This window comes from Myotis nattereri (genome assembly GCF_964212035.1).
Source record: "Myotis nattereri genome assembly, chromosome: 2".
Lineage (NCBI taxonomy): Eukaryota > Metazoa > Chordata > Mammalia > Chiroptera > Vespertilionidae > Myotis > Myotis nattereri.
The window spans coordinates 122,333,096-122,477,274 of NC_138076.1; the positions used below are offsets into that span (position 1 = coordinate 122,333,096).

The 144,179-nt window shown below is 43.0% G+C and overlaps 1 protein-coding gene and 1 long non-coding RNA gene across 2 annotated transcripts; both read right to left on the reverse strand.

Moving 5' to 3' along the window:
• Nucleotides 1-22,980: 22,980 nt before the first annotated feature.
• LOC308513838 (maestro heat-like repeat-containing protein family member 1) lies at nt 22,981-91,630 on the reverse strand (the record flags this gene model as incomplete). Its single annotated transcript, XM_081083939.1, has 40 exons — nt 22,981-23,603; nt 29,594-29,659; nt 31,843-31,948; nt 32,825-32,947; nt 33,526-33,684; nt 44,728-44,901; nt 45,230-45,370; nt 46,019-46,136; nt 46,345-46,482; nt 47,297-47,481; nt 48,123-48,255; nt 48,510-48,664; nt 49,730-49,879; nt 50,442-50,539; nt 50,998-51,133; nt 52,105-52,209; nt 55,565-55,654; nt 57,139-57,274; nt 57,867-57,946; nt 58,318-58,443; nt 59,161-59,313; nt 59,624-59,746; nt 62,798-62,914; nt 66,359-66,466; nt 67,289-67,341; nt 67,831-67,990; nt 68,683-68,726; nt 69,406-69,550; nt 70,383-70,427; nt 70,655-70,771; nt 73,540-73,613; nt 74,789-74,899; nt 75,445-75,523; nt 76,077-76,175; nt 87,346-87,486; nt 87,846-87,994; nt 88,441-88,533; nt 89,867-90,029; nt 91,056-91,178; nt 91,532-91,630. The coding sequence occupies 40 exons, from the start codon at nt 91,628-91,630 to the stop codon at nt 23,332-23,334; spliced, it is 4,887 nt and encodes a 1,628-aa protein (XP_080940065.1). The 3' UTR covers nt 22,981-23,331.
• A 33,710-nt stretch (nt 91,631-125,340) lies between these two features.
• On the reverse strand, nt 125,341-131,713 carry LOC308514678. The gene is made up of 4 exons (XR_013995605.1): nt 131,568-131,713; nt 130,425-130,504; nt 126,223-126,406; nt 125,341-125,949 (listed from the first exon to the last, which is right to left on the reverse strand). It is a non-coding gene; the product is annotated as an uncharacterized lncRNA (long non-coding RNA).
• Between the last annotated feature and the right edge of the window lie 12,466 nt (nt 131,714-144,179).

Here is a 144,179-nt window from a genome sequence, read left to right on the forward strand (position 1 = left end):
AAGGCTGTGCTGAGCCATCTGGGGCAAAAGTGGTTTCTGCTTCCGTTTTGGCTAAAAGGTCTCTGTCCATTAGAGGGACCAGGTCAACTGGTAAATATAGGAATTCATGAACCACCTGATGGCCACCTAACTGACATCAGCGGGGGTGGCAGAACAGTCTGCAGCTGTGGTACCATACCGGTAGCTCCAATAATGGTGACTTCCTGTCCTGAGAGGGGAGCTACCTTCTGAGTGCTCTGCTGCTGTATCAATCATAAAGTTCCCAGTCTGGCCCCCGATCTTCATTTTGACCATCGGCTCATGGGGGCCCAGTTGGAAAAAGCCCAATCTGTCCTAGTCAGAGTCAGCTGTTGCCAGTCCGAGGAGGTCTGCCTCAGGCGGCTCTGGCCAATAGCGGCTGGGTGGTTTGGATGGCCTTGCCAGCTTCTTCTGGCCTTTACTCTGTCCCTTCTTACACATGCAGAACTGGACCCAAGGCAGCAAGGTTTGAGCAATTTTAAAATTCCTTAACATACATTTTATCATTCATGTTGCAGGGAGGGACCAGGTTGGCTCCTCCTGAATAAAGGAACTAATCAAAATAAGGCTTATTTTCTAACTTCATTTGTCCCTGTGTGTGGACAACAAATGACACTAATCAGATTGACATAAACGATTTAACCTTTGTTTAGGGAGGCAAATGCAAAGCATTTACTCCCAAGTGTCATTGGTTTAGGGAAGATAGGATTTCTGCTCAGTTTCCCTATTTTACTTGTCCCAGCTTACTGGTCTATCATGCATTTAATTTTCTTAAAATGTATTCTGGCACAGGAGAAAGTTGTTTTGCTGTACACAGGTAGCTTAACCCCTATATAACTGGGCTTGGACCTCTGCCCAGCAAACTGCAGTCTGTAAGTTCAATATGCAGCCTCCGGTTTTTCTAACCCAAGGAGGTTTTGGCCAGTCTCTGAGTCAGACTCCTCCTCTCTTGGAGAATTTCAAAGTCCTGATGGCTCCCAGGTCCAGGGAGAGTGCCTTTTTGTGAACCCTTAGGGCCCCCGCTTTTTGCCTTTTTACCAGTTCCCTTTGTGGCAGAGCAGCAACCAGGCCTCTTTCAAGGGAGTGCACTAGAGGGGATATCAGCCCCTCCTGTGAGCCAGCTGCTTCGCCTAGGGTCTCCCAGGGGCCCAGCGAGAGAGCGTCCCCCAGCAAATCCCAGAAGCCACTGCCCTTTTGCAGTGGTATGGACTCAAGCAGGAGTTCACTGGATGTAGCCAGCAGCGAAGCGCTCGCTGGCTTCTGCCTGCAGCTGCTCGCGCCCGCAAGCCCTGCCCCGCAGCACGCACCGCACCGTCAGCTCCAGCACCTCCGCGTTCTCCAGCTTAGCCTGCACCTCGGTGCCCGCCAGCAGCTGCTGCAGCTCCTGTAGGCTCTTCTTGACTGCGCACACGCCTCTTCTCCACCAGGGGCTTCCGGGCCTTGCGGGCAGCTCAGGCATTCAGCCCGCCCCCCCCCCCCCGCCTTCTTTGATCTGGCTCTCAGGGGCTGAGTCTGCCTGGCAAACAGTTCTAAATCACCAGGGGGGCTGAGGATTCCAGCTTTGTTCCTCCTCCACTTTTCTAGCGGGAGTTTAGTTTTTTGGGTTTTTTTATTCTTAGAAACCTTAATCCTTTAATGATTACCAAAAGTGAACATTCAGCAATTTTAGATTAATATTTATGAACGTATTTTAAATGTACTTTTACTCTTAAGATATATCTAGACCTTTTGTGATAAAACTAAGAACAGGTATCGGTCTGATTCAGCATTGGAGGGGTTAAAAGAATAAACCAGGGCAGAGAAAGACTGTGTTTACAGTTATTTTTTGTAATCTTGAAGTTCATTGATAAGACCTGTTAGGTTTGCAGCCAGCAGCATAACTGCCAACCCCTCCCCCCACTGCCACCCTTCTCTCAGCCCAGGCTGCTTTTCCTCACAGATTTTTTTTTCTCTTTTACTCTTTTGTAAGCAATCTCAGAACTAAGCAATCTTGGAATTACAGCGATTTACAACTGATAGAAATTTATATTAACTAAGTGGGCTGATTCCTTCTGTAATGGTGAGCAAAAGACTCTGAGAACTGCTAGAGATTCTTGCAGCCCATCGCGGATCCAGTCCAAACGTTCAGCCAGATGAATTAACAGAAATGCAAAATAAATCAAAGTAACTTTCACTTCACACAGACTAGTAATGAGCAGCCAAAATAGACAAAACATTCGTATTCACTCTCTCTCAGTAGACTAGCCCAGACTGGAGCTGAGCAGATAAACAAAACAATGCCCAACTCCCCAGATGGGCGTGGGGGCACTCCTGGCACCCATATCCCAGAACAGAATTCTCGACCAACGTTTTGGTGAGAACCTACTGGAGGAGTTAAGACTGCATCCAGTCCCCCCTCTCGGTAGCAAATTGGCTAGTCCCACACAAACAAACAGCTGTTCACTCAGGCTTCCTCAATGTTTCAGCATTCATTCAGCAAAGGCATTTAGCTACCACAACACACAGTTTTTCTCAATTAAATCCAAATCTTAAACTTTTAGCTGGCAAGTCAAATATTCAGCATTTTTCAATCAGTAACATTTTTAAGAATAAACTTCAAAAATGCAAGACATAAGTTTTTTATCATTTGAATTCAGTAAACTTCAAGGTCCCAAGTTCCCAGCAGTTCTGGAAAACCACACCTGAGGCTGGCAAGCAGATTTGGCCCAGCCCTTGACTTTAAAACAACCATAATGCTTAAAGGAGTAGTTTGAGTCTGTCCCATAACGTCCGTCCAGTAAGTCCACAGAAAACAGGAAAAAAAAACAAAAACCCAGACAAATACAGTCTTCCAACTCTAGGGAAGCAAAACCAAAACAACCTTCCGACTCCGCAGAAGCAAAACTACAGATTAGACGATGGCCATGCACCACTCGTCTCAGATTGAGGGGTTTCTCGGCCCCTCCAGATGGAGGATCGGGGCGTCCCCTGCCTCCTCCCACCTGTGGCCCCCCAGTGCATCCACCTAGGCCTTTACAGGCAATACAGATTTCAGAAGTGAGCTCACACAGGACAGAACACTCAGAATAGAATAGACAACACAGACACTTACCACGGTCAGTCAGACTCTCCGCATTGGGGTCAATCGTGAGTCTTGGGGGTCCCGCACGAGCCCCCAAATGTTATGCCCAGATTTCAAGATCCCCCAAGACAGACCACCAGGGAGCTGAGTCCGATGCAAAAGCATAGAGTCTTTTATTCAAGCCCGGGACTTGGTCCCCCCCCTCCCCCCGCTTCCATTGCTGGATGCAAGAGAGAGCCCCGAGTCCCAAGGGAACAAAGAATTTATAGGGCTTGGGGCCGGGTGGTGGGGGCACACTCTGACCACTGATTTGGCCGATTCTGGTTGGTTGAGTGAGGGCCGGGGGCTAGTGATGCAAGGGCAGGGTGCAGCTAGGGTCTGGTTACACAAAGACAGGGGGGTGGCTAACATACTCTTGGCCTTGGGCTAGTTTCCCCCGCTTTCCCATTGGCTGAGATAAGGGCAGGCTGAGTAACTGATACATTCTGTGGCTTTCCTGGGAGAGGAGTTAGAGACACAGCTATCAGTTCCGTTCTGTCCCTTCATTTCTTTGTTTGTTTTCACTGAACCCTCTTCATAGGACATTTTGGATACAGACACTCAGCCGTGCTGAGGAGCAGGAGAAGGTGCAGACCAGTGGAATCTGGGGAGAGGCTGGGGAGAGAAGCGGGTCCAGGAGAGGTGGCAGCAGATTGAGTGCTGAGTCACATCTGAGCCCAAAACTGGGGCAGCCATTTTCTCCTGAAGATATAACTCCTCCCTCCAGCCCCCAGGCAAGGAATACAGCTACACCCACATTCCACCCTGAATGGTACGATGGATTAAACAAATCTGATTAGTCCCTGGGAGTTAACAGGGTCTGGCCTGTAGAGGGGCCTTCAGTCCCAGCAACAGAAAAAGAAAATCACAGGCATTCCAGAAAACTGGGATCGTAAGCCAGCCAAAGGAATGACATTTCAATTTTTTTTTGAATTATTTGAATTTTTATTTAAGCCACTATGACAGACTTTTTCTTTTCTTTTTTTTTTTAACTTTTTTTTATTATTAGTTAAGGTATTACAAATGTGTCCTCATCCCCCCCTTTAACCCCCAACCTCCCCCACACACACACACAAACTCATGCTCCCATCCCCCCGTTATCCATGTCCATTGGTTTGGCTTATATACATGTATACAAGTCCTTCTGTTGATCTCTTCCCCTTACCCCCGCCCTCCCCTACTTTCCTTCTGGGGATTGATAGCCTGATCGCTGTTTCTCAGTCTTTGGGTCTGTCCTTTTTCATCAGTCTATGTTGTTCTCTATAGTCCACAAATGAGTGAGATCATGTGGTATTTATCTTTCTCTGACTGGCTTATTTCACTTAGCATAATGCTCTCCAGTTCCATCCATGCTGTTGCAAAAGGCAAGAGTTCCTTTTTTTTAACCGCAGCATAGTATTCCATTGTGTATATGTACCACAGTTTTCTAATCCACTCATCTGCTGATGGGCACTTAGGCTGTTTCCAAATCTTAGCTATGGTGAATTGTGCTGCTATGAACATAGGGATGCATATATCCTTTCTAATTGGCGTTTCTGGTTTCTTGGGATATATTCCTAGGAGTGGGATCACAGGGTCAAATGGGAGTTCCATTTTTAGTCTTCTGAGGTAGCTCCATACTGTTCTCCACAGTGGCTGCACCAGTCTGCATTCCCACCAGCAGTGCAGAAGGGTTCCTTTTTCTCCACATCCTCTCCAACACTTGTTGTTTGTTGATTTGTTGATGATAGCCATTCTGACAGGTGGGAGATGATAACGCATTGTCGTTTTGATTTGCATCTCTCGTATAATTAGTGACTTTGAGCAGGTTTTCATATGTCTTTCTGCCTTCTGTATGTCCTCTTTCGAAAAGTGTCTATCTAGGTCCGTTGCCCATTTTTTTATTGGATTGTTTATCTTCCTTTTGTTAAGTTTCATGAGATCCCTGTATATGTTGGAAATTAAACCCTTATCGGTGGTATCATTGGTAAATATGTTCTCCCATGTAGTGGGTCTTCTTGTTGTTTTTTTGATGGTTTCCTTTGCTGTGCAAAAGCTTTTTATTTTGATGTAGTCCCATTTGTTTATTTTCTCTTTAGTTTCCATTGCCCTAGGAGCATTATCAGAGAAGGAATTTCTTCGACATATGTTTGCGATTTCGCTGCCTGTGGATTCCTCTAGTATTTTTATGGTTTCCCGTCTTACGTTTAAGTCTTTTATCCATTTTGAGTTTATTTTTGTGTATGGTGTGAGTTGGTGATCTAGTTTCATCCTTTTGCATGTATCTGTCCAATTTTCCCAACACCATTTATTGAAAAGACTGTCTTGACTCCATTGAATGCTCTTGCCTCCTTTGTCGAATATTAATTGGGCATAGTGGTTTGGGTCAATTTCTGGGCTCTCTATTCTATTCCATTGATCTATATGTCTGTTCTTGTGCCAGTACCAAGCTGTTTTAAGAACAGTGGCTTTGTAATACAGTTTGATATCTGGTATTGAGATCCCACCTACTTCGTGTTTTCTCAGGATTGCTGCAGCTATTCGGGGTCTTTTTTTATTCCAGATGAATTTTTGGAATGTTCGTTCTAGATTTGTGAAATATGCCGTTGGTAATTTAATGGGGATTGCATTGAATCTATAAATTGCTTTGGGTAGTATGGACATTTTGATGATGTTGATTCTACCAATCCATGAACACGGTATATTCTTCCATCTGTTTATGTCTTCCTCTATCTCTTTTTTCAGTGTCCTGTAGTTTTCAGCATATAAGTCTTTTACCTCCTTAGTTAAGTTTATTCCTAGGTATTTTAATTTTTTTTGTGCAATGGTAAATGGGATTGCTTCTGTAGTTTCACTTTCTGTAAGTTCACTATTGGTGTAAAGAAATGCCATGGATTTCTTAGCATTAATTTTGTATCCTGCTACATTGCCGAATTCATTTATTAAGTCTAATAATTTTTTTTAATATATTTTATTGATTTTTTTACAGAGAGAAGGGAGAGAGATAGTTAGAAACATCGATGAGAGAGAAACATCGATCAGCTGCCTCCTGCACATCTCCCACTGGGGAAGTGCCCGCAACCCAGGTACATGCCCTTGACCGGAATCGAACCTGGGACCCCTCAGTCCGCAGGCCGACGCCCCATCCACTGAGCCAAACCGGTTTCGGCAAGTCTAATAATTTTTTGATGGAGTCTTTAGGGTTCTGTATGTACAGTATCATGTCATCTGCAAATAAGGACAGTTTTACTTCTTCTTTTCCAATCTGGATGCCTTTTATTTCTTCTTCGTGTCTGATCGCAATGGCTAGTACTTCCACTACTATGTTGAACAAGAGTGGTGAGAGGGTCATCCCTGTCTAGTTCCTGATTTTAGGGAGAATGGTTTTAGTTTTTGCCCATTGATGATGATGTTGGCTGTGGGTTTGTCATATATGGCTTTTATTATGTTGAGGTATGACCCCTCAATTCCTATCTTGCTGAGAGTTTTTATCAAGAAAGGGTGTTGGATTTTGTCAAATGCTTTTTCCGCATCAATTGATATGACTATGTGGTTTTTTTCTCTCAATTTGTTTATGTGATGTATCACGTTTATTGATTTGCGGACATTGTACCATCCTTGCATCCCTGGGATAAATCCTACTTGGTCATGGTGTATGATCTTTTTGATGTACTGCTGGATCCGATTTGCTAGGATTTTGTTGAGGATTTTGGCATCTATGTTCATGAGGGATATTGACCTATAATTCTCTTTCATTGTATTGTCTTTATCTGGTTTTGGGATTAGGGTGATGTTGGCTTCATAGAATGAGCTGGGAAGTGTTCCTTCCTCTTGGATCTTTCGACATAGTCTGAGGAGGATAGGTTTTAGGTCTTCCTTGAATGTTTGGTAAAACTCCCCTGTGAAGCCATCTGGCCCCGGGCTTTTGTTTGCTGGAAGCTTTTTGATTACTGCTTCGATTTCCTCCATAGTTATTGGCCTATTGAGATTTTTAGATTCTTCCTGGTTAAGTTTTGGAAGGTTGTATTTATCTAGGAATATGTCCATTTCCTCCAGGTTGTCTAGTGTGTTGGAGTAGAGTTGTTCATAGTATTTTCTAACAATCCTTTGTATTTCTATGGGGTCTGTTGTTATTTCTCCTCTTTCATTTCTGATTTTGTTTATTTGGGTCCTCTCTCTTTGTTTCTTGGTGAGCCTGGCTAGAGGTGTATCAATCTTGTTTATCCTTTCAAAGAACCAGCTCTTGGTTTTGTTGATCTTTTGTATTGTTTTTTCGGTCTCTATGTCGTTTATCTCCGCTCTGATCTTTGTTATTTCCTTCCTTCTGCTTACAGTGGGCTTTTTTTGTTGCTCTCTTTCTAATTCTTCGAGTTGTAGAGTTAGGTCATTTATTCTCATTGTTTCTTGTTTCTTGCAGTAGGCTTGTAGAGCTATGAACTTCCCTCTCAAGACTGCTTTTGCTGTGTCCCATAGGTTTTGGATTGTCGTGTTTTCATTGTCATTCGTTGCCATGATGTTTTTTATTTCTTCTTTGATCTCACTGGTGACCCAGTCGTTGTTTAATAGCATGCTATTTAGTCTCCATGTGTTTGATTTTTTTGGATTGTTTTTGTTGTAGTTGATTTCCAGTTTTATGCCTTTGTGGTCTGAGAAGATGCTTGATATGATTTCAATTTTCTTGAATTTGAAGAGACTTTGTCTGTGACCCAATATATGGTCTATCTTTGAAGATGACAAATGTGCACCTGAGGAGAATGTATATTCTGTGGCTTTGGGGTGAAATGTTCTGAACATGACAATTAATTCCATCTGATCTAGTGAGTCATTTAGGATTGATGTTTCTTTGCTGAGTTTCTGTTTAGAGGATTTGTCCAGTGGCGATAATGGGGTGTTAAGGTCCCCTACTATGATTGTATTGCTGTCAATCTCTCCCTTGATCTTCTCCAGAAGATTTCTTACGTATTTGGGTGCTCCTATATTGGGTGCATATATATTTACCAGAGTTATTTCTTCTTGTTGGACTGCTCCCTTTAGTATTATGAAGTGGCCTTCTTGATCTCTTTTTATGTCCTTCACTTTGAGATCTAATTTGTCAGATATAAGTATTGCTACCCCGGCTTTTTTTTCACTTCCATTGGCCTGAAAAACCTTTTTCCATCCCTTCACCATCAGTCTGTGTGCGTCTTTTTTTCTGAGGTGGGTTTCCTGTAGACAGCAGATATATGGGTCATGTTTTCTTATCCACTCATTTACCCTATGCCTTTTGACTGGGGAATTTAATCCATTTACATTTAAAGTTATTATTGATAGAAACTTGTTAGTCGCCATTTTTGTTCTTTACCGCTGCGTTCCTTCTTTGTTTCCTGTTTTTTCTATTTACAGCAGACCCTTTAGCATTTCTTGCATTGCTGGTTTGGTTGTAATAAACTCCCGTAGACCATTTTTGTCTGTGAAGCTCCTGATTTGACCCTCAATTTTGATTGATAGCCTCGCTGGGTATAGTATTCTTGGATTCAGACCCTTCCTTTGCATGACTTTGTATATTTCATTCCATTCCCTTCTTGCCTGATGTGTTTCTGTTGAGAAATCGGTCGCTAGTCTGATGGGGGATCCTTTGTAGGTAACTTTCTGTCTCTCTCTGGCTGCTTTTAAGATTCTTGCTTTGTCGTTGGTGTTTGCCAATTTAATTATTATGTGCCTTGGTGTCGGTCTTTTCGGGTTCATTTTGTTTGGGACTCTGTGAGCTTCTTGGATTTGTGTGAGTTTTTTCCTCCCTATATCAGGGAAATTTTCTGTTACTATTTTTTCAAACAGGTTTTCTATTCCTTGCTCAGTTTCCTCTCCTTCTGGCACCCCTATTATTCGGATGTTGTTTCGTTTAGCATTGTCCCAGAGTTCTCTTAGGCTCTCTTCCTGCTTTTTAATTTTTTTTTCTAGAAGCTGTTCTGTTTGGGTATTTTTTTCTACCTTGTCTTCTAGCTCGCTGATACGGTCCTCTGCTTCTTCTAGTCTACTGTTGATGCTTTCTATTGAGTTCTTTATGGCAGTGATGTCGTTTTTCATTTCTTCTTGGTTTCTCTTCATTTCCTCTTGGTTCTTCTTCATTTCCTCTTGGTTCCTACACATATTGTTGAATTGGTCTTCCATTCTTTTCATCCACCTTATGACCATTACTCTGAATTCTTTCTCTGACAGGTTGCTTGCCTCCATTGCCTCTATTTCGTTTACTTCCTTTTCTGATGATGCCTGTTTTTCTTTCATATTTGGGTTGGTTCTTTGTTTCACCATGATTTCTCTTCTCAAGGTGTTTGGTTATGTAGATCTCTCTCTGTTGCGCTGATTCAAAGGCACAAAATACAACACAACAAGGCACAACGTACAAGGCACCAAACTAAATGCATTCACGATATTAATAACCCCAAATAAAAGTGACACCCCCCCCCCCCCGAGCGAAGAGAATTGGGGGATAAAGAAGAAAAAAGAGAAAAATATTAGAGAGAAAAATAAAAAACAAAAAGGAGTGCCGAAATGAGATTGGGAAAAGGGAGAGAGAAAAAAAACTCAAAAAGACCAAAAAAAACCACAAAAAAACACAACAACAACAAAAACAAAAAAAAATTAAGAGAATGAAATAGAGGTGGGGAAGAGGCTATTTGTATGGGGAGAGTGAGGGATTGGAAATTAGATATATAAGTAGGGTGAAATTTAGACAGTGGGTAGAAAGAAGGAATAGGTAAAATCCAAAGCAGGAATAGGGTAAGAGAAACAGGACAACAAAAGGGGGAAAGTGAGGAAGAGAGTTTTGGCTTAAGGGTAAATGTGAGATAGAGAGAAATGATGCTAAAGGAACGATGAAAATAGAGTGTAGAACGCTAATCCCAAAATAAAATAAAGAAAAATAATAAAAAATAATAAAAAATAAAATGACCCTTGAAAAAATGGTAAAAGGATAGCAATAATACTGGTTAAAAAATGTAGTAATTAAAAAGGTAAAATCAGGTGATGAAAAAAAATAAAAAATAAATAAAATAGGTTCTTAATGAAATGGTGAAAAAAGAATTAAAAATATATATATATAAAAATATTCGGAAGTGAAGGTGCTTCAGATCTTCCACTCTTCTTTTCGGCACGCCTCAGTCCTGCCAGGCATTCAGGGGAGTGTTGAACTTCCCTGCAATACACTGTCCCTCCGTGTAGTAAACCACAGACCTGATTTTAAGGCAGGTTGTATTTTTTTTACCAGACTGCCTTTATTTGTGATCGCAAAAGAGACAGTTCGTGGCTCTGCCTCTGGGTGGCAGTGTGTCTGGATTTACCTCCAAGGCTCTAAGTCCTCTCTATCAGTAGGGTTTTGTCCTCTATGGTATTTGGAACTGATTCTGGAAAGACCACTGCCCAGAGCTGGTTCCTTGCCACTGTCCGCTGTTTCCCAGGCTCCCCAAAAAGAACTTTCCCCTACAAGCTCTGCGAATGTCCCCAACTGGGGAATCCCATGCGCTGGGTTTAATAATCAAATGCACGGATCTAAGGGGAACTGTAACAAGAGCCTGATAGTTGTGCGAATTCGCAAGCCTCCACCTTCCAGGTCTGCGCACAGTCTCCGCGCGCAGTCTCCGCGCACCCACTCGCCCCTGGCACCAAGCAGCCAGCAGATTGGCAAAGTCCAAGGCTGCTCCTTTACATCCAGTCCAGCTATGGGCTCATTTTTCGCGTTCCCTTCTGCCAGCAGCCCTGTGGGGCCCCTTCCCCACTCGCGGGTCACGCTGGTCCCAACGGCTGCGGACTCTGTGGGGCGCAGATTCCGCCCCGCGCGCGTGCGAGCTCGGTCCTCCCTCCAACCCGAACTGCAAACCGCACCTTTAGGGGATGTCCAACCTTTCCATGAGAAGAAGCAGTGTTCCTCTGAGTTCACGCAGTCACGCTGCTTGAGATCCCTTGTTTCCAGGTTAGTAGCTGGTCTCTGGATGCCAGCAACAACCACCCAAGATGGCGCAGTCTCCGCTGCTTAGCTGGCGCACCAGGAGAGGCTTCAGCCGCAGTCTCCAACCGTCCTTTTTTTTTCCCTGGGGGGTTCTCAGTCTTTCCTAGCTGCAGACAATCTCTCAGCTGAAAATCCTCTACCTATTCGGGCTGAATGTTACCCGTTTCAGCTGCTCACCCTTATCTGCTCCAGGACAAGGCACAGGACACGTCCGCTTATACCTCCGCCATTTTCCCTCCTTGACATTTCAATTTTTAATTTTTATTTTATTATTATTGTTTTGTTAGCTTTTTTTTGTTGCTTTTTTTTTGTTCTCCTTTTTATTTTTTAAAATATATTTTATTGATTTTTTTACAGAGAGGAAGGGAGAGAGATAGAGAGTTAGAAACATCGATGAGAGAGAAACATCAATCAGCTGCCTCCTGCACATCTACTGGGGATGTGCCCGCAACCCAGGTACATGCCCTTGACCAGAATCGAACCTGGGACCTTTCAGTCCGCAGGCCGACGCTCTATCCACTGAGCCAAACCGGTTTCGGCCTTTGTTCTCCTTTTTTTGGTGCTTTATTTTCTACTTCTTTTCACATTATTTTTTCATCATTCAATATTATTTTATTTTTACTTGTTATTTTCTATTTTTATACCATTTTTTAAAATCTTTTTTTGTAAATATATTATTTTATTCCCCTTCTGTCTCTTCTTATCCACTCATCCCTTTTCTACTTCCTCTATACTGAAGTGAGGTCCTCCCCATATTTATCCAATTCTTAACCTTATTTCCTGTATATTAGCTTAGCCTCTACAGATTCTGCCCACACCCTCTTTACTGGGTGTTTGGTGTTTGTATTTGTTTGGTTTTTCTATTGGTCCTCTGGTGTTTTCTCCATATATACATATATATATACATATATACATGTATGTATGTGTGTATATATATTTTTTCTCCTTTTTCTTTTCTCTCCTATCTTCTCTCTCTCTCTCTCTCTCTCTTATATCATTTGTGCTCTTTTTTTCTCTCCCCTAATTCTCTTTTCTCAGGTGGTCACTTATATTGGGGTTATCGGTGTCATGAGTACATTCATGCTTTGTTCCCTATTGGTCATACCTTGTTAAGGTGAATTTTATCCTGTCTGGCTAAAGTGCTAGAGAGCAAGCCACATAATCAGACACGTGGAGAGGAAACTTTAGTAACAAAGGGGTCAATTACACCCTAGACACAGCTACAGCCGCAGGAAGAAGGCGGCAGTGAGGGTGCAAAAGAGGAGTGTGTGTGTGTGTGTGTGTGTGTGTGTGTGTGTGACTGAGGCACAGTTAGACCCCGCAGGACCTTTGGGGGCAGGCTAACCGGGCTCGCCTAACTAGGTAGCCGCTGCTACCATTGCAAACAGGACCAGGAGGCCAGCTCTTCCTCAGAGGCCTCACCTTTTCAAAGGGGAGAGCTGATGTAACTGGGAGTCCAGCCTCACCTCCACCCAGGGTCCCCTCAGGTAACACCTGGGACTCTACAGCCACCCCTGCCAGGGACCTGATACTCTGGCTGTGGTCCCACAGTCACCAAGTCTCCAGCCACCCCTGGCACAGGTTCCTGTGAGTTCTGAACACGGTCCCCACTGACCAGCCCAACGCTTTAGTCCAGGGCACTGCAACCACGTGAGCAGCAGACACGTGAGCAGCACGCTCCTGTCCAAGGAGCATCAGCCCCGTGAGCAACCTGCTCAGGTCTAAGAGCATCAGCTTCCTGTGGCCTGCCCCTGTCCAAGGAGCAGCAGCTGTGTGAGTGGACCGCTCCCCTGTCCATGGAGCAGCAACCACGCGAGCAGCTGACCTGTCCAAGGGGCAGCAGCCGCACGAGCAGCCTTTCCAATCCGAGGAACAGCAGCTGTGTGAGCAGCCCATCCCCATTCAAGGAGCAGCAGTTCTGCGAGCACCCTGTCCCTACTCGAGGTGCAGCAGCATCCCACCTCGGTCTGAGGAGCAGCAGCCACACGATCAGACTGCCCACGTTCGAGGAGCGGCAGCCCTGCGCAGCACACACTGGTCCGAGGAACGGAGCCACACACAGCCTGCACCTGTCCGATGAGCTGCAGCTGGGTGAGTAGCCCGTTCCTGTCCAACGAGGAGCAGCCACGCATGCAGCTCACTCCCATCCAAAGAGCAGCAGCCGAGCAAGTAGCCCACCCCGATCCGAGGAGCAGCAGACTTGCAATCAACCAGTCCAACTCCAAGGAGCAGTAGCACCACAAGCATCCCACCACATCAGAGGAACAACAGCAGTGTTCAGCCAGCCCCCATTCAAGGAACAGCAGCCACATGAGCAGTCCGCCCCACTTCAAGGAGTAGCAGTTAGGTGTGTAGCCCGCCCCCATCCAAGGATCAGCAGCCTCGTGATCAGCACACCCTCTGTCTGAGGAACAGCAGGTGTGTGAGAAGCCTCTCCCCAACAGCCAGAGGAGCCACCACAGCTGTGAACAGCACCCACCAGAGAAGCTGCTGCCAACTGAGGAGCAGCTGCTACCACACCTGCCTGAGGAGCAACCGCAGACTGAGGAGCCACTGCCACCCAAGGAGCAGCCCCTGAAGGACTCAACATTAAAATTTGTTGGTGAGATCAAACATGGGTAGACAAAGAAACACCCAAAAGGAAAGAAAAGGAGGACTCACCAGAAAAGCAGCTAAGTGAAACAAGGGATGCAACATGTCAGAAAAAGAATTCAGATTAAGGGTCCTAGAGTGCATTAACCGGATGGAGGAAAAAATCAACAACTTATGCAAGAATCAAGAAGAAACGGATGAAAAAAAAATCAACAACTTATGTAAGAATCAAAAAGAAATGGATGAAAAAAATCAATAACTTATGTAAGAAGCAAGAAGAAATGAAGAGTGATATAGCTGCAATAAAAAAACACCATTGAAAGTTTCAACAGTAGACTAGGAGAAGCAGAGGACCAAATTAGCGAATTAGAAGACAGGGAAGCAAAACACACACAAACTGAACTGCAATTGGAGAAAAAAATTAAAAGACAGGAGGAGATCCTAAGGGAGCGATGGGACAACATGAAACGAAACAACATACAAATAATAGGGGTGCCAGAACAACAGAAAGAGGAACAAGAGTTAGACAACCTATTTGAATAAATAATATCAGAAAACGTCCCTGAGATGGGAAAGAAAAAAGTCATACAAGCACAGAGAGTCCCAAACAAGATGAACCCGAAAAGACCCACGCCAAGACACAGCATAATTACCATGGCCAATGTTCAGGACAAAGAGAGAATCTTAAAGGCTGCAAGAGAGAAACGGAAAGTTACATACAGGGATCTCCCATTAGATTATGAAATGATTTCTCAACAGAAACACATCAGGCCAGAAAAGAATGGACGGAAATTTACAAAGTGATGCAAAGCAAACGACTGAATCCAAGAATACTCTATCCAGCAAGGCTATCATTCAAAATTGAAGGGGAAATAAGAAGCCTCACAGACAAAATAGGCTAAGGGAGTTCATCACCAAGTCAGCAATGCAAGAAATGCTAAAGGGACTGGTGTAAAAAGAAGAAATAAAAAGGTAAGAAAGAACACAGGCACAAAAAATAGAAATGGCTACAAACAAGTACAATTCAATAATACCTTTAAATGTAAATGGACTAAATGCTCCAATCAAAAGACATCGAGTGGCTGAATGGATAAAAAAAAAACATGACCCATATATTTGCTGTCTACAACAGACACACCTCAGAATAAGGGACTCACACAGACTAAAAGTGAAGGGATGAAAAAATATCTTTCAAGCAAATGGAAATTAAAAAAAAAATAGCTGGGGTAGCAATACTTATATTGGACAAAATAGACCTCAATGTGAAGGCCGTAACACGAGATAAGGAAGGCCACTTCATAATACTAAAGGGATTGATACAACAAGAAGATATAACCCTGATAAACACATATACACGCAATGCAGGAGCACTCAAATACATAAAAAAAAACCTCCTGGAAGATATCAAGGGAGACACCGACAACAAAACAACCATAGTAGGGGACTTTAATACACCACTGACATCACTGGATAAATCCTCTAGACAAAAATCAGCAAAGACACAGCAATCTTAAATGACTCACTAAATCAGATGGACTTAATTGACATCTTCAGAACATTTCACACCAAAGCCACAGAATATACGTTCTTCTCAAGTGCACATGGGACATTTTCAAAAATAGACCACATACTGGGTCACAAGAAAAGTCTTCCCAAATTCAAGAAGATTGAAATCATACCAAGCATCTTCTCAGACCACAATGGCATAATATTAGAAAAAACTACAATAAAAACATTCCAAAACACTCAAACACTTGGAAGCTGAATAGCATGTTATTAAATATTGATTGGGTTACCAATGAGATCAAAGAAGAAATTAAAAACATCCTGGAAACTAATGACAATGAAAACACAACAATCCAAAACCTTTGGGACACAATGAAAGCAGTCCTGAGAGAAAAGTTTATAGCTCTACAGGCCAAACTGAAAAAAAAAAAAAGAAAGAAAGAAAGAAAGAAAGAAAAAATGGTAGTAATCATCTAACTCTACATCTCAAAGAATTGGAAAGAGAACAACAAGAAAAGCCCAGAGTGAGCAGAAGGGAGGAAATAATAAACATTAGAGCAGAAATAAATGACATAGAGAACAAAAAAACAATACAGAAAATCAATGAAACCAAGAGCTGGTTCTTTGAAAGGATACACAAGATTAATGAACCTCTAGCCAGGCTCATCAAGAAGCAAAGAGAGAGAACCCAAATAAACAAAATCAGAAATTATAGAGGTGAAATACAAGAGACCCCACAGAAATATAAATGATTGTTAAAAATTACTATGGACAACGCTACTCCAACAAACAAGACTACCTGGAAGAAATAGACATATTCCTAGAAAAATACAACATTTCAAAACTCAATCAGGAAGAATCTAAAAATCTCAACAGGCCAATAACTATGGAAGTAATTGAAGGAGTCATCAAAAAGCTTCCAGCAAACAAAAGCCCAGGGCCAGACGCCTTCACAGGGGAGTTTTACCAAACATTCAAGGAAGAAATAAAACCTATCCTCCTCAGACTATTCCAAAGAATTCAAGAGGAAAGAACACTTCCAAGCTCATTCTATGAAGCCAGCATCACCCTAATACCAAAACCAGACAAAGACAACACAATGAAAGAGAATTACAGGCCAAAATCCCTCATGAATATAGACGCCAAAAACCTCAACAGAATCTTAGCAAATCAGACCCAGCAGTACATCAGAAAGATCATACACCATGACCAAGTAGGATTTATCCCAGGGAGACAAGGATGGTACAATATTTGCAAATCGATAAACGTGATATATCACATAAACAAATTGAGTGATAAAAACCACATAGTCATATCAATTCATGCAGAAAAAGCATTTGACAAAATCCAACACCCATTTTTGATAAAAACTCTCATCAAGGTGGGAATAGAAGGATCATACCTCAACATAGTAAAAGCCATATATGACAGACCACAGCCAACATCATAATCAATGGGCAAAAACTAAAACCATTTCCCCTAAGAATAGGAACAAAACAGGGATGCCAACTCTCACCACTCCTGTCCGACATTGTACTGGAAGTATTAGCCATTGCAATTAGACAAGAAGAAATAAAAGGCATCCAAATTGGAAAAGAAGAAGTAAAACTGTCCTTATTCGCAGATGACATGATATTATACATAAAAAACCTAAGGACTCCATCAAAAACCTATTAGACTTAATAAATGAACTCGGCAATGTAGCAGGATACAAAATTAACGCCAAGAAATCTATGGCACTTCTATACACCAATAGTGAACTCACAGAAAGAGAGACTAAAAAAGCAATCCCATTTACCATTGCACCAAAAAAATTAAGGTACCTAGTAATAAACTTTACTAAAGAGGTAAAAGACCTCCACTCAGAAAACTACAGGATGTTGAAAACAGAGGTAGAGGAAGACATAAACAGATGGAAGAACATACCATGTTCATGGATTGGTAGAATCAACATCATTAAAATGTCCATACTGCCCAAAGCAATCTATAAATTCAACGCACTTCCCATTAAAATACCAATGGCATATTTCACAGACCTAGAAGGAACTCTCCAAAAATTCAACTGGAATAAAAAAAGACCCTGAATAGCTGCAGCGATTTTGAGAAAGAAGAACAAAGTAGGTGGGATCTCAATACCTGATAGCAAGCTGTACTACAACGCCACTGTTCTCAAAACTGCCTGGTATTGATTGGCACAAGAACAGACATATAGATCAATGGAATAGAATAGAGAGCCCAGAAATCGACCCAAACCAATATACTCAATTAATATTTGACAAAGGAGGCAAGAACATACAAGGGAGTCAAGACACTCTCTTCAGTAAATGGTGTTGGGAAAATTGGACAGATACATGCAGAAAAATGAAACTAGACCACCAACTTACACCATACACAAAAATAAACTCAAAATGGATAAAGGACTTAAATGTAAGACGGGAAACCATAAAAATACTAGAGGAATCCAAAGGCAACAAAATCTCAGACATATGCCAAAGCAATTTCTTCACCAATACAGCTCCTAGGGCATTGGAAACTAAAGAGAAAATAAACAAATGGGACTACATCAAAATAAAAAGCTTTTGCACGGCAAAAGAAACCATCAACAAAACAATAAGACAGCCCCTGCATGGGAGAACATATTGGCCAATGTTATCACTGATAAGGGTTTAATCTCCAACATTTATAAGCAACTCATACAACTTAACAAAAGGAAGACAAAAAATCCAATCAGAAAATGGGCAAAGGACCTAAATAGACACTTTTCAAAAGAGGACATTTAGAAAGCCAAGAGACATATGACAATAGGCTCAAAGTCACTACTTATCTGAGAGATGCAAATCAAAACAACAGTGAGGTACCATCTCATACCTGTCAGACTGGCTATCATCAACAAATCAACAAATGACAAGTGCTGGAGAGGATGTGGAGAAAAAGGAACACTTGTGCACTGCTGGTGGGAATGCAGACTGGTGCAGCCACTGTGGAAGACAGTATGGAGTGTCCTCAAAAAGTTAAAAATGGAACTCCCATTTGACCCAATGATCCCACTTCTAGGAATATATCCCAAGAAACCAGAAATACCAATCAGAAAAGATATATGCACCCCTATGTTCATAGCAGCACAATTCACCATAGCTAAGCTCTGGAAATAGCCTAAGTGCCCATCAGCAGATGAATGGATTAGAAAACTGTGGTACATCTACACTATGGAATACTATGCTGCTGTAAAAAAGAAGGAACTCTTACCATTTGCAACAGCATGGATGGAACTGGAGAGCATTATGCTAATTGAAATAAGCCAGTCAATGAAAGAAAAATACCACATGATATCACTCATTTATGGATAATTAAGACCATTATAAACTGATGAGCAAAAATAAATACAGAGGCAGAGCAACATCGAGCAGACTGTCAAACTACAGCGGGAAGTCCGGGGAGGGTTGGGGTGGGTGGGTAAGAGATCAACCGAAGGACTTGTATGCAAGCACATAAGCATAACCAATGGACACAAGACACTGGGGGGTATGGGAGTCTAGAGGAAGGTCATGGGGAGAAAAAAAAAAGGAGACATATATAATACTCTTTGTAATACTTTAAGCAATAAAACAATTTTAATAAAAAGAAATATTCAAAGTGATGAAAAGGAAGAATCTACAACCAAGATTACTCTACCCAGCAAAGCTATCATGTAGAATTGAAGGTCAGATAAAGAGCCTCACAGACAAGAAAAAACTAAAGAACTTCACCACCACCAAACCAGGATTATATGAAATGCTGAAGTGTATTCTTTATGAAGAGTAGGAAGAAGATGATGAACAGAATAAACTGGTGAATATAATAGAAGCAGGGGCACAGAAAAGGAGTGGACTGACAATTCTCGGGGGGAATGGGGTTTGAGGGGTGGAGGAAGAGATCGGACAGAAATCATACACCTATGGATGAGTACAGTGGTGGGGGGCAAAAGCATGGGGTGGGGTGGGAAACAGGTGGAGGGGAGCTATGAGGGGAAAAAAGAGGAACATCTGTAATAATCTGAACAATAAATATTTATTTAAAAAAGAAGCAAAAAAGGGCCCATATTTTTCTTAATGGTTAGAGCCTTGGCCCATGGACCAGAAGGGTCCGAGTTTGATTCCCGGTCAAGGACATATATTTGGGTTTCAGGCGTCACCAACCTAAGTTGGGACCTGTGCAGCAGGCAACTGGTCCATGTATCTCTCATATCAATGTTTCTCTCTTGTGCCCCCTCCCTCCCTTCTACACTATCTAAAAATCAATGGGGAGCTAGCCATTTTGGCTCTTTGGATAGAGCATTGGCCTGTAGACCTAAGGGTCCCAGATTTGATTCTGGGTCAGGGCACTTGCCCAGGTTGTGGGTGTGGGTTGTGGGAGGCATGCAGGAGGCAGCCAATCAATGATCCTCTCTCATCATTGCTGTTTCTCTCTCTCTTTCCCTCTCCCTGCCTCTCTGAAATCAATACAAATATATTTATTTAGCCCTAGCTGGTTTGGCTCAGTGCATAGAGGGTTGGCCTGTGGACTGAAGCGTCTCAGATTTGATTGTGGTAAAAGGCACATGTCTGGGGTTCATATTCAAAAATATGTATATATTTACTTTTTAAAAAAATCAATGTGAAAATAATATCCTCGGGTGAGGATTAACCAAAAAATAAATAAATAAATAAATAAATAAATAAAAGAGGTTAGAGGGGCTTATAATTGAGATGGCAGCACAGGAAACACGGTACTCGCATCCTCCCACAACCACATCAAAATTATAACTAAACTACAAGACAATCATCATTCATAATTATGCAAGAAAAAACTGGAAGGATATACATCAACATGGTAACATATCCACATGGTGCAGTATTCACACCTAGTAGTACATATACTATTCTGGACATTTCATATAAATGAAATTTTGCATTATGTGTTCTTTTGTTTCTGGCTTCTTTCATGGAACACACATTTTCAAGGTCCATCATTATTGTAGTATGTATTAGTACTTCCTTATTATGGTTGAATAGTATTTCATTATATATACATACTACACTTAGGTTACTCTTTCATCACTTGATGTGGTTTTGGTTGTTGCCACAGTTTGGCTCTTGGGGTTAGCGCTTCTATGAATATTTAATTCTTGGCACTTCTATAAAAAATCAATTGACTATAAATGTTATGGACCAATGTTCGTGATTGTAAGACCACCAACTCCAATTAAGTCTTAAGCAGCAAGTGAGGATTTATTGAAAGCTGGCCAGCGACTGCCGTAGGAGTGTTTTCCTACGACTGCGCCTACCCTGGTTCTGGGCCAGCCTTTTATTCCCCAAAACCATACAACGGTTGGCTAAACACACACAAAGTTACCTGGGATACATTAATCAACACTGCCCCGTTACCAAGGTATTCATTAATCAACTTGCCCAGTTGCTCTAGCTACTAATATCAACTTGCCCCGTTTCTCTAGCTACTAATATCAACTTGCCCCGTTGCCCCGACTACTAATATTAACTTGCCCTGTTGCCCCAACTACTAATATTAACTTGTCCTGTACCCTAGACCCTCGACCACAGTTGGTTCCATTTCCCCACTACAAGAGGGGCTTAACTGTAACATAAATATAAGGTTCAAATTTTTTTAATTTATTTATTTGAGAAGGAGAGAAATATCAAATTGTTGTTCCATTTATTTATGCATTCATTGATTGATTCTTGTATGTGTCCTGATGAGGAATCGAAGCCACAACCTGTGGCTTATTAGGGCAATGCTCTAAACAACTGAGATACCCAACCAGGAGCCAGGAGGAGGGGGGGCCCTCCCCTTCCTCTCCCCCCCCCCCACCACCATCACCTTTCCCCCAGGACACTACTGGCCCAACCTATTGTTAAACAGACAGCAACCAGCAGCCCGCAGGTCCTGATCACCCAATCAGGTCTGGGCTGTAGGCTGACATGGGAAATTGGGGGTGGGTGGCAGCAACCAACTTCCCAAGGTACCTGAGCTGGGGGCTTCGACCTCTCACAGGCAGGGTGAGAGGGACAGAGGTGTGGTGAGAATGCGGGGTGTAGGCCAAACTTGCTCTCACTCCCTTTGCTACCCTCCCCAGGATGCCAGGGTTCACGCACTGGGGAAGCCCCTGCACTAAGGTGCCTGGTGCCTGCTCCACACCCGTGAGGCCTCTTCTGGGTGAGCCGGGACTCAAGCGCCGGGACCACTGGGGCCCGTCGGGCTCCCTGTGGGTTCATGCAGGAGCTGGTCTGTGAGGCCGGCCAGGAGAGCGTGTGCTGCCTTCCCAGCTTCTGTGTGGCACCGCTGGCAGCCTAGAGGCCCACGCTGTGCCCTGGCCTGCGGTGTCCAGCTGCACTCAGCGCATCTCCACGTGGGGACTCGGGCACTGTGACTCAGCAGAGGGGGACGCGTGAGGGCCCAGGAGGCCCAGGTGCAGCCCATGGCCCACAGGTCAGCTGGGACCCGTCCTTCCATGCCAGACACTTGTGCTTCAATCTCTGGCCAGGTCTAAGGACCGCACGCATGCAAGAATTTCTTGCACCGGGCCTCTACTTAAAGAATGAATGTGTGATCATGATACTCTGTTAGGTTTTTTTGAAGCAACTTTATCTTTTACAGATATATACTGAAGTGTTTATGAATGAAATTATATGAGACCTAGGATTTGCTTCAAAATAGTAAGAAAGGGGGGAACAGGATGGAGTATGTGTGACACATGATTGATCCTGAGTTAATAAACGGTGAAATTTGGTGATGAATACAAAAGGCTTACTATGCTATTCTCTTGACTTCTGCATATGTGTAAAATTTTCCACAAAAGAAAATTTTCCTAAAAATGTACTTCATAGGTTTGTAATGAGTATTATAAGAAAATGAATAGAATGTTTATCACCATGGCTTACAGTCCCCATTGTTTTCTATTGTTATACTAGAGGCCTGATTCACAAAATCCATGCAAGGGGCTCGTCCCTGCTGCCACTGTGGCTGCCTCTGCCTCAGCCCCTGCCACTGCGGCTTTGTCCAGAAGGTCACCTGGAAGGACATCTGGTCTAACTGGCATATGACACTTTTATTATTATAGATTTTCTTTCAATTAATCACACCTAGAGGAAGTACATTATTTAGACCGTGAGCCATGGCCCACATGACTTTGTCTACCTAGTAGAAATTTATTAAAACTTCAAGTTTAGAATTAGGAAATGCCAACCTATCATGCAACAGCAATCAACAATTTCAAAAGCCTCCCTACCACTTCTAGTAAATAGGATTGTCTTCTTATCACCTTGTAGAAATATTTGAGATCATTAAATCATTATTTTTCAGTCATTTATCATGAGTAGGTTCTGAGGGTGCAAATATTAACATAGTGGACCCTTGACTGATTGAATGTATTTCAAGTGCCAAATGAATTCAATAAAAAGTGCTAAGCAACTATTATTGATACATAACTCAGTAATCATTAACTCCCCTCCTAAAAGCTTTTTGATGTGCTTTTTGAGTGAGAGTTAGAGTTATTGCTGCTCCACTGTATGTAACCCGAAGCACGCCTTTTATGCTTTAACCTGCAATCTGAATACACCCGTGGAAATGTGTCAAACATGTGAATTTCCTGCAACCTGTACAGAGGTGGGGGAAAGACTGAAAACTAGGTGCCCTGTGATTCTACCACCCTGCTCCTCCCTTTTGCCATTTGAAACTTTACCTGAAGGTAGAAGGAACTGCTTCCAGAGCTGTTGCTGCCACTCAGGTTTACCCCCTAACCCCCAAACTAGGATGGAAGCCATTTTGTTTAGGATGAAAAAATAACGTTTATTTACAAACGTATATACTGATAGCTCACAGTACCCTAGGGGAGATAAAGAACAAGGACTATACTATCTCTTCTAAGATCAAAACTACCTATTTGGGGTTAAACCAAAATCGCCCATCCAGTTGGAGAAAAGGTGGGAGAGACCACGGCAGAGTCCAGCACTGACTCTGAATAAACAACTGGAAAAGGCTTCAGCCACCGGCTCTAAATGTTCACAGTGGCTCAGGAGCAACTTGTTTCGGGATCAATGGAGTTTCCTCAGGGGGACTTTCAGACTCTGGTGCTTGTGACTGTGTTGACTTTTCTAAGTTGCCTACTAGAACGGAGAATTTTTTACCCTCCCTTGCACCAGCTGCACAGTAAATTTAGAGGGCCTAGGAGCCAATTCCTGGGCCGATCAGTATCATTATCTCCTTCCCGTCTGAAAGTCTTAAATAGGTGCCTCTTTCTTTTTTGGGCTTTCCTGGCACACAATCCGAAGAAGCGAGTACTTATAATGGAAGTGGAGCTGTCCTCGGGATTAACATATTCCTCAATATTTTGAAGAAGAGTAGTCACCAGAATCTGGATAGATTCCACAGGATCATTCCTCATACTTTCTAGAGCTGAAACCAGAAAGGAAGTCAACTCAGATTCTCAATCTCCAAAAACTGTTTACCCAAACTCCATTGTTTTCCACCCCACATGTCACATTATAACTTCATTTAGAATACTTTTTTGTCATTGTAAAAGTGATATTTTTTGATTATAGAAAATGTTTAAATACAAATTGTTTTTTAAAAAGGAAAGAAAAAGCACTCAACTCCGCAAAAAAAAATATGATATTTTCATACCTGTCCTTGCAGTATTTCTTTAATATCGAACACAGACACTTTGTTTTACAAAAATAGGATTAACATTTTCTTCCCATAAAATATTTCCCCATATAACTTAATAGCCAATCACATGATTCTATCATAATTTCTTTGATGAACACCTTATTAGTAAACAATAAGGCTGCTTGCAATTTTTCACTGTTAAAAACAATGATCAACAACTCTTAATTGATATTTACAGTACTATCATCATGCACTGTGCTATAAACAAAGACTATATATCCCATCCTCCCTTGCAGCTAGGTGTGGTCATATAACTAAGTTTTTAGCAAGTGGGTGTAAGGGAAAGTGGCATATGCAACTTCCTAGAGATATAGTAGTGAATAAGAAAGACAGATTCCCCACAGTCAAGAACATTCTAGCCCAGCTGGTGCAGCTCAGTAGTTTAGCATCAACTTATGAATCTGGAGGTCACGGTTCGATTCCTGGTCAGAGCACCTACCCGGGTTTCAGGTTCAATCCCCAGTGTGGGGCATGCAGGAGGCAGCCGATCAATGATTCTCATCATTGATGTTTCTATCTCTCTCTCCCTCTCCCTTCCCCTTCCTCTCTGAAATCAATACAAATAGATATTTTTAAAAATAGAACTTAATATTCTAGTGGAGAAAAAAAGTAAACATAAATTAAGTGCAAAGAAGGAAATTTAACAGTATGATGAGAACACCTAACTGGGAAGGACCCCTTTAGATAGGCCAGTCAGGGAATGCCTCTCTGAGAAGGTGACATTTGAGCTGGGATGCAAAGAATGGGAGCCACCCTCCAAGGCAGCCCCATGAAGATCAAGGGCAGAAAGTGTCTCAGTGGAGGCAGGGATTGCGTCATCCTGCAGAAAATAGCCAGAGTGGCTGCCCCTTCTAGTGAGGGGGACATGATGTAGGCTAAGGGTGGAGACAAGTCAGAAGCCAGATTTTTCAGATCCTGTGACCCAGGGTAAGGGACCAAACTTTGACCCAAAGAGCAGTGGAGAGCCACTGAAGGGGTTTAAGCAAAGGCGTGCCATGATCCAGTGTACATGTTTCAAGGAGATCCTGGCTGCTGCATGGAGAGTAGTGTAGAGAGAGGAACCGCATGTCAGGAGCTGACAAAGTGGTCCAGTTAAGGAATAGGGGTGCATAGTTCAGAGTTGAGTGGGAACAGAGGGATGGAGACAGGAAATTACTTACTAGTATTGCAAAGGAGAAAAGGGACAGGAAGAATGTGGGCTCAACAAATCTAAAAGCCAACCAGGCCATCAAAGTCTACAGCTTCACGTTGATCTCATTTAGAATAGAAAAAAAGAGAGTTGGGCTTGCACTATATAGAAAAATATACAATCCTTTAAAGAACCACTTCTCAACCACAGGTTTGCTCAGCACTAGACATGGGTGGAAGTGTAATTAGAAGTATTTGTGGGAAGCTGATATAGGGTTAAGCCTCGGACTGACCTGTGGGTAAAGTCACAAACAATTCCCAGCTTAGAGGGCACAGTCCTCTTAGCATAATTAGGCTTGACCTTATAACACTCCCTAGATCTTATCTGGGAAGCTAAGGGGCTGAGGAAGTGCAGGAAGTGTAACCATGGTCAAAACAAGTGAAACTCACAAGAACTGTGTAACTATGGTAACCACTACCTTGTTTACCTCTCACTATAAAAAGCTTGGTGAGACCTGAGCACAGTGGAAGTCCTTCTCCTTGAGTTGGACTTGCTCGCCTGGCCCCCAATATTCCCAAATTATCTCTTGTCTTTTCTATTTCATTTGTTGTGCGGCTCCTCTTCCAGACCCGAACCCTGAACCACGCAGGACGTGGAGGGAAACACGACAAGTATTTTCCTTTGGAAAAATGTCCTCCTATCTAGGTATTTGGGCATCTTTCTAGGAGGCTGGGTGGGAAGAGGAAGGCAAGGGGAATTCAATGATAGACATAGGAGTCCAACATTTCCATTCTGGATATACTTTCCCTGAAATTGAACTATGGTAGCTGGAATAGGTGTCTACTATTTAGTAGAGACCTCAACTGTAAAACGTAAGAGAAGGCAGCCAGCATACAAAATGTCAGAGCCAGAAATAAAGCCAGGGTCAAGCCCTCAGAGGGCAGATGCTACCAGCTGATGGTTAATGTGCTAGCAGTAGAATGGCTTCTCTCTGGGAAGCAACAAATATACTCCCTTAGCTACAAATATACTCCCTACCTGCCCTCCCACTACCACCCCTCCCCTGGTCCAGAAGCCTGAGTCAGTTCAACACAGATGTTTTGTGGGACATCTATGTGCCCAGCAAAGCTCAGTGCTTCCCATGTTTTGTGTTCAATCTTCAAAACAATGTTCAAGATCAGCACTATTATCCTCATGATGCCAATGGAGAAACTGAGGCACCCCAAGTTCACATGGCTCATTATCAAGAGATCTAGTATGTGACAGTGGTCTGAGTAATGCAGACTTTGTGGAAGAAAGTACCCTTAGAAGTCATTTACCATTTTACTCTCTGGACAAAGAGCTGTAAAGACAAGGACTTGTCTCTCTCCAGTTGTCTGCTAGGTATTTCCTCTTAGACACGATTCCACCACTACCTCACAAACAGCATCCCTCAAATATTACCTCACAGCAGGCACCAGGAAACTTTAACTGGGCTCAAAGTAGAGGGCAAAGCCCCTGAGGATAGGCATCTGCAACACCAGAACAGCAAGCCTGTGGCATTCATGCCAGGACTTTCAGACAAACACATAACACTCTCAACTACAAAAGGGCTGAGACATAGAAACAGGAGCTAGAAAAGCAAACATTCTCTTCATCTTGTCTCTACATCAAGGAAGGAAACTGTGGTATGAAAAATAGTGAAGAATAAGTAATTCAAAAATCCTTTCCATTTGGTCCTGGAATGAATTATACCACTCACCATTGATCACAAGCAACCTAAACTCTTCCCAGTGTCCATTAGCAGAGTTAAGAACTGTGTTCCATGCTGCACCCTACACTCAAGTAAAACCCTAAATCTTTACCATGGCTAAAGGCCGCATCAACATGGCCCCACTGCTGTTCTCTGATCTCATCACCTCCTGCCCGTCCTTTTGCTCACTCCATGCCATCACATTGCTCTTCTTGTTCTTCCTTGAACATGCCAAGTGCTTATCCCTCAAAGAGTCATAGGGTTCACTCCCTCATTTCCTCCGGCTGTCTTCTTAAATGTCCCATAGCGGAGGGGTACCCCGGACCCCACTCCGGCCCTTCTTACCCCTTGCCTTATGGAGATAGTGACCTCCACAGTGCTTATCTAACATCTACGTATTTGTTGAGGGGGTATTCCTCCCTTCCCGACTAGAATGTAAACTGCATGAAGGATAGGTTATCAGTTTTGTTCACTGCAGTATCTCATGCTTAGAATAGTACATAGTATACAGTAGGTTTTCAATAATTAACAAATGTAATTACTAGAGAACAATGGCAGGGAGTCAGCAGAAGTACATCCTATATAAAACATAGGTGTGGCTCTTCAGGGACTGAAGGGAGCAAAGGGTTTTGAAAGGTGAGGTAAAACTTTCTCTTCTGATGGACATTGGGAATAGCAGCTCCTCTTTCTCCACACTACCAACTTCCATTCCTACCTCTTTTTTAGGACTTTGGTAAGATTAAAAATAATGGAGACCTGGCCAACATGGCTCAGTAGTTCAGCATAGACTCATGAACCAGGGGGTTACTGTTCGATTCCTGGTCAGGCCACATGCCTGGTTGTGAGCTCAATCCTCAGTAGGGGGCGTGCATGAGGCAGCCAATTGATAATTCTCATCATTGATGTTTCTATCTCCCTCTCCCTCTCTCTCTCTCCCTCTCTCTTCCTCTTTCTGAAATAAAAAACAACAACAACAGCAAACCACATATCTTTTAAAAAAGAAAAGGTGACCATGAATTGCTACTTGCTGAAATTGGAGTATGGGAACCTGGTTACTATATTACTAGAGGCCCAGTGAAAGAAAATTCATGCACTGGATGAGGCTCCTCTCACAGTCCAGGAGCCCTCAGGTGTGGGAGGTGACCCGGCAATCAGGGGCAGGCAACACCCCATCACACCTCTGCTGCTGTCCCTGCCGGCAGCATAAGCATCGGCTAGCCCTAATTCTTAGTCTCAGGCTGGACCTGGGCAGCTGGGGGGCTGAGTGGAGTGGGAGTCTCCGGAAGCAGGCAAGTGGAGCAGCTGTGCCCACTGGGGGCAGGCTCGGCCTTGCTGCGTACCTGCCGCCCTGGGGGGGGCTGAGGGGACTGGGCACCGCCATCTTGTGGCTGTTGGTGCCGCCATCTTTGAGGGCGGGGCAGTCAATTAGCATATTCCCTCCTTATTGGCTGTGGACACTGCCATATTTGCGCTGGAATAAGGGTCAATTAGCATATTTCCTCTTTATTAGATAGATTCTCTATATTTTTAAATAACATTTTAAAAAATCTTAAAACAGCCACAGGAAAAGGAGAGATTACCTACAATGGAAAAAAAAAAACTAGAATAGTAGGCTTCTAGTTAGCAACAAAGAAAGCCAGGAAATAATAGCACAATGTCTTCAAAATGCTGAGAGAAATTAATTGTTGGTGTAGAATTTTAAAACTAGTAAAGCTATCTTGCAAGGATGAGGGTAAGAAGAAATTCTTACAAACAAAATCTAAGACAGTATATTATCAAGATACCAGCACTAAAATGCAATAACTTAATCAATAAAAATATTAATAAAAAGTGTGCAAAAAAAAGATACCAGCACTAGCCCTGGCCAGGTGGCTCAGTTGGTTGGAGTGTCATTCCCTACACCAAAAGGTTGCAGGTTCCATCCCCTATAGGGCACGTACAGGAGGCAACCGATTGATCTCTCTCTCTCTCTCTCTCTCTCTCTCTCTCTCTCTCTCTCTCTTTCTCTCTCTCCTACTCTCCCTTCTCAAGGCAATAAACATATCTTCCAGTGAGGATTTTTGAAAAAGATACCAGTACTAAAGAAACTTCTAAAAGGATGGAGAAAAATGACCCCTGAGGGATGGTCAGAGATATAAAAAGGAATGGTGAGCATATAACACTTTGTAAATCTATAGTTTGTATACAATAACAATAATCATAGCATATAAATTATGATTTTACAAAAGGAACTAAAATATTGGTTAATAAAAGTCTGTAATTGGGAAAGGCGGTGATTGAAATTCATGTCAACATAGTAGGAAAGATTAAAATGTTGTACTTTAAACTCGGTTAAGTTCAACATGCATAATAAAAGTCTACTTTTTAGTACCTAGTCTGGAGTAAGAATTACACTTGCATATAAGGAGGCATATATAAGAATGTTCATGGTAGCATTGTTTGAATAGCAAAAAAATTGAAATAACTTAAATATTAATATATCAAGGGCTCTATAAGTATAAATTAATTTTAAAATATTTTAAGGCAGTAAAAAAGAACACAAAACTGCATGTTCTTCGGGGGAAAAGGAACCATGTCTGCCTTACACACCTCTGCAGGGTCAGCCCAGAGCACAGGACAGAGGAGCAGTGACAAGAACGTGTTGTTAGCAGAGCTTTTATCTAACTGGTATGATGATAAATAATCTTATCTTTCTCTTACTTCTCTTCACTTAAACTTTTAGATATAACATTCATACTGGTAAGAGTAAACTTTTAAAATAATGGCATATGTACATCAGGAATTGCCCCTTCCTAATTTCTATCTTGACCCATCCCCTTATGTAACCCAGAACCCAGGTGCGAGGCCCAGACTCACCATTTCGTAACAGCTGCACATCATCCTCATGTATGGAATGCAGGTTTATCTTCTTAGCTATTAATGCTAAAGACAGAACAGATGTAAAGTCTATCCAGAATTCCTGAGCCTTTGGGCCATCCCTTTCCCCAGGCTCGGTAGTGAACAAGGAAATTTATAAAATGATTTTAGCAAGGAATGTATGTAAGAGATGCCTTGCTGGCTACATGTCAGTGACCTAGTGAAAGAACAGCCCTCAGAGCAGCTGTGACCCAGCTGATAAGTGGAGCCTGCACCAAGGATGTTAAACTTCATGGGGCTCCTACTCCAACAGAAGGATGGACAGGGGGCACTAGGCAATAATTTGCAAAAATAAAATATGGATGGGCAATAAACAGGACAAAATACATAACCTAGCTGTTGATTAAAAAAAAATAATAATAACCAAAACAACAAGCTTCTTTGTTTTCACCTAGCAAATTGGTAATGATTTTAAAAACTTATTACCTAGTGTTGCCAAATGTTTGGCGAAATGGATACTCATATACATACTGGTGACAAGAGAAAATGAATCTAACTTTTTAGAGGCCAGTTCCAAATCCTTAAAATTCCGCATACCCTTTGGGTCCAGGAACTCTACTTGTGTGTGTGTGTGTGTGTGTGTGTGTGTGTGTGTGTTTTGTTTTGTTTTTTCTTTTTTTTTCTTCTTTTTTATTGCTTCAAGTATTACAAAGGGTATTACATATGTGTCCATTTTATCCCCCCGCCCTAGACAGTCCCCTAGCCTCCCCTATTCCCCAGTGTCTTATGTCCATTGGTTATGCTTATATGCATGCATACAAGTCCTTTAGTTGATCTCTTACCCCCCTACCTCCTGCCCCCCAACCCTCCCCGGCCTTCCCAATGCAGTTTGACAATCTGTTTGAGGCAGCTCTGCCTCTGTATCTATTATTGTTCAAAAGTTTATAATGGTCTCTATTATCCATGAATGAGTGAGATCATGTGCTGTTTTTCCTTCACTGACTGGCTTATTTCACTTAGCATAATGCTCTCCAGTTCCATCCATGACGTTGCAAATGGGAAGAGTCAGGAACTCTACTTTTAAGCAATGTATCTTAACAAAATAATCATGATGACATGCAGAGATTTAACCACTATGTCCCTGTCTATAAAAACAAAAGATAACACAGTCTCAATATTCAAAAATAAGGACTGGTTTCATAAATCCATCTATACAATAAAATTAATATCATGTAGTCATTAAATAAAATGTTGATGAGTATGTAATGCATGTATTTGTGATAGAGCTATGTACCAAAGTTTACTTTTAAAAAGTTTGCCCTAACTTTTTGCTCCCAGGTTCCATTCTGGTCAAGGGCATGTACCTTGGTTGTGGGCACATCCCCAGTAGGGAGTGTGCAGGAGGCAGCTGATCAATGTTTCTCTCTCATTTTTTTTCTAAATCTCTATCCCTCTCCCTTCCTCTCTGTAAAAAATCAATAAAAATATTTAAAATAATCAAATAAATGGAAGTTCTATAGTTCTGCTCCAGTGGGTCAGTGATTGAGCATCGGTCAAGGACCCAAGATATTATGGTTCAATTCCCAGTCAAGGCACCTACCTGGCTTGTGGGCTCAATATCCAGTAGGGGGAATGCAGGGGGCAGCCAATCAATGATTCTCTCTCTCCCTTCTTCTCTCTCTAAAATCAATTAAAAACATATATTTTTTAAAGTGCTATATATATGTGTGTGTGTGCATGTGCATGTGTGTGTGTATGTGTGTGTGTGTGTAGCATATTTTTAAGAAAAATAATTCTATGGTGTTAGTAGTGGTTAAATCCAAATGATGTAAGTTCTGGCATTACTCATTGTCTTCTTTCAGCCAGTCTGAATATTTTATGCTTTCTAACATAAACACATACAGTTATAGTTTAAAACAAAAAATATTTTGAGAAATCCATGGGGTTCCAGTTGAAGCAACAGTTTTTTCCTTCCAAATGCATACATTTCTCTTCCTCACAAAGCAGCATGCTGACAAAGTGTGTAGATGCACACAGAGCCAGGACAAAGGCAGATAGCTTACTACTCCTCCCCAGGCTTTTCTAACACAAATTTTGGATTCTGACAGCATATCTCAAATCAGGTCAGAGCTAGGAAAGGATGTAACCAACTTCTTCATGCCATGGTTCTGGCTTAGCCCTTTAGTGAAAGGTCAAGGAGGGCTTTCCTGCTGGAGAGAAGGGAGGAATTGACAGGAGGGACCCCTTACCTATGAAATGGAGTGCAGCTGTCCGTAGGAAGGACTCGGAGCTCTTCAGGAAGCTGAAGCTCTGAAACAGTAACTCCCCCACTAATTGTCTTTTGCATGTATTCACCTGTGAAGTCAAAGAGGCGTAATGCTGACAAGGAGAGGGGGGCTGCTGGGAACTCTACTGAAGACCGTCTTGCAGCCTTGGCCCTCTCACCTTGTCCACAAGCAGCAGCATTTTCTGTCTTCAGTCCGCTTAAACGATGTGAACCTAGACACTCAGACACCCCCACCCCAGCAACAGTGCAGACTCAGCAGGAAGTTCAAAAAGAGAATTTTGCCCCTAGGAACCAACATGATAAGGGAGAAAACAACTGATGTAGAGCCAGGAGACGCATGTTTGAATACTGGTCCTGACACTGGCCTCAGCTTTTTCATCTGAAGTGTTGAAATAAAACCTGCCGAACCTACCAGTGGCTCCAATGGGATAATGGATGTTAAAGTGTACAGGGTAAAGTGCTCTATCTATGTAAAACATTCAAATTCATAATATTAGAATTAATCATTTAGTTCCTAACCTACTTGCGTAGCCCTTAAATGTTTACTTTTCAACAAGGATTCCTGCTCTATGGCCTGTTCTTGACTTCACTGAAGTCACTGAAGCTACAGACCGTTACCACCATGATTGGTGATCTCAAGCCCTGAGGAATCCTGTCTATACTTCTTCCTCTAACCAGAAGGCTTCTATCCCATTGGCATCTATTCACCTTGCATGATGTCCCTAGCCTCTGAGGCAGTTTGGGATGCTAAGAGGATCAAATATGGAGATCCAGGGACTGGCATCCCAAATGTGGGTTCTCAGAGTTTGCTGATGAGAAAGAATGAGAATCAAGGAAAGGAAAGAATACATCTTCTGTCAGCCTTCTCCTCTTTGCCCACCAAGCCTGCCAGTGAGTCCATAGCATGCATATTGCAACCGGCTTCCTCAGAGACTCTCACTCACCAAATGGTTGCATGTTTCTTCCAACACCTGCATGTGATCACTGAGGGTGGTATGCTGAAACATCTGTGTGAAGGACGACCAGCCAATCACCTTAGTCCACTCAGTCAGGGCTGCTCCACAGGCCTATGGGATGGAGACAAGGAAATCCTAAGTCTCACTCCTATAATTCTAGAGAGCCAGGCCTGACCATGAAACTAGCCCACAAGGGGTTTGGTTGGGATTAGTTGCTGGGATCAGGGGCCTTGATCGTGTGAAAAGATGTAAATAACTTCAGGGAGGAGTACCATATCTGTCTAAGACTGATGGCACCCAGTAGAGGGTAAAAGTGCTCAGATTCAGCCCAGAAGATGATACCAAAGAGGTGTAGAGCAGCGGTTCTCAACCTGTGGGTCGTGACCCCTTTGGCTGTCGAACGACCCTTTCACAGGAGTCGCCGAAGACCATCCTTCATATCAGATATTTATATTACGATTCATAACAGTAGCAACATTACAGTTATGTAGCAGCAACGAAAATAATTTTATGGTTGGGTCACAACATGAGGAACTGTATTTAAATGGCCAGAAGGTTGAGAACCACTGGTGTAGAGTGAATGTAGATCCCAGACCAGGCTCATGAAAGAGGACTAAAGGGAAGGGGCTGTGCTCTAGCAGATAGGGGTTGTATCAGGCTGAGTTTGGCAGGACAGAGATCACCCATACCTTGACCACCTCTGTGTTGTCGTTCTCTAAGCTAAGCAGCAGCGGGACTAAAAAACTGTACAGATGTTTCTTGATGCCATATCCAGGCCTGAATTTGTTGACTCGATGTAGCATGTGCCCAAAGGCAGAGGTGGCTGTGATCCTCACCTGGTCCCTCTCCTGCCATGAAGAGCAAAACGGAGAATGAGGAAGCTATGGTTTCCCTCTGACCCTGCCTGGCTTGGCTTTCATACACCCACATTTCATTTTTCATGTCCAAAGGACGCTGCTTTTACATACTGGAAAGGCAACATGATTTGTGTAGCTGAGTAAATCTCTTAGCCCCCTAGAGCTAATAAGCCTCCTAGGGTTATGGCACTGTGCTAGGGAAACTAAGATTATAATTTCAGTTCTGCTCTGGATCATATCTACAACCTATCACTTTATTCTCTTCTGGGGATTTAGCTCAAGAATGCCAAATTTAAAAAAAATTTAATTGTCCCGGTTATGCTGTAATTGTTTAAATCTATATTAGCTTGTGTTAATTAGCAAGGATCACAAACAGCTAAACTTTATACACTTTCAAGAGTATAGTATATATTAACTGTACAAATATTTTTTAAGCACCTATTATGAGCTAGGCACTTACTAAATAGCAGACATGATGGGACAAGACAGTTCCTCAATTTGTAGGATATGGAAAACAGATATTTTAACAAGTTGAATTATATTTTGCACAAAGCACATAATGGCTATACAGAGGGATGATTCAATGTTAGTATTTTAATTAAAAAAAAAACCCAACAGGATCCAATACAGTGGTGGAGTAGGTGGAAGTTACACTCACCTCCTCCCAGGATCAAACCAGAAGTACAACTAAATTTTAGAACAATCAACCTAAGTAACCAATTGAAGTCCAGCTGAACAGAAGTCTTATGACCAAGGATTTACAGAAGCAGCCACATGGAGACTGGTAGGATGGACTGAGGCTCAAAAAGAGGTGGCCCCACATGTGCAGCAGTAGAGAATCTGGAGAGATATTTCACCTACGAAGTCCTCTGTCAGGAGCAACGGGCTCAACGCAACACAGGCTCCTCAGCCTGGAGCACCACAAAAGGAAGAGAAACCCACCTAATTCCTGGCTGTGAAAGTCATCAGAGATTCCATCTATTAGGGAGAGAAGGGAGTCTGCTGGAATCCCAGGAGCCCCCTTAAAAAGTCAGTGCAGAAAATGTTGTTTGCAGCCTCTCGCCATAGACTCCAGCACAGGGAAGGTGGCTCAGGGCAGACTGGAGTCATACAGGGAGAGACTGGGTTGTGTGGCTTCAGGGAGAGAGCTAAAGGGACAGCCAGCAAGGTCCTTGTGTTGAATCCCTCTCCCACCACAGTCCACAGATGCCATATTTCTTGGGTTGAGCATTCCCCTCCACAGGGCATCAGCCTGGTGGAATGTATTAGTACTCTCTCCCAAATACCTGTTTCCCTGCCCTGCCAAGCTCCCACCAGCCAGCCTGAGCTGGCAGTGCAGACTTTCTTGGAGGGATCTTTAGGATGTGTAGGCAGACAAACGGGATGTCAGATACTGAGTTCTGTGGCTTTAGGGTGAGGGTCATTTCCCCCCTCACATGCTGACTGGAGCCACCATTGCTGTGCAAAGCTCTCTATCCACATGACCAAATATTGGTCTGTTTTAGCCCTATAAACTCTGCTGGCCTCACCCTGATGACTCCCTTAAAAACCCACCCCACCACAAATGTCTGTAGGCCCAATGCAGGTGGCAGCTGGCAGCTGGGCCTGGTTACAATGAGACATTTGCTGAACGGCCTCAGAAGTAGTACTGGCTTCAGGTTTGTATATGTATCAACCTGGTGAATACCACTGGCCCTAACATGAGAACCTACTTCAATTTGCATATTGCCAGAGGCAATTCCAGTGATTTGGTCTAACAGGAAGCCAGCAGGAAAGGCATATCTTGGAGTGCCTTGGGACTTCTGCTGACCCCTCCCATGGGTTTGGTGCTAGTGGAGCCTGGCCTTGGCATGCACTTTGGCTCCTCCCATATGCACCCCTGTCTTGCAGAGGCTTCCACAAAATGTGGATCTTTTGTAGCTCCTGACAGGTAGCCCAGGGCCAGTCACAGGCAGCATCTGATATTCACCAGCACCAGAGTCCCTCCCAAGAGGCCTCAGGACCTGGTGGCAGGCTTCAGACCACATTAGAGCACAACGCAATTAGCCCCACAAGTGGCACATTGAAAGGAAGATTTTGGCAGATACCAGACCCTGCTGGGGTGAATTCTACTTCATGGGGTTAGTCCCTGCCCAGCAGCTCATACAGTGAGATCAGGGTCAATCCTCATATTCAGCCAGCCTGAAGGTAAACCCCACCCATGGATGCACCAACATCAATAAGGGTCAACTACAGCCCTGGCTAGTGTGCTTCAGTAGGTTGGTTGTCTTCCTGTGCACTGAAAGATTGCCAGTTCAATTCTTGGTCAGGCCACATGCCCAGATTGTGGGCTCTATCCCTATTAAGGGAGAGTGCAGAAGGCAGCTGATCAATGTTGCTCTCATACTGATGTTTCTCTCTCTCTTTCTCCCTTCTTTTCTCTCTAAAAATAAATAAATATTCTTTTTCAAAAAGACCCTACTACAACAAGAGGGCTCACATAACACACTCCCAGAATACCTTGCTCTAGTGATCAGGGAGACAGCACTACCAAGCCCCGCTGGACACCTACGAAATAAATACCAAGATGGGGAGACATAGCAGATCTACCCAATACAATAAAGCAAATACAGAGAGGTACCCAACGTGAGAATACAAGGAAACACGCCCCAAATATAATAAGAGACAAATCCCCAGGAAAAGAACTAAAAACAATTAAGGCAAGCAATCTACTAAATACAGAGTTCAAAACAATGGTTAAAAGGATGCTCCATAAACGTAGGGAAGAACGGATGAACTCAGTGAAAACAAGAAAAGATAGTAATAGAACACAGAAACTATAAAAAAGAACCAGTGAAAAATACAGAATACACTAGAAGGAACCAACTATAGACTAAATGAAGCAAAGGATTGAATTTGCAATTTGGAAGATAAGGTAGCATAGAATAGCAAATCAGAGCAGTGAAAAAAAAAGAGAGAGAGAGAATTCTTCTTGTTGTTAATCTTCATCCGAGGATATTTTATCTAGTAATTTTTAGAGAGAGTTGGAAGGGACTGGGAGAGACAGAGGGAGAGAAACATTGATGTGAGAGAGACACATGGATTGGTTGCGTCCCGCACACTCCCCAACCAGGGCCAGGTATTGAACCTTTGACCAGAATTGACCCTGTGACCCTTCTGTCCATGGGCCTATGCTCTAAACACTCAGTGAACGAGCCAGGGCTAAAAGAGAATTTTAAAAAATGATAATGCCATAAGGGGCCTCTGGGACAACATCAAGTATACCAATGTCTGCATTATCGGGGGCACCACAAGGACCAGAAAGCAAGCAAGGGATTAAAAACCTATTTGAAGAAATAATGATGGAAAACTTTCCTAACTTTATGAAGGAAAAAGACACACATGTCCAGGAAGTGCAGAGAGTCCTCTACAAGATAATCCCAAAGAGAACCACGCCAAGACACATCAAAATTATGATTTTAAAAAAACTCTCAGCAAAGAAGAAATAGAGAGAACATACCGTAACATAATAAAGGCCATCTATCACAAACATGCAACTAACATCAAACTCAACAGGGAAAAACTAAAAGATCAGAAACAAGACAGAGATGTCCATTTCCACCACTCTTAGGCAACATAGTTCTGCAATGAGACAAGAAGAAGAAATAAAAGGCATCAAAACTGGAAAGAAATAAAACTGTCATTATTTGCATATGACATGATACTGTATATTGAGAACACTAAAGATTCCAACAAAATAGACTACTAGAATTGATAAATTAATTCAGTAAAGTATCAGGATACAAAATAAATATTCAGAAATCCATTGCATTTTTTTCCTTTTTTTCCTTTGCAGTTGCATTTGTAAAAACCAATAATAAACTACCAGAAAGTAAACCTAAGAGAACAATCTCATTTACAACTGCATCAAAAATGATATAAAATAGCCGAAACCAGTTTGGCTCAGTGGATAGAGCGTCGGCCTGTGGACTGAAGGGTCCCAGGTTCGATTCCCGTCAAGGGCATGTACCAGGGTTGCAGGCACATCCCCAGTAGGAGATGTGCAGGAGGCAGCTGATCGATGTTTCTCTCGCATCGATGTTTCTAACTCTCTATCTCTCTCCCTTCCTCTCTGTAAAAAATCAATAGAATATATGAAAAAAATATATATAAAATAAAATACCTAGGAATAAATTTAACCAAGGAGATAGAAGAACCATTCTCAGAAAACTATGGAAGACATTAAAGAAATACACTGAAGAAGATACAAATAAATGGAAGATTATACTGGATAGGAAAAATTAACATAGTCAAAATATCCATACTACCTAAAACAATCTATACATTTAATATAATTCCTATCAAAATATCAATGTTTTATTTCCCAGAACTAGAACAAATAATCCACAAATTTATCTAGAACCACAAAAGACCCCAAATAGCCAATAACAATCTTGAGAAAGAAATACAAAGTTGGAGGTATCATGTTACCTGATATCAAAGGCCATAGTAATCAAAACAGCATGGTACTGGCAAAACCCCTCCCCGCCCCCCCCCCAAAAAAAAAAAAACAAAAAAAAAAAATCAACAGAACAAAATGGAGAGTCCAGAAATAAACCCTCGCCTATATGGTCAAAGGAGGCAAGAACATACAATGGGGTAAAGACAGTCCATTCAATAAATGGTGTTGAAAAAATTGGACAGACACATGCAAAAAAAGAGAAAGAAACTAGACCACCTTCTTACACCATACACAAGAATAAACTGAAAATGGACTAAAGACTTAAACCCATAAAACTTCTAGATGACAATAGAGTAAAATCTCTGACACTTCTCTTAGCAATATTTTCCTTTCTGATATATCTCTTTGGACAAAGGAATCAAGAAAAAATAAACAAATGTGACTACATCAATCTAAAAAGTTTCTGTACAGCAAAGAAAACCATCAACAAAGTGAAAAGTCAGTCCAGCCGGCATGGCTCAGTGGTTGAGCATCAACCTATGAACCAGGTAGTCATAGTTCGATTCCCATTCAGGGCACATGCGTGGGTTGCAGGCATGTAGACATGCAGGAGGCAGCTTAACAATGACTGATGTTTCTATTTCTCTCTCCCTCTTGCTTCCACTCTTAAATCAATAAGAAAATATTTTTTAAAAAGACAACCTACTGAATAGGAGAACATGTTCGCCAATGGGTTAACATATTCTGATAAAGGGTTAATATACAAAATTTATAAAGAATTTATACAGCTCAACACCAGGGGGGAAAACTGATTTAAACACTTCTCCAAAGAGGGCATACAGATGGAAAATAGACATGAAAAAATGCTCGTCACTAATCATCAGGGAAATGCAAATTAAAACCACACTGAAATATCACCTCACACAGTCAGAATGACTATCATCAATAAGTAACAATTATTGGCGTGGAGAAAAAAGAATTTTCACGCACTGTTGGTGGGAATGTAGATTGGTGCATGGGAGTGGAAAAGAGTATGGAGATTCTCTCTTTGGCCCTGACTGGGTAGCCCAGTTGGATAGAGTGTTGCTGACTATGGCAAGGTTGTGGATTGATCTCTAGTCAGGGCACCTACAAGAACCAACCAATGAATCCATGAAGAAGGGGAACAACAAAACGGTTTTTCCCTCTCTCCCTTCTCTCTCTCTCTCTCTCTCTCTCTCTCTCTCTCTCTCTCACCAATGCTTCTCTTTTTTTAAAGATTCTCCATTTTTAATCTTTTGCATTTTAATTATGTATTTTGGTGTGGGCTTCTTTGGGTTCATCTTATTTGGGCCTCTCTGCATTTTCAGGACTTGTATGTCTGTTTCCTTCCTAGGTCAGGGAAGTTTTCTGGTTTTTTCAAATAGATTTTCAATTCTTTGCTCTCTTTCTTCTAGTACCTGAATGATACAAAGGTTGGTACACTTGATATCACAGAGGCCCCTTAAACTATCCTCAACTTTCTGTGGATTCTTTTTTCTTTTTGCTGTGTTGAGGGGGTGTGGTCTGCTCCCTTATCTGCGAAATCACTGATTTGATCCACTACTTCATTCAATCTACTGCTAACTACTTCTAATGTATTTCTTTATTTTTCAAAGATTTTTAAATTTATTTTTAGACAGAGAGGAAGGGAGAGGGAGAGAGAAGCATTCATGTGAGAGCGAGGCATTGATTGGCTGCCTCCTGCATGCTCTCTACCGGGTATCAATCCTGCAAACCGGGCATGTGCCCTGACTAGGAATTGAACCTACAACCTTTAGGTGTACAGGACACCATCCAATCAACTGAGCAACACCAGTCAGGGCTCTAATGTATTTCTTTGTTATTGTATGTTCATTTCCAAATAGTTCTTTTTTTATATTTTCTATCTTCATGGTTTTTGAAAATATATTTTTATTGATTTCAGAGAGAAAGGAAGAGGGGGAGAAAGATAGAAACATCAATGTCAGAGACAATCATTGATTGGCTGCCTCCTGAATGTCCCCCAATGGGGATGGAGCTCACAAATGGGGCATGTGCCCTGACCAGTAATTGAACTGTGACCTCCTAGTTCATAGGTCAATGCTCAACCACTGAGTCATGGGGGTCAGGCTCTACCTTTGATTTTAGATTTCTTCTGCATTAAAGTTCTCACTGAGACCATTTAGCATCCTAATAACCTGTGTTTGGAATTCTGCATCTGGTAGATTGCTTGTCTCCATTTTATTTAGTAACTTTTCTGGAATTTTGTTCTGTTCTTTCATTGGAACATGATTCTTTGTCTCCTTATTTTGGCTGTCTCCTTGTGTTTATTTCTATGTATTAGGGAGAGCTGCTACATCCCTCACTCTGGTAGAGTCGTCTTATGTAGTAGGTGTCCTATGGGGCCCAGTGACACAGTCTCCCTGTTCACCTGAGCTGGGTGCTCTAGGTATGTCCCTTCTGTATGTTTGTGTGCCTTCTTATTGTAGTTGAGCCTTGATTGCTGTTGGCACATCAATGGCAGAGATTGACCTTCAGGCAGATTGGGTGTGAGGACTGGTCATGACTCCAGTGGAGGAGCTATTGTGCAGGAGTGAACCTACAGAGCAGAATTTGCTTTAGCAGGACTCTGGTACCATGTGAGTCTGCCCTTTGAGTGTGTCATTATGGATGGAGTTGGGTGCTGCTCTGGTGTAGTCTGCATCTGACTACTGGGCGTGTTGGTTCTGGGGCCTATTGAGAGGTGCAGGTGAAGGTTATCTGTGGCTTGTGACCTGCCTGGGGCCACCTTGTATTAGTTACAAAGTTTGCCGCTTGTGGTGGACTGGGAGGTGCCGGGGAGAGGCTAAGATGCAAACTGAGGCCAGATGCTGCTAGTGCCAGGCTTGGAGCTGCTTGGGAAGTGGGGCAAGGCATGCCAGGGCCAGATGCTGCTTTTTTGGGGTTTGTGAACCTTTGAGATATTTCTAGGAATATTGGCATATGCCAAGACAAGCTTTTTGTATGGAACAGTGTTATCGAGGTCAGTGGAGACTCAGATTTGATGCTTGCCTATACATGCATGGGGAGGGCTTAGCAAAGGAACAGTAGCTTCTGCTAGCACTTCCTCTGGGAGACAGCTGCCCTTCCAGCCTTTCCTTGAAGCCAGATAAGTCAGTTCTACCTCTGGCATCCTTTGAGGTACTGCCCCAGGGCTGGAGATCAGAGCAAGTAAACCCATCAGCGAGTAATTCCATGCAAAAGCCCTTTAAGAGGAATGCTTGGGATTCCAGGAGCCTCGCCCCCTCCACCTGCCAACCCCCTAACCCCCGCCTCACTGAGCCACCATCTCTACTGTTTTTCTTAGAAGTTAGGGACTTCTCTTGCCAGCACTGGAACTGGAGAGCCTGGTGTGGGGCTGGGACTCCTACTCCACACTGGGAGACTTCACAGCTGAGATCTCTCTCCCAATTTTAACCAGTACATGTGGGTGTGGGACCAGCTTATTCCAGGCCTCTGCCCCTCCTACTAGCCTTGATGTGGCTTCTTCTGTATATCCTTAGCTATAGGGCTTTTGTTCAGCTAGAGTTCAGGCAGGTATCAATGATGGTTGCTCGGAAGTTTAGTTGTTGTGGTCATGGGAAAAGGGGAGTACAGTGTTTACCGATGCTGCCATCTTGACTGGGAGCGAAAACTACAGAGTCTTAACCAAGTAAATGTATATGACTAGGTCAATGTTAAAGGAGCACCTAGAACCCAAATTTCACAGCCCTTGCCTTTCAGTTTCTAGGTTGCCATTGTGTAGATAATGGCCATTTACTATTTTTCAGTTAGACAATAAATCTTGACTTCCCACTCCAGCAATAAGTAAGATAACCTGAGAACCTTCCCATTATAGACATCTTAATATGCAAAAGAAAATATACTAAGAAATATTTAAATAATTACAATTTCAAGAAAGGGAAATTCCCAGGGCCAAAGATAAAGAGGCTGCTGACACTCCAGCGCCCATGGAGTAGAGGGATATCACTGGTTTCTATGACCTAGGGGCCTGGCTTTTCCTATCTATTGGTCTCCCCAACCTGCCCAGAAGGCAACCAGAAACTGGGAAGGAAACACCATAGGCTGACAGAATGCTCCAAGAGAAGTCGTCTAGTTAATCTCAAAGAGCCAGAAAGGGAACTCACACTGCTCAAAGAGAGGGGAAACCCCTCAGTTCTTTTTCTCCTACTGTTCTCTCATGCCACAGCCCCCACACAAACCTGGGGGAACCTATAGGAGGCAACACTCTGAGGGAGGGAAACCTTACTTTCCTTTTGAAGGAGCTGAGGCCCCAAGAGGATGGGCAACCCCCCATTTCTTTATTTCCTCTCTCTGCCTTCATGCCACTTGGCCCAAATGTAGGCACAGTCACAGAAGTCCCTGGCATTGCAGGCTAACTAAAGCCTCAGCTTTGTGGCCGGGGAACCCCAGGGAACTGTAAAATCAGGGAGGTCACAGAGAGGGAGGACCTAGGGAAAGTGAACATTCAAGGGGGCAATGGCTGGCAATTCAGACTGACATGGAAATCACACTGTGCACACAGAAGGCTAGTCAGAACTTGCAGCCTGAAGTTAAATAGGCCAGTTGCCTTCTAAAGCAAAACTATAAACATCCTCCATAGGATTTCAATGAGACTCAGAGTCACATAACTTAATATTTATAAAGATACGATCAAAAATCACTCTGGCCAGTTTTTCTCAATGATTAGAGCATCAGCCTGTGGACCAAAGGGTCACAGGATCAATTCCTGGTCAAGGGCATGTACCTCCATTACAGGTTCGGTCCTCTGCAGGAGCAGGAGGCAACCAATCTACGTGTCTTTCTCATATCCATGTTTCTCTCTCTCTCTCTCTCTTTCTCCTCTCTCCCCCTTCCACTCTCTTTTATAAAAAAAATCAATAGAAAAATTATCCTCAGGTGAAGATTAAAAAAAAATCACTCTGTATATGAAGAGCCCAGAAAATCTTGACTCACATGGGAAAAGCCAATTGAGATGAAACAGTTAAGATGAAACGGATACCAGTTAAGATGAAACAAATGTTGGAATTATCTGATGTAAACCTTCAAGGAGTTATGATACAAAATACTCCAAGAACAACACTGAATAACCTTGTAATCAATTCAGAAATAAAAACCTCAGCAAAGAAGAAGACAAGATAAAGAAAAATGGGAAATATTTAAACTGATAAATACAAATTAGCAAAACACAGGTGTCAGAGGAAAGACACAGTGAACTTGAAGACAGATCAATAAAAATTTTCCAATCTGAACAAAAAAGAGAAAAATTATTGAAAATGAACTGAATCTTGGGACCGAGGGACAAGAGGAAAAGGTCCAACATTTCTGTCATCAGATTTCTAAAAGGAGAGGAACACGAATGTGCCGAAAATGTTTTGGAGAAATAATGGCTACAAACTTTTAAAGTATGGTAAAAGACATAAACATAGAGATTTCCAAAAATTCAGGCTAAATCTCAAGAAATTCATGCCAACACATCCTAAACTGTTAAAAACTAAAGACAAATGTGAGACAAAATAAAGACATTTTCAGACCCGGACTGAAAACATTTGCTATTAACAGCCCCTCACTGATGAAGCCACAAAGAAAAAAGAAGAAAATGAATCTAGAAGGGAGGAGAGAGCTATAAGAAGGAAAGGTAAATGAAGAAATGTGTAAGCAACATATGGGAAAATCTAAATGAGTATTGACTGTATAACATAACACCAATGGTGGTGATTATGTTAAAGACCACATTTGGGGATTTTAAAAGAATGTGAAACTAAACTACTAGACAATATTAATTAATAAAACGGGGGCGGTGTAATCAAGCTTCTAAGGTTCTTATATTGTTTGGATGAAGGGTAAAGATTATTTTTAGGCTTTGTCAAGTCAAATATACATGTTGGGTTTTAAAAGTAACTGAAAAATGGATGAATCATGGAGTGAGTGTCCAGGCTCTTCGAGATTATGAGGCCGATACAAAAATAATTGAAATCCAAGGTTCAAATATTAAAAATTGATAGATCCCAGAACAGGAATACTGTTAAGTAAGCATACACTCAAATGTGAAGTCCCTTCAACTCAAAATGGCTCTGATCTGTAAAGAGGCTGAGACATGGAGTGGGCTGTTACTGGCCTGGGAAGTTCAGATTTCTGATCCTTTGGGTATTGTAACAAGGCTCCTAGCATTCTAGGGTCCCTGTGCTGTTGGGAAGGAGGGTAGAAGTTATGAGTTCTTCCCCCACTCTTTAAGTTTGCAGGAGAAGATCGTTGGAGTCAGAACCAATTTTACATCAGTATGTCACATTTTCCCCTTCAGTGGCTCCTTCAGGAAAGTTGTGGTAAGAGAGTAAGTGGATGAGTGCTACATCTGTATGGAATAGGGAATGAATTTTGCACCTGTCTAATGCACTGCTTCAAGTAGCCAAGTCTCCTTTTTTCTGCCCCTCAGTGATTTTAGCCTTCCACCAGTCCCATAGCTCTGCCCCAGGGCCCTAAATTCAGCTTCCAGGGTTCACCTTCAGCCCCAGCCCATACTGTTCCCAACTAATCCTAGGGACTTAGGCCCATACATCATTGATGAGTGGACGCAGATGCTTGGAGATGCTGCAGAACATCACCTTGACCTCTTCTCCATACCCATGTACAACGATGTTCCGTAGGGCCTTCACTGCCTGAACTGTCACTCGTGCCTCACTCTTCAGGAAGTCTCGCAAGGATGGAAACACGTTCTTCACAGACTCTGACTGTTTGAAAGAAGGCAGAGATCACTTTCCACCTGGGCATCATGCAACACTTTAGGGATAGGGTTTTGAGAAAACAAGTGGTGCCTAAAAGAAACAGACGTAGGGAATCTAGGGGCTGGATGTGCAGAGGAAGTGGAAGGCTGGTGCTCAGGGTGTTTGGGAGGCCAGATGGCCAGGCTATGTAAGTCTATAAACTGGATGTTGTACTGCCCTAGGATGAGGGGTTGGGAAATTTACTAAGCTCTGAGTAATTAAGAGACCCCAAGGGAAATAAATTAAGTGGTCCAGAGACTAACATTTGATTCCCATTGGGCCCCCCCACTTTTACTTGACTTTCATGCAGTGCCAGGTTACTGATTCCACGGAGTCCAATTTCTTTCATGATGAGGTTGGGCTCCTTGGTCCACTTGATTAGATTGCCCACAAAGTCTTGTCCCAGAGTCTGAGCCACTGATCGATGCCAGAGGAGCTGTGGAAACAAGGTGACTATAACCATGGATGGAGAAAAGGTCATGGGTACCTGGTGCTTCCCTAGCTCCCCTCAGGCCCCATACTCAGGTAAGAACTGTGACCAGTTGAGAGCAGTAGATCTATGCACATGGGGTAGAGTCTACGGCAATGGTGGATAGCGCTGATAACGTTAGCATTTTGGGCCAGATCCTGGGATCCTAAAATCATTCTGGGAGGACTAATGCCGCTGATCCCCTCCCCAGGCTTTCCCTGCCTTTTTTATTTTTTAAAAAATATATTTTATTGATTTTTTACAGAGAGGAAGGGTGAGGGATGGAGAGTTAGAAATATCGATGAGAGAGAAACATTGATCAGCTGCCTCCTTCACATGCCCTACTGGGGATGTGCCCGCAACCAAGGTACATGCCCTTGATTGGAATCGAACAGGGAACCCTTTAGTCCACAGGCCAACGCTCTATCCATTGAGACAAACTGGTTAGGGCTTCACCTGTCTTTTTTAAACCAGGCTCTGAAGTGGCAGGGAAGCAATCCCACTCAATTCTATTCTTTCCACTTTCTGGGGCAAGTTATTTAACATTTCTGTTAAATGTTCCTCAGCTACAGGAAATGAATGGCTAGGGCTGTGGTCCTCCCTCCAGGCTTTCACCTGTGCATAGACGGCCCTGGCCAAGATCTTCCGATGATTATCTCCGCTGTCAAGGAAGGTCTTGGCAAGCTTCATAATTCGGTGCAGCATGACTACTTCACAGTTCTTCACAATGCCACTGGGGTGGGGCAGAGGAAGCCAAGAGTTGCTGGGTGGGGAGTGGGCAGTGGTGGAGGGGAGGTGGCAAGGGAACAGTATGCACAGAACAGGGAAAATGTGAAGGCTGAGGTCTGGGAGATGAGCAAGGGAGGGTTAAAGTCTGCTGTATTTGAAAATTGGGATTGGGGGCTAGAGTGGTATAGGGCATGCTGGGGAAATGGTCCCACCTTGTCAGGTCCATGATGCCTATGTAGTAAAATTTAGAGGAGGACAGATGATCCCAGCACTTATGCTCATCTGCATAGACCACCACTCCATCATATGCGGCTGCGAACAACACAAGCTTCACCACCTCCAGGGCACAACTGAAGGCCCGTCGTCACGAGGTTTGTGAAAAGAAAGGAACAGAAGGATGGACAAGGTGTTATGCCCTAGTTTGCATCCTTGTCCTGGCAAGCCAGGAGACAGTTCTCTAATCTGGATCTGGTGCATAGCTGGATCCTGCTTTCCAGCTGATGAAAACCCATGGCTCTCTGAAACCCATCTCCAATTGTGTCTGCTCACCCCTTCAACCTTGGTGCTCATCCAACCACAGAGTCTTGTAAAAGAGACTATAGAGATGTGCTAGTGCCACAGCTTTCAAATTCAGCTCTCCAGAGTGTAGCAGGGTTAGGATACCTCTTCACCTCCACACCCACCTAACCAGAATGTCTCTGGTTACTGGTTTTATTTTTTTACTGTAAGATTTCACTTGAATAGAATACCCTGAGGTTTTTTAAAAAGGTCTGACAACCGCTTACTTAGGAGTTCAACACCCTAAACTGCAGTAGTAACTTCCATGAGATGGCGCAGTTAGTGACAAAGCTAAGCCAGAGGTGATCCAGATTCGAATGGCCACAGCTGCATGGAGAGAATTGAATCTTTCATGGGCCCAGTCATGAACAGAGACCTGAACCGCTGGGTGAAGCAGAGGAGTGCATGCAAGGAAAAGGATAACGAGAAACTTCAAAACACGTGAGAACATTCCAGCACGTGATGTTGGGGCACCCACACCGACATTCTAGCTCTGTGCTGCTGTCAGTCTCTTCTTCAGCTTCCCTAGGGGATTGGCATCCAGTTGTCCAGGGCCCTCTGGAGTTGACTAGTCTCATTTCTCCATCACACCAGGGTTAGGCTTACCTACTGGAGTCAAAGGCCTTGCCTAAGCCCCCATCCTTCCTGTAGACCACCACCTTCTGGGGGGTATTTTGTTCAATCACCCAGAAGAGATGACATAGCACAGCCAGCAATAGCCGGGGGTAGAGTTCCAGGATGGCCTCCCGGCACAGAGTCCCGGATAGCATCTCACACAAGGCACACGCCGCCTGGGGAGGACACGTGGAAAGGAGGAAGCAGAATTGACTAGGTCTGGTAAAGACAGAAATGGTCCCACAATCCCACACACTGCCCCTCCCTGTCACTGCCCATAGGTCACAGTGCACTCTGACTGAGGTTTCTAAGAAGCACTCAAAGACTGAATGCCCACAGCTCAATCCTGGGGAAATGAGGGGCCACACACATGTAATCTGCTCTCTCTTTATTGACAAACATTAAAAACAAAAAGGGAACCAACTCTAATTTTTCAGCAGAAAATAAATTGGGCCACCCAATTTCAGACAACCAAACTTCATCCTCTGCCCCAGCACCGCATGCCCCTGGCCAGGCCCCAGAAATATGGGCGCCAGACACAAACTCAGGAGATAGAAAAGCTGATTAACACTGAACATCAGTTTCCTTGTCTATGAAATGGGATTGATTCCTGCACTTTCTACATCATGCAGTTCTTGGATGTACAAAGTTAAAGTACTAAACGTATGTGCAGTATTCATGAGTCCAGTGTTAACAGTCTCCTCTTCACTGCTCCCTAACAACTGCTCGCACCTGACAGGTGCCCTTTAATCTTCGCCTCTGCACGCAAGTCCCAGACATAAGTCCTCCGCCCCCCGCCCGCCCTCCCCATGCTGACCTCCACGGGCTGCAGGGCTTGCTCCGTCGTGCCCTCTGTGGAGTGGTTTTCCAGGATGCCTATCAGCAGCTGCAGGACGTTGATTGTGGTCTCTCGCTCGGTGCCGAACACCTTCCACACGGCCAGAATGGTTCTGCAGGAGCCAGGGACAGCTATGTCATGGGCCCTGGTAATCATATTCTAGTACCAATCTGGTCTTGAGCCTATGAAAGGCCAGTTCTCCGGTTCTAGAGGGAGTGAGGCCCAAGAGGACTTGGCCAAAGAATATGAAGTTTGATTGGCATCAAGAAGAATGCATCGTTGTGCAGTGATTTTTAACATGGGCTTGGCTTGGAGCAGGGGAGGGTTTACTGGGATGGAGTGTGCTCCTGGGTGTGGGAGAGGTACCTATCCCAAGGGAGGGGCCTGTTGAGCAGCAGGGGCACAACGCTGTGGGTGCTGTTGCCTGCCAGCAAGCACAGGGCCCGAAGGGTCTCCTCCTTTGTGTTGGGATCCAGCTGCAATTTGAGCCTTTCCAGGATGCCCGCCACAATTTCCTCCACCTGCAGGGGAGAGCCAGAACACCCCGTCAGTCCTTCTTTACTTCCTTCCTTCCTCCTCCCTCTCTACTGAGTCCTCAAACTCAAGAGGCATAGTTGCAATCCTGTCCCTGACTCTCTTCTCAAGGAAGAGTTGCGGGGTGCCAAAGGCCAGAGCAGCAGGGCCCAAAAAGGGAGCTCGGGCCAAGGCCCACTAGAGCAAATGCCTGTCCAGAGCCCCAATGTCCAGAGAGGTGGTCTGAGGTTGCTCAGGAGACAGAAGACCCTCCAGAAAGAAAGCCAAAGCCCTGGAGGCACTCAGGCCTTTCCCCCAGCTAAGGTCAACTTCCAGTCCTGAAACTGCAGGGACAGTGGCACTGGATGTGGAAAGACCACAGGGTTCTCATCTGGTGCTCAGAGCTCTAAACTATGGACCTCTGGGAAGTCCTTTTCATTGTAATATCTCAAGGACTGTCATGGTGCCCGCCCATTTCTGGTACCTAGGCCACGGCAGTCACATAAATGAGTGAAGGCAACCGGTGTCTGGGGATTCATAGAGAGAAGGGGGTGGACAGCCCATGACAGGGGATGATGGCCACTCAGTACTATGTGACCCGATTTTAAAGTTGTTTTTTTCTTAGTGATGTGAGGCACAGATTTCTAAATGCTAGGCCTTCCCATATTTATGCTAGCTTAAAAGAACATTTATGCATAGGTCAGTCATTCTGTGAACTTCCTTGTTTCCAATCCACAGCCTTACCCCTTCACAGAAGTCTAAGCTCCAGACACCCCAGCAGGTTGGGGTGAGTCCCCCAACAATGCCTACACCCCTGCACATGGCTGTCATTACTGAGGAATCGGCCGCCCAGATAGGAGGCACTGCAGTTACAAGCTCAGGATTACAAATGTCGGAGCTCAGTGGGACCACAGAGGAAATGTAGTGCAAGCCTACATTTTAGAAGTGAATGAATTAAAGCCAGTAGAGGAGAGGGACTTGGCTACAGCCCTTTGGCTGCTTGGTAACAGAGCCAGGACATGAGCCAGTGCTCCTGACATTCAGGCCAGAGCTCCCACCCAGCACCATACTACCTTTATCAAATCTGAGCCCCGCTTTTTCATGACAGCGCTCATCAACTGGGCTGCAGCCAGAGACACGTTAGCCCTGCTGCCCGTCAGCTCCTCCATGGATGTCAGCACCAGGTTGGTGAGCTGCCTCTGGGTGAAGTACTCTGCAAAGGCCTGCAACAGGGTGGGATCACATGGTGCGATGAGTCTGGATGCAGGGCTCCCCCTGCCCGAGACAGCCTGTGCCATTCCTCCTGGTGAGGGAGGGCTTCTCTTGGGAGCTTCTGTGCTTCTGTCCTAGGCTTGTGCTGTCTGCCTAACTCCTAGAAGACCCTTTCCTGGGGACAGAGTCCTGGGGATGGAAGGGAGGAAACACTGGTCTCAAGTGCAATGTGGGGCTCAGAGGTCAGGGGGTGCAGAGCAGAACCCCAGGAGAGGAGGGCTGGGGCTAAGATCCTCAGTGACATCTCTGAGTCTACACATTGCTCACAAAGCAGCATTAGCATGAAGCAAATGCTTCTGGGGGGACAGGGGAAGACAAGGATCAGGACCATTGATGCTCAAGGGGGGACAAATAGTAGCATGTGATAGGAAAATTTCCCCCAAAGGAAAAGTTCACATCCAGTAACAGAATGGGAAGAGAGACAGGGTAGGAGTCCCACCCCAGGAGTCTATTACAGCCTGTAAATGAGACGCCCAGGCTTCCCTCACTTTGTCTCTGGTCCTGCTCCCTCACCTCGGCAATTTTAAAGGTGTTGTTATAGAACAAGTTGGCACTATAGACTTCATTCATGTCCTCTTCTATCCACAAGCCTTCTATTTTCTTCTTCATCTCTGAAACAGAGACACCCGACCCCACCTCTCAGACACTCAGAAGGCATGTGAAACTCCCCCTTTCCCACCTTCTAGCCCAAAGCTCCTACTGAACTCAGTCAGCTTGGGGCTATGTATGTCCTTTGGGGCTGGGAGTAGAGGAATGGGCATTAAGATAAGAAATGGTGGGAGCTGAGGTAAAAGACAAACAAACTATCTTGCCTGCCTCCGAGCAGAGATAGAATTAGATAAAAGGATGGGGTTGAGCCAAAAAAGAAGAAACTAATTCTAAAGAAGTATTTCCTATGTAGGTATTTTTTCCCAAGAGATTATCTGTAGATGTTTGGGGGTAGGTTCCTCAATGGAAATGAGGTACTCAGGCAGCTTCTTGGCCCTCACTGTCTTGGGATGAGTGTGTGGGGATGGCCAGGCCTAAGTATGTGGTTGGAGGGGGAGGGGTAAGAGCAGGCTCCTCATACGCTTTTTCTTCAAGAGGATACAGTAGAGGTGATACACAGCCTTGGAAGACAGGAAGCAGATGCTGTCCACTGGGTCCTGGCAGCGCATGGCCAGCAGCTTTACCAGGCGCCCCAGCCGGGTGAATTCAATTGCCATCTGGGGAAGGAAGCTGGAAGTCACAAGTTATCCCAGCCATTCCCTTAGGCCAGCCATGGGCAAACTATGGCCCGCAGGCAGGATCCAGCCCGTTTGAAAAGAATAAAACTGAAAAAAAAAAAGTCCGTACCCTTTGTGTAATGATGTTTACTTTGAATTTATATTAGATCACACAAACACTCCATCCATGCTTTTGTTCCGGCCCTCCGGTCCAGTTTAGAACCCATTGTGGTCCTCGAGTCAAAAAGTTTGCCCACCCCTGCCTTAGGCTGAGCAATCACAGGAAGAACTCAGAGGAGGAAATGCATATACCAGAGACATGAAAGGTGAGACTATGTGAGGTTAATGGGAATGGAATTCGATAGATGAGTTGTGGCCATAAAGGACATCAGAGGTCATCGTTTTATAATTACCTTACTCTATCCCCCATCTTTGCCCCTTGACACCCCACTCATCTGTCAAGTCTAGTTCAATGCCTTCTTCTCTATGACGCATTCCCTGCCCCCTCAACTTGTAATTGTTTGTTTTGATCTTTTAGTCCCACTATATTCAGTTTATCTATTCATTATCACCTTCTCTTTAAGTTTGTTCTATGCATGCCTCTCTCCCCAGTGGACTGTAAGGTTCATGAAGTCAGAAACTATCTTGGTCATCTGTGTATTCGCTATAGCACCTACCACAGCGCCTGGCACAAGGCGAGTGTTTAGTCATTGCTTGTTCAGACAAATAACATCAGACTGAACCAAGTGGGATGAAATAAAACTGATGGATGGAGAAAAACACCAAGTAGAAGATGACAGAAGGGGAAAAGGAGAGAACAGGATGGGATCCACAAGAGAAAATAGTATGGGCCAGGGAGAATGAGGATGAGAATGAGTGACTGAGGCTGGGTAATATATATGATGAAGGTAGGGATAAGGGCAACCAGACAGGGTATGATAATTCAGACTCCACGGCCGCCTCCCACTCACATTGAAGTCCTCCATTTTTGCTGTAAACTCCAAAATACGTGCAGCACACCACATGGCCCGTTCCCGCTCGTTATCCTTCTGGGAATTGAGCCAAGGATCCATAAGCTGGAGGAAGAAGATAATGAAAGGAGATGCCCATTCATCTGTGTCCCAGAGAACAGAAAGATATTCTTGAACCTGGCTTTTACAAAGTTTTAGGACAAGAGTTCTGACAGCAGGACCTCTTTTGCCAAGAGGCAGATTATATGTGGGTCTGGCACCAGAGGTTTCATTCTCTCCTCTTTCCTATCAAGTAGACGCGGTATTAAATCCTCCAGCCCCATATTTTCCCTTCGTCTAGGTGATAGAAATCTCCTCAATTCCAACCCCCTTCCTTCAGGTTCAACAGTGGCTCTCAAAATATATCCACTCTATTCACTTCAGTGATTCAACATACCTCTGAGTTCTCCTACCCTCCGCCTCCCATTCTTCAGTAGAAAAAGAACTTGGTGATAAAAAATAACAGTCACTGTATTCACAGATTCCAGAGTAAAGTGTGTGTAAATCTATTTGAAAAATATCACTATAAATGGTTTCACATGAAACACAATGGAAAAGTGTCTCACCTTTGGTTAATTATGGGTACTAAATACCACTGCTACTTGTCAATCTACAGTCATCAATCTGACAATGATGCAACCACACAGACCATGATATATAATTGAAAAAGAAGAAGAGTAGCAGGTGAAAAATCCACAACCAACTCAAAAGAACACTGATGCTACACTGACCAGAAGAAACACGTCCTGCCCTAGTCAGTTTGGCTCAGTGGATAGAGCATCGGTCTGCGGTGGGTCCTGGATTTGATTCTGGTCAAGGACACATGGCCGGGTTGCAGGATCCATCCCCATTAGGGTGTGTGCAGGAGGCAGCCAATCAATGATTCTCTCCCATCATTGATGTTTCTCTCCCTCTATCCTTCACCCTTCCCCTCTGAAATCAATTTTTAAAAATTGCTGAAAATTGAATAAAGTCTATGTCTTAAAATGGCGTGTCAACACCAATTCGCTGTTTTTTGTGTGTTTTTAAATATGTTTGTATTGATTTTAGAGAGAGAGTAAAGGAGAGGGAGAAAGAGAGAGAGAGAAACATTGATCAGAGGGAAACATTTATTGTCTGCCTCCTGCACACACCCTCAAACCCCCTCAATGGGGATCAAGCCTGCCACCCAGGCATGCGCCCTGGCCGTTAATTGAACCAGTGACCTCTTGCTGCATGGCCCAATGCTCAACCACTGAGCAATACTGGCAAGGAAATTCCGTGGTTTTAATAGACGCTTTATGTAATATTTGTGCAACTCCCAGTGAATCTACAATCCTTTCAAATTTAAAAGTTAAGAAGAAAACCAGTAGCAAAATAATTACAAGCAGTCCAACATCCATCCATAGAGGACTGATTTAATAAACTATATTACATGCACACAATATATAAAACCATAAAAAAAGGAATATATCACCGAAACCGGTTTGGCTGAGTGGATAGAACGTCGGCCTGCGGACTGAAAGGTCCCAGGTTCGATTCCGGTCAAGGGCATGTACCTGGGTTGCGGGCATATCCCCAGTAGGAGATGTGCAGGAGGCAGCTGATCGATGTTTCTCTCTCATCGATGTTTCTAACTCTCTATCTCTCTCCCTTCCTCTCTGTAAAAAATCAATAAAATATATTAAAAAAAAAAAAGGAATATATCTGTGAACTGATGAGGATAAATGAAAAAAGCAAGGCCAAGAGCACTGAACAGAATGTGCTAACGACTGTGTAAAACAGAAAGGGAAATAAGAATACACCATAAACAGAGATTTGCTTATTTTCACAATAAGAAAAACAGGCAGGACAAACCAGAAGTTAATGAAAACGGTTATCTATAGAGGGTGAGTGCGAATAAGGTTAAGAGGATCAGCTTGGGAGCAAAAATCCTCTGAGTAAAGCTTTACATGGTTTTACTAGCAAGTTTTTAACTATGTAAATCTTTATATCATCAAGCCCTTCAGTTAAGTAAAAGAAAAGCCCTAAAATTTAAGACAAACAAGTCAAAATTATATCAATTGACAATATAATCATACAGAAAAAAATATTTCAAGTAACTTTTAAACGCAATACTCTGAATATAGTCCTCAGTGACCTATATTTTAATAACAACAGGAACTGCAAAGAAGTCTTGAACTCCCTGTGGTAACTGGGGAATAGCAATTTCAGGAGAAAGCCAAGTATCCCAATGACAGTAGCATAGAGTACATCAAGTCAATAAAAAGACAATTTTAAAATGGGCAAATCAGTTGTACCTGCACCTCACGTCTTTGAGCCAAGCACTTTGTAAACACCTCACTCATTACCAAATGACTGTATTAACTAGGTGCTCTATGTCATTCCAGTTTCCAAGAGAAAACTGAGGCAAACAGACATTAAACAACTTCCCAAGACCATACAGCAAACAGCAGAGCCACCATCTGGAACCATAGTGTATGGCAGTCCCCAGCCTGTGTTTTGAACTGTTAACTGCTATGTGGGAGCAGTGGGCAGCTGAGAGAGAAGCTGGCCACAGCTATGGCTGAAGGGGAAGAAGGAGGAAGCTTTCTCCTCTAAAGGCAAGACCAATATTAGTTATTTGATCTTAGCCCTTATTATCATTTCCCTAAAAGCTTTGCACCCAAATTTCATCAGCAGTTCTACTTCTTAGTTTTTCTGACTGTGAAAATAAGCAGTTCCTAGACAGTTCTCCTGGTCTGTTCCCAACTACACCAGGTCGATAGTGTCCCCCCAAAATTCATGTCCAGTCAGAAACTCAGAATGTGACCTTGTTTGAAAATAGGGTCTTTGCAGATGATTCAAATTAAGGTGAGCTCATACTGGATTTGTGGGTCCTAACCCAATGACTGCTGTCCTTATTAAGAGCCCTAGCTGGTTTGGCTCAGTGGATAGAGGGTGGCCTGCAGACCGAAGGGTCCTGGGTTGGATTCCAGTCAAGGACACATGTCCGGGTTGTGAGCTCAATCCCCAGTGGGGGTTTGCAAGAGGCATGCGATCACTGATTCTCTCTCATCATTGATGTTTCTCTCTCTCTCTCCATCTCTGAAATCAATAAAAACATATTTTTTTAAAAAAAGAAGAGAAACACACACACACACACACAAACACACACAAATGCCCTGTGAAAATAAATGGAGGCTCAGATTGGAATGATATGTCTACAAGCCAAGAGATACCATGGGTTGCCAGGAGTTCCCAGAAGCTAGGAGAGATGCACTGAACAGATTCTCCTTCGGAGCCTCCAGTAGGAACCAAACCAGCCAATACTTTGATTTGGGACTTCTGTCCTTTACAACTTGAGAGAATGTATTTCTGTTGTTTGACGTCACTTCGTGTGTTATTTATGGCAGTTCTAGGAAATGAATAAACTGACGTTCAGGGGCTTCCTCCCACGAACCTGCAAGCAGTTCTGGATCCGGGTGGGCATCTCAACAATAAGTGTCTCCATTAGTCCTAGGAGGGATTGCATGGTTCCCTCCAACAGATCCTGAGGGGGAAAAGAAACTCAAAAAATTACCGACCTATCAGCCCCAACCCTCCTTCTAAACTGCTCAGCATTCTGGCTATCCCAGCCTTCCTTGAGAAAGCCTGCTCCAAAAACTTCCCTACATTCAAGCACTACTGGCCCATCATTCACTTCAATTAATCCTTCTGTTGTTTCACCAGAGCACAAATGTCTGCCTGGTGTGTAGTTTGTCCTGGTGGACTGGGAGTTCCCCTGCAACATAGCTACCCCCCTCCTCCATCCCCACTCCCTAACTTGAGCTCAGCTGGGACTCTGGTCCCAGGGATACAGCTTCAGTAAGCAGCCAGGACTGACAGGCTGACTGGCTCCAGGTGGGAGGAGGACTGGCCTGGCTGTCTGCAGAGTAACTGATTCACAAAATCTAGGACAGTGGGTTTCTCCCTCTTATCCTTGAATGAACCAAGTGGCCTTGCCCAAAGCCTTATAAAGAGAGTAGGTGATCTGCCAAGGAGGACTTCTAAACGTAGGGCCTGCTGGGAGAACCAGAGCAACATTGTGATAGATCCCAGCCACAAAAACTGAAAATCAGGGGGGAGAAAAAGAAAGGCAGCTCTCCCTGGAATAAAATACTCGGAAGAAACCTACCTAGGTGTAAAGCTATTTGTACAGGGCAGCTGGAACTCCCAGCTTGCTCCAAACACAGGGAAATCCTGTCAAAATAACTTCCTCATCCAAAGCAGATTCACACTGAGGGAGGCCAGAGAAAACCCACCTCCGCCTTTTCTATATGTACCAGTCTTTCCTTCATGACATAACTGTGAACTAAAAAATAAGGATTACCAGAAATCGGATAAAAGGAGGCCCAAGATGAACAAACCAACTGACCGTAAAGAAAATCAAGCTAATTTGGTAAATAATAGAAACCTGTATTTTTAAATTCTTTTTAATAGCTTCAAAAACATTTCAAGAGACTATGGCATCAATAAAACAAGAACGACCAGGCAAGATAAAGGTGTAATCAGAACACATGAAAGAATTCCTAGGAATTAAATATGTGAATATAAATTAAAAACTGAATCTCTCTTTCCTTCCTTAAGGAAACACTGCAGGCACTATAAGAAATAGACTCTGATTGCTTGCTCCTGGGATTCCCTGGCTTTACTTACCTGTCAACCGTTAGTAAAATCATATTTGAACCTTCTAGTCTCGTTTCAATCACACAGCAGTTATAAAGGGAAGGATCAAGTGTCTGCCTTTGGGCCAGAGTGTTAAAGTGGTGGCAGTGGTAATCAGCGGGTAGAAGGAGGAAGTTAGATCTCAGGAGTAGTGTTCAGACTACATGACCTACAACCTCTTCTTCACAGGAGGGCTTCCTTCCAATGATTTTGTGTTTTTATTAAAGAAGGCAGAAGACTATTACATAAAACTGCCAAACCTATAGTTCCTAACCTCTTAAAAAAAATAAAAAATGAGACCAGAGAGACAAACATCAAAGAGTTACTTACCACATTGGCCTGGCCCTTCTTGGGACTAGATGCCTCCTTTCGTAACACTTCTCTGGATGGCAGGCAGAACACACTCTTGAAGCATGTTCCCAGGAGCTCTACTCTTTCTTCTATCTCTAAGAGGGGCCTGAGCATCCTACGATCCAGGGAGAAGAAGTGTAACCAGTGTGCTCAGGAATAACAACTGAAAAGGGTATAGACAGAGTGATGGAGACAGAGGAATAAGTGGGAGCAAGAAAGAGGAAGATATCAGAAGAAAGGGTATTAAAAGAAGAAAGGGAGTAACAGTAAGAAAGGGTGAAAAGAGCCAGGAAGATGGAAAGAAAGGAACTAGGGAAAGAGAGGAGGAATGACTATTACAGGAAAGGGTACTGCTAATTTGGGATGATATATTATTACTTGTTAGTTCCCCAGAGCTTTTGAGAGAACGGGACATCACTGATGGAGATGGAGGTGCCTATCAGGGACAGGGCTGAAAGCAAAAGGATGCCTAAGGCAGAATTAACAGCAAGTGTCTATAGAGACAGGAGAGGCCATCTCTACTAGGTCCTTTGAAAATCCAATTCAAAAACTCTTGGCCAAAAGAAGTGGCAGATATTGGCCAGTAAATTTCTACTATTCCCTTATGCTAGAAGCAGAAGCAGAAACTAAGAGGGGGGATCAACTAGGGAATAAAGAGCTGCAATAGAACTGGGTCAAGGAAGACAGAGTGGATGGTGTGTTGTTACCTGAAGTTATTGATGATGTTCATTGCCTTCTGTCTAATAGAGCTGGAAATGGAGTTCAATGGCTCCTCCTTGATTAGGTCCTAACACACACACACACACACACACACACACACACACACACACACCAAAAGGATGGTGAACATATTTTTCCTGTTTGCCTCTGCCTCCTCCCACTCCAGGCTGTGTTCATAACAAGGTGGAATTTAGAATGTTTAGTGACTTGCAAAGGCTCTGAGGACAGCACCTCTCTCCTACTCCCCACCACACCTTCCCTACAGTACTCACCCCAGCCTTGAGGATGGCAAAGGGAACACTAAGGGGGGAAAAGGAAACTAGAAAATCTGGGCTTTTACCTTCAGCTCCAGCCTAGGAGTGCCACCAATGGTTTCCCTGTGGACCCATCCTCCCTCCTCTCTGCATTCCGGCCTCCATCCTCCTGCAAGATACTTACCAGCATGATGGAAACAATTGCCAGCTTGTGGGGGAACTTGAATTGAAAGGCCACGTGCTGCTGCCTGCCCAGGGCTTTTGTCAGTATGATGAGGGCATTCAGGTAATCCAGCTTCAGGGCCTTATCCTGAATGAACCAGTATGCTCAGGGTTCTCCAAGGTGGCAATGGATCTGTGCCAGGGCACACTACCTACACAGTCTGGGGGGTGAGGACCTAAGCCTTCTTTAGCCTTCCTTAGGCTGATGCTCTGCACCTTCCCTCTGAGGGTAGACCAGTGCATCCCTGTGGTGGACAGAGCCAGTCCTCTCACCAACCCCCTTCTGAAGCCACCCTCATGTTACTCTGTAACTAGGACACATCAAGCTTCCTGGTCTCTCAAGGTATTGTCTTTCCCTTGAACAAGTTTTACCAAAAGATAACTGACTTGGGAATGGAAAGGGATTCTTCTCCAACCCTGGGACCCATGCTTTGGACACATAGCAAAGGCAGGAGAGCAGTATGGCCACTCCGCTGCCTCTCCTGAATGCTTCTTCCTACAAACACTAGGGAATTTAGGTTTTACTCATCCCTTCATCAGAGAGGGCAGTGAAGAGCTCAATGGCAGGTTACGAAGCTCTGTCAGTAGGAAGGACACACTGTGAAACAGACCTAAAGTTACTGTGGTCTCCTCCTTGGGCCAATTAGAGTCTCCAATTAGCAGGATTAAGTGAAAGGATTAAAATGTGGGAGAAGTCACTGTACTAGCCCCTGACTCCCATTTAAGGCCAAGCATCTTTTCTTGGGCGGTAAGAGAGGACATGGCAGAAATGCAAAGCTGGAGAAGTAGAGTAAGCAGGAAATACCTTTTCCAAAATGCAGTTGTGGTAGTGTTGCAGGATCAAAGCCAGCACGGCATCGAAATGCATGAAAATATCTCCCTTGCTCTCTAAAATAATCTTGCTATAGCTTAAGTAGATGGTGTTACAGACAAGCACCCATTCCTTTCGCTGATGTTCCTGTAGGGGGGAGGGGGAAACAGGTTCAGAGAGGAAAAGGTTGCTCAGACGATTTGGGAAAGAAGATGGGACTGTGGGATGGCGAGCAGCTTGGGGGACAGGGTGGGCATGTAGCTGGTGATACCAGGGCCTGAAATGCAGAGCAAGAGAAAAGGATCAAGGATGAAACGTTCCCACAGTTGTTTCCAGGGAAAGAGAAGCATTTATAGATGAGTCACAAGGCCTCAGAGAAATGGGAGGCTGGAGTGATGGGGATGCCTTGGAAGGATTTGTATGGGAGGCTGGTAGAGCACCCTGGGAATGACATCACCTTTGCCAGTGTGAGGATGGACGATGACTCCTTGTCAGTGAGGACAGCACTATACACTTTCAGTTGCTCCAGGACTGTCTTCAGATGTTTCTTGGACACGATGCTGAATGCCACAGCAATGCCCTGTAACAAAGAGAGCCTCAACCCCATGCCACAGTTCGGGGTGAGCCAGACACATGCTATGTTCCCCCACAAGCAGGATATACATAGAGGAAGGGGAAGGGGAAGGAGAGGAAAGAAATGGAAAGGAGATTTGGTTCTCCACGTTTGAAGTACTGAAAATCCAGGTGGAAAACCAAATATCTTTGCGAGAAGTAATTGAAGAAGTAAATTATTAAGAAAAATCATAGTCACAGATTTACAAACTCTTGGTATTGTCAAACCTAACCCTGTACATTTCAGAATGCTTTTATAGGCACTAGGAATTCAGAGAATGGTTACTCTGAGGAGGGAACAGAAGGAAGAACAAATCCCAGGCACCTTGCTGACAGGATTGGATAGCTAGTCAGAGAGGAGATGGAAGACAGGAAGACTTGCAGAGAATGCCAATATTTCTAGATTAGGAGAACAGGAAACATCAGTAACTCTGACCAAAACAGGCAGGTGAAACAGAGGATTGTCTACGTTGAAGAAAGAGAGAAAAGAGTGAGTTTCTGAATGTGTTGTGTGGGAGATCATGGCAAAACAACTCAGTGGTAATGTTGTCAGTGCCAGTAGGTTTGGGAATCACAACCTAGAGAGAGTCAAAAGCATGAAGACTTGGGGATTCTGTGGTTCCTGCCAGGAACAGTCTTTAACTTAACCCCTCAGCCTCATAGCAGGTCCTTTTGACTTCAGTGTCAGCTGAGTCCCTCCCTAGAGCTTATTGAACAAGGATGACTGGGCACAGAGCTAACAAAATGCTCAAGCAGACATTCAGGTGCCAGCTGTTAGCAAATGGGCTCATTTGTGCTGGAAGGGCCACCATTCGACTTTGCAGCAAGAGCAGACAGATGGAGGGAGCCTCGGGACAGTGACAGGCTCCAGGACACAGATCCTGGAGAGGGAGGAAATTTTAGTGGGACTTGTAGACCATTGGATATCAGGTAGATAAAGGGAAAATTTTACCTCTTTAGAAAAGAGGGACTAGTGGAGCATCAGAAGGGGGTTCTATTCTGTCCCTCTTCTTATGTCCTCCCTTAGCCATGGCTACCACTCCTTCTGGTCATCATCATCATATGACATCATCATCATAACTGACATCATCAGAACATCAGTGCTTAATGTTTACTAGCCTTATACATGTTACTTGATTAATCCTCACTAATACATTGTGGTAAATATTGTCGTCCCCATTTAACAGTCAGGGAAAATATGTTTCCCAAATCTAGACACGAAGCCCAGGTTTGAGTTCCTGGTCTACATGCTTCTGTACATGACCACCTGACACTCCAACCCCTCCCAGTCAAAAACTAAGTACATGTACTTCCTCCCCCTTTGTCCTGGGTTCCTGGCCTTAGGGAAGGATACCATTCTCCTCCCACTGGACCAGAAACCCAAGAATCATCCCAGAGGCCCTTTCCCCTCTTAACTTTATCTTTTTTTTTTAATATATTTTATTGATTTTTTACAGAGAGGAAGGGAGAGAGATAGAGAGTTAGAAACATCGATGAGAGAGAAACATCGATCAGCTGCCTCCTGCACATCTCCCACTGGGGATGTGCCAGCAACCCAGATGCATGCCCCCGACCGGAATCGAAACTGGGACCTTTCAGTCCGCAAGCCGACGCTCTATCCACTGAGCCAAACCGGTCTCGGCAACTTTATCTTCTGTATTCAATCTGTTCCCAAGTGCTAGCAAGAGGTCACTTTTACTTCCTTATCAAAGAACTCTGCACTCCATTCCGACTAGACCATTGACTGTTCTCTAGATGTGGTCCCCAAAGTCTTGATCCTGAATCTTGACTCAGAATGTTATGTCAACCGGGAATACCTGCCTCCCTCCTTCTCCTAAACTCGCCCCAACCAACCCAAGTCCCAGCCAGCCTCAATGCCACAATGACTGCTCATGTAGCCTTTAGAAGGCCATTGAGTATAGTTAGCCGTTTCCTTCCTGTATATGTCTTTCTCCTCATTGATACTGTTTGCAACTCAGGCTTAGTAAATACCTGTTGCTGATCGTGGAGCTGATGGATGCTCTGAGAATCTGGCAGGAGAAGGGCCCTGGAGAGGGAGGTCCTAGGGCATGAACACCAGCACTACCAGTAATCAGCAAGTAGAGAGTGCTTATGTACCAGCATTGCTCTTAGTGGTTTTACATTTTAATCCTCAAAAACCATCCTATAACACACATCACTTCTGTGGTATTCCACCAACAATGCACACTCTGAATCTAATCACGATGAAATATGACAGAAACCAAAACCGAGAGACATTGTACAAAATAAGTGGTCTGTGCATTTTTAAAATGTCCAGGCCATGAAAGATAAAGATGAGGAACTTGTTCCAGATTAAAGAAGAATAAAGAGAAATGACAACTGAATGCACGGCTTGATTCTGAATTAGACCCTGGAATAAAAAAAAAAAAATTTTCTTTTGCTCTAAAACACATTGATGGGACAATTGATGATTTTCAAACTGGGTCTATAATTTAGATATCAGTGGTGTAGCAATGTTAATTTCCTGATTTTGATCACTGTACTGTGCTTATGTAAGAGAATATCTTTAGTTTTAGCTAGTAGACAGTAAAGTATTTAGGGGTAAATGAGCTTCATGACTGCAGCTTTCATTTCAGATTCAAAAAATACAGTAATAATGCTAGGAAATAAATTATGTAATGTATGAGAAAGAGAATGATAAAGCAAACATGGAAAAACATTTATATTTTGGGAATCTGGGAGAAGAATAAATAGGAATTCTTTGGGATTTTTTCGCAACTTTCCTCTAAATATAAAATTATTTAAAATTCAATAAATCTTTTAAAGAAATATCCTATCAGGAAGGTACCATAGCCTTGTCTTAAAGAGGAGGAAACTGAGGCACAGAGAGGTTCGGTAACTTGCTCAAGGGCACATAGCTAGTAGGTGGCAGAGCTGGAACTCTCACCCAGGTGCTCTGGTTTGCCAGGCCCAAGTTTTAGCCACCTTGCCATCCTGACTCAACGTGAAAATGCTTTGCCAATGCACTCTGCCTCACCTCCCTCTCCTGCACGTTTTCATGGGAAGTTTGAAGGATGGCGGAGAGCATCATCTTCACCAGTTTCTCACTTCTTGAGGTCCACAGGGCAAAGCCAAAGAATTTATAGAGAAAAGCCTAGGAAAGGAAGGAGAGCAGGGTCACCCAGAGCTTGAAATGAGGGGAGGGCAGCATTTCCTATACTAGCCACCACCTTTGCCCACAGCCCCATCCTCCACCCTGGCCTTTGCTCTCTAGAGGCATCTGGATAAGGCAGTGATCCTATAGAGCAGGGGTTCAAGTTACAGCGAAGAGAAAGCTGCCTTTCCAATGTCTCAGCCTCTTAGGCATCATCCTTTGGGAACTTGCTCTGACCCCCATACCTCCCACTTACAGCTAGGAAATAAAAAAAGTTCCTTAAACTTGCATAATTTTAGAACCAAAATTGTATAATTGAAGAAGTACTTTTATGTAATTCTTTCCCCCTCCTCTGAATGTCAGTGGCCTTTATCCTTGCTTACTGCACACCATCCTGCCCACCTTGTAATACCAGACGGTGTGGACTCACCACTCCCTTCTTCAGGGTCTCTGCACTCCCCATTTTCTCTGTGTAGAACCCTCTTCCCCAGGCTCTTCAAAATGTCTCATTCTCTTCCCCAAACCGGTTTGGCTCAGTGGATAGAGCCTCAGCCTGTGGACTTAAGGGTCCCAGGTTCGATTCCGGTCAAGGGCATGTACCTTGGTTGCAGGCACATCCCCAGCAGGGAGTGTGCAGGAGGCACCTGATTGATGTTTCTCTCTCATCGATGTTTCTAACGCTCTATCCCTCTCCCTTCCTCTCTGTAAAAAATCAATAAAATATATATTTTTAAAAATGTCTCATTCTCATCTTTCAGATATCACCTCAGGGAGCCTGCTCTGACCTCCGAAGTCCTTCTCCAGCTCATCACCCTGTTTCCTCCTTTCAGGACTTCATCATGATCACTCATCTTGTCTGTGGATTTGTTTCGTTACTTCCCAACTTGCACCAACCCCACATCTCAGGTGAGACTGGAGCTCAAGAGCAGTGTCTACCCAGTTCATTACTCTGTCCCATTGCTATCAGTGCCTGAGGCAGTAGGCAAACAGGACATTCCTGCTGTTCAATGAATGCCTTAGCTCCCCCTCTTATGGGTATCCTTTCCCCTCTAGCAGATGCTCATGGTGCCTTGCCCAGACCTCAGGGTTCCTTCCCTTCAACTGGCTGCAGGAACTTTTCTGAACAGCTACTCCCTGCAGCCTTGGGGGAGAACTGTCCTGAGGTGACTGGGGCCTCCTTACCCCAGATGCTCAGGCGCTGCATTGTTCTCTCTCCCCTCCCTGCACAGGACCAACCTTGGAAACCTGGAGCCAATGACAAACAACCTGGGGGGCAGAGGGTACAAAAGCCCCCTCACTTGTCTCCAGGCAGGATAGACTGTGCAGTTTCCAAGCAGGGCTCCCATGGGATCAGGCCACATCCTGGCTTGGCTTCTCCTCTCCCCTATCCTGTGTCCTTCACTCTATCACAAGGTCTCCTGAGAGCATTTCCTCGCCAAGTCACTTGATAAGAATCCTCACCTTAGGCTCTGCATCAATTAAACCTGGCCTATGGCACCTACTTTTCTGCTTCACTGGCAAAGACTACTCATCTTCCCAGACTTATCCCCTCCTCCGCAGGAGACTCATCTTCCCATTTTGCCCAGCACTGAGGGCTTCCCCGGACACTGAACTTTCAGCACTAACATCAAAACAGTCTTGAGCAAACCTAAACAGTGCATCGCCTCTGACAAAGCTGCTCTGCCCAGGCCCCTCAGGCCTCCTCCCTGCTCCCAAGCACACAGTGCATATTTCCACCCTGATAGCTACAGGCTTAGAATAATTGCCCACTTTCTTGTCTATTCACTCAAGCAGATGATGCTTTCCTGAAGGCAGAGGCTGGTTTCACATGAATACCTTGGGCCCAGCTCAGTGTCTGCTCTGCTCTAGGCATTTAGTGCACTTTGTTTTTAATCCTCACCCAAGGATATTTTTCCATTGTTTTTTTTTTAGAGACAGTGGAAGAGAGAGGGAAAGACAGAGAGACATATCCATGTTAGAGAGACACCTTAATTGTTGCCTCCTGCACACGCGCTGACCAGGGCCCAAGAAAGGGTGGAGTCTGCCACCAAGGTATGTGGCCTTGACTGGAATCGAACCTGGGAACCCTTCGGTCTACAGGCCAACGCTCTATTCACTGAGCCAAACCGGCTAGGGCTAGTGCACCTTTTAAATAACTGAATTAAAAAGATCAGAATTCTCGCTTGCTTCATTTTGTACCCCTAATCTACCAACCACAAAGATGTGCATACACTAGGTGCTTCATAAGTACTGTTAATAATGAGAGAGCAAACCGTCTTGGAAATAAGGCCTCTTTCCTGGAAACCTCCAGAGCTCAAATTAAGTATTTCTTGGTGACAGGAAAACAGGAATCGAAATCAAGAAACCTGGATTCAGGCCCTAGCCAGTTTGGCTCAGGGGATAGAGTGTTGGCCTGCGGACCGAAGGGTTCTGGGTTTGATTCCAGTTAAGGGCATGTATCTCGGTTGCAGGCTCCTCCCTGGCCTGGTCACTAGTCAGGGCATATGCAGGAGGCAACCAACTGACGTGTTTCTCTCACTTAGATATTTCTGTCTTTCTGTCTCTCTTCCACTCTCCCTAAAAAATCAATGGGAAAATATCCTCAGGAGAGGAAGGAAGGAAGGAAGGAAGGAAGGAAGGAAGGAAGAAAGGAAAGAAGGAAGGAAGGAAGGAAGGAAGGAAAGAAGGAAGGAAGGAAGGAAGGAAAGAAGGAAGGAAGGAAGGAAGGAAGGAAGGAAGGAAGGAAGGAAGGAAGGAAGAAAAAAACTTGGATTCAGGTGTCAGTTTTACCAATAATTTTCTTAAGATTTTAAATCCTCCTGGCTTGTGTTTCTTCAACTTCAAGGTAGGGATGACCACAGCTATAGGTTATTTAGGCTAATATTTTAAAAATCTTTATTGTTGACACTTTATTAAGACTAAATTGGGAGCACATTGAAAAGCCAGGGCAGGACCCCAGGCCATCACCACCACCAACCTTGCACTCTGTGAGGAAAGGAGCCCATATTTCTTCCTCAACTCTGTATTCCCAACATGAAGCACAGTGTATGGGATGCCCTCAAATATTACTTGAATTGACTGCTTAAATAGGACTCTAAAATCAACAATCTTTCCACTGCACCAAGTACAAGCTCCATTCTATTAAGAATATTAGGAGATTTCAATGAAGACAATCGATGGCAAACTTCTTGATAAAGCCTAAAAGGCTAAGCAAAAGTAAGACACTTTGATATTTTTGTCATGCCAGTGTGACGACCAGTTTGTGATCCTCTCCACCCCTTGATTCCCAGGATGCAGGAACACTGGTTTGTTCTTTCCCCAAGGCCTGTACTCATTCACATTTCCTCAGCCACCTGTGTGAGCACCAGGTTTCTTCAGCACCATCCTCCACCTTCAACGCACCCCTCCGCCCCCCGATTGCAACCACCACAAACTCAGACAAACCTTCTCATCACCATCATCGCCGAAATAACACATCCTCTCCAAGATGGCTCTGATGAGTTGCTCCTGCCAGCGGTCATCATCAATAGCCACTAAAGAGTGACTCAAAAACTGAGGAAGAAGAAGGGAGAAGAGGACCACAAAGGTCAGTGGTAGGCTGTTCTGCCCCAGAAAAGTGGGGTCAGGAAGGAGCAAGAGCCGTAGCCCATTGGCTCAGTGAATGGAGCGTCAGCCTGCGGACTGAAGGGTCCCAGGTTCGATTCCGGTCAAGGGCATGTACGTTGGTTGCAGGCACATCCCCAGTGCGGGTGTGCAGGAGGCAGCTGATAGATGTTTCTCTCTCATCGATGTTTCTAACTCTCTATCTCTATCCCTTCCTCTCTGTAAAAAATCAATAAAATATATTTTTTGTTAAAAAAAGAAGAAGAAGCAAGAGACAGGGGTTATGGCTTGTAAATATGGATAAAGAAGTGAAACACATGGTGGGAGTTAGGACTGAAGAATGATAATACAGTGACAATGATGGTAATGCCAATTACATGTGTGAAGCCCTTTCCAATTTACAACGTTTTCTCCGATATCATCATTTTTAATTCTAGAAGGCAGGAGTTAATTCCATTTAACCTATGAAGACCCTGAGACATGCAAAGGTTAAATACCTTGCCCAAGGACATACAGCTAGGGCCCTTTCCCTTACTCCCTCTTGATATAGGGTCGTAAGGTTATGGAAGGGGGCTCAAGACTTAGCACAGAGTCAGATACTCTGAGGCAGAGGCCAGGCGGCAAGGGGACCACAGAAAGAGGTTTGCTTGAGCAGTTAGGCCCTTCATCATGGCCTCAGTCTCTGGGGGGCTTGGGGCTATCCTCCCTCAGGTTCCTGAAGATGGGAAAGAAGGCAAGTGTGGAGGGAGAAAGGTCTTGGGGAGTGCTTACGCAAAACAGCCTGTCCTCCCACTCCTCCTGATTCAGGCTCTTCTCAGTATGATCTAGGAAAGGAGAGAGCATGGGTACCGACTCAACCGGAAGGTCCCAGCCAGGGAGAAGAAAACATTTAAGTACTATGCGGCTCTCAGCCTACAAGGAAACTGCTCTCCCACTTTACAGAGGCTCCAGAAGATGAATGACTTTCCAAAGGTCAAAAACACACAGCTGACCAGTGTCAGAGCAAGGATACAAAACTGGTCTGTCTGTTTCCAAAGCCCACACTCTTCGTTGATCTTCTGCCCATCCCATAAGAAAGTGCATGAGTCATTCTGGGAACCCTGGAGCCACAGAACTTTGGACTGTGTTTCTGCACAGTTCACAACATTGCCCCCAAAAGCAGACCCATCCAATAGCACCTCAAAGGGACAGAGAGACTGGTTCCAGTTCTCCTCACCCCAAGGAAGGTCCATCCTGCACCTCGGGACGCCATCTCTTTTTGAGTCTGGCCACTGTCCCAGCTTCATTCCTCTCCCTGCTAACCAAGCCCTTACCATCTAGTATCTCCAACATCTGTGGGATCTCCTTCCTCCACAGCTGGCCAACACTATGGTTTCTAACAGGATGCAGAGAAGTGATAGGATGCAGGGCAGATAATAGCCTCAGAGAGCTTCTACCAAACTCCTTTTCCCTGTAGGGCTTCCGGGAACACATCTGAGAAGCAAGCAGAAGGCAGAGAAAATATTTAAAAGAAGAGAACAAAGAAAATGAAAGCAAATCCATAGAATGGTAGAGCTGGAGCTTAGGCCCTGCCCATTCTTTGCCACCTGTTGAACTCCTACATCCTCCCAGATGCTCTGGAAACATCACCTCTTCTGTGATGCCTTCCTGCCTCCTGCTGACCATGTCAGCCTGGTGCTCTTCTAAGTCCCGTTGCACCTTATGTATTCATCTATTAGTACATCTGTCACACTAGACTATAGATAGCTATTCCCACACTTGTCTTCCCCACTAAGTCTGTGAACACCTCAAGGGGAGGTCTACCTCTGTCATTCCAAGTGTGCATAATGTCTAGCACATAATGTCTGGGCTAACAGAGAAACTCAACACAGAGATCCAGAAAGGTATGTGGGCTTGTCCACTGTCAACAGAGAGCAGCTCACAATAAGGCCACATAGGAGAAAGGCAGGCCTTTCCCATTGCCCACATCCTCATCTCAAGGCCTCACCACTATACTCCCAGGTCCCTCCTCCACGCTCTTTGGCCCCTATCTCATTATTCCATACCCAGCATAATGCCTGAGACAAAGTAGTAACCAGCTCTTTGTGAAATAAGTGGATGGATGGGTGGGTTGATGAGTGGATGGAAGAATATATGACTGTGGAACTCATTCTGGCATCACTTACCACAAGATGGGTCAGGAGTCTCTGAGGGGAAACGTACTCGGTAGCTAAGTTAGAGAGAGGATAAAAGAAGAGGGCAGAGTCAGTGCACACTTCAGGATGCTCAACCCCCAGCCTCCACTGGCAGCTCCCCATCAGTACTTCAGAGGAGGAGAAAGAGCAAAGAGGAGAGGGAACATCAGTGTCAATGCCACGGGGGCTGTGACATTTTGATTCAGACTAAAACACAAACCATTACAACTTCAGCCTTTAAAAAACACACACACATCAATGATATGCTGAACAGACATCCTAACTCTAACCCTAAGTCCCACTGGGGTTAGAGGTCAGGGATGGGGTGAGCACAGAGTGAGGCTCAGAATTAGGGCAAAGGAAGAACTAAGGGTCAGGAGTGTGTGTATTCATTACTTTGTAATTAACAATGTTTGTACATCTTGAATCAAGTGTTTTATAATGAGGAGTGAAGGCAAGAAGGAACTGTGACTTTGAGAGGCATCCCCTTTACATTCATGAGGCCAAATGGCCTTAAGTAGTTGCCTTACTCTTCCCATCATGGCCCAAGCATGGGACCTACAACCCCGCCTCCAGCATCCTCTTCATCCTCTTCCCCACACCCATCACCCCTACAGTGTCTCAGTCAGCCCCCAACTCCAACACTCCATGCCCACAAACAGACTTAATTTCACAGTGAGCACCTCTCCACAGGCTGCCCACCCTTGTACTTACGATCCTGGTGAAAGCTGCTGAGGAAAGGAACCTGGCCCAGGGAACGGACCTTCAGAGCCATTTGTGTGGCTGCCTTACACAGAGGCACAAAGGCCAAGATGTTGTTGGGCTCACACACCAATGTGACCAGTTTGGGCAAAGATACCTGGCAGGAGAGGTGGCAAGAATTTCAATGCCAAGCCCCAAGTCAGCCCGTCATCAGTCTCCAACCCCAAGACCTTGTCTCCCTTTCCGAACTGAGTATTTGAGGCCTGTATACAGAGCCCCCTTAACCCATTCATATTCATTCTCTCCCTCCTCTTCCTCTTCTTTCTCTCTCTCCCCACCACCCCCACCCCCAACCCCTCACTTCAGGTTGGAAAAGTATAACCAAGGTCCTGATTAAAATTATAGCAGGCATAAGTTGACTTGATAGATGAGGACTTCTTGAAATTTGGAATGTGTGACTTGTAATCACCTTCATTGAGGAACCTTCCAGAGTCAGAGACATGCTGAAGGTCAGGAGGCAGAGCTCACAGGGAGGGAGAATAAATCTAAAGTCCTTTTCCTCCCACAACACAGCCCTTTCCTCAGTGCTGATGCAAATCAGTTCATATGAGCCTCCCAGAATCCCTGGAGGTTGCTGAGAACAGTCAGGAAATATAATCACCCCCTTTTTTATAAAAGAAGACACTGCGGCTGGGAGAACAAGTTATTCAAGATTTTACAGCTAGAAAACTGGCTGATCAGGACTCAGACTCTGGCTTCCAGATCCACACCCCGTGACCCTCCTTTGCTGCACTGAGCACTTCTCAGTGGAACCCCAGGCACTTGTATGGAATGAAATGTAGGTGGGCTGAGGTGACAGAGACACCACAAGGCATCTGATGCAGGGGGAAGGTGTGAGGTAGTTGGGGGTGGGGCCGGGGTCAGGGTAGTGATCTGGGGAGCCAGGGGAGGAGTAAACGAGAGGTCTGTTTGGCCCTAGCTGTTTATACCATCTGTAGGATTCTGGAACACATTATTCGGATGTCCTCTTCATTCTAGAATGAGAAAGGGAAAGATTTAAATCTAAAACCAATGCTAGCTAAGTCTTGGGTTCAGGGCCTTCCCTGGTTCACTGCTTAGGGTTTTACAGGCCAAAGACCCTTCACATGTGCCAGGCATACCCTCTTGTTTCCCTCCTGCTCCCAACCCTGCCTTCCTCTTGTTCCATCCCCTGAGGTGTGCTCCCATCCTCGGTCCCCTCCCTGCCCAGCCCCTTGCTCACTGATGACTCCGACTCCACAAGCTTGATGACAAAGCTGATTAGAGTGTTCCCCTGGGGCAAAGCCAAGTAGTTATGCTGACCCAGCATCTCAATGAAGTGCACAAGGACCTTCGGCACCTGTGGAGTCACAGACCATCACATGACAAGACAGAAAGGAATGTCAGGGACTACCAGTGTGACCCTTCATAATCCAGGTGAGGACACAGAGGACCAAGGCAGGTGAGGGGATCAGATCTCCTGACACTAAACCCAGTGAGACTCTACAGTGGGCTCTCAATAATGACAGACCACAAGCCACTAACCCTGACCACTTCTGTACTTTGCCCGGAAGTTCTAACTGCTTCCCCTCCCACCACCTCCCTGGAGAACTCTAAGTACTTACCTTGCCCTCACCTTATTTCCCCAGAGATATGAAAATTAGCAGGAGTGTGGGATTGGGGGAGAATCTGAGTCCAGGAAAGTCCCATGGTCTGGCCTTTCTAGTGAAAGCCAGGAACAAATCCCTCAAGATTCCAAGCTTTCCATGGACCTTCTGGAATGTATTTTTAGGGATGATGCTATTGTCATGCATTTGGTACCCCAAACCACTGCTCCCCTCCTCTTCTGTTCCCCTATTCTGTGTGATCCAGAACTGAAACAGTCTCTGCTGTCTCCAGTCCTGTCTGAAGAGCTTTTTAAAAAATAAGGTTTCTCAAAAAATATTGAGTCATCAATTTGAAAGGTAAGGTAGCAGAAAACACCTAATTAGAACAGCAAAAAAAAAATGAGGATAGTTTGGGGGCATCTGGGACAATAGCACACATACAAATATTCGTATCATCAGGTGCCAGAAGGATAAGAGAAATAGGAAGGAATTGAAAACTTATTTGAAAAAATAATGACAGAAATCTTCCTTCACCTGGTAAAGGAAATAGACATACAAGTTTAGGAAGTGCAGAGTCCCAAACACGATGAACCCAAAGAGGCCCACACTAAAACACATCATAATTAAATGCAGAAAGTTCAAGACAAAGAAAGAATTTTAAAGGCAGCAAGAGAAAAACAGTTCGTTACCTACAAGGGAGCTCCCAGCTGATTTCTCAACAGGAACTTTGCTGGCTAGATATATTCAAAGTGATGAAAAGCAAAGACCTACAACCAAAATCACTCTAACCTGCAAGGCTGTCCTTTAGAATTCAAGGAGAGATAAGGCTTCCAAGACAAGAAAAAGCTAAAGGAGTTCATCAACACCAAACCAATATTACAAGAAATGTTAAAGGGACTTCTTTAAGGAGAAGAAGAAAGGAATATCAAAAATATGAATCATTAAATGGCAATAAGTACATATCTATCAACAAGTACTTTAAATGCAAATGAACAAAGTGCTCCAATCAGCCGAAACCGGTTTGGCTCAGTGGATAGAGCGTCGGCCTGCGGACTGAAAGGTCCCAGGTTCGATTCCGGTCAAGGGCATGTACCTGGGTTGCGGGCACATCCCCAGTGGGGGTGTGCAGGAGGCAGCTGATCGATGTTTCTCTCTCATCGATGTTTCTAACTCTCTATCTCTCTCCCTTTCTCTCTGTAAAAAATCAATAAAATATATTTAAAAAAAAAATAAAGTGCTCCAATCAAAAGACATAGAATGATTGAATGGATAAGAACACAAGATGCTTCCATTTGCAAGAGTCACTTCAGGTCAAAAGACACATACACGGACTGAAAATAAAGCGATGGCAAAGGTATTTCATGAAAATGGTAACAAAACAAAAATAGCTGGAGTACCAATACTCACATCAGACTAAATAGACTTTAAAACAAAGACTATACGGAGAGCCAAAGGAGGACCCAGCAATTTCACTTTTGGATATTTATCTCAAGAAACCCAAAATGCTAAATTGAAAAGACATATACATCCACATGTTTCTTGCAGCATTATTTATAATAGCCAAGATCTGGAAGCAACCTACATGTCCATCAATAGAGGAATGGGTAAAGAAGAAGTGGTGCATATATACAATGGAATATGACTCAACCCTTAAAAAGAATGAAATCTGGCCATTGGCAGCATGGATAGAGCTAGAGGGTGTTGTACTGAGTGAAATAAGTCAAACAGAGAAAGACAAATGCAATATGATTTCACTTAGTTGTGGAATCTAAAAAACAAAATAAATGAACAAGCAGAACTGAGCCAGACTCACAGAATGAGAAAACATTTTGATAGTTGGCAGATGGGAGGGGAGTGGGTGGATGGATGAAAAGGTGAAGGAATTAAGAAGTACAAATTGGCAATTATACAATAGTCATGGGATGTAAAGTACAGCACAGGGAACATAGTCAATAATTTTGTAATAACTGTGCTGGGTGTACACTAGATTTATTGGGGTGATCACTTCATAAGTTATATAAATAAATGTCTAATCCCTAGGATGTACACATGAAACTAATATAATATTGTATATCAACTGTAATTGAATAAAAATTTTAAAGAATTTACATATATATGTATATAAAGAAAAGATAGGCATATATTGATAATATATATATATATCTTCTCATGCAAGATGTGATGTTTCAGGACTTCTCTCCCTAACCAAACTGTGGATTCTCTGGGAGCAAAATTAATATCTTTCAGAGCTCCATGTCCCTACTGGGCTCACCACAGTATTGCCCACAGAAAAAGCTCAGAAAATAGGAAGCAACCACCTTTCCACTTCTCAAACCTTTCTCAGGTTTTGACAAGCCCAAATGTAACCCAAGGGCAGAAGTCTGAGGCCAGAACTAGATTGGCAAGGGGGCCTTACCTCTCTCTTCATTCACCCAAACCTTCCCCTCTCCATCTTACCACACCTCAAGTTCTCAAAACAGCAATTGCCCTCCCAGCCCCAACATTCTGCCATTCTGCTCACTGGTTTGAGGTCCTCCTGAATCACCAGAATGGTAGAATTCAGTACCATACGCTGCAGCTTCTTGGTCTGAGGCACTAGAGGAAAGACAGACATGCAGAGGGGTCAGTCTCCTCCCTCTCCCTTTGTTGCTTTGGGAGGCATGAGAAGACAGACAGGTAGGAGAAATTTTAGATACAGTCCTGCTCTTCAAGGCCAGATCAAACCCGAAAGGCTATCTCCCCCACCCCCTGCTTCAAACCAGACTAGAAAGTGACCTAAAACAGTATTTCAGCAAGCTAGCGCTTGCGCCTCAGCGCTTGCCAGGCTCCCACAGCTGACCACACAAGTCTACCTCATTGGTGGAGCTCTTCTGCTCACCCTTTGCCTATCTCAACCTTTAGAACTGCCAGCACTGCTCTTCTGTGTGAATTCCTTTTGCTGACTCAGTCTCCTTTCTGCTCTCAGCACATCTCCTTCACAGAGTCTATCCTATCTCCTGACTGACACCTTCTCTGCATTCCTTTTGCACATCGCCATGCTCACATTTAAGTAACTTATCACCTATTATCCTGTATCCTTTTGCTGTGTGAACAGTCTCATCTTCCCTCCTTGACTGAGTTCCTCAGAACAAGGACCATATCTTATTTAAGTGTGTACTTTCTGTGCTTCGTACTGTAAGTCACACAGCAATGTTTTGATGGACACTTGATTGAAGTTAAAACCTACAATCCAAGATATGTTTTGTCTTTTAATTCTCACTAAAAATGGCTAAAGGTAGGATTTGTTACCTACATTTTTAGTTTTTATAATCCTCACCCAAAGGATATGTTGTTTTTTTTATTTTATTGAATGGGTGGGGGGGGGGGGGGAGAGAGAGAGAGAGAGAGAGAGAGAGAGAGAGAGAGAGAGAGAGAGAAACATTGATTAATCACCTCCCATATGCCCCTGATCAGGAAACACACCAGTGACATAGGTATGTGCCCTGACGGGGAATTGATCTGACAGTCTTGGGGTGTATAGGATGACACTCCACCAAACTGAGCCACCCAGCCAAGGCAACTCCATTTTTCAAATGAGGAAATAGAGCTTCAGACTAAAAGTAATCTGCCCCAGTTTGCACAGCTATTAAGAGTCAAAATCAGGATTTGAACCCATTGAGTTTATGTTGAGTTTAAAGCTGCACGTTTAACTACTCAATGGGACTATCTGCCAGAGCAAGGAGATTTCCTGCGCAAGAAGATCCCTAGGACCAGGCTTGTTTCCTACTCACAATCCTGGAACACATCTGTGAACGCCTGAAGGGCTGATTCCATCTTGGCTGGATCACTGGATTCCATGGCGGTTAGTAATAGGGATACCATCTGATCCTGGTATAACTTGGCTATTAGAGGGCATGAATAAAGGGAGTCAGGGGTATGTTTAAGTGGGAGGTGGTATGTAGAAGTAAATCATGCTCACAGCAAACCACTGATGCCATGGGCTGGATAAATTAGGGTCTATTAGGCTGGAGAAAAGAAGCAGGAAGAAAGAGAGCCAGGGTTTGTCCAGCATTTACCATGTGCCAGGCTTGGGGGCAGATGCTTTTCCTAACCTAGGCCTGTCCCTCCCCTGCCCCGCCATGTGCACACCAATTAGGTCAGAACCTCCTTCGCGACCATCAGTGCTCTCTACACAGTATCACCTTTCTGAGCTCAGGATCACCAAAGGAGAACGGGAAGCCAACCATAGGGGAAGGGAGTGGTAACAAAAGGGATAGGGAAGGGAGAATGTCTGTGCCCTTGGAGATTCATTGAATTTCAGGATAACTTTACATGGATTACTTTGCATCTTGTCTGAAGGAAAGAAGGCTGTCTTGGGAACCTAGCCTCCCATGGAGTACAAGGTCCCCGGGCCCATACCTGGGGTTAGGAAAATGTGTGGACTTACCCAGGATGAAGATAGCCCTCAGGGCGAGGCTGCGGTTCTCCACAGAGTGAGGGTCTGCTGGGTTCACTCGCTCACAGAGCTGTGGGGAGACCAAGGGCATCAGACCTGGGAGCACTGAAAAATCTGGGGCTCTGGGCATGGATGGAGAAACTGAGGTATGCAGCCAGAAAAAGTGCGGCATTTGCCCATAAGGAGAACGTGAAAATAGGACCCAGGAATACACCTACACAGCCCCAAAGAAAAGAAGACAGTGGCCAGCAAATATATGGACGGTAACACCTTTTACCAAAATGTTCAATTGTCCTCTTCCTCCTCTAGGCTACAACACAGAAGGCCTGCCATTTCCCACAGGCATAATGGGTCGGTTTGGACTCTCTGCCCTTAACCAGTTTAGAGGGAGCAACAATGGCCTCCACCCCCAGAAACATACAGAACTGTATCCAATTTACCTCATAGAGAATATCCACTCTGTGACTAGAATCCCGGCAGGAAAGCCTGAGGTGTGTGCAGTTACAGTCACCGTGAAAAAAGCCCAGGGCCGTGTGGAGGTAGTGACCTGCCCTGGGGGAACCATCACCTCCAAACAAGAGGGGAAGACCAAGCCCAGGATACCTGCAGCCTCCAGCACTCACCTGCTGGAACAGCATGCCTGTAATGTTTTCCAGCTGGGATTCCAAGTTTACACCTCCACAGCCGCTGAGCGCCAGAGCCTCCACGAGTTGGTAGATACACTGTGTGTGTAAGGCCAGAGTCAGCCACTCAGCCAGCCCTTGCCACGGCCTCAACGGAAAGCCTCTGTCCTCAGATCTCCTCTTAGAGGTGGCCCAGTATCACAGTTCACATGCCCTCTGGGACCTTTGCAAGGAGGCCCAGGGGCTAGTTTTTCCACAGACAAATACAGCCATGACCTGTTCTTTCACCTCACCCAAGAAGCTACACTTACTTTCAAATAACCTCATTATTTCACGGTAACTTTTAGAGCAACTCAACATGGCAGGTGTAGGCTGATTTCAAAGAAATAGGATAAAGAAATCATGGTCAAAGAAAGAACTGCTTCTATTTTCCGACTTTCAAAATTCAGAAAACCACGTTTTAAAGCCTAAATATCTACCCTTCACCTAGTGAACTGTACTGTTTTATGGGTTATTCTTCTCACTTGTATGAGAGGCTACAAATAGCCTTACTTTTCACATGTGTAAGCAGTCCATTTTATTTTTTTAATATTTTATTGATTTCTTACAGAGAGGAAGGGAGAGGGATAGAGAGCCAGAAACATCGATGAGAAAGAAACATCTATCAGCTTCCTCCTGCACACCCCCTACCGGGGACATGCCCGCAACCAAGGTACATGCCCTTGAGCGGAATCGAACCCGGGACCCTTCAGTCCGCAGGCCGATGCTCTATCCACTGAGCCAAACCGGCTAGGGCCATTTTATTTTTTTTAAAACAGGCTTTATTGATGTCTAATCCTATATAATAAAAGGGGAATATGCAAATTGATTGAATGGAAGAACATCTGGTCACTATGATGTGCACTGACCACCAGGGGCAGCCGCTCAATGCAGGAGCTGCTCCCTGGAAGTCAGTGCGCTTCCACAGGGGAAGTGCTGCTCAGCCAGAGGCAGGGCTCATGCAGTTGCAGCTGTATTTGCAGGAGCCTCTCTTGCCTCCATGGCACGGGACATCCCCCAAGGGCTCCTGGACTGCAATAGGGTGAATGCCAGGCTGACGGACCACACCTCTCCCCCACCGAGGGCATGAATCTCCTGCACTGGGCCTATAGTTGATATATAATACACTGCACATATTGAAAATATACTATTTAATAAATGTTAACACCCTTGAAACCATCTCCACAATTAAGATAATAAGCATACTCATCATCCCCAAAAGTCTCCTCTGGTCACTTTCTAACTCCTCTTGCCCTGCCCTCCCAACACCGTTCTTTCCTCAGACAACCACTGATCTGTTCTCTGTCATTATAAATCTCTCACTTACTTTTTAAAAAATTGCCAAACTGTTTTCCTAAATGATTGTGCCAATTTACATTCTATCAGATGTATAGTGGCATCTCATTGTAATTTTTAATTTCCTAAATGATGTTTAGCAACTTTTCCTGTGCTAATTTGCTATCCCCATATCCATTCAATTTTTGTGCCAATTTTTAAAACACTTTTAAATTTATTTTAGAGAGGATGGCGGGTGGGAGGGGGAAAGGGGGAGAGAGAGAGAGAGAGAGAGAGAGAGAGAGAGAGAGAGAGAGAGAGAGACATCAATGTGAGAGAGAAATATCAATCAGTTGTCTTCCACATGTGCTCTGACCGAACCTAGGATCAAACCAAAACCTGGATATGTACCCTGAATGGAAATCAAACCCACAACCTTTTGGTGTACAGGACAGCGCTCCAACCAATTGAGCCACACTGGCCTAGGCAGTTTTTTAATTTTTTAAATTGCATTTTGAGAGTTCTTTATATTTTCTGGATACATATATATATGATTTGCAAATGTTTTATTCCAGTCTGAGACTTGTCTTTTCATTCTCTTAACAACTTTCAAAGAACAGAATTTACTCACTTTTGGAGGGTGGAGAGAGTGAAGGGGGTGGAGGAATTGAGCAAAATATTTTAAAACGAGAAAAAAAACTCATGGACAGGGACAGCAGTGTGAGGATTGCTGAGGGATGTGGGACAGAAAAGTTGAGGAGGGTATAGAGATGATAAGTGGTGATGGATGGAGACTTGACTTGGGATGGTGAACACACAATACAGTGTACAGGTGATGTGTTGTAGAATTGTGCACCTGAAACCTGTATAATTTTGTTACCCAATGTCATCCCATACATTCAATAAAAATGGAAAAAATTTAAAATAAAATTTAAAAATAAAGTATTCACTTTGATGAAGTCCAATTTATTAATCCAGGTTTTAAAAATCATGTTTTATTTTTCACCCTGGCCAATGTGGCATTGTCCCAGGCACTGAAAGGTTGCAGGTTTGATTCCTGGTCAGGCACATACCCAGGTTTCGGTCTTGTATCCTGATGGGGGTTGCATGAGGCAGCCCATCGAAGGATCAATGCTTTGCTCCCATTGATGTTTCTCTTTCTCCCTCTCCCTTCCTATTTATTATTTTAAATCTTTTTAAAATAAATAAATAAAATCATGTTTTATTTTTCATTTACAATTCACAACCCAGTCACCAGACATTTAATAACTTACAAAGTGGTCACCTCGATAAATCTAGTAGCCATCTGACACCCTACAGAGTTGTCACAGTATTACTGACTATATTCCCTATACTGTACTTTACATCCCATGTCTATTCTGTAACTGCCAATTTGTACTTCTTAATGCCTTCATCTTTTTCACCCATCATTCACCTGCCTCCTATCTAGCAATCATCAAAATGTTCTCTGTATCTATGAGTCTGTTACAATTCTGATTGTTTATTTTGTTTCTTAGATTCCACAAATAAGTGAAATCATATGGCATTTGTCTTTCTGTGACTGACTTATTTCACTCAGCACAACACCCTCTAGACCAGTGATGGCGAACCTTTTGAGCTCAGCGTATCAGCATTTTGAAAAACCCTAACTTAACTCTGGTGCCGTGTCACATATAGAAATTTTTTGATTTTTGCAACCATAGTAAAACAAAGATTTATATTTTTTTTAAATATTTTTTATTGATTAAGATATTACATATGTGTACCCTCTACCCCCGCCCCCCCCCCCCCCCCCGCTCATCCCCTCACCCCCCCGTTGTCCGTGTCCATTGGTTAGGCCTATATGCTTGCATATAAATCCTTTCGTTGATCTTTCCCCCTTGGCCCCACCCTCCCCTACCTTCCCTCCAAGGCCCGACAGTCCAATCAAAACCTCTCCGTCTCTGGATCAGTCCTTGTTCATCAGTTTATGTTGTTCATTATATTCCACAAATAAGTGAGATCTTGTGGTATTTATCCGCTCTCCAGTTCCATCCATGCTGTGGCAAATGGTAAGAGTTCCTTTTTCTTCTTCCTCTTCTTAAAGAATACCTTTCAGCATTTCATATAATGCTGGTTTGGTGGAGATGAACTCCTTTAGCTTTTTCTTATCCGTGAAGCTCTTTATCTGACCTTCCATTCTGAATGATAGCTTTGCTGGATAAAGTAATCTTGGTTGCAGGTTCTTGCTATTCATCTCTTTGAATATTTCTTGCCACTCTCTTCTGGCCTGCATGGTTTCTGTTGAGAAATCAGCTGACAGTCGGATGGGTACTCCCTTGTAGGTAACTGACTGTCTTTCTCTTGCTGCTTTTAAGATTCTCTCTTTATCTTGTGCTCTTGGCATTTTAATTATGATGTGTCTTGGTGTGGTCCTCTTTGGATTCCTTTTGTTTGGGGTTCTCTGCGCTTCCTGGACTTGTAAGTCCATTTCTTTCACCAGGTGGGGGAAGTTTTCTGTCATTATTTCTTCAAAAAGGTTTTCAATATCTTGCCCTCTCTCTCCTTCTGGTACCCCTATAATTCTGATGTTGGTACGCTTGAAGTTGTCCCAGAGGTTCCTTACACTATCTTCATATTTTTTGAATCTCTTTTCTTTTTTCTTTTTCGGTTGGGTATTTTTTGTTTCTTTGTATTTCAAATCTTTGACTTGATTCTTGGGATCCTCTTGTCTGCTGTTGGATCTCTGTAAATTATTCTTTATTTCAGTCAGTGTATGCTTAATTTCTAGTTGGTCCTTTTTCATGTCCTCCATGGTCTCACTATACTCCTTGAGGGATTCATTAAATTTATCGGCGGTTTCCATAAAATTCTTGACAAACCTTATAAACGTGGCCTTGAACTCTATATCCAGTCGTCTGCCCTCCTCCGTTTCTGCCAATTGTGACCTGTTTCTTTGTCTCCGCATTTTGGCCGCTTCCCTGTGTTGACAGAGTGGCCCTGCACGCCAGGTGTCCTGTAGGGCCCAGTGGCTCAGCCTCCCCAGTTACCTGGGGTGGACACTCTTGGTGCACTCTTGGTGCCTTGGTTGTTGTAGGATCACTGGGAGGAATTGACCTCCAGGCCAATTGGCTGTGGGAAGCAGCTGTGTCTGAAGTGGGAGAATGGTCCCCCTCTGACCACTGGGTACAGTGGCTCCTGGATCTAAGGAGGTGCTAATTCAGCCCCTGCCTGAGGCCACACAGCCGGAGCCACGAAGAGGCTCAGCTGTGAAGCAATGCAAGCCGCTGCGGGGCCTTGGGCCTTCTCTTGGAAGTTCCGGGTCTGCCTGGCTGGGCTGTAGTTAGGCACATTCACATGCAAAAGCCTCTGCCGCAGCCTGGGTGGGGCGGGGTCTCAGGGAGTCAAAAGGGCGGAGAAAGCAGCTATGGTGATTCTCTGTGCCGGAGTCGCGCATCTCAGTGTCCCTGTAACGGCTGCAAGCACCTCTGAGGGAAATCTGCCCTCAAGTTCGCCCGCTGCCGCCTGACAGACCAGCCTCTCCCTGTATGAGTCCTGGGTCCCCAGAGACTTCCCGGAACCGGAGTTCAGAGCAGTCGGGAGCTTGTGATTCAAAAAGACAGCCGCGTCCTCAGGTGCCACCCCCTTTCCGCGCGCGCGCGCGTGTGAGCCGCCGCCGTACCTCTGCACTCAGCCTCCGCAGCTCCTCTGGTTCTCAGCGTGCTTTTCTTTTCTTCTAGTTGTAGAAATTACACTCAGCCAGCCTTCCTGTTGTTCTGGACGATGTTTGCTCTGTCCTTTGGGATATTTTTCAATTGTTGTGTGAGGCGACTATTTCCCGGTGTTTATCTATGCCGCCATCTTAGTTTCTCCAAGATTTATATTTTTGATATATTTTTTTTATATTTAAATGCCATTTAGCAAAGAAAAATCAACTAAAAAAATGAGTTGGCGTGTCACCTCTGACACGCATGTCATAGGTTTGCCATCACTGCTCTAGGCACATCCATGTTGTTGCAGATGTTAAGATTTCATTCTTTTTTATCATTGACAGTGTTTTTCTACAGGCCAGGCTGGCTTCCCTCTGGCCGCCTGTAGGCACCCCGGATGTGAGCTGGCTTCCTTCTGGCCCTCGCTTTGTCCGGAAGGATGTCCAGAATGATGTCCTGAAGGATGTCCAGTCTAATTAGCATATTACTCTTTTATTATAGATCTTCTCAGTTCCATTGTTTCCATTGAGAAATCTATTATTGTTATCATTATTCCTCCATATGAAACATCCTTTTGTGTATTTAAGATTTTCTCTTTTTCAAAACATATCCTTCTCAAATTCTACCAAAACATTGAAGAAAAGGCAATACTTCCTAACACATTCTATGACGCTAATATAACCCTGATACCAAAACCTGGCAAAAATAACACCAAGAAAGAACATTACAGACCAATATCTCTGATGAACACAGAGATATTGTGTTCAATATCTCTGATGAAAAGTCCTAAACAAAATACTAGCAAATCAAATACTACAGTATATCCAAAAAAAAAAAAAAATACATCACGGTCAAGTGGGGTTCATTCCAGAGTCACAAGTATGGTTCAACATACACCAATCAATCAATGTAATACACCACATCAGCAAAAGAAAAGATAAAAATCCTATGATCTTATCAATAGATGCAGAAAAAGCATTGGATAAGATACAACATCCATGTAGGATTAAAACACTCAATAAAATAGGAATAGAAGCAAAGTACCTCAACATAATAAAGGCCATCTATGATAAATCCTCAGCTAATATCGTACTCAATGGTGAAAACCTGAAACTTTTCCTCTAAGAACAGGAACAAAACAAGGATGTCCACTTTCACACCTCTTATTCAACATAGTACTAGAAATCTTAACCAGAGCAAAAAGGCAAGAGAAAGAAAGAAAAGACATCCAAATAGGGAAGGAAGAAATAAAACTATTAGTTTTTGCAGTTGACATTTTCCTAGTGTATATAGAAAACACTAAAGACTCCACCAAAAAAGCAAAACTATTAGGAACAATAAACAAATACTGTAAAGTTGCAGGATACAAAAATCAATGTGCAAAAATCCACTGCCTCACAGCCAATGACATGGGGATGACCATGTGCACCAGCCAATCAGGCAGCCACTACCCATGTGTGGCCACTGAGCACTGAAAACAGCCAGTGTGAGCTGAGACATGCCATAAGTGCAAAATACACAACAGGTTCTGAGGACTTAAAAACACTTTTAAAAAAGAATGTACAATATCTCATTAATAAACTGCCTGGAGGCTGTGGCGCAATTGGTGGAGCCTCCCCCCATGCACCAAGAAAAAATAAATCCATTGCCTTTCTGAATACTAACAACAAAACTTCAGAAAAGGAAATGAAAAAAATAATTCCTTTTGCAATTGCAATCAAAAGAATAAAGTACCTAGGAAGAAACTTCACAAAGAATGTGGAAGATCTATCTACTGAAAATTATCAAGAAATATTTAAAAAGATTGAAAAAGACACAACAAAATGGAAAAATATTTCATGTTCATTGATTGGAAGAATCAAAAGAGTTAAAATGGCCATATTACCCAAAGCAATATACAGATTCCAATGTCATTTTTTAAAGAAATAGAATCAGAAATCGTCAGATTTGTATGGAACCACAGAAGACCCCAAATAGCCAAGACAATACTGACAAAAAAGAATGAAGTTGGAGGTATCAAACTATCTGAGTTCAAATTATACGACAGAGCTATGATCATCAGAACTGCATGGTACGGACATAGAAACAGACACACAGGTCAATGGAACAGAATAGAGAGCCAGGCTATAAAACCACATGTATATGGACAGATAATTGTCAACAAAGGAGCCAGAAACACACCATAAAGATAGTCTCTTTAATAAATGGTGCTGAGAAAACTGGAAAGTCACATGTAAATGAATGAAAGTGGGTTACAGTTTGGTCCCACGTACAAAAATGAATTCAAACTGGATCAATAGGGGTGGGGAGAGCAGAGGGAACTAATATATGGTGACATGAGAAGATCTAACTGGGTAGTGAACACATGGAGCAATATACAGATCTTATAATACAGAAGCCCACACCTGAAACCTCCATGTTCATGCTAACTAATGTCACTCCAATAAATTTAATTTTTAAAAATCCTTTTTTCTTTACCACTGGTTTTGAGAAATTTGATTGTAACATGATTTGGAGTACTTTTTTTTATTTCTTGTGTTGGGTTCATTGACTGTGTTGGATCTGAAGGTTTATTCTATTCTTCAGATTTGGGAATTGTTCAACCACTATTTCTTCAAATACATTTTCTGTCTCTTCCTTTATGAGGGGACTCACATTGCACATAAATTAAGCTGCTTAATGTTGTTGCATGCCTCACTGATGCTTTTTTTCCTAATTTATTGTGTTATTGATTTTAGAAAGAAAAGGAGAGGGAGAGATAGAAACATCAACCATGAGAGAGAATCATTGATTGGCTGGCTCCTGCATGCCCCCCACTGGGGTTCAAGCCTGTAACGTGCTCATATGCCCTGACCCGGAATCAAACCATGACCTCCTGCCTTATAGGTCGACGCTCAACCAGTGAGCCACTCTGGCCAGGCTCATGCTTTCTTCTTTATTTATTTTTTTCATTTTTTCTGTTTCATTTTGTGTAATTTCAATTGCAGTCTTCAATAAACAAGTACTGTCTTTTGCAATGTCTAATCTGTCATTAATAGTATCCAGTGTTTTTCATCACAGATATTCTAGTCTTTAACTCTAGAAGTTCAACTTGGGTACTTTTAAAATATATTTTCCTGGTTTTTACTTATTTACTTAAACTTTCTTCTAGTTTTTAATCCAATAGAACCAGTTATAAAACATGTTTAAATGTCCTTGTGTGCTACTTCTAACATTTGTGTGAGATCTGGGTCAGTTTTTTATATATTTTTCTCCTTATTATAGGTCATATTGTCCTGCTTCTAAGCATGCCTGGTTATTTTTAAAAAAATTAATGTGACTCATTGTAAACTTCCCTTATTGGGTATTGGACATTTTAGTATTCCTATAAATATTCTTGAGTTTTCCCTGGAACACAGTTAAAGTCACTTGAAAATAATTTGATCCTTTGGGTCTTGCTTTTAAAATTAGTTAGGCAGGAACAGAAAAGCATTCAGCCTACCATTAATTTTGGTCCCCAACGCACCCATCTACCTAACGACCTATGAATTATAAGGTTTTAAGACTGGTTCGTGGGAACAGGTATAAGAATTGGCCCTGTGTGAGTTCTGGCTACTGTTCTTTCAGGCTTGGGCGTTTTCCTCACCTGGAACCATTTCCTCACACACGGACTATTTAGTACTCCACCCTGTAAACTCTAGCTATGCTGGTCTCCCTGGCCTCTCAGTCCTATCTTCTCAACTCAGAAAGTCCATCAACTCTTCCTGGGGTTTCTTTTCCTCTGCCACTGACTGGAAATTTTCACAGAGAAGTAAATAGGGGCAACAACAGAGCTTATGCAATGTCTCCACTGTCTCTCAGGGACACTGTTCTTTGTTGCCTGCTGTTCAATAGTTTGAGAACCATTACTTCATATATTTGCGTAGTGTTTTAGTTGTTTCAGAGAGGAGAGTATTTGTGGCCTCGGTTACTCCATCTTTGCCAGAGCAGAAATCCCTCCACTGGATTTTAAATATTTAACATTTCTTCCCCTTTGGTTTGCCGATAGACCCCCACATTGGGCCTGCCTCCCTAAGTAGAGCTGGCTAGTGCTAGTTAATTTCCAAACAAATTGTACTACAGATTGACAAATATCTCGATTCTTAATCACTATCCCCTGGAGTGATAGAGAAGGAGAGAGAAGGAGGAAGTAGCCAAAACATTTCCACTGTCCGTAAAATGTAGGGTACAATCTCTACCTGCACAATCTGCAGACTAGCGGGTAGGTTACAAATTTCATCCTCTAACTGGCTAACTGACCTCAAAGAGCAAACCTCTGCTCCAGGTTCACAGACCTTACCTGAGGCAACATGCAGACACATGACAGGAGGGTAGGTACTAGTAAATGAGAGACTGGCTGCTCCACTAAAGGAGAAAGCTCAGAGCACATACATGAGGAAGGTAAATCTTCCCACACCAAAGAAAGTGCATGTGAGGTGGTAGTGCAATGGTAGACCACAAATGGTGATCCCTGAAAACTTGATGCTAATGGGGGTTGCACTAAAAAGAAAAAAAATCTCCTGTTGGAAATTTACAAGTGCATACTAACATGTTGAGCAACCATGAAAAATGTGCCTCTCAGATGCCTATTCTGGAGGGCATAATTGAACGACATCTCCAACTTCTTTACTTTAAAATCCGTCACTGTTTAAAAGTGCGGCTAGATTCCCAAAGGTTTCTTCCAGCCAATGACTGAGTATGGCAGGCCCACTAAAGCAGGCCTACATATGCAAGATGTAGGACATTGGCTTGATGACTCTGTTGGCATTGACTCCCTGTTGGCAATGAGCTTTCTTAAAACGACACTCTAATGTAAAACTTTCCTTCCTTCTTCCCTTCTCCCCCTTCTTCCCCCCTTCTCCTTCTCCTTATCAATGGTCAGAACTACGACTCAGTCTGATGGCTCTCCCAGCCTCCTCTGGCTCCTTCCCTGTTTTTTCCTCACAGGTGTCCCTCCAATAACTCTCTTGCACCTCTAGTCCAGGTTGGTATCTGCTTCTTAGAGGACCAGACTAACCCACATATTGAACACTCAGAGAAGTCCTACAGGTAAGAAATTTGTTTAATTTTAAACTCAACATTTCTCACCCAGTTTACTAAATAACACGCCTTCTTTTTGTGGAATACTCATGAGAAGTTGGGGGAACTCGGTTTGAGAAATGCCATTGAATTAGAAGGAAAACTGAAACAACAATCAGAACATTTGTGTTCTGGTTCTTGAAACTCTGTTCATAAAAATACCTAATATGTGTATAACATTTCTATCACAGGCATAATTCTGAAATGGCCTTAAAATCCCAGGTCCCTGGTGTACACACACCTTCTACTGGTTTTTCAATCAAGCACTAAGCTTGGTGTTGATGTGAAAGGATTTTGCAGATAAAGGGTGTCCCAAAATTCACCCGAGATTTGAATTTTACACCATTGGTGCCGTCAAGTGTTGCCAATGGAAAAAGAAAAAAGATAGCGTGACAGCTGACAGTTCAGGGTTATTAAAAATGGAGCACTGCAAGAAAGAACAACACGTTTTCATTGTTGAGCAATATTTTAAAAATAATGAAGCTTTCGCAGCTACAGTTAGCAATTTTCATGCAAAATATGGTCGGAATAGTGATTTTACTTCATCAACTGTGAAGAGATTAATTAAAAAATTTAGACAGACTGGATCAATTAGTGATCTTAAACACTCTGGCCGTCCTTCAACAAGTCGTTCAACACAAAACATCAAAGCAGTTCATGAGAGTGTAGCTGAGAGTCCAAGGACATGAATTCGGCACTGTGGTCAAGAATTGGACATTTCGAGAAGCCATTTACCCAATATGCTATTCTATACATAACCCTATACTGTATACTTCATGAATCAATAAAAAGATTACAATTTTTAATTATAAACCTGTGTTTTCTATCAAAATTACTTCTTGCATCAATTTTGGGACACCATTTATAAGTAAGGTACCATACCAGTTGACTTTAACATAGGGAGGTATTCCAGGTAGGCTTGATCTTATCTCATAGGCCCTTTAAAGCTGGGTCTAAAGGTCAGAGACAAGGAAGTCAGAGAGTTTCAAAGCATGAGGTGAATTCAACAAATGGACATGGCTGAGTTCCAGTAAAACATTCCTTACAAAAATAAGCTTCAGAATGGATTTGACCTATGGGCCAAGCTTTGCCCACTCCAACATTAACTACTCAATAAATATGAAATACATGAACGAGTCAAATTTCCCTCTCACGCACAACCCAATCACCTGGGAAATGTAGAAAGGTGTCACTTTCGTGGACATCAAAATCATTAACCATCGTGTTAACCGGTTTACTTGGTTCTTGAGTTTGGATGATGGCATAAGGAAGAAAAGGTGGCCCATTATCTGCAGAACCTGCACTGTCACCTGTGCCTACGGAGATATAGAAACTTGCATCAGCAATAGAATGAAGGAAGAAAAGTCCTCAGGGGTTGTGCTTTATTCATATTTGTATGACCAGGGTCCAGCATCATACCTGGCAAATGAGACTAATCAATAAATGTAAATTGAACACTTAACAAATAAGTGAATGGACAGTGCGGTGTTTTTTTACTCTATGTTTTTCTGGAGCATGGTAAGAGGAGCCTGAGGAGGAACACCTGCTCTCCCAGAAGACCCTCGTGAGTCAGCCTTCTACCAGCAAGTGGACAAACTTGAGCCCACCTGTGGCTCAAGCCTTACCCCTTCAGCCCATCCACCCAACCCCTGTTATCTCCCACTCCCACCTTGTCCTTGCTCTTCAAAGACCAACGGTTGAGGAAGATGCGGAAGGTGATGTAGGCCTTCATGGACATTTCCCTTTGACTAAAGCCCGTCACCTTATCATCCCAGGAATCCAGGTGTTTCTGGGCACTGATGGCCAATCCATAGAATACTGTACGGAGGGAAGGGAGTTAGAGCTGCCCATCACCTTTCCCATTCCACAAAGTAAAGCATGCACACCTATATGTACAGTCCTCTCCTCCCCAACCCAAAAAGGGCTTTGGGGGTCCTGTTCTGGGAAGGACCCACCTGCCCACCACCTCCCCAACTATCGTTCCTTTCTGACCTCACCTAGTTCCAGGATAGGCAGGGAAAGTGAAAGAGAAAGGCGGTCAACACCTACAGCCTCCCTATCAAGTTTGCTCCTTGCCCCAAACCAGGCCAAGAAAGGTCAGATGGAGAAGAGCATCTACTCATACCTGGCCTGCTCTCAGCCATCATCTTCCCCTTCCATAGACTGAAGAGATCCAAATTCAGAGGGACCCAGTCTCTTCCTGACCTTCTTTCCTCCCTCCCGGATTCCAATTAAGCCTTTCCCCAGACCCTCCTGACCCTTACCATGACATATCGCCAACATGTCATTCTTCTCTTGGGCCAACTTCAGAAGAGGCTGGATATATCTCCATATAGAACCAACATAGGAAACTGTATCTGGGAGGGAGAGTAAAAGAAAAACATCCCTATCCCAAGGAAAGGAGCCTCCCGCCTTAGTGTACAAAATCTTATGATTAGGGACCAGGAGGTTTGGGTTCTGCTCCTAGCTCTGCCTCCAAAGAGTCTGGGCAACCCAGAGTAAGATACTTAATTTATGCTAGTTTCCATGTCCTGAGCTGTTAAATAGGACTACAGTTCCTAATGTGCCCACCTCACAGGGCTGTTGGGATAATGAAGCTCCATAATGGATTCTAGCATAGCATGCAGATGCATGGTACCGCCACACCCTACACATGCACACTCCCTTCCAAGGACCCTTATGGAGCAAAGATCTGTGCAGCCTGAGGCTCTCTCACTCTTCTAAAGTGAGAACATTTGCCCTGATTAGATCAAGAGACACATTTCCAGCTTCTGTGCTGTGTCCTCTGAGTTTGCTATGCAGCCCAAACCATAAGCCTTGTCATTTTGAACCTAATGCCCAGAAGGCCAGCTGACTTCCCCCAATATCTCTCTGGCCCAAGGTCCAAGTGGCAAAGAAAGGGCAGGGTCTGGCATTTGCCTGATGACCTGATTTTTTCCTTAACACTTTTTGATTGAGGGAGGGGAATACAATGGGTAAGAGAACTAATGTTGTCACCAACAGCCACCAGGATGGAGATTGTATGGTGATTCTCTGCCTCATCCTACTACACTATTACCTTCCAAACCTCTAATCAAATTCAAAACGTCAGGTTCTCCTAAGCCAGCCGTGGGCAAACTACGGCCCATGGGCCGGATCCCGCCAGTTTGAAATGAATAAAACTAAAAAAAAAAAAGACCGTATCCTTTTATGTAATGATGTTTACTTTGAATTTATATTAGTTCACACAAACACTCCATCCATGCTTTTTTTCCAGCCCTCCGGTCCAGTTTAAGAACCCATTGTGGCCCTCCAGTCAAAAAGTTTGCCCACCCCTGCCCTAAGCAAAGCACTCCTCACTTCTCTTTTGCCCCTCCCCACCTCTGTTGAATGGGGGCTTTCTATTCAGCCTTCCCTCTAGTTCTCCTAGTCTTACCTCCAGCCCCACAGTTTCCTGAGCTTTAATATGCTCTCCTGTGCCACTCCTATTCTCCAGGAACTCCCTCCTGAGTTCCCATTGGTCCCACAGGGATGCTAGTTTTCCCCCCTCACCCCTACACACACACCCTTGACTAATCTAAGTGGAGATATACTAGTACAGTGAAAGGAGTCAGGAGAATAAAGCTATATTCTAAATTCCATACAGCACCCCCACGGCCTGTAGCCCCTGTTCCTTTCTCAGACAAACTCTTCCACCACGGGGACCAATACCTTGGGAAAGGATGATCTTCCCCACTGCAACCATGAGGCTCCTTGGGGGCAGACAGTATATATTTGGTCTGTCCCATAGCTTGACAATGATCACTTCTGGAAAATGTGACCCCAGAGCCATTAGGACCACAGTGAAGGCCTTTTCCAGTTCTCCCTTTGTCTCCTGGAAAAAGAAAGACTCAGTGTTCCAAGACTAATCTCCAAGATGAGTCCCTCAGCTTCTGAGAATTGGCTTTGCTCAGTAAGTGTTCTCCTCTATCTAGAGGGCAGTAACTATCCTATCTCATCCTACAACCACACTCAACATACACCTTTCCCATGATAGAGGGCAAGAGCTTCCTAGAGTATGCAAGAGGGCAGGAAATGAAAAACTGCAAAGTCTCTGGGCTTGTGTTGGGGTGGGAATGGGGCTTGGCATTTCCAGAGCACAGAGCTTTCCCTGAACCGTCATCACAGGTGTGGGTACATTATGGAGGTAACTTTGAAAATTTCTTGAAGGGTCAGGTCTTGATCAGTAAACAGGTGTGCCAAAGAAGGCAGGTAAACTGGAAGACACCTTGTATGTAGAGAGTTAACCAAGAAAATCAGAAACCAGATTTACCCAGTACCAGGAAAATTAAGTATAAAAGTATCTGGATAGATGATAGGTAGTGGTCATGAATGTTCAGTCCAAAGTTGGGCTAGCAGGCAAGTGGGTGGATTTAAATAGGTTAGTAAATAAATTGATAGGGGACTGTCTAGGGCGTGGGGAAAAAAGGGACACATATGTAATACCCTTTGTAATACTTTAAGCAATAAATAAATAAATAAATAAATAAATAAATAAATAAATAGAGGTGATTAGCTGAGTTGCAACAGCAAAGGTGTGACTGCCTAAAATATCCCAGGAGGAGGATTAGGACAGCTTAGATTTTGAGGCCCAAAGCCTAAATCCGTTTCCCTCTTTCCATCTCACTTCTTTCACCTTACCGCCTTACTTCATTACTTTAACTTTTAGGTCACAGTTCTTGAGACATGTTCAGGGTATAAGACATAGGCTCTAGGAAATTTTTTAGAAACTTGAGGTACTCATCTCCCAAATACTACTTAACTTCAAAATGTCATCACCCACCAGAAAGGAACTCCTGGCTTTAGATCTGGAATCCTTTCTTTCCCCATAGCCCCCAACCCACAGGCATGAGCTCCTCACCATTCTCCTCAGGTAGTTGATAAGGACACCTGTAATTTTCCGGCAGAATGTATTAGGCATCTTAGTATTTAGAATTTTGACTTCCAGTAATTTGAGGGTCTTTATGATATCATCATCTGACATCTAGAGGAGAGAAGGGATTCAAGAAGAAAGGAAGGTTGAAGGATGGAGGGTTAAAAGAAAGAAAGAAAGAGAATAATGATCCATGGTAGAGAAAGGAAGAGGAGGACTGAGTCTAGAGAGAAGATTAAAGCTGGATCCAGGATTGGGGGGAACTAGGTGGAGAAGTTTATGGGTTAACCTAGGGACATGGGAACCTGACCTGGAGCTGTGAAGGGACTGAGCCGAGTAGTGCTCTGCTGACTGGAAATACTTGCCCCCCTCCTGACAGAATGGGTATGCATCCAACCAGCTACCTTTATGGAGGTGGTTCCACCCTGGGGCCAGTGCCAGGAAGATGTCTGAGATGTCCTCACCTGACCTCCAACTTTGAGTGCCATCATAAATTTCTCGATGTCTTCTTTTGAGATATACTGGCTCAACTTCCCTTTCGAGTTAGCTGAGGAAGCTGCCATAGCTCTAAATATCTCTGTAAGGAATAAAGAGGGTTGGTAGAGGGGAACTGTTTCTCTCTTGCTGGAATTGGGTATGTTTTTCTTCAAAAGTGGGTAACATAGTATGATGAAATCATACAAAAAATAATGAAAAACCAGAAGAGACCAGTGTGGTTGCTGATTATGACTTTGCCCTTCACTAGCAATATATCCTTTGGCAATTCATTAAATCCTGGAGACTCTATTCATCATGTGAAAACTTACTGTAATAAAAATCAATATGAGAATCCTAAGAGATTGGATATGTGTTATTAGGTACCAACTTTTAGGATCTCAGCCTGCCCTTTGGATCACATCTTTTTTTAAATTTAAATATATATTTTATTGAGTTCAGAGATGAAGGGAGAGGGAGAGAGAGCTAGAAGCATCAATGATAAGAGAGAATCATTCAGCCCTAAGCCGTTTGGCTCAGTGGATAGAGCGTCGACCTGCGGACTGAAGGGTGCCAGGTTAGACTCCAGTCACGGGCATGTACCTTGGTTGCGGCACATACCCTGTAGGGAGTGTGCAGGAGGCAGCTGATCGATGTTTCTCTCTCATCGATGTTTCTAACTCTCTATCCCTCTGCCTTTCTCTCTGTAAAAAAGCAATAAAATATATTTTTTTTAAAAAAAGAGAGAGAGAATCATTCATCGGTCTGAGATGAATGTCTGAGATGCCTCTCAGACATCCTGCACACCCCCTACTTGGAATTGAGCATAAAACCCAGGCATGTACCCTGACTGGGAATTGAACCAGTAACCTCTTGGTTCCTGGGTCAACACTCAACACTTGAGCCACACCTGGCGGGTTTGGATCAGTGGTAAGAGCATTGGCCTGCAGATCAAGAAACATCTATTTAAAGAATTATAATCTCGCTGGCCAATTTGAGCATTGGCCCTCAGACCAAAGTATCTCAGCTTCGATTTCCAGTCAAGGCCAGATACCTCAGTTGCAGGTTCTTCCCTGGTCCTGGTCAGGGCACGTGTGGGAGGCAACCATCTATGTGTCTCTCTCACAACAATGTCTCTCTCTCTCTCTCTCTCTCTCTCTCTCTCTCTCTCTCTCACTCACTCGTCCACTCCTCCCTCCCTTCCATTCTCTCTGAAAATCAATGGGGGCAGGAGAAAGAATTCATTACAAGTTCTATAAAAAAGAAACAACTGAAACCACACCAAGGTTCCATTTCCTCTCATATCAGATTGACACAATTTTTAAAGCATGCAATGCTGGGAAACAAGCTCTGCCACACAGGACTGGTGAGAACCCACACCAGCACGACCCCCTGGAGTGAAGTATCATAACATCTAACATCACATTTTATTCACTCTCCCCTCAGCAAACTCTCACTTGTAGAATTTACCCTGAAAAATCCCCTGCCATTAATATGAAACTATATTATGTCACTATAATGAGTAACTTTGTCCACATATCGTTTCATATTTGTAACAGCAAAATATTGAAAACAATGTAACTGCCTATGAGTTGGAGACTGGAGGAATATACTACGGCATATTCCCCAGTGGGGTATTATGCAATCAAAGTGTAAGTAAGATCTCTATGGAACAATGTGCAATTATGCTACCTTTAGAGTAATAAAAAAAATAAGGATAAGTGTACATTTGTGTGCACATATATATTCCTATTAATGTGTATACTTTTATTTATTAGGAGGGGAGAGGACCACAGAGAAATAAAACCCAGAAATTAATGAAAATGATTACTATTGGGGTGCGTAAGAGGAGAACGGAAGGGCTAAGGATGGCATTAAAACTCCTCTGGGGGGGGAAACCAAGATGGCGGCATAGGTTAACGCCGGAGTTTGCTGCTTTGAACAACTACTTCAAAAGTGAGACCAAAAAACGGAAGGGACGTCACCCAGAACCACAGGAACGCTGGCTGAGTGGAAGTCCTACAACTAGGAGGAAAGAGAAACGCATATGGACACTCAGAGGAGGCGCAGTGCTGAAGTCAATATCTGAGGTGCGGAGTGCGAGGAGCCGGCTGGCGGCGGAGGGCGCGGTTGGCGTTTTCAATCGGGAGGGAGTCGCAGACTCTGAGCTCCAGATACAGGCGAGTCTTTAGGGACCCAGACTCAAACGGGAGAAGCGGGACTGTCTGGCTTTGGTCAGAGCGAGTGCAGCTTTCTCTCCGAGGATTGCAGCCATTGCTGGGACTCAGAGAGGCAGAGCCCCTGGGGACAGGACTGAGAGCCGCCATAACTGCTCTCTCTGGCCCACCCTGTTGATCCTGTGCGACCCACCCCGCCCAAGCCCTACACAGAGGCATTTGCCGGATAGCCTCAGGCAAAGGCTAGATTAGCACCTCCCTAGAGGACAGAAGTTCTCTCACTGCAGACACAGCTGATTCTCATAGCCACTTGGCCTGGAGGTCAAACCCTCCCTGGTATTAGCTACAACAATCAAGGTTTAACTATAAGACTGCGCACAAAGACCACTAGGGGGTGCACCAAGGAAGCATAACAAAATGCGGAGACAAAGAAACAGGACAAAATTGTCAATGGAAGATATAGAGTTCAGAACCACACTTTTAAGGTCCCTCAAGAACTGTTTAGAAGCCGCCGATAAACTTAATGAGATCTACAAGAAAACTAATGAGACCCTCGATGTTATATTGGGGAACCAACTAGAAATTAAGCATACACGGACTGAAATAACGAATATTATACAGACTCCCGACAGCAGACAAGAGGAGCGCAAGAATCAAGTCAATGATTTGAAATGCGAGGAAGCAAAAAACACCCAACCGGAGGGGCAGAATGAAAAAGAATCCAAAAATGCGAGGATAGTGTAAGGAGCCTCTGGGACAGCTTCAAGCGTACCAACATCAGAATTATAGGGGTGCCAGAAGATGAGAGAGAGCAAGATATTGAAAACCTATTTGAAGAAATAATGACAGAAAACTTCCCCCACCTGGTGAAAGAAATGGACTTACAGGTCCAAGAAGCGCGGAGAACCCCAAACAAAAGGAATCCAAAGAGGACCACACCAAGACACATCATAATTAAAATGCCAAGAGCAAAAGATAAAGAGAGAATCTTAAAAACAGCAAGAGAAAGAAACTCAGTTACCTACAAGGGAATACCCATACGACTGTCAGCTGATTTCTCAACAGAAACTTTGCAGGCCAGAAGGGAGTGGCAAGAAATATTCAAAGTGATGAATACCAAGAACCTACAACCAAGATTACTTTATCCAGCAAAGCTATCATTCAGAATCGAAGGTCAGATAAAGAGCTTCACAGATAAGGAAAAGCTAAAGGAGTTCATCACCACCAAACCAGGATTATATGAAATGCTGAAAGGTATCCTTTAAGAAGAGGAAGAGGAAGAAAAAGGTAAAGATACAAATTATGAACAACAAATATGCATCTATCAACAAGTGAATCATGAAATCAAGTGAATAAATAATCTGATGAACAGAATGAACTGGTGATTATAATAGAATCAGGGACATAGAAAGGGAATGGACTGACTATTCTTGGGGGGGGGAGAGGGGTGTGGGAGATTCGGGAAGAGACTGGACAAAAATCGTGCACCTATGGATAAGGACAGTGGGTGGGGAGTGAGGGCAGCGGGTGGGGCGGGAACTGGGAGGAGGGGAGTTATGGGGGGGAAGAAAAGAGGAACAAATGTAATAATCTGAACAATAAAGATTTAATTTTTAAAAAAAAGAAACTCCTCTGGCTTTACCTTTCCATAAAGTTTTTACTTTTAAACCATGTAAATGCTGTACATATTCAAAAATAAACTAAATCCAGTTGGATCAAAAACTCAATACAACAGAAAAAAATGAATCTAACTGCATACAAAACTGATTAAATAGCAATGCAGAAAAAAAATAATTCAAGTAACTTTAAACACTGCTCTAACTGGACATCCTTAGTGTGATATAATCTAAGGATAAAAATACTTGCAAAGAAGCCCTGAAACCAGCTTAATGAGTTTGTTATTGGTAGTGTTATTATGGTGGGAATGCTGCACCTATTGTGCGTATTGTGCTAAAGGTAGTGATGCTTTTCAGGAAACAGGATTCTTGCCATGGAAAATGTGAGATGTAATGTGTAATGGGAGCCTTACGATGTTCCCGTTGTAATTGGAAGTGTGAATAAACATCCACCACTCATCGTTATCGCTGTTCACTGGAAAAGCCTAGAAGCAATGACACTCCAGCAGCAAAAGCACATCTACTGCCCAAATGCTGCTTCCCACACGTCGTCCCCACAGCACTCTGTAACAAGAACGGCTCCTTGGAGAAGGAGCTGACTACTGGTTGGGAGGAGGAAAAGTGCAATCTGAGTATCTTTTTATGCCAGAACTAAGGAAGTGCTCAACAACTAATGGGTACACATGAAAAGGACAGAAGTTTCCGATTAAAGGGTTCTCCCATTGGCGAAATGAGAAACAATTTGAACATCAAAACAAATAATGATGGGAATAGATTAAAGCCCATTGAATAAAATACCAACTCATGGCCCTAACTGGTTTGGCTCAGTGGACAGAGCATTCAACTCCAGTCAAGGTCATGAACCTTGATTGCGGGCACATCCCCAATAGGGGGTATGCAGGAGGCACCTGATTGATGTTTTTCTCTCTCATTGATATTTCTAATGCTCTATCCCTCTCCGTTCCTCTCTGTATAAAATCAATAAAATATATTAAAAGAAATACCAACCCATGAGTCCAAATTGGAACCAAAAATGCACGATGGCTGGAAGAGGGGATTCCACTCCAAAATATGCCAGCTAATAAATATAGAAGAAATGACAGAATTGCAACTACAGATGAAATAGTTGATGCAGACAAGAAGCATCAATGAAACAAGAGATAACCATGGCCTCAAGGTATCACCATTCATATTACTTACAAACTGCAAAAGGACAAAAGGTACTTTACAATGGGAAGACCTGATGGAAACCACTTTCACGAAGGGATCAAACTAGGCATCACCAATAATGGAACTAGCTGATATCATGTGCCTTCTGATGATGCAAAAGAAAATTGATGACATCACCTATGCAGCATTTTGGCTCAATACATTTAACCTGAATCTCTAATGAGGAAACAATCACTGAAATCCAGATTATGGGACAGTCTACAAGGCAACTAAAGATACAAATTATTGGTGGAATGTTTTGCTAAAAGGGGAATGCAATCCATGATCTTCGTTGGAACTTATGTGGGGGAAACACAGCTATAAAGAAAATTTTGAGGAGATTTGGGAAATTTGACCATAGGCTATATTATATTGACAATGTTATTGTATCAGTAAGTTCCTGGAGTATAATAATTTTATTAGAATTTGCTTTTTTCAAAGGGGATGCATGCCAGAATACTAATAGTATCATAATATAAATCTGAGTTTACTCCAAAATGATTCAGACCTGTGTGTGTGTGTGTGTGTGTGTGTGTGTGTGTGTGTGTGAGAGAGAGAGAGAGAGAGAGAGAGAGAGAGAGAGAGAGAGAGAGAGACTGGAAAAGAACTAGAGAACACCAATATGGCAAAATACTTTAGCAATTTGGTGAATGTAAGTTGAAGAATAATAGGTGCTCATTGTACCGTTCTTTCAACTTTTCTATAGGTTTGGCATTTTCTCAAATCAAATTTGGGAGAGAAATTAAAATCTACTAGTCATCAAAAGACATCAATAGGTGAGTAAAAACTGGTAAACTACAGCATGAAAAAAGGGCAATGTCACCATAAAATCAACAAAGGCTTCACATCTAAAATATATAACACTTTCCTGCATATCAAGAAAAAAGACAAATAGAAAAATTGGATAAGACACTTGTGAAGAATTCATAAAAGAGGATATACTAATGGTGCATAAACACTTAAAAAGTGTGGCTCAGCCTCACTAGGGATTAGGGAAGTGGAAATGAGAGCCACAAATTGTATCCTACACTCACCATAATGGCTGAAATTTAAAAGGTTTACAATGAAAAATGTGGCAAGGGTGTGAAACAATAGAAGTTTTCTTATACTACTAGTGGGAGTGTAAAACAAAACAGCCACTTTGGAAAACAATTTGGTATTATCTACTTTATGATCCTTTCCTAGCTATGCGCCTACCAAAAATGCATGTTCACTTGCAGCAGCAGACACACATGCCTGTTCATAGTGCCATTATCATAATAGCCCCAAACTATGAGTCAAATTTCCATCATCATCATAACAGATAAATAAGTTGTGATATATTTATATATCATTCATCTGATGGAATCGTCTACAGCAATGAAAATGAACAAATGACAATCTTATGTAATAATATGTATAAATCTAACAAATGTAAAATGAATGAAAAAAAAGCCATACACAAAATAACACAAACTTCATTACTGCATCTATAAAAAGCTCACACCAGGCATATATAGACTACTGTGTTTAGGGATGTAAACTTAGGTAGTAAAACTTTCAAGAAAGGCAAGGGAGTGATTGTTATAAAGTTTTCATGGGCTATGCTGGGAGGGAATTGTGACTAGGAAGGATCACAATAGGGAATTCCAGGGTTCTGGTGATGTCAATTTTTTACCTAGATCAGGGGTCCTCAAACTTTTTAAACAGGGGGCCAGTTCACTGTCCCTCAGACCGTTGGAGGGCCGGACTATAGTTTTAAAAAAAACTATGGACAAATTCCTATGCACACAGCGGCGGCAAAAACACCCGGAGGGCCGGATAAATGTTTTCGGTGGGCCGCATGTGGCCCGCGGGCCGTAGTTTGAGGACCCCTGACCTAGATGGTGGTAACACTGATACCTTCTTTGTGATAAATCATTGAGGTCTACACAATTGGCTCATGTATGTTTTTCAATGTTTATTTAACAACAAAAATATATATTTTTAATTTTTATCCTCCTCTGAATATATGTTTATTTAGAGAAAAAGAAGGGAGAGATAGAAACATCAATGTGAGAGAGAAACATCCATCAGGTGCCTCCTGTATATAAACCCCAACCTAGGAGTGAATCCCCAACCTAGGTATGTGCCCTAAATGGGAATCAAACCCACACCTTCTGGTGTACAGGATGATGCTCCAACCAACTGAGCCACCCAGCCAGGGCAGCAGTTACTTTTTTACATGACAGATACAGAAAAGAAAAACATCGAGATGAATTAAACACCTCAGTAGAAAGATTTCATAGTAGACTAGACACAGCTGAAAGTGAATTCGTGAATTGGAAAGTAGACTAAAGTGACTCAGAACATGGTACAGATATAGAGAGATGAAGAAAAATGTTGAGAGAGATGAAAGATAGCATGAAAAACTCCAATAGATGCTTAATGGGAATTCAAAAATAATAGAGTGAATGGGCAGAAGGTAATAGTAATAACGGCTGAGAATCTTTCAGAATTAAAGATATGAATCCTCAGATTGAAAAAGCACACCAAGTCTTTCACAGGATAAAAATAAATTCATACCTGGAGACATTGGAATAAGATAAAAGATCAAGGAAAGTGAGAGAATCATAAAAAGTTCAGAGGAAAAAAAAAGAACCCCAGAGGAGATAACAGACCAACGGCAGACTTCTTGTCAGCAATAGTAGATGAGACAATGCAATAATAGCCTCCAAGTTTTGAAGGAAAATATCTGTCAATCTAGAAACTTATCCTCAGCTATAACATTCAAGAGTGAAAGGCAAAATGAATACATTTTCAGATATACGAAGACATGTATTACTCATAAGCCCTCACTGAAAAAATTCTAATATATTTTCTTCACCAAGAAATAAAATAAACCTGGAAAGGAGTAGTGGGATGTGAGAAATTATGTACTAGGAATTAGTAAAAACACATGGCACCCTGAATATCTTCTGTTGGCTCTCCAAATCTTCCCTACACCCTGCTCCACTCTAAGTGTCGTGGAGGCTGCCCAGTATGGACTACATCAACTAAGTTCCCTTATTCTCTTGCTTGCAATTGAGTTTTGCCAATGAGTAGCCCCAATAGGACACTGCAGAAAGGGAGGATGGTCATGTCAGAGAGTATGGTCTCATGGTTCCTCCTGGCATGATGATCCTTGGCTTGGGAAAAAGAAACAAAGAGGACGACAGATGGAGTAACACTGATGCCCCCATAATGCATATAAATTGCTGAAAATATCTGAAAGAGAAACATATGAGGAACCTTCCCTGAGTTACTATATCACTACGATTTCATGATGTTGATGAAATGCACTATGTTAATTCTCTGAGGCCACTGCTTCTCTCAAGATAACCCCGTACATACATCTCTTCTTTCAGGTTTCGACGACTGCTCCTTTCCCAAATCCCTTCAGGCCTAGCAGTGCTAAAACTCTGGTTGTTACAAGCTCTGGCACATTAAACTGCCTCTTGTGGGTTTCTTCTTCTCTACCCATACATACTCATTAGATAAAGCTGCTTTAATTAATTTATTTGTTAAACTCTCCTGGAATTGTCCTAATTTGAGTATGTAATCTGTTTTCTATTAGGACACTGACTAAGAAGCTGGCAAATTTAAATAAGTTATTAACTGTTATGATGTAGTAATAATCACCTAATTTGAGAGAATTTAAGTCGTGATAGAACTAAAACATTAGCCAACACAACAGAAAAGATGAGAAAGGTGAATTACACGGCAATAAAGGGGTTGGAGACCCTTAGCTTGTTCAGAATGAATATAGAGAATTAGTGAAATTTAACCTTTGCTAGAAAAATATAGTCAGAATGAATGTTCAAAAATTTTTTAGAGTTACAAAATATATATATCTCCAGTCTTATTTAAGTTGCAAACCCTTCTCTCTATATTTTAGAATTCCTAACTTCTTACAGTTCTTCAAACTGAGTACATCTCACATTGAACTTAGTATCTGCTCTCCATTCAAACTTAATTTCTGTGGCTAGGCAGTGCTTGAGTCTTACTCCTTCTCTCTCGAACCACCCACAGCCCTTCAAGAACAGAAAATTGTACTTAGGAAATACCCCTTGAATCCATCCCTTTGCTCTTCTGACACAGCCACTGTCCAACTTTATTTCTCACGTTCGAACTCACCTCCACTCTAGGCCTAAGCCTATTTCTATTCTCTCACCAACACCAATGCGCAAGTAGCACTATGAGAAAGCAGTCAGACGACACAGAAATGTCTCCTGAGACTACTGTTCAGCGGTTGAGTAATATTCGTATCTTAGCAACCAAGCCTAGAATGCCCAACTGTAACTGACCAATCAGCTCATATCTAAAGAACCTAAGGTGGAATGGAAAGCCCCTCCCCCCTATGTTGACTCCTGAGAGAAATGGCACAAAGCAGTTACTCCATAAATATCTGTTGAGAGAAAAAATGAGTAAATGAACTATTTTTTCTTATTTTGAATCAAAATTATGCACAAGGAGAGATATACAAATATATGTTCACGTTGACATTATCCTATATAATAAAAGGGTAATATGCAAATTGACTGTAAGGGCAGAATACCCGCTGGACCAGTCACTATGAGGCGCACTGACCACCTCTTGGTCCCTTTCCCCGGCCAGCAGGCTCCCATCGCCCGATGGCCACCTGCGGCAGGTGTGGGGATAAAGAGCCAGCGGGAACAGCCTACCTCTCAGTCCCTTCCCCCAGCCATCAGGCACTGATCACCTGATGGCAAAATGGGAACGGGGGGGGGGGGCTGGCTGCGGGCACCTGGGAAAATGGTCTTGACCACCGGCCAGGCCTAGGGACCATACCCATGCACAAATTTAGTGCGCCAGACCTCTAGTTTATCAATAAGTAAACTTCAAAATACTCGGCATTTCACAGTATATAGGTACATTACAGTTCAAATACATGATGCAATTCATTAAAATAATTTTTAAATACTTTTTAATGACATAAGAAAATGTTCATACTACATTAAGTTTCAAAAAAGAGGTTTCATGCCCTGGCTGATGTGGCTCATTTGCTTGAGTGTTGTCTCAGGCACTTCAGGTTACTGGTTTGATTCCCAGTCAGGGCACATGGTCAGGTTCCGGGCTCGATTCCCCATCGTGTTGGGCGTGCGGGAGGCAGCTGATTGGTGTTTCTCTCTCATGTTCATGTTTCTCTTTCTCCCTCCCTCCCTCTCTCCCACCCTGCCTCCCTTCCTGCCTCCCTCCTTCCCTTCACCCCTCCCTTCCTCTCTCTCATAAATCAATAAAAAAATATTTTTTTAAAGAGGTTACATTTGGAGACTTCCAAAATGGCGACCAGCAGGAAGGTAGGGAGGGAGAGAGTGTGAGAGCGCAAGGAAGTGATAGAGGAGTGTGTGGACGTGTGTGGTGTGTGTGTATGAGCTAGGGACAGTTAGATTCTGCAGGTCTTCTTAGAGTCTGCTAAACCGGGCAGTCCTAGGCGGCAGAGTCCCGCTTCCTGCACGGACACTCCTGGGCGGCCAGCACAGGCACGGAGACCACGCCATCTTGGGAAACAGAGCTGCTTGAGACTACGATCCTGGCCTCAGCACCACCCAGTCTGATCGCAGATGCATACCAGGACCCTGCAGCCACTGGGGACAGAGACCTGTGACCACAGCTACAGACCTGCGGACACCAAAAGTTCAGAAATCCCCACTGCAGATCCGTGAGTAACAGAGCCCACCCCCCCTTCCAGCAGGCTTGCAGGCAGTGCCAGAGTAACTAACTGATAGACCCACACCTTGCCAGGGCCTCAGGGCTCCAGGAACTTTAGCCTGGAAGTGCGCGAGCACCTTGGATCTGATTCTACCCGCACTGCCAGCTTCTGAGCCCTGGGCTGGAAGCAAATGCTCGAACTCCAGGAAATGAGCCTAGGTGCACTGCCTTCTTCTGAGCCCTGGGCTGGGAGCAAACGCGAGAACCCCAGGAACTGAGCCTAGGCGCACTGCGGGCTTCTGAGCCCTGAGCTGGGAGCAATCGCGCGAACACCGGGAATTTGTCCCACATATCACAGGCCCAGGGACCCCGATTCTCTGGGCAGGTGGAAGCACCAAGCACCAGTGACTTGACTGTGTTTCTTTTCACCTGTGCCTGAGATCCTGATTCCCTGTGCATTCATACTAAGAGCCAGTGACTCCAATTCCTGGTGCAAGGGCACACAGGGACCCTGATTCTCAAAGCAAGGTCGCGCGAAGCAACAGAGACTCTGATACTGGATTCTGGGGAACTCTGACTCCTGGCACACGCTAGGGGGCTCTGGTTTTCAACACGCTTCAGGGGGGTCTCTGTTTCAGCACAGTGCAGGCAGGGTCCCTGATTCTAAGGGCACATACGAGGACACATTGAGCGCTGACAACACTGACTCTGAGCGAGCCTGGTTCCCACCAACCCACAACAACCACACATCTTAGTGTCAGAGCTCCTCAGTGACACTAGGGTGGTGGGAGGCTCCCACTGCACACGGCCCAGGCCCACGCAACTTGACATTTGAACCATCGGGAGATAATCAGAATGAAGAGACGAAACAACACCCAGAGGAAAGACAATGAGGAGTCACCAAGAAAGGACATTAATGAAGTTGAAGCACACAACATGACAGAAAAAGAATTCCGAATAATGGCTGTACAATTCATTCACCGGATGGATGAGAAAATCAACAACCTATGCAAGAATCAGGAAGAAATGAAAAGTGATATAGCTACAATCAAGGAAAGTTTCAACAGCAGACTAGAAGAAGCAGAGAACCGAATTAGTGAATTAGAAGATAAGGCAGAGAAACAAGCTCAATCTGAACAGCAACAGGAGAAAAAAATTAAAAAGCAGGAGGAGAGCCTAAGGGAGCTTCCGAACAACATGAAATGAACTAACATATGCATAATAGGGCTGCAAGAAGGACAAGAAGAGCAGCAAGGATTAGAAAATCTATTTGAAGAAATAACGTCAGAAAACTTCCCTGATATGGGGAAGAAAAAAGTTACACAAGTACAGAGAGTCCCAGGCAAGATGAACCCCAAAAGACCCACACCAAGACACGTCATAATAACGATGGCAAATGTACAAGACAGAGACAGAATCTTAAAGGCTGCAGGAGAGAAACAGAGAGTTACCTATAAAGGATCCCCCATTAATCATTATCAAATGATTTCTCAACAGAAACACATCAGGCCAGAAAAGAATGGACAGAAATTTACAAAGTGATGCAAAGCAAAGGACTCAATCCAAGAATACTCTATCCAGCAAGGCTATCATTCAAAGTTGAAGGGGAAATAAGAAGCTTCACAGACAAAAAAAGGCTAAGGGAGTTTATCACCACCAAGCCAGCAATGCAAGAAATGCTAAAGGGACTGGTGTAAAAAGAAGAACTAAAAAGCCCAGAAAGAAAACAGCCACACAAAAAAATAGAAATGGCTACAAACAAGTACCTTTCAATAATAACGTTAAACGTAAATGGACTAAATGGTCCTATCAAAAGACATCGAGTGGCTGAATGGATAAAAAAAAAAACAAACATGACCCATATATTTGCTGTCTACAAGAGACCCACCTCATTAGAAGGGACTCACACAGACTGAAAGTGAAAGGATGGAAAAATAGCTTTCAGGCAAATGGAAATGAAAAAAAAGCTGGGGTAGCAATATTTATATCAGACAAAATAGACCTCAAAGTGAAGGCCATAACAAGAGATAAGAAAGGCCACTTCATAATAATAAAGGGATCAATACAACAAGAGGATATAACCCTGATAAACATATATGCACCCAATGCAGGAGGACCCACGTACATAAGAAAACTCCTGGAAGATATCAGGGGAGAGATCGACAACAATACAATCATAGTAGGGGACTTTAATACACCACTGACATCACTGGATAAATCTGCTAGACAAAAACTCAGCAAAGAAACAGCAATCCTAAATGACTCACTAGATCAGATGGACTTAATTGACATCTTCAGAACACTTCACCCCACAGCCACAAAATATACGTTCATCTCAAGTGCTCATGGGATATCTTCAAAAATAGACCACATATTGGGTCACAAACAAAGTCTCCCCAAATTCAAGAAGATTGAAATCATACCAAGCATCTTCTCAGACCACAAGGCCATAATATTAGAAATAAACTACAACAAAAACAACTCAAAATACTCAAACACTTGGAAGCTGAATAGCACGTTATTAAATATTGATTGGGTTACCAATGAGATCAAAGAAGAATTAAAAAACATCCTGGAAACTAATGACAATGAGAACACAACAATCCAAAACCTTTGGGACACAATGAAAGCAGTCCTGAGAGGGAAGTTTATAGCTCTACAGGCCTATCTCAACAAACAAGAAAAAATGGTAGTAAATCATCTAACTCTACAGCTCAAAGAATTAGAAACAGAGCAACAAGAAAAGCCCAGAGTGAGCAGAAGGAAGGAGATAATAAAGATTAGAGCAGAAATAAATGACATAGAGACCAAAAAAACAATACAGAAAATCAATGAAACAAAGAGCTGGTTCTTTGAAAGGATAAACAAGATTGACAAACTCTAGCCAGGCTCACCAAGAAACAAAGAGAAAGGACCCAAATCAACAAAATCAGAAATGATAGAGGCGAAATAACAACAAATCCCACAGAAATACAAATGATTGTTAATAAATACTATGGACAACTCTACTCCAACAAACTAGACAACCTGGAGGAAATGGACATATTCCTAGAAAAATACAACATTCCAAAACTTGATCAGGAAGAATCTAAAAATCTCAACAGGCCAATAACTATGGAAGAAAGTGAAGCAGTCATCAAAAAGCTTCCAGCAAACAAAAGCCCAGGACCAGACGGCTTCACAGGGGAGTTTTACCAAACATTCAAGGAAGAACTAAAACCTATCCTCCTCAGACTACTACAAAAAATCCAACAGGAAGGAACACTTCCAAGCTCATTCGATGAAGCCAGCATCACCCTAATACCAAAACCAGGTAAAGACAACACAATGAAAGAGAATTAGAGGCCAATATCCCTCATGAACATAGATGCCAAAATCCTCAACAAAATCTTAGCAAATTGGATCCAGCAGTACATCAGAAAGATCATACACCACGACCAAGTAGGATTTATCCCAGGGATGCAAGGATGGTACAATGTCCGCAAATCAATAAACGTGATACATCACATAAACAAATTGAAAGAAAAAAACCACATAGTCATATCAATTGATGCAGAAAAAGCATTTGACAAAATTCAACACCCATTTTTTGATAAAAACTCTCAGCAAGGTGGGAATTGAAGGATCATACCTCAACATAATAAAAGCCATATATGACAGGCCCACAGCCAACATCATAATCAATGGACAAAAACTAAAACCATTTCCCCTAAGAACAGGAACAAGACAGGGATGCCCACTCTTACCACTCCAGTTCAACATAGTACTGGAAGTATTAGCCATTGCATTTAGACAAGAAGAAGAAATAAAAGGCATCCAAATTGGAAAAGAAGAAGTAAAACTGTCCTTATTTGCAGATGACATGATACTGCACATAAAAAACCCTAAAGAATCCATCAATAAACTATTAGAATTAATAAAAGAATTCGGCAATGTAGCAGGATACAAACTTAACGCCAAGAAATCTATGGCATTTCTATACACCAATAGTGAATGTGCAGAAAGAGAGTCTAAAAAAGCAATTCCATTTACCATCGCACCAAAATAATTAATCTACCTAGGAATAAACTTAACTAAAGAGGTAAAAGAGCTCTTCTCAGAAAACTACAGGACGTTGAAAAAAGTTATAGAGGAAGACATAAACAGATGGAAGAACATACCATGTTCTTGGATTGGTAGAATCAACATCATTAAAATGTCCATACTACCCAAAGCAATCTATAAATTCAACACACTTCCCATTAAAATACCAATGGCATATTTCACAGACCTAGAACGTACTCTCCAAAAATTCATCTGGAATAAAAAAAGACCCCGAGTAGGTGCAGCGATCCTGAGAAAGAACAAAGTAGGTGGGATCTCAATACCAGATATCAAGCTGTATTACAAAGCCACTGTTCTCAAAACTGCCTGGTACTGACACAAGAACAGACAGATAGATCAATGGAATAGAATAGAGAGCCCAGAAATCAGCCCCAACCAATACGCTCAATTAATATTTGACAAAGGAGGCAAGAACATACAATGGAGACAAGACAGTCTCTTCAATAAATGGTGTTGGGAAAATTGGACAGATACATGCAAGAAAATGAAACTTGACCACCAACTTACACCATACACAAAAATAAACTCAAAATGGATAAAAGACTTAAATATACCACGGGAAACCATACAAATACTAGAAAAATCCAAAGGCAACAAAATCTCAGACATATGCCGAAGCAATTTCTTCACCGATACAGCTCCTAGGGCAATGGAAACTAAGGGTAAAATAAACAAATGGGACTACATCAAAATAAAAAGCTTCTGCACACCAAAGAAACCATCAACAAAACATGAAAACCCACTGCGTGGGAAAACATATTTGCCAATGTCATATCTGATAAGGGCCTAATCTCCAAAATTTATACAGAATTCATGCAACTTAACAAAACGAAGATAAACAATCCAATCAAAAAATGGGCAAAGGATCTAAATAGACACCTTTCAAAAGAGGACATTCAGAAAGCCAAGAGACATATGAAAACATGCTCAAAGTCACTAATCACCCAAATCAAAACAACAATGAGGTACCATCTCACACCTGTCAGAATGGCTATTATCAACAAATCAACAAACGACAGGTGCTGGAGAGGATGTGGAGAAAAAGGAACACTTGTGCACTGCTGGTGGGAATGCAGACTGGTGCAGCCACTATGGAGTTTCCTCAAAAAGCTGAGAATGGAACTCCCATTTGACCCTGTGATCCCTCTTCTAGGAATATATCCCAAGAAACCAGAAACACCAATCAGAAAGGATATATGCACCCCTATGTTCATAGCAGCACAATTCACCATAGTTAAGATCTGGAAACAGCCTAAGTGCCCATCTGTAGATGAATGGATTAGAAAACTGTGGTACATCTACACGATGGAATACTATGCTGCTATAAAAAAGAAGGAACTCTTACCATTTGCATCGGCATGGATGGAACTGGAGAGCATTATGCTAAGTGAAATAAGCCAGTCAATGAAGGAAAAATACCACATGATGTCACTCATTTCTGGATAATAGAGACCATTATAAACTTTTGAACAAAAATAGATACAGAGGCAGAGCTGCCTCAAACAGATTGTCAAACTGCAGCGGGAAGGCCGGGGAGGCTGCGAGGGCAGGAGGGGGGTGGGTAAGACCAAAGGACTTGTATGCATGCATATAAGCATAACCAATGGACATAAGACACGGGGTGGTAATGGAGGGCAGGGGATTGTCAAGGGTGGGGGGAAAAAAGGAGACATATGTAATACTTTTTGTAATACTTTAAGCAAAATTAAAAAGAAACTTTAATACAAAAAAAAGAGGTTACATTTCAAACCTATATATTATTAACCAATATCACTACAATAATTTAAATAAAAAATTTAAAAAGCAAAAACAGGGAGAACCAATATGGCGGCATAAGGTACGTGCCACCCCCCACAACCACATTAAAATTACAACTAAAAGACAAAACAGCTATCATCCAGAACCACAGGAAAGCTGGCTGAGTGGAAGTTCTACAACTAGAAGGAAAGAAAAAAGCACATTTAGACTGGTTAGGAGGTGTGGAGGTACCAAGAGCAGAGGTACCGCAGCACGCAAAACAGGCTCCAACTCGGTGCGCAGTTTTCTTATTCGGAAGGGAGATACAAGCTTCCGACTGCACTGAACTCGTTTCCGGCGATACTCTGGGGACCCAGACTCCTATGGGGAGAAACTGGACTGTCTGGCAGTGGGTCGGAAAGTGAGGGTGGCTTTCTCGCAGAGCTGCTCGCAGTGATCATTGTTACTGTGGGGGCACGGGACACGAGGACGCGGAGTCGCAGAGATGCTTAGATGGCTGACGGACAGCCATCGTTGTTTGCTCCTCCCTGGTGATTCTCTGTGACCCCGCCCCACCCAATTTACAACCCCACCCACGCTGTGCAAAGAGGCGCAAATGAATCGCCTTTCCTTTTACAGCCTAACCTAACAAACTGCAGATGGATCAAAGAGCTCCAAAAACATCCAAACCCCAAACAAGGAGGAGAAATCTGCACATCTCCCTGTAGCTCCTGCTGGGTGGACTCACGCAGCAGCTAATTTTGTACCTCATTGGAGATCCAGGAGCCAGTGTACCCAGTGCTCAGATACCAGATTTCAACTCCTCACATCCACAAGTGACACACTCAAGAGGCAGACTCAGTGAGCACCAAAGCACCACTGAAGCAAGTCCTGCCCCATAAGGGTGTCTCCAGCACAGCAGTTCTTCCCCTATATACACAGCGGGTCTTTGCAGTCCATTGGCCTGGAGGTCATTTCTTCCCAAGGATACCAACAACAATCAAGGCTTAACTACAACAAGACTGTACAGCCAACCCACAAAGGGGTGCACCAAGAATGTCCACCTCAGGTGATTGGGGAGGCTGAACCACTGGGCCCAATAGGACACATACCACACAAAGCCACTCTCTCAACATAGGGAAGCAGCCAAAATGCAGAGACAAAGAAACATGTCACAAATGAAAGAAATGGAGGAAAGCAAACTACTGGATATAGAGTTCAAAACCACAGTTATGAGGTTACTCAAGAATCTTCAACAAACCTCCGAGGAACTTAGTGAGACCTTCAAGGATCTTAATGAGAATGCCAAAAAAATGGAAAAGGACCAGTCAGAAATTAAGCATACACTGACTGAAATAAAGAATGATATACAGAGATCCAATAGCAGACTGGAGTATCACAAGAATCAAGTCACAGATTTGAAATATGAGGAAGCAAAAAACACCCATCCTGAAAAGAAAAAGAATCCAAAAATAAGAAGATAGTGCAAGGAGCCTCTGGGACAACTTCAAATGTACCAACATCTGAATTATGGGGATGCCAGAAGAAGAGAGAGAGCAAGATAGTGAAAACCTATTTGAAAAAATAATGACAGAAAACTTCCCCTACCTGATGAAAGAAATAGACTTACAAGTCCATGAAGCGAAAAGAACCCCAAATAAGAGGAATCCAAAAAGGACCACAACAAGACACATCATAATTAAAATGCCAAGAGCAAAAGACAAAGAGAGAATCTTAAAAGCAGCAAGAGAAAAGCAGTTAGTTACCTGCAAGGGAGTACCCATACAACTGTCAGCTGATTTCACAACAGAAACCATTCAGGCCAGAAGAGAGTGGCAAGAGATATTCAAAGTGATGAATAGCAAGAACCTACAACCAAGATTACTATACCCAGCAAAGCTATCATGTAGAATTGAAGGTCAGATAAAGAGCTTCACAGACAAGAAAAAGCTAAAGGACTTCATCACCACCAAACCAGGATTATATGAAATGTTGAAGGGTATTCTTTTTTTATTTTTTAAGCCAATTTGATTTTCAAATTTACTTAGCTGAATTTTTTTTTTCATTTTTATATTTCTTTATTGATTTCAGAGAGGAAGGGAAAGGGAGGAGAGATAGAAACACCAATGATGACAGAGAATCATTGATCGGCTACCTCCTACATACCCCCTACTGGGGATCGAGCCCACAACCCAGGCATGTGCTCTCAGCTGGAATCGAACCTGGGACCCTTCAGTCGGCAGGCTGACACTCTATCCACTGGACCAAGCTGGGTAGGGCTGAAGGGTATTCTTTAATAAGAGGAAGAAGAAGAAAAAGTTAAAGATAAAAATTATGAACAACAAAGAGACAACAAATACGTATCTGTCAACAAGGGAATCTAAAAATTAAGTCAATAAAAAAAATCTGATGAACAGAATAAACTGGTGAATATAATAAAGCAGGGACATAGAAAAGGAATGCACAGACAATTCTCGGGGGAAAGGGGGTGTAAGGGGTGCGGGCAGAGATTGGACACAAATCGTACACCTCTGGATGAGTACAGTGGTAGGGGGTGTGGTGGGAACCAGGTGGAGGGGAGCTATGGGGGGAAAATGAGGGAACATCTGTAATAATCTGAACAATAAAGATTTATTTTTTAAAAAAGCAAAAAAGGGCCCATTTTTCTCAATGGTTAGAGCATTGGCCCATGGACCAGAAAGATCCGGGTTTGATTTCCGGTCAAGGGCATGTGTCTGGGTTGCAGGCCTCAGCAACCTGCATCAGGACCTGTGCAGGAGGCGACTGGTCCATGTATCTCTCATATCAATGTTTTTTAGTCTCGCCCCCTCCGCCCCTCACTTTCACGCTATCTAAAAATCAAAAGGGACCTAGCCATTTTGGCACTTTGGATAGAGCATGGGCCTACAGACCTAAGGATCTCAGGTTTGATTCTGAGTCAGCGCACTTGCCCGGGTTGTGGGTGGCATGCAGGAGGCAGCCAATCAATGATTCTCTCTCAACATTTCTGTTTCTATCTCTCTCTCCCTGCCTCTCTGAAATCAATAAAAATATATTTATTTAGGCCAGCTGGTTTGGCTCAGCGGATAGAGGGTTGGACTGCGGACTGAAGGGTCTCAGGTTTGATTCCGGTAAAAGGCACATGTCTGGGGTTCATATTTAAAAATATGCATATATTTAAATTTTCAAAAATAAATGGGAAAATAATATCCTTGGGTGAGGATTAACCAAAAAAATAAATAAAAAAGTAAGTAAATAAATAAATAAATAAATAAAAGAGGTTAGAGGGGCTTATAATCGAGATGGCAGCACAGGAAACATGGTACTCGCATCCTCCCACAACCACATCAAAATTACAACTAAACTACAAGACAATCATCATTCAGAAATGCAGGGAAAAACTGGAAGGATATATATCAACATGGTAACATACCCACATGGTGCAATATTCATACCAAGTAGTACATATACTATTCTGGACATTTCATATAAATTAAAGTTTGCAATATGTGTTCTTCTGTCTCTGGCTTCTTTCATGGAACACACATTTTCACGGTCCATCATTATTGTAGTATGTATTAGTACTTCCTTTTTATGGTTGAATAGTATTTCATTATATAGACATATTACACTTAGGTTATTCTTAAATCAGTTGATGGGTGTTTGATTGTTGCCACAGTTTGGCTCTTGTGGTTAGCGCTTCTATGAATATTTAATACAATTCTTGGCACTTCTGTAAAAAAATCAGTTGACTATAAATATAAGGTTCAAAATTTTTAAATTTAATTATTTGAGAAGGAGAGAAATATCAATTTGTTGTTCCATTTATTTATGCATTCACTGATTGAGTCTTATATGTGTCCTGATGGGGAATTGATGCTTAAGAAAAAATAAAGTTGGTTGCAATTGAAAGGTATGAAACAACCAATTATCTTAAAATTGTAAATAAAAAGAATAAATCAAGCTATATACAGACTTTTACATATATATATATATATATATATATATATATATATATATTTATATATATAACCACTGGGTAACAAAACAGTTTATAAGGGACAGTATATCTTTATAGAAATATACCAGCTAATCAATGAAGAAATAATATAAGAATACCACCATTTTTCAATCCATAATGGATCAACAGTTAATATCACCAAAAAAAAATAGACAACCAGACATTGTGTACCTCCTGATAGAACTTAGCAAAATATTTGTTGTCCCTCCATATTTAACCTGAATTTGATCAAGCCTTTATTTATGTTTAAAAATATTTATAATATGTTTTCATTGACTTTAGAGAGAGAAAGGGTAAGAAAGAGAGGGACAGAAACATCAATGATGAGACAAAATCACCGATCGCTGCCACCTGCACAACCCCCACTGAGGAAGGAGCCCAAACCCCGGCATGTGCCCTGACCAGGAATCAAACTGTGACCTCCTGGTTCATGGGTTGACACTCAATCAGTGAGCCACACTGGCCAGGCCCATCAAGCCTTTGGATCAAACTACTAATTTATAGTAAATACAGAGAACAGAAAAACATGTTAGACAACTGCATGAAGACATAATTAGCAAAATCCAAAATATGGAAAAATGACCTCGTTTCTTCAATAAATAAATTTCAAGGGAAGAAAAACAAGAGATCAAAGTAGAAACCAAAGTTCAAAAAAATCCAAGAAGCCCAGGCGGTATGGTTCAGTGATGAGTATCAACCCATGCACCAAGTGGTCGAAGTTCAATTCCCAGTCAGGGCACATGCCTGGGTTGTGGGTTTGGTCCCAGTGTGAGGCATGCCGGAGGCAGCTGATCAATGACTCTCTCTCATCATTAATGTTTCTATGTCTCTCTTTCCCTCTCCCTCTCTCTAAAATCAATAAAACCATAGCTTTAAAAGTGTTTTAAAGTAAAAATAAATTAGAACAATTGCTTTAAAAATGCAAGAAAACAAATTCAAAAATCATAAAGTAGGACTTTATTTGGATCGTGGTTCAAAAAAATGCATTATATAAAATATGTCAGACCATTGGAAATTTGGAATACTAGAGTATTTGAAGATGTCGTATATAATAAAAGCATAATATGCAAATTGTCCCCTCAACCGGGAGGTAGACCACTCGCTATGATGCACGCTGACCACCAGGGGGTGGCGTGGAACATGGCAGGCTTCAAGGATGCATGACCTACTATATCCAGCAATCCACAGGGGGACTGAAAACTTTGCAATGATGACAATTAGTGAAGACATGAATCAACAAAAATAGTTGACAGAGACAATTCTTACATCTTTGAAAATATCTACATCAAATCTGTTTAAATAGATTTTCATCTGCATAATAGAATACATTCTGATAAGACCACCACTACCGTGGTCAGTGTTGTGCCGATAAACGTTTAGTAACTGAGGGAACCCCCAAGTGCACAAATTTTTGTTCACCGGGCTACTAGTATATGTATAAAAGCCTAAGCGACCGGAATGCCAGTAGCTAGGACACACACTGACCACCAGGGAACAGATGCTCAATGCAGGAGCTGCCCCTTTGTGGTCGGTGCACTCCCATAGCCAACCCAGCTCTTGCCTGTCGCCTGGGTTTCCGATCACCGTCAGCGGCAGGTGGCTTCTTCCGTCCTTCTCCTTTCGACTCCTGGCATTGCGCCTACGTATGTAAATTAACCGCCATCTTTGTTGGCGGTAAACCGCCATCTTTGTTGGAAGTTAATTTGCATATTGCCCGGATTAACCAATGGAAAGCGTAGCAGAGGTACGGCCAATTACCATGTTTGTCTATTATTAGATTAAACTACTGGCCCGGTGCATGAAATTCGTGCATGAGGGAGGGTGTGTTCCTCAGCCTGGCCTGTACCCTCTCCAATTTGGGACCCCTCAAAGGATGTCCTACTGTCAGTTCACAGGGATCGGGCCTAAATCGGCAGTCGAACAGCCCTCTCGCAATCCGGGACTCCTGGCTCCTAACCGCTCACCTGCGTGCCTGCCTGATTGCCTCTAACCACTCTGCCTGCCGGCCTGCTCGCCCCCAACTGGTCGCACCCCCCCCTCCGCCCGCTGCCGGCCTGCTTGCCTCCAAATGCCCCCTGCCAGCCTGATCACCCGAAACTGCCCCCCCTGCTGGCCTGCTTGCCCCTACCTTCCCTCCCCACTGGCCTGCTCAACCCCAACTTTCCCCCTGCTGGCCTGCTCACTCCAAACTGCCCCCACCCCTGCTGCCCTGATCACCTCCAACTCACCTCCACTGATGGCCTGCTTGCCCCCAACTGGCCCCCCTGCTGGTCTGCTTACCCCCAACGGCACAGCCCCCCACAAGCCTGATCACAACTGCCCTCCCTCTTGGCCTCTAACCGCCTCTACCTCGGCCCGCCACCATGGCTTTGTCCAGAAGAACATCTGGAAGGTCTCCTGGAAAGTCTCCCAGTCTAATTAGCATATTACTCTTTTATTAGTATAGATATATTTGTCTGTAAATATAGTTATGATTGCAGATATGAGTAGGACCAGGTAAAATTTTATAGAATGGGCCTTTTATTACAGATGGTGCGCCATGTATGCATTTTTTCTAAAGAAGTAAAAATTACTTTAAAAAATGTTTCAGGAAGACTTTGAGAAATTTACAGTATCTGCTTTTCTTCCAAGAGAAGTTGTCACTTTTATGCCAGAGTGAGAATTATTTGTATGCTTTGTATGTCAGCATTGGGCCACTGTGATTGGGAGGCACTTAGCTTGACTTAAGAGTAATTATCTTGCTCACTGGCTGGGAGGGAGGGTGTGTGGCAGAGGAGATAAATACTGGGTTCTGGATTATTCATAGATTGCTGACTTTCTGAATTGATTGTGCAAGCCCTCCTTTTATTGATGTCCACCTTCTGTTGACAGACATCTACCCTGGGAGAGAAATGAGATGAAACTCTCTTTCTTTTCATTGTAAAAAGCATTTGAATTCCTAAGGTGTGATAAGACCACCCAGCCATCCACATCAATGTGCACATTTTCATGATGTTCCCACTTTTGAATAAATTAAAACAATTTTTTTCTTTTAATTTAAACTTTCTTCTATAACTGTTTTCTTGTTACTTAAAAGCTAGTTTTTTTGAAACTACTTCCAAAGCTTTTCAAGCTGTACATGTCCTTGGAATGAATTTATGAATAAGAATTGAGCCCAGCCGAAACCGGTTTGGCTCAGTGGATAGAGCGTCGGCCTGCGGACTGAAAGGTCCCAGGTTTGATTCCGGTCAAGGGCATGTACCTTGATGCGGGCATATCACCAGTAGGAGATGTGCAGGAGGCAGCTGATTGATGTTTCTCTCTCATCGAGGTTTCTAACTCTCTCTCTCCCTTCCTCTATGTAAAAAATCAATAAAATATATTAAAAAAAAAAGAATTGAGCCCAGCCAGTGTGACTCAGTGGTTTAACACCGACCTATGAACCAGGAAGTCACAGTTTGATTCCTGGTCAGGCCACATGCCCGGGTTGTGGGCTTGATCCCCAGTACAGGGTGTGTAGGAGGCAGCCGATCAATGATTCTCTCTCATCATTGATGTTTCTATCTCTCTCCCTCTCCCTTCCTCTCTGAATCAGTGAGAATATATTTGAGAGAGAGAGAGAGAGAGAGAGAGAGAGAGAGAGAGAGAGGGAGAGAGAGAGGAGTATATATGTTTGTAAATAAGAAAACATGTATTTGATGCTCTTAGAAAGTCTTATTTTCTTTCATTAAAACTTGTGCAGTATAGGGAACGCCATAGATTCTCTTAATTTGAAGAAAGTTAGAGGGAAAGGTACTAATTCAGAGTTCCTTGGGAAAATGTGTCACATATTTTTTTACATTTATTTTTTTAAAATCAAAAACTGAAATATTTTCTATTCAGAAAATATATTTGGATCTAAATATCTTCTACAATTTTTAACCCCAAAATGTCAATTTAAATATTTTAAAAATGGTTGGGATGTTTGTTTGTTTTAAATAAGTTAGGTTACTGGAGTTCTACATGTTACTGGATCACCTGGGGTAATTTTCTGATTGGAAAATTAAGAATTATAGTCAGAGGGGAGGACATGAGAAATTTTAAAGAACATATTCAATTTACTTTAGAAGCCAAAACTCTCTTATCATGTGACTTGTTTTGTGTTTGTTAAACTATATTATCACATAAGCATTGCTGCTATTGGGACAAACAGTAACAGTTGATTTGGGTCATTTGAATGTTCACTGTCTTTATTTTTTTTTAAATATATTTTATTGATACTTTACAGAGAGGAAGGGAGAGGGATAGAGAGTCAGAAACATCAATGAGAGAGAAACATCGACCAGCTGCCTCCTGCACACCTCCTACTGGGGATGTGCCCGCAACCAAGGTACATGCCCTTGACCGGAATCGAACCTGGGACCCTTCAGTCGGCAGGCCGACGCTCTATCCATTGAGCCAAACTGGTTTGGCCCACTGTCTGTTTTAATTTGTCTGTTTGTGTTGACTCTGTCATATGCTCAAACTTCAGTGGAAGTCATGAGAACCTATTATTTTTGCCTGCTCCCTCCTTTACTTTGGAAATATTCTTTTTTACTCAGAGGGACCTTCACTTCGATGTAAGGGATTGTTTCCGTTGCCAACTGTTTTCTTCCTTGCCAAGTAAGACGGTTGTTGTGAACTCTTCAGTGATGCCTTCCCCAGGATATTTGCAGATGTGGTTGGGAAAAGTCATTTCACCCCCAACCTTTGCATTTCAGGTGCTGAGGTGCCGGGGTCTCCATGGCGATCACGGGGAAGCAGGCCAGCCAGCACCCCGCCCCCGGGGGATCTGGGGATGCCAGCTGGCCTGCGTCCAGGCTCTCTCTCCCTCTGATAGCCATGGCGATCACGGGGAAGCAGGCCAGCCGGGCTCTCTCTCCCTCTCATCCACACTGCGATCACAGGCCACGGGCAGCCCGCACTCCCAGCCTGGGGTTGTTGCCTCACCTGCCGCCAGGCTTTCCAATGGCGATCACCTGCTGGGGGTGGGAAAAGCCTGCCGGCAGGGCCGCCTTTGCCCAGCCCCCAGCTCTTGCCTGCCGCCCGGGTTTCCGATCCCTTTCGCCTCCCATGATTGCGCCTATGTATGCAAATTAACCGCCATCTTTGTTGGCAGTTAACCTCAATCTTGCTTGGCAGTTAATTTGCATATCGCCCTGATTAGCCAATGGGAAGCAGGTCGGAGGTACGGTTAATTACCACGTTTGTCTATTATTAGATAGGACTAGAGGCCTGTTGCACGAAGAGATTCGTGCAATAGGCCTTCCTTTCCGCTGGCTGCTGGCACCGGTTTGCCTCCAACACCCAGGATCCAGGCCTTCGCTCTGGCCGGGCTCCAGCCGGAGCCGGCCCCGGAAACGTCAGGCCTCGCTGCTTCGCTGGCTCCGTAGCCATGAGGCCTCGCGGATCCTCCGGCCCCGGAGAAGTCAGGCCTCTCTGCTCTGCTGGCCCCGGAGCCGTGAGGCCTCGCTGCCCCACCGGCCCTGGACACATAAGGCCTCTCTGCTCTGCCGGCCCTGGAAACATCAGGCCTCGCTGCTTCGCCGGCCCCTGGGGCCGAGAGGCCTTGCTGCTCCGCCAGCCCCTGGGGCTGTGAGGCCTCGCTGATCCGCCAGCCCTGGGCCATCAGGCTTCGCTCCACCGCTTGGAGCATACGTATGCAAATTAACCACCATCTTTGTTTACTTAATTTGCACTCTCCTGATTGGCTGGTTAGCATAGTGAAGGTATGGTCAATTTACATGTTTGTCTATTATTAGGTAAGACTAGAGGCCCAGTGCACAAAAATTTGTGCACTCGGGGGGGGCGTGGTCCCTCAGCCTGGCCTGTGCCCTCTCGCAGTCTGGGACCCCTTGGGGGATGACCACCTGCTGGCTTAGGCCCGATCCCCGGGGGGTTGGGCCTAAGCTGGCAGTCAGACATCACTCTGGCAGCCCAGGAGCCCTCGGGGGATATCCACTTGCCAGCGGGGAGGAGACCTAAGCTGCAGTCAGATATCCTTAGCGCTGGTGAGGAGGCAAGAGAGGCTCCCACCACCAACACTGTATGGGCAGCCATCAGCCTGACTTGTGGCTGAGCAGAGCTCCCCCTGTCGGAGCACAAAGAAAACCAGGGGACAGCTCCTGCATTGAGCGTCTGCCCCCTGGTAGTCAGTGTGTGTCACAGTGGCCAGTCATTCCCAGTCATTCTGCTGTTAGGATCGATTTGCATGTTACCCTTTTATTATATAGGATAGAGGCCTGGTGCATGGGTGAGGGACGGCTGGTTTGCCCTGAAGGGTGTCCCAGATCAGGGTGGGGGTCCTGCTGGGGTGCCTGGCCAGCCAGGGTGAGGGGCTGATGGCTGTTTGCAGGCTGGCCAAAGCCCCTTCAGGGTGGGGCTCCCTGCTGGGGTGCCTGGCCAGCCTGGGTGAGGGGCTGAGGGCCATTTCAGGCTGGCCACACTCCCTTCAGGGTGGTGGGGGGTCCTGCTGGGATGCATGGCCAGTCTGGTTGAGGGGATTATGGCTGTTTGCAGGTTGGCCACAGCCCCCAGCCACCCAAGCTCCCAGTAGAGCTCCCAGTAACTGGAAGCAGGTATCTGGGATTTATTTATCTTCTATAATTGAAACTTTGTTGCCGTGAGCAGAGGCCACAACCGACCAGGGCAGGCGGGAAGCTGGCTTCCTCCATTGCCGGGGCAACCAAGTCTCCTGCTTGCTCCAGCTCCATGGCTGCCAGCCGCCATCTTGGTTGGGTTAATTTGCATGTAATCGCTCTGATTGGCTGATGGGCATGGCTTGCGGCATAGCAGAGGTTCAGTCAATTTGCATGTTTCTCCTTTATTAGATTAGAATAGTGACCCAGTGCATGAAATTCGTGCACATTGAGAAGGAATTAATTAGAGGAAATATTTTAATATTGTTATTTGCCCTTTCTCTATAGTAAAAGTGTGAGAAATAAAAGGAAATGAGTACATTCTATATGAAAATAATACATAATTTTATTAATAAATAATAACAACAAAGTCACGATATAAAAACAATATTGATGCAAATAGTGACTGATAAAGTGATTAAACTTATTCTAATATCTCCCTGTATACCACGTTAAGAGTGAAAACACTTTCAGAGTGCTTGACTAATTTCCCCTGGGATAAAGTATTTAAAACTTTAACATCCCACGCTCTTCGAACTTCAGAGTATGCAACATATAACTGCCCATGTGCGAAAATGGGTTCAGGTAGGAATATTCATACTTTGTCTAGAGTAGCGGTGGGCAAACTACGGCCTGCGGGCCGGATCCGGCCCGTTTGAAATGAATAAAACTGAAAAAAAAAAAAAAAAGACCGTACCCTTTTATGTTATAATATTTACTTTGAATTTATATTAGTTCACACGAACACTCCATCCATGGTTTTGTTCTGGCACTCCGGTCCAGTTTAAGAACCCATTGTGGCCCTGAGTCAAAAAGTTTGCCCACCCCTGGTCTAGAGTTTGTCCTTGTGATTTATTGATAGTCATTGCAAATGCTGGCATCATGGGAAACTGTCGTTGAATTAATTTAAATGGTAGGCCAGTGTCAGATGGGGACAAATCAATTCTTGGAATCAGAACAACCTCTCCCTCTGCAGATCCTGTTAATACTTCAGCTTCAATAATGTTAGGTCGTAATCTTTTGATAATAAATCTGGTACCATTACAAAGACCCCATTTACTATTACGATTTCTCAATAGCATGATGATTGCACGCACTTTATATTTTAATTTAAGACACGGCATTCCTGAAGGAGTAATACTATTAAGAAATTCAATGCGAATGTTTTCCTTTTCAGTATCATCTGTTGAGTCAACGGAATCATCACTCAAATATGTGTGAAATTCTCCATCAAGTATATCCAAAATTTCTTCATTTAATTTTTGAACATGCTCATTTTTTGAACAAAAAATTGCATGTTTAGATATATTTTTAATATTATCTATAGATATACTATTTCCAAAGGTGGCTTCAATAATAGATCCGTTACAAATCATTTCATGGGGGATTTCAATAATATCCATTCCTAAATGAAAACTGCTATCAAGTTTTCCTTCTCCAACTTTGACTAACCATTCACTATAAGCAGAATCCTCTGATCTCATATTTGTTTTAAGAGACAACTTTCTAAAACATCCCTAATCATCACAGTACTTTGAACTTGAGTGTACTATGGCCGATCGCATAGCATGTGGTACAGTACTGAGGCATTGTTGAAAATCCCCTTTGAGAAGGAGAATTTCCCAACGAAATGCAACATTCAAATTCATAATTTCTCTTAGTAATCTGTCTATGGCGATTATAGCATGACTAGATGCCATCGTGCATTCATCAATAAGAAGAAGTTGGGCCTTTTTAATGGTTTTAGCAGCTTCATTCTTTATATCAAGTCTAGAAATTGAAGTTTCATTTAATGGAATGGGTAATTTATATGTGGAATGAAAGGTTCTTCCACCAAGAAGTAAATTTGCAGCAATTCCTGTAGATGCTGTGGGCAAAACAGTACCACCACAACCTCTAATATAATGTGTTAAAACCTTTTACAGATATGTTTTTCTACTACCACCTGGACCATCCAAGAAAAAGCACTTGGGGTGTACAGTTTGCTCTTTGATGGCTGAAGTTATAGTCTGAAAGGCTGCCAACTGTTCATCATTCAGAAAATTTATCAAAACCTCTGCCTGTTGTTGCTCATACAATTCATCACATGTATTTGCATTCATTAATAAAGGACAGTCCTGAAGTTTGAAATGTGAACATTTCATTCCATGCAATGTGAATACCTCCTGAATTTCGTTAAGGGCATGAATTTCACAGTTCACACAGGCACCTTCTCTTCAGTGTAATTTCCAACAGAAATCTTCAATAAAATGAGATTTAGTCTCAACTTATAATTTGTCTGAGCTGAAGGACATCCAAACACACATATGCATGCAAAAAGTTGCCGTAGTTGTTTAGGCATATTAAGGAAGATTGCATCGTCAGTCGTATCTTTCCAGATACTGTTGTCAAGTAATAATCCTTGGTGTTTAGCAGCTTCATGAAATGTATCATAAGTTAAACCTCCTACAGTTCGCAGATCCTCAAAACTTATCGCAACTTTTACATGCAGAAGCAAAAGTCTAAGGTAATATCGTTCTGGTTCTCTAAAGCTCACAGAGAACAGTCTACCTGATACTTTATTCCCACCCTTTCGGTGTTTTGTCCACAAAGAATTATTAAACACATAATGCTGTGGAACCTCCCAAAATAATAATTATGTGCTTCAGAGTCTTCTCTATTCAATAAGAACCAAGCCATCAAAGTCGACTTATGCCTTTTAGCCCTATCCAAAACTTCAGCAAAATCATCGGCATGAAAATACAAATGCTGATCATTTGGCAAATGAATAGCTAATCTTGTGACTGCATGAGATTGGACATGCATTTGCATTCCAAAAAGTCTACAAACAGCCTCAGGAGTGCTCACATACCTGGAATCAATGAAATCCTGTACTTCGTCATGATTGATAATATTTTTTTTTCAGAAATTTGAATATTTGCACAAGCATGCCCTTTATAGATGTATTTAAATAGATATTTGAGACTTCTCATTGATGCACACACTTCAACATTTATATGACAGTTATATTAGAGACACAAATACAGGTTATAAGGGACAATCCAAGTATTATCGACAATTTTATTTCCAATAGAAATGGTACTACCAGATCTTTGTTTGTATTTGGGATATCCATCAATATTTCCAATGGTCGCATTTTGAAATTCTTTTGGATATCCCTTTGAACATTTTCCATTTTCCATACATGAACTATTTGGATTTTGTATTCCACATGGTCCATGTACCATATTTGATTTTACAATTTGAAAAAGTCGAGGACACTGGTCCTCATCTGGAATTTCTGCCTTAACTATACGGTCAATGTCATCTTCTGAATGTAATTTGGACTCACTATCTAATATCAATAATATGTGAGCGTGAGGCAGTCCACATTTCTGAAATTCAATGACATGAATCTTAGCTATTACTTTGCCAAATAAATGGAATTTACATATATCATTTAAAAGAGCGCTCCGCTTAATATTAAAAACTCTGGCTACCAGGTCAGGTCCGTTTTCAACTTTTTGCCAGCGTTGTAAATTGTTTGTGATATCTGCCCATTTGGGGTTGCATGTCATGGTTATAAATAAATTGGGCCTGCCATACTTCGTTACAATTGCCATAGCATCCTGATATCGCTGCTGCATATTTCTGGGACTACACTGAAGAGATGATGGAAGTATTATCATTTTACCAATCGGCACATTGTCACTTTCAGATCTAGATTTGAATAATCCATCAAACCACTATATTTTTCAACTCTCAACTTAGATTGGTTTGCTTTGATGAAATTTATCCGATTGGCCTCCATTTTTGAATACGAATCCACAATAAACTGTTAATTTTCCTGCATTTAAAATAGAATTGAACGTATCCCTCACAGAGAGATGAAATCATAATACTGCATTTGTTTGACCCGTGTCCTTACATTTTGCCTAGTATTATTGTCGATTACACTGTTGTCTCTAAGTCTTAATGCAGTATCTGTTCCCCAGCCTTTTTCACCATGAGGAAAAAGAATAGAATATGTCATTGCATCTAATGTAGGAAACAGGATACTGATTTGTTTCATTTTAGTGGCACTTGGATTATTGGGATCTGGTTTACAATGAATGAGCAAGTCCCTTTCAAAAGGAGGTTCTCCATCTTTGTTTCTGAATATGACAGCAACCTCGGTTACACGGGGAGAATTATATCTACCTGGGTCACAGTTATGATCGTATTTAATTGCCATTGTTACTGCTGTGGGAGCAATACCTTTTGCTGCTACTTCAGACTGGGCTTCCTATTCTACCTCATGTAGCATCTTGTACGATTTTGTTAATTCATTTATTTCATGCATGAGGTTGTTGATGTTGATCATGAGTCTTTCTAAGCAGCCCTGATTTTCTGGCATTGCTAATCTTTTACTTGTAGCTTCGGCTGTATCCAAAATATAGAGTTGAGCAAACTTCCGAGAAACACCATCCAAAGGATGTAAAGTTCCAGTATGGTGATAAACTTTTCCAGGTATTCTAAAATAGTACGGCCCATACCCTGATAGCGATGCAATATTTGCACCCATGGAAGCAAATGCAAAAGAAATATTTATGGATCGAATATTGTTCATGAAATTTTTACGGTCAGAATCCTCATTTGTCATTAATCTTTTTAAATATGCCAGGTAATCTGGAAAATGTGTATCATTTGGACAGACTTTCCCTTTGCTACAACATCAAGTAAATTTCCCATCAGATGGTTTTTCAACAGAGAAATTTAGGGATCGGCAAAATTCACATTGAACAGTCATTCCATCACACCTGTGTTCGAGAATTGCATCCTCATGTACAACATTTTTGCTGAGAAGGCAGTTCCTACCAGTATTGGTAGTACTTGTTGATGACTGTTCTCTAGACTGTCATCACCACCGCCTTCTTTCAACCTGAAAGGCACGTGGTCTTTAGACATTTTCTGTCGATGACATCGGTGTTTTTCAGCTTCACAGTGATGTTTTTCCAGTAGCTGGTCTTCAGATATATTCTGTAGCAGGCGCAGCCTTCTTTCAAGATCAGACGCAGGTTGCTCTTCAGACATTTTCTATCGATAACGCAGGCATCGTTCCGCTGCAGAACTACCTTGTATCAACAGTTCTTCTTTGGACATAATCCCACCTCTCTACTGTCATGGTCTGAGACACAGGGGAATGAGAGTCTTGGCTGTCAGGCCGCTGACAGCTGTGTGACCAACGGCTGATTCTGGCTAATTCTGTGGGGGTGGGACTTCCTCCTCCCTGCTGTCAGTTTCCACAGCTGTGATGAGGAAGCTGGATGACAGAGGGAACCACGCCACCCAAGACACCAGTTTACTCGCTCTACTGGACCCTGTGAGCAGCATCTCGCCCATCCCCGATCTGGGACCCGGACCCCGCAGGTGGTGTCTGGCGCTACCCGGCCTGACTCCCGGGTGGTGTCGGGTGCTGCCCACCCAAGCTACCCTTTCCCCGGTCTGGAACCCGCACCACGTGGGTGGCTTCTGGAGCTTCCCACCCACCTCCCCAGGTCCTGATCTGGGGCCCGGACCACAGGGGTTGTGTCTGGCACTGCCCGCCCTGCCTTTCCCGCATCCTCAATCAGGGGCCCAGACTCCACGGGCGGCATCTGGAGCTGCCCGTCCATCTCCCCCGTCCTCAATCTGGGCCCCGAACCCCGCGGGTGGCTTCTGGCGCTGACCGCCCTGCCTTCCCGGGTCCCCGTTCTGGGGCATGGACCCCACAGGCGGTGTCTTTCGCTGCCCGGCCTGTCTCCCTGGGTCCCGTTCTGGAGCCAAGACCGACTGGCAGCGTCTGATGCTGCCCGCCACACCTGGGTATGCAAATTTAACTGCCATCTTTGTTGGGTTAATTTGCATAGTCACTCTGTTTGGCTGGTGGGTGTAGCAAAGGTACGGTCAATTAGCATCTTTCCCTTTATTAGTGTAGATAGATGACTTAGTATTTGCACATAACCTATGCACATCCTCCCATATACTTTAAATCATGTGTAGATTACTTATGATAATATAATGTGAATGTTATATAAATAATTGCTATACTATATTGTTTAGGGAATAATAATAAGAAAAAAGTCTCTACATGTTCAGCAACTGTCATAGGTCTAACTACATAGTACATGTCAGCAACAAGGTAGCTTTTTCCCCCCAATATTTTTGATCTGGAGTTGATTGAACCCATGGGTGCAGGACCCACAGACAAGGGCCAACTGTAGTTTTGGACAAGGTGAACATCTGCATCATATTGACAGACTACTGGATGATGTGTGTGGAATTAGCATAAGCATATTAAAAACTAAACAAGCTTTTAAAAGGCAATTACTATCTCTAGAAAAATAACATTATTCCATGAAAAAACAATCATAGTATAATGACTTAGCAGAGACTAAAAACAGCTAATGACATCAGGAGTGACAGGGAAAAGGGATGGTAAGAAAGCTATATCTTATCCATCACAAGAGGAAGGTACCAATCACTAAAATCCACAAATCAGGAAACAAGAGCACATAGGTTATAATTTCAAAATGTGCTATGAGAAAAGTACATTTCTTAAGAAACAGACAAAAGAATTAAAAGCACCAGCCCATCACGCCAAATTTGATAAATTTGACTTTTTTTAAAAAAATGTTTTCATTTATTTCAGAGAGAGGAATGGAGAGGGAGAGAGAGAAACATTAATGAGAAAGAAACATTGATCAGCTATTTTCTGCATGCCCCTACTGGGGTTCAACCCACAAACGAGGCATGTGCCCTGACCGGGAATCAAACCAGTAACTTCCTGGTACATGGGACAATGCTCAACCAACTGAGCCCAACCTGGCAGGGCAATAAATTTCTATGTTGCTCCCTGAAGGAGAACCACTGCCATTCAAATTCTCCTTAGCCTGTAGCCTAACTTCCCTTAGAACCCGGGGTTGTGTTTAACAATTTAATAGAGGGAAGTGAGCATTACTCAGAAAGGTAAACTGAGAAAACTACTTTGCCCAACTCCAAACCATGAAAATCTCTGCAGAGGCAAATAAACCTCTGACTAGTCGTAATCAGGGTCTCCCAAGAGCCCTCTTGGGGCAACTGTTCATACTTACAGTGCCAGCTGGACTCTCAAATATCCCAATCTTGCCATCCTCCAACACCTGGTACAGCACTGTCATGAAGTCTATCTGGATGGAATAGGGTGTGAAGGGAAAAGGGAAATGGATGCCACCGATCTCCTGGTTTTTATCAGCCGTGATCCTAAGGGGAGAAAAATATCTGGTAGTTCGCTGATGAACCAGGAAGAACGGGCTTGAAATCTAGAATAGTTCTTAAGAGCAGTCTCAATACTGATTACGGATTTTCTCCTTAGGCTCTACATTATTTGGCAAGCAGAGATCATGTTCTCCATCATGTGCATATCCCCATGAAGCCACACCAAATCATGCAATCCACCCAGCGACATTTATCACAAAGGGCTCTAGAAGAATGCAGAATACGAAAGCCCTTATACAGAAACTCCCTGCATTTCACCTGAGGTACTTTTGCTGCCTGGATAGCCTTCTAATGCCTCTTCGAGAGGCTTGGAGATTTCCTCTCAAAGACCTGTGCCCTGGGATCAAAGATGTTGCCTGTATTCACTTCTGCAGCAGTCTTCCCTCACTTCTGTACAGGGCGGTAATTGCATGACGAATGCTGCTTTATCCTGATGGGAGACCTGGAAATAGAATCATGACACACAGGCAGAGAATTACAAGTACAATAACAGTTTTTCTGACATGGCACAGGTTAATGTACATAACTTTATTTTACAGACACCATTAGTTTGCTGCTTAGTTCATTCTACCTTCCATTTCTGTACAAACCAGAGCTGCCTCCAAAATATGTTTTGGCCTCAAGAATCAGAGGGAACCAAGATGGCGGCATAGGTTAACACCGGAGTTTGCTGCCTTGAACAACTACTTCAAAAGTGAAACTAAAAAACGGAATGGACATCACCCAGAACCACTGGAACCCTGGCTGAGTGGAAGTCCTACAACTAGGAGGAAAGAGAAACGCATACGGACACTCAGAGGAGGCGCAGTGCTGAAGTCAAATTCTGAGGTGCGGAGTGCGAGGAGCCGGCTGGCGGCGGAGGGCGCGGTTGGCGTTTTCAATCGGGAGGGAGTCGCAGACTCTGAGCTCCAGATACAGGCGAGTCTTTAGGGACCCAGACTCAAACGGGAGAAGCGGGACTTTCTGGCTTCGGTCAGAGCGAGTGCAGCTTTCTCTCCGAGGTTTGCAGCGGGTGCTGGGACTCAGAGACGCAGAGCCCCTGGGGACAGGACTGAGAGCCGCCATAACTGCTCTCTCTGGCCCACCCTATTGATCCTGTGTGACCCGCCCCGCCCAAGCCCTGCACAGAGGCATTTGCCGGATAGCCTCAGGCAAAGGCTAGATTAGCACCTCCCTAGAGGACAGAAGTTCTCTCACTGCAGACACAGCTGATTCTCATAGCCACTTGGCCTGGAGGTCAAACCCCCCCTGGTATTAGCTACAACAATCAAGGTTTAACTATAAGACTGCGCACAAAGACCACTAGGGGGTGCACCAAGGAAGCATAACAAAATGCGGAGACAAAGAAACAGGACAAAATTGTCAATGGAAGATATAGAGTTCAGAACCACACTTTTAAGGTCCCTCAAGAACTGTTTAGAAGCCGCCGATAAACTTAATGAGATCTACAAGAAAACTAATGAGACCCTCGATGTTATATTGGGGAACCAACTAGAAATTAAGCATACACGGACTGAAATAACAAATATTATACAGACTCCCGACAGCAGACAAGAGGAGCGCAAGAATCCAGTCAATGATTTGAAATGCGAGGAAGCAAAAAACACCCAACCGGAGGGGCAGAATGAAAAAGAATCCAAAAATGCGAGGATAGTGTAAGGAGCCTCTGGGACAGCTTCAAGCGTACCAACATCAGAATTATAGGGGTGCCAGAAGATGAGAGAGAGCAAGATATTGAAAACCTATTTGAAGAAATAATGACAGAAAACTTCCTCCACCTGGTGAAAGAAATGGACTTACATGTCCAAGAAGCATGGAGAACCCCAAACAAAAGGAATCCAAAGAGGACCACACCAAGACACATCATAATTAAAATGCCAAGAGCAAAAGATAAAGAGAGAATCTTAAAAACAGCAAGAGAAAGAAACTCAGTTACCTACAAGGGAATACCCATACGACTGTCAGCTGATTTCTCAACAGAAACTTTGCAGGCCAGAAGGGAGTGGCAAGAAATATTCAAAGTGATGAATGCCAAGAACCTACAACCAAGATTACTTTACCCAGCAAAGCTATCATTCAGAATTGAAGGTCAGATAAAGAGCTTCACAGATAAGGAAAAGCTAAAGGAGTTCATCACCACCAAACCAGGATTATATGAAATGCTGAAAGGTATCCTTTAAGAAGAGGAAGAGGAAGAAAAAGGTAAAGATACAAATTATGAACAACAAATATGCATCTATCAACAAGTGAATCTAAGAATCAAGTGAATAAATAATTTGATGAACAGATTGAACTGGTGATTATAATAGAATCAGGGACATAGAAAGGGAATGGACTGACTATTCTTGGGGGGGAAAGGGGTGTGGGAGATGCGGGAAGAGACTGGACAAAAATCGTGAACCTATGGATGAGGACAGTGGGTGGGGAGTGAGGGCGGAGGGTGGGGTGGGAACTGGGAGGAGGGGAGTTATGGGGGGGAAAAAAGAGGAACAAATGTAATAATCTGAACAATAAAGATTTAATTTAAAAAAAAAAAAAAAAAGAATCAGAGCCTTCTGTCTGGCTCCTGCCCTTTTAAAACAGATCAATGGTCAGCCTACAGATATCTAAGGCATCCAGCCTGATCTTATCAGCTCTGCACTTTCTGTCCCTCCCCAGGGGATGAGGAGTCCTCAACGACAGCTCAGCTCCTCAGGAAGTCCCTCCCTTTAGTTGGCCCCCATACAGTGCTCAAACACCCTCCTTCCAAATACGTGTGCATGCACACACGCAGGCCGCTCTATGGAAAGTCACTCTTTGATGTCATTACCCTGCATTTAATTTCTTCATAGTTCTTAGCACTCAACTCAATTCATTTAGTCCTCCCCACTACAGTATAAGATGCATAAAAGAAAGAACTCTGTCTGTCTTGTTCTTGCCTGCCCCGAGCACTCACCATGCCAGGTGCTGTGACAAGTAGCAGGGATTCAATAAAAATTTGATGAATATACAGCAAGCTTGACATGGGGGCTGTAGGTGGAGGTTTCTGTTATAGAAACCTCTTCAGAGGTGTCAGTGGAGGATGTCCCATAACTTAAATATCTAGTGCAAGGCCAGTTCTTTAGTCGTTTCAAACTGTCTTCATATAACCTCACAACAACCATGTGGTCAGTATTATTACTAGCTCTATTTTACAGATGAAGAAACTGACAGAAAGATTAAGTCACTTGCCCACTTGGTGTGGCTCAGTGGTTGGGTATTGATCTATGACACTAGGAGTCACGATTCAAATCACGGTCAGGGCACATGTCTGGGTTGCAGGTTCCATCCACAGTAGGAGGTGTGCAGAAGGCAGCGATCAGTGATTTTCTCTCCCTTTCCCTTCCTCTCTGAAATCCATAAAAAATTTGTTTTCAAAACAAAAAGTTAAGTGACATGTCGATAGTCACATACCAATTGCCTGAATCCAAGATTTGAACGCACATCTGCCAGACCTTCAAGCTCCTAAGCTTTGTATTTCCTCATTCTTCTCTCACCAGGGTAAGGTGAAAATAGACTTGTTTACCAAACTTTAGGAATAACAACAGGAAACAATACAGAAAAAAAGTAATGACTGACCTAGCTGGTTTGGCTCAGTGGATAGAGCGCCGGCATGTGGACCAAAGGGTCCCAGGTTTGATTCCAGTCAAGGGCACATACCTCAGTTGCAGGCTCTTCCCCGGCCCAGGCCCTGGTTGGGGCATGTGCAGGAGGCAACCCATTGATATGTTTCTCTGACATCGATATTTCCCTATCTTTCCCTCTCTCTTCCACTTTCTCTAAAAATCAATGGAAAAATATCCTCGGGTGAGGATTAAAAGAAAAAAAAAAGTAATTATTATTTCACTCCCCGTGGATGGTAATTATGGATCTCATTATTCCAGAAACAGCACAAGCTAAGTCAGAAGTTAAAGAAGGTTTTAGATAAATCCACAAATAGTAGATACACTATGTGTGCTTTAAGAATGCTTGGTGTAGCTTTTTCTGACCTCTTCAGATTGGCTGCCTGAAGGACAACCATGACCTTCCACACAAGTTCTCCCTACAATTCCCCACCAGTGCTAAGGCACAAACCTCATGCTCATTAAATGAGGTAATAAGAGGTTATGTGGAAGTGTAAGTTTTGAAAGTGTTCATTTTCTTCAGTCTTCAATTATCACTTGTTCTTTACTTGGGGATAAACTATCGCTACAGACTGAACTGTGTCCCACCCTCCCTCAAACTCATGTGTTAAAGCCCTAACCCCCAACATGAGACTCTATTTTATTTGGAGGAGGGCTTTTAGGAGGCAATTAACATAAAATGAAAAGGGTGATTAAGATTAAATTAAGGTATAACAGTGGGCCCTAATCCTTATTAAAATTGGTGGCCTTCTTGGAGTAAGAGAGAGCTCTCTCCTTACCAGCCATGTGAGGACAAGTACTAGTAAGAAAGGAACCGACCTTCTGCAAGACAGGAAAAGGGTCCTGGACAGGGAACAGAATAGGCTGGACCTTAATCTTCGGCTTCCCAGCTTCTAGAACTGTGAGGGGAAAAAAACAAAACAAAACAAAGAACTGTGGCCCTGGCCAGTCTGCTAAGTGGTTAGAGCATCAGCTTGCAGCCCCAAGGGTCCTGGTCAAGGGTACCTCAGTGGCAAGTTCCCCAGCCCTGGTAGGGGCGGGAGCAACCAATCTGTTTCTCTCCCATGCTGTTTCTCTCTCTCCCCCTCTCCTACTTCCTTTCCACTCTCTCTAGAAATCAATGGGGAAAATATCCTCGGGTGAGAATTAAACAGAACAAAAACAAACAAACAAATACTCTGTTGTTTCAGCCACCCAATGTATGGCATTTTGTTATGGCAGCCAGAGAAGACAGAAACAATTTAAAAGCACAATCCCCATTTTAAGCCCCTAAAATGCTTTAACTTCACACACCTGGGAGACAACACAGCCCCAAAAGAACACGTTTTCTGCACCTACAGTTAATCCAGGCACAGCACCAGCGGGGCTGCAATGCTCCCACAGCAGGGGACATGGCCCGGCCTCCCACCTCCAGCCTCAGAGCTCTCACATCCTGTAGAAAAAACCTGCTACTTGGTGTTTTATCCACTTTTCATTGCACATCCTCCAACAATCTGGTCAATTCCATTCAACCGAACCCTCTTGACTGGACCCCACTCCACCTTGCTTTTCTGAAGGGCAGAGCCATTAACAGTATGGGCTCTGAGGTCAGGCTTCTAAATTTGGGACCCCAGCTGTATTCTTGCCTAAGTTAATAGCCCTAACCCTCAGTTTCCCCGCGTGTAAAGGAGAGACAGATAAAACTGCATATCCATAAGGTTGCAGTGACCACTAAATAAGTAACTTATAAAAAGCGGTTAGCACAGATGGGTTACTGAAGTCCCTGGTGCGTGTTAGTTATTATTACTCCAAAGCACCACTCCAGTTCAACTGCAGATCCCGCCCTCACTCACCTCCCATTCGCCCTTGCACGGGTTTCTCGCCTATCAATCACACGTTAGCTCCGCCCCTCCGTGCCGGAAAGGTTTTCCCCGCTCCCGACGTCCCCCGCCCCTCCGCAAACAGCCACTGGTTAGCACTTACACCGGAGGACGTCCTTTCTCATGTAGGTTCTCCTCGTCCTAAGCTTTGTTACCACGCGACACCGTGACCACTCTCTTCTCGGGCAAGACAGCTTCGCTTCAGGCCAGGCGGCTGAGGTATGAGAGATGAGGTCGTGGAGCTTAAGAGGAGCGTGCAGCGTTGCCACGCCCCGCGCCACTGCGCGTGCTCCCTTGGGGACTTGGGCGTGGTCTCTTTTTGCACCACTGCGCTTGCGCGGCTGGCTCCTGCAGTGCCTGTTTCCTGGAGGTAGGAAGGCTGCAGGTGGTGGACCCTGGGCCAGCCTTTCTGACCACACACAGCCTTTGGGCTTAATGCTAACCTGCGACCTCCCTTGCAGTCCTGCCCTGTGCAGGATGTTTGATCCTCCGCCTATTGGCGCAGATGTTCTAATCTCCACAGATGATTGGCTGGAAGAAATGGGCTCATATTTACCAAACACTGCAGGCAAAAAGGCTAGCAGAAAATTGAGAAACCAGTATTCTGATCCTCGCTCTTGCCAGGCCTTAATATGTGAACGTGTTATTTTTACCTCTGAATGGACAGTACTCGCCTCAACTGGGTTGTACAGTAACCTGGACGTCATTTTTTTCCAATTTCAATTGTCATGCAATATGATATTAGTTTCAGGAGTACAACAATACTGATTGGACATTTATGTGACTTACCTAGTGATCACACAATTAAATCTAGTACCCTTCTGACACCATACTTACCTATTAAAATCTTATTGACTTTCCTGTATGCTCTACTTTACTTCTTCTTGACTGTTTTTATAACTGGCAATTTTTTAAATATATATTTTTATAGATTTCAGAGAGGAAGGGGAGGGAGAGAGAGACAAAAACATCAATGATGAGCATCATTGATTGGCTGTCTCCTGCACTGGGGATCACCTGCAACCCAAGCATGTGCCCTGACTGGGAATCGAACCTGGAACTCTGAGTCCAAAGGGGGATGCTGTATCCACTGAGCCAGACCACATAGGGCTATAACTGGCAATTTGTACTTAATTTCTTCACCTTTTTCCTGAACCCCCTTCCATCTGGCAACCAACGATTTGTTCTCTATGTGATTTTGTTTTGGTTTTGCTTGTTTGTTCGTTTTGTAAATTCCCCATATGAATGAAATCCTGTGTTGTTTGTCTTATTTCACTTAGAATAATACCCTCTCGGCCTATCCGTGTTGTTGCAAGTGGCAAGATTTCATTCCTTTTTATGATTGAGTCATATTCCATTATATATGTACCACATCTTCCTTATTCATTCTTTATCAATCTATGGATGGACACTTAGGCTGCTTCCATATCTTGTTTCTTGTAATAATGGTGCAATGAACATAGGGCTGCATATATCTTTTCAAATTAGTGTCTTGGATTCCTTTAGATAAATATCCAGAAGTGGATTTTTTGGTCATAAAGTAGTTCTATTTTAAATTTTTTTGAGGACCCTCAGTACTGTTTTCTACAGTGGCTGCACCAATTTACAATCTTACCAATAAAGCACAAGGATTCCCTTTTCTACATCATTGCCAACATTTGTTTGTTGATTTAATGATGATAGCCATTCTGACAGGGGTGAGGAGATATCTCATTATGGTTTTAATTTAATTTACTTTGCTTTCCCAGACGATTCATGATGTTTATTGAGCATCTTTTCATATGTCTAATAGCCATATGTATGCCCTCCTTAGATAAGTGTCTAATGAGGTCCATTGCACATTTTTAAATTGGGTTGTTTGGGGTTTTTTGGTGTTGATGTATCATTGGCAAATATGTTCTCCTGTTCAGTGGGTGGCCTTTTCTTTTTGTTGGTTGTTTCCTTTGCTGTCCAAAAACTTTTTGTTTGACAGTCCCATTTCCTTTTTTTTCTTGTTTCCCTTCCCGGACGAGATAACCACCCCCCTCCCCGCCCCCCTGCCACACACACACACAAAATCATTAAGAGCAATGTCAAAGTGTTTACTGCCTATGTTTTCTTCTAGATGGTTTATGGTTTCAGGTCTTACATTTAAGTCTTTAATCCACTTTAGTTTATTGTTGGATATGTTATAAGAAAGCAATCCAGCTTCATTCTTTTGCATGCATCTGTCCAGTTTTCCCAACACCGTTTATCGAAGAGGCTGTCTTCACCGCATTGAATATTCTTGAGTCCACTGTGTTAGATTAACTGAGGTGTGGGTTTATTTCTGGGCTCTCTATTATGTTGCATTGATCTATGTGTCCTTTTATGCCATAGCATGCTGTTTTGATTACTGTAGCTTTGTAGTATAGTTTGATATCAGGTAACTTAATACCTCATCTTTGTTTTTCTTTCAGGATTGTTTTGGCTCCTCAGGATCTTTTGTGATTCCATTTAAATTTTAGGCATACTTGCTCTAATTTTGTGAAGAATGACATTGGTTTAACTAATAATAATAATAATAATAATAATAATAATAAAAGAATGACATTGGTAATTTGATAGCGATTGCATTGAATCTGTAAAATGCTTTGGGTAGTATGGGCATTTTAATGATGGTAATTCTTCCTATTTATGAGCGTGCTATACCCTTCCATTTCTTTGTATCTTCTTCAGCGCATTTCTTCAATGTCGTACATAGTTTTCTGAGTGCAGGTCTTTTACATCCTTGGTAAAATTTATTCCTAGGTATTTTATTTTTATTTTTTATACAATTGTAAGTGGGATTCTCTTCTTAATTTCTCTTTCTGATAGTTTGTTATCTATCTATTTATGAAAGACTAGTATGCAAAGTGTCCCTTCAGGAATTCAACCAGGAGTTCACTCACTCACTATGACATGCACTGACCACCAGGGGGTGGCACAGAACATGGCAGGCAACCAGTGTCAGGGCACTGAGGGAGCAAGAGAAAGCAGGAGATAGGGACCCAAACAGTGACAGCAAGCAGGCAGTGAGGGAAAGAGGAGGCAGGAAGGCAGGGAGACGAGGAACCTGATGGGCCCTGATCACTGGCCAGGCCTAGGGACCCTACCCATGCATGAATTTCATGCACTGGGCCTCTACTTGCTGTATAAAAATGCAACACATTCCTGCATTTCTTTTTTTGTTTTGCATCTTACAACTTCACTGAATTCATTTATTAGTTCTAATAGTTTTTTAGTATATTCCTTTGAGTTTTCTATATATAGTATTCAGCCACTTGCAAATAATGACAGTTTTACTTCTTCCTTTCCAATTTAGACGCCTTCTATTTCATTTTCTTGTGTGATTGCTGTGGCTAGGACTTCCAAGATTGTGTTGCATGAAAGTGGTGAAAGTGGACATCCTTCTGTTGTTCATGATCTTAAAGAAAAAGCTTTTAGCCCTAGTCAGTTTGGCTCAGTGGATAGAGTGTCGGCCTGAGGACTGAAGGGTCCTGGGTTCAATTCTGGCCAAGGCACATGCATGAATTGCGGCCATGATCCCCAGTGTGGGGTGTGCAGGAGGCAGCTGATCAATGATTCTCATCATTGATGTTTCTATCTCTCTTTCCCTCTCCCTTCCACTCTGAAATCAATAAAAATATATTTTTTAATTTTATCAGATATTTAAAAATTTTACAAAGAAAATAAAAAGCTTTTATCTCTTCACCATTGAGTATGATGTTACCTCTGGGTTTGTCATATCTGGCCTTTATTACATTGACATATGTTCCCAATATACCCATTTTGCTGAGATTTTTTTTTAATCACAAATGGATGTTGGGTTTTCTCAAATGATTTTTTTTGCATCTATTTGATATGATCATGTGATTTTAATATTTCATTTTTGTTTATGTGGTATATCATATTAATTGATTTGCAGATATTAAAACAGCCTGATGGATTAAATCCCACTTGATCATGTTGTATGATCTTTTTAATGTATTGCTGAATTCTGTTTGCTAATATTTTGTTGAGAATTTTTTTTTAAAATATATTTTATTGATTTTTTACAGAGAGGAAGGGAGAGAGATAGAGAGTCAGAAACATCGATGAGAGAGAAACATGGATCAGCTGCCTCCTGCACATCCCCCACTGGAGATGTGCCCGCAACCCAGGTACATGCCCTTGACCGGAATCGAACCTGGGACCTTTCAGTCCACAGGCCGACGCTCTATCCACTGAGCCAAACCGGTTTTGGCGAGAATTTTTGTATCTATGTTCATCAGATGTTCATCAGAGATATTGGCCTATAATTTTTTTCTTTCTTTCTTCCTTTCTTTCTTTCTTTCTTTCTTTCTTTCTTTCTTTCTTTCTTTCTTTCTTTCTTTCTTTCTTTCTTTTTTTCTTTCTTTCTTTCTTTTTTTTTTAGATCTTTTGTCTGGTTTTGGTATGAGAGTAATGGTGTCCTCATAAAATGAGTTTAGATGCCTTCCCTGCTCTTCAAGTTTTTTGGAATAAATTATGAAGGCTAGGTATTAATTCGTCTTTGAATATTTGGTAAAATTTGCCTGTGAAGCCATCTGGTCCAGGGCTTTTGTTTGTTGGAACTTTTTGGTTACTGATTTGATTTTGTAGTTATCAGTCTTTTAAGATTTTCTGTTTCTTCCTGATTCAGCCTTGGAAGATTGTATATGTCTAGGAATTTATAATCTCTTCCAGGTTGTCCAATTTGTTAACATAAAATTGTTCATAGTATTTCCTTATAGTGCTTTGTTTTTCTGTGGTGTTGATTGTCACTTCGCGTTCATTTCTGATTTTACTTATTTGGGCCCTCTATTTTTCTTGATGAGTCTGGCAAAGGTTTACCAATTTTATTTATGTTTTCAAAGAACCAACTCTTGGCATTATTGATATTTTATATTGGTTTTTTTTTTTAGACTTTATTTCCACTCTGATCTTTATTATTTCCATTCTTCTACTTACTTTGGGCTTTGTTTCTTGTTTTTCTGGTTCCTTTAGGTGTCATGTTAGATTGTTTTATTGAGATTTTTCTTGTTTCTTGAGGTAGGCTTGTATTGCTGTAAGTTTCCCTGTTAGAACTGAGTTGGCTATGTCCAATAGAATTTAGGTTGTTTTGTTTTCATTTCCACTTGTCTCAAGGTCTCTTTTGATTTCTTCTTTGATGTCATTCTTAACCCATTCATTGTTTAGTATCACGTTATTTAGCCTCTACATGTTTGTGTTTTTCAGTTTTCTTCTTGTAATTGATTTCAGTTTCATACTATTGTAATTGGAGAAGATGGTTGATATGATTTCAATCTTCTCAAATTGATTGAGACTTGTTTTGTTGCCTAACATGTGATCTATTTTGGAAAATGTGCACTTGAACAGAATGTATATTCTGCTGCTTGGGGTAAAATGTTGTAAAAATATCAACCAACTCCAGCTGGTCTAATGTGTCATTTAAAGCCACTGTTTCCTGGTGCACGAATTCATGCACCGGGCCTCTAATAGTGTGATAATGTTGAGTAGGGTTCCGAAATAACCCAAAAAAACCATATATGGTATAAGCTCACTAGATGGGGGTCTTGGTTGTTGGGGACTATCTGAAGTAGGAGGGAAGATGAAGTAGAAGAAGGAAAAGTTTTTTCTTTCCTATTTCTTGGAATAAGATCTTTTAGATCATCGAGATCATTATATCTCTGCAAGAACTTTTTGGGTTGTGATTGAGGAATGTGACCAGCATATCATGAGCAGCTGAGATATGCTGATGTCATGCAGTTCCCAGAATAATTTCACTCAAAGAAGCATTATCATTTGTCTTTTTCGACTTTGGAATGTTGTTGATGGTTATGTGGGTGAATTACCTGTTTAGATTACATAAACCTAGAATCCAACTGTTTTGCATATAAACACAAAGTATTGGCACAACTTTAAACTATAGTGAATTCCAGGTCTGCAACTGGGGGAAGATTGTTTTGAACTTTCCCAAGTGTTTGTCACCATTTTAGAAAATGTAATTCTTGGCAATACCATTCCTGGAATTGAATCTGTTTGGGTAGAGAACCACTGACTTAGACTAAATTCTGAAACAGCTGAAGTTTGCTCTTGATACACTCTCTTTTCTCTCCTTTATGTCTCATTTTTACTTACTAAGGCCCCTGTTCACATGCACCCCATTTGTGCTGATTCTACCTTCACCCATCTGCTACCATACCCTCTCTCCCAACCAGGTGGACATGCTCTGCTCATCTCACTTTCTCACCAAAATTCCCAATTCTTTAGACATAGGATTTTAGCTAAGTCAAAGGGGGAACAGTAGAGTACATATTTTGGAGCAGGAATGCTATTCTAAGTAGACCAACTCTAATTCAGAATAAGTCCTACAGGGTCAGCTCACCTCATCTACTCTTCTTTTCATAGCTTCTGAATCCACAGGTACTCTGGAAGTTCCTAGTTTGTTTTTGATTTTCCAAAATGATTTCTGTTGCAGTGGTAGTGGGCATGGGATAGGGTCTGGGCAGCTGTTTGTGGTATGTATGAGTCATTTGAAAGTTGGGGGATTCCAATATGTAGAAAATCCAAATTAGGGTGGGCTAAGTTCATTCAAGTTGGCTGCCTCTAATCATCTGGTCTAGTGCTTTCCCAGGCAGAGCGGAAAACATACATTTTCCTTTTCTAAGAGAAATGTTTTTTCCTTTCTTCCTTCCAGGCAGAGGAAGATCGTACTGATTTGAGAGGTTATGAGACTGCATATGGTTTTGTGTCACTGGACTGTAGAGTTTGAGGGTAAAGTACAGCTAGAAACGGTATTGGAGAGATAGGCTAGATAATAGAGGCCTATGTGCTATGTCAAGGGATCTGAATATAAGGCTCAGTTTGGTCTCTGTTGTCATTGACCTGGACCTGAGGCAACTGGAATTTCTCTAAACCTCTATACCTTTGTTAATTTTGTTGAAAAGTAGATGGTAAAGTGTAGTTAAGTTCTTGAGCCAGGTGGCTTTTTTCTTTTCTGTTCTTTTCTTTTTTTTTTTTTTTAAGCCTACAGCACCCGGTATTCCCAGGCAGTCTCCCATCCAAGTACTAACCAGGCCCGACCCTGCTGGCTTGTTTTTTTAAAAATCTTTTTTTTCAATTACAGTTAATATACAATATTATGTTATATTCAGGAGTATACCCCAGTGATTAGACATTATATAACTTACTAAGTGATCATCCTGGTAAATCTCACACCCATTTGACACCATACATAGTTTATCAGAATAATATTGACTATATTCCCTATACTGTACTTTACATACCCATGACTATTCTGTAACTACCAATTTGTACTTCTAAATCCCTTCACCTTTTTCACTCATCCCACTAACCCCCTTCCCATCGGGCAACCATCAAAATGTTCTGTTTCAGTGAGTCTGTTTCTGTACTGCTTGTTTGTTTATGTTGATTTTTAGATTCATTTGTTTTAAAATATGTATTTATTGCCATTTTATTCATATTTTTTTCTTCTTCTTAAAGAATACCCTTCAATATTTCATTTAATACTGGTTTGGTGGTGATGAATTCCTTTAGCTTTTTCTTGTCTGGGAAGCTCTTTATCTGTCCATAGGTTCTAAATGATAGCTTTGTTGGGTAGAGTAATCTTGGCTGTAGGTCCTTGCTTTTCATCATTTTGACTATTTCTTGCCGCTCCTTTCTGGCCTGCAAAGTTTCTGTTGGGAAATCCACTGACAGTATTATGGGAGCTCCCTTGTGGGTAACTAATTGCGTTTCTCTTGATACTTTTAGGGTTTTCTCTTTGTCTTTAACCTTTTGCACTTTAATTATGATGTGTCTTGGTGTGGGCCTCTTTGGGTTCATCTTTTTTGGGACTCTCTGTGCTTCCTAGACTTGTATGTTATTTCCTTTTCCAGGTTAGGGAAGTTTTCTGTCATTGTTTTTTTCAAATAGTTTTTCAATATTTTGCTTTCTCTCTTTTTTCTCCCAGCACCTCCATGATGCAAATGTTGGTATGTTTAAAGTTTGTCACAGAGGCTCTTTACATTATCTTTATATTTTTGGATTCTTTTTTTCTTTTTGCTGTTCTTATCGGGTATTTTTTTTTTTTTGCTTCATTATATTCCAAATCACTGATTTGAATCTAGGCTTCATCTACTGTGCTGTTGATTCCCTATAAATTATTCTTTGTTTCAGTTAGTATATCCTTCATTTCTGACAATCTAGATGAAATGTGCAAAATTAATTGAAAAACATAACTTACAAGACTAACAAAATGAAATAGAATATCTTAGTAACTCTATATCTATTAAAGAAATTGCATTTGTTGTCAAAACCTTTTTCACAAAGAAACCTACAGGCCCAGATAGTTTTATTGGTGATATCTATAGAACACTTAACGAAAAAATAGTACTTAATTAACACAGGCTATTTTAGGAAATAGAGAAAGGAAACACTTCCAAACTTGTGTTGCTTTTTACATTGTTGTTTGTTTGTTTTAATATTTTTATTGATTTCAGAGAGGAAGGGAGAGGGAGATAGAAACATCAATGATGAGAGAGAATCATTGATTGGCTGCCTCCTGCATGCCCTCTACTGAGGATTGAGCCTGCAACCGGGGCATGTGCCCCTTGACCAAAATCAAACCTGGGACCCTTCAGTCCACAGGCCAACACTCTATCCACTGAGCCAAACCAGCTAGGGCTTTTTGTTTGTTGTTTATCCTCACCCGAGGATATTTTGCCATTGATTTTTAGGAATAGTGGAAGAGAGAGAGAAAGACAGAGAGGAACATCGATGTGAGAGAAACACATCAATTGTTCGCCTCCCATATGAGCCCTGACCAGGGCCCAGGCCGGGGAGGAGGCTGCAATCAAGGTATGTGTCCTTGACCAGAATCAAACCCGGGACCCTTCAGTCGATGGACTGACGCTCTATCCACTGAGCCAAATAGGGAAAGGCTTCAAACTCATTTAATAAGTCTGTCATAATTCTGGTACAAAATCTTGACAAAGATGTTATAGGCAACATGAATGAATGTCTATGTTGAAAAAAAAAAATAAAGCCACTGTTTCCTTTTTGATTTTCTGACTTTTTGATTGATCTATCCATTGATGTCAATGGGGTGTTAAAGTCCCCTCCTATTACTGTATTACTGTCGATATCTTTCTTAATGTCTGTCAATATTTGCTTTATGTATTCAGGTACTCCCACATTGGGTATAGACAGTTACAAGAATTTTGTCTTCTTGTTGGAGTAATCCCTTTATCATTATGAAGTGCCTTAGTCACTTGTTACAACCCTTGGTTTAAAGTCTATTTTGTCTGACATAAGTATTGCTACCATATTTTTATTTCATTTCTTTTCCACTTTTATGAAATACCTTTTCCCCCCACCCCTTTATCTTTAGTCTGTGTGTATCTTTCCATCTAAAGTGGGTCTCCTATAGACCATATACTATGGGTCTTTTTTATCCATCCCGCCACCCTATCTCTTTGATTGGAGCATTTAGTCCATTTAGATTTAGAGTGTTTATTGGTAGGTACATAGTTATTGCCGTTTTATTCATTGGTTTCTAATTATTTTTGTTGTTCTTCCCAGTTTGTTTTTATTCCCTTGCTTTCTCTCTTGCATGTTATTGACTTTCAATAGTGTTATACTTAGATTTCTTTATTATTTTTTATATCTCTTGTCAATTTTTGGTTTGTGGTTAGTATGTGCTATACCAGTGGTCTTCAAACCGCGGATCGCGAGCCCCATGCAGCTCTTTGGCCCCTTGAGTGTGGCTCTTCCACAAAATACCACGTGAGGGCTCACATGTACAGTGCGATAGAAACTGAGGCCTATGCGCAGAAGTGGGTTTTCAGCCTGGGCAAGTCTATTTTGAAGAAGTGGCATTAGAAGTGAGGGGTGTCAGTCTGTCAGGGGAAGGGAGACTAGGCACAGGCGGGCCGCGGATACGCAGCGCTGGGGAGGCGCGCAATTCATGCAGGAGTTGAGTGAGCCAGTCAGTCAGCAGTCTCATTGTGCAGTGGTTAGTGCTAGTCCTGGCCGCAAATCGCGTGCGGGTGACAAAAGATAGGCGAAACAAGTATACAAGAGGAGTGTGGATGGGAGAGTTGGAAGGGGTCGACCTCAGCGAATGTACTTCAATCAGATTGAGGACGTTTTTAGCAAAGGCCAGTTTAGGAGTACCCTAATTAAGTTAATAACAATGTACCTACCTATATAGTTTAAGTTTAAAAAATGTGGCTCTCCAAAGAAATTTCAGTCATTGTACTGTTGATATTTGGCTCTGTTGACTAATGAGCTTGCTAACCACGGTGCTATACCAAGCTATGTTTTTTTGTTGTTGTTGTTGTTTTTTGGGGTTGGATTATTTTATTTTATTTATTTTTTTAATTAAATCTTTATTGTTCAGAATATTACAATTGTTCCTCCTTTTTTTCCCCATAGCTCCCCTCCACCCGGTTCCCACCCCCACTCCACCCTCACCCACCACTGTCCTCATCCATAGGTGTACGATTTTTGTCCAGTCTCTTCCCGCATCCCCTACACCCCTTTCCCACCCAAGAATATTCAGTCCACTCCCTTTCTATGCCCCTGATTCTATTATATTCACCAGTTTATTCTGTTCATCAGATTATTTATTCACTTGATTTTTAGATTCACTTGTTGATAGATGCATATTTGTTGTTCATAATTTGTATCTTTACCTGTTTCTTCTTCTTCCTCTTCTTAAAGGATACCTTTCAGCATTTCATATAATACTGGTTTGGTGGTGATGAACTCCTTTAGCTTTTCCTTATCTGTGAAGCTCTTTATCTGACCTTCAATTCTGGATGATAGCTTTGCTGGATAAAGTAATCTTGGTTGTAGGTTCTTGGCATTCATCACTTTGAATATTTCTTGCCACTCCCTTCTGGCCTGCAAAGTTTCTGTTAAGAAATCAGCTGACAGTCGTATGGGTATTCCCTTGTAGGTAACTGACTGTCTTTCTCTTGCTGCTTTTAGGATTCTCTCTTTGTCTTTTGCCCTTGGCATTTTAATTATGATGTGTCTTGGTGTGGTCCTCTTTGGATTCCTTTTGTTTGGGGTTCTCTGCGCTTCCTGGACTTGGAAGTCTATTTCTTTCACCAGGTAGGGGAAGTTTTCTTTCATTATTTCTTCAACTAGGTTTTCAATATCTTGCTCTCTCTCTCTTCTTCTGGCACCCCTATAATTTGGATGTTGGTACGCTTGAAGCTGTCCCAGAGGCTCCTTACACTATCTTCGTATTTTTGGATTCTTTTTTCATTTTGCTTTTCCGGTTGAGTGTTTTTTGCTTCTTCGTATTTCAAATCTTTGACTTGATTCTTGCGATCCTCTAGTCTGCTGTTGGAACTCTGCATAATATCAGTGTATGCTTAATTTCTAGTTGGTCCTTTTTCATAACCTCAAGGGTCTCACTAGATTTCTTGAGGGTCTCACTACATTTATCGGCAGTCTCATCAGTCTTTTTGAGGGTCTTACTAAATTTATCGGCGGTTTCTAGAAAGTTCTTGAAAACCTTCAAAGTGTGGTTTTGAACTCTATATCCAGTCATTTTCTTTCCTCCATTTTCGTCAGTTGTGACCTGTTTCTTTGTCTCCGCATTTTTTATGCTTCCCTGTGTTGGTAGAGTGGCTTTGTGTGCTAGGTGTCCTATAGGACCCAGTGGCTCAGCCTCCCCAATTACCTGAGGTGGACACTCTTGGTGCACCCCTTTGTGGGCTTTGTGCATGGTCTTGTTGTAGTTAAGCCTTGATTGTTGTAGGTATCACTGGGAGGAATTGACTTCCAGGCCAATTGGCTGTGAGATTCAGCTGTGTCTACGGTGGGAGAACTTCTGTGCTGAAGACACCCTTATGAGGCAAAACTTGCTTCAGTGGAGCTTTGGTGCTCACTGAGTCTGCCCACTGAATGTGTCCTTTATGGATATGAGGAGATGTACTTGGATTGTCCCACTCTGACCACTGGGTACACTGGCTCTTGGATCTAAGGAGGTGCTAATTTAGCCTCTGCCTGAGGCTCCCCAGCAGGAGCTACGAGGAGATCTGCAGATTCCCCTTCCTTGTTTGGGGTTTGGAGGTGCCCAAATGAGGCCCAGCTATGAAGCAATGCAAGCTCCTGTGGGGGCTTGGGCCTTCTCTTGGAATTTCTGGGTCTGTCTGGCCCAGCTGCAGTCTTTTAGGTAATTTTCAGGTTGCAAAGGGCCAGGGCATTCATATGCAAAAGCCTCTGTCACAGCTTGGGTGGGGCGGGGTCTCAGGGAATCAACAGGGTGGAGCAATCAGCTATGGCTGATCCTCAGCCCTGCCCTAAGAGGCCCCACGTCTCAGTGTCCTGGTAATCTCTGCAAGTACCTCTGAGAGAAAGCCACCCTCGAGTTCAGAGTTCTGCCCACTGCCAGACAGTCCAGTTTCTCCCCGAATGAGTCTGTGTCCCCAGAGTCTTACCCGCAACTGGAGTTCAGAGCAGTTGGAGGCTTGTGACTCCCTCCGAATTCAAAAAGAAAGCCGCATCCTCAGTTGCCAGCCCTTGCCCCATGCGCCTCCGTACCTCTGCACTTCCGCACCTCCTCTGAGTCTCAGTGTGCTTTTGTCTTTCCTTCTAGTTGTAGAATTTCCACTCAGCCAGCCTTCCTGTGGTTCTGGATGATGTCTGTTTTGTCTTTTAGTTGTATTTTTGAATTTGTTGTGGGAGGCAGCAATTT